Below are 144,179 nucleotides of genomic sequence, written 5' to 3'. Positions count from 1 at the left end.
GGCAGCACTGTCACCTCACAGCAAGAAGGTCCTGGCTTCAATTCCCAGGTGGAGTTTGCCTGTTCTCCCTGTGTCTGTGTGGGTTTCCTCCCACAGTGACACTGACATGGTGCTGGTATGAGTGGATCAGACACAGCAGTGCTGCTGGAGTTTTTTAAATACCGTGTCCACTCACTGTCCACTCTATTAGACACTTCTACCTAGTTGGTCCACCTTGTAGATGTAAAGTCAGAGACGATCGCTCATCTATTGCTGCTGTTTGAGTTGGTCATCTTCTAGACCTTCATCAGTTGTCACAGGACGCTGCCCACGGGGCGCTGTTGGCTGGATATTTTTGGTTGGTGGACTATTCTCAGTCCAGCAGTGACAGTGAGGTGTTTAAAAACTCCAGCAGCGCTGTTGTGTCTGATCCACTCATACCAGCACAACACACACTAACACACCACCACCATGTCAGTGTCACTGCAGTGCTGAGAATGACCCACCACCCAAGTAATACATTCTGTGTTGTGGTCCTGGGAGAGTCCTGACCATTGAAGAACAGCATGAAAGGAGGCTAACAAAGTATGCAGAAAAACAGATGGACTACAGTCAGTAATTGTAGAAGTAGTGACTTTTAAATGTTTTGTTTAATGATCAGTGTGACAAATATTCTAAAAAAAAAAAAACACTTTCTTTGTTTTACATTACTGTATATAATTAGCTTAAAGAGCGTCGGCCTGTTTGGAATTAATCAGAAACAACAACATCTGGAGGCAACAACAGCTCAGCCGTAAAGCCACACAATTGAAATCAATTGAGAGTTTCAGTTGCTTTTGAATTTTGGGAGTTAATTTACACAGTCAAATGAGCTTTACTTTGCCATGGGCTTAGATGCACAGAAAAGAAGCCTGCGTTGTTGCGTTTTCCTTTTCTGTGGTGAGCAAACAATTTCATTTGGACTTTATAGTGCCAATTTCAGAACAGCAGCCTCTAAACCCAGTGTAATGGAACGCTCACATGACTGGACAGTGTCACCCATGTTCAGGCAAGCTTTAAATCCTAGTTCTTGGATTCCGTTTGACCCTTGGGACAAATGTCCTCTCGGCAGAAGGTGACAGTTTTCCTTCTGACCCTGCCAAGTGTTTCCCTCTGACCTTGCCAAGAGACCACTATTCCCACTATTTCTTTTTTTATGTGTGTAGACGAAAAATGTGTTACAATCATTCAGTCACAGAAAAAAAAATCTAAGAGTGCACTAAAATAAACACCGATCAGCCATAACATTATGACCACCTCCTTGTTTCGACACTCACTGTCAATTTTATCAGCTCCACTTACCATATCCTGACTGTAGTCCATCTGTTTCTCTGCATGCTTTGTTAGCCCCCTTTCACTCTGTTCTTCAATGGTCAGGACCCCCACAGGACCACTACAGAGCAGGTATTATTTGGGTGGTGGATCATTCTCAGCACTGCAGTGACACTGACATGGTGGTGGTGTGTTAGTGTGTGTTGTGCTGGTATGAGTGGATCAGACACAGCAGCGCTGCTGGAGTTTTTAAACACCTCACTGTCACTGCTGGACTGAGAATAGTCCACCAACCAAAAATATCCAGCCAACAGCGCCCCGTAAACAGCGTCCTGTGACCACTGATGAAGGTCTAGAAGATGACCAACTCAAACAGCAGCAATAGACGAGCGATCGTCTCTGACTTTACATCTACAAGGTGGACCAACTAGGTAGGAGTGTCTAATAGAGTGGACAGTGAGTGGACACGGTGTTTAAAAACTCCAGCAGCGCTGCTGTGTCTGATCCACTCATACCAGCACAACACACACTAACACACCACCACCATGTCAGTGTCACTGCAGTGCTGAGAATCATCCACCACCCAAATAATACCTACTGAAGAACAGGGTGAAAGCAGGCTAAAAAGGTATATAGAGAAATAGATGGACTACAGTCAGTAATTGTAGAACTACAAAGTGCTTCTATATGGTAAGTGGAGCTGATAACATGGACAGTGAGTGTAGAAACCAGAAGGTGGTTTTAATGTTATGGCTGATCAGTGTATGTAATGTTGATTAAAAAAGAATCATTATTTAACGTTAATATTTATTAGAGTTTATGGGAACATTTGAGGGAAAGATACTTGTGATGTGGAATCCACAATAATGTGAATGCTTGGTGCAATTATGAAATTTGAGAGAGCTGGAGTAATAAGGTAAATAAATCAAATAAATGTTTTTGAGAAGCACGTTCTAGGTAAAAACATTTCTATTGATTCCCATCTGCATTTAACCGATGGAGAAATCAGACACACAAGGAAAGCACAAACATCTCCGATGTTACCACATGTGTTCAATCCTGAACAGAAAATAAAAAATACAAAAAATGAGAAAAGAAAAAGCTTTGAAGAGGAGTAAGAGCTCTTTCCTGGTTGCCGTATTGATTTTTTCGGAGGGTCGGATAAGAGGAGCAGCAATGGATGATTGATTTGGAGGAGAACACACATGTCGATATAAAAACACTCGTCATTCTTCACATTGCACAAAATACTAACAATTCACCTCTCAGTTTAGACCTCGTCCAGCGGGAGAAAAAAATAGATGTTCAGACAGACAGAGAGAGAGAGAGAGAGAGTAATGCTCCACTCAGACCAAATCATTCGCTACTATCAAACCAGAACGTAATAAAAATAAATGAATGAAATCTCTACTTTATTTAAATAGGGGGTCAGAATGGGTCTAATGCAAAAATACACCTCGGATATGACACCTATGCTATGCAGGATCCAATCTAACACTCTGACTCACGCACTTACAGCTAGGGAAAATTTGGAGCAGCCAATTCACCTTCTGCACGCTTTCAGAAAATGAAGGGACACTGAAATATTCACAGGAAACCTCTCAGTCACAGATTTCTCACAGATAGTACTACTCTACAAATACATTTAAATACATGTACCCCAGTTCTCTCCCACCTCCCAATCTGGGACAATGTGGGACAGTGGTAGCCTAGTGGGTAGAGCTATTAACTGAAAGGTTGAGAGTTCGAATCCGAGCTCTGCCATGCAGCAACTGTTGGGCCCTTGAGCAAGGCCCTTAACCCTCTCTGCTCCAGGGGTGCCATACAATGGTTGACCCTGGGATCTGACCCCAACTCTTAAACAAGCTGGGATAAGCGAAGAAAGAATATACAATGTATACACTGATCAGCCATAACATTAAAACCACCTCCTTGTTTCTACACTCACTGTCCACTTTATCAGCTCCACTTATCATATAGAAGCACTTTGTAGTTCTACAATTACTGACTGTAGTCCAACCTGTTAACCTGTTTTCACCCTGTTCTTGAATGGTCAGGACCCCCACAGGACCACCACATAGCAGGTATTATTTAGGTGGTGAATGATTGTCAGCACTGCAGTGACACTGACATGGTGATGGTATGAGTGGATCAGACACAGCAGCGCTGCTGGAGTTTTTAAATACCGTGTCCACTCACTGTCCACTCTATTAGACACTCCTACCTAGCTGGTCCACCTTGTAGATGTAAAGTCAGAGACGGTCGCTCATCTATTGCTGCTGTTCGAGTTGGTCATCTTCTGGATCTTCAACAGCGGTCACAGGACGCTGCCCACGGGGCGCTGTTGGCTGGATATTTTTGGTTGGTGGGTTATTCTCAGTCCAGCAGTGACAGTAAGGTGTTTAAAAACTCCAGCAGCGCTGCTGTGTGGGATCCACTCATACCAGCACAACACACACTAACACACCACCACCATGTCAGTGTCACTGCAGTGCTGAGAATGACCCACCACTCAAATAATACCTGCTCTGTAGTGGTCCTGGGAGAGTCCTGACCATTGAAGAACAGCATGAAAGGGGGCTAACAAAGCATGCAGAGAAACGGATGGACTACAGTCAGTAATTGTAGAACAGTCAGAAATTGGATATGACTAGATTGGGAGAAAAATTGGGGAAAATGCATAAAAAAAAAAGAATGGTGGAGGTAGTTTCAGTTTAAGGAACTGGTGCACTGCAGGAATCCGACCATGATCTTCATTCCAAAAACCTATTACATTAACGGATGATTATGGGTAATGGCCTTCATGCAAGTGTGGAAACTTGGAGAGGCATAGCAAGTCCCTATTGGGTTCCTTGCACATTTAAATAGGTACGCAATCGAGGCGTGCCAGACTGCAACTGCCAGTAATTCAAGGTCTATGTGTCCTTGTTACAGTTACACATACTCATTCATTTATTCATTCAATTTCTCTAACCACTTTATCCAGGTGAGGTTCACGGTGGGGGCAGCACCTCGCAGACACACTAGGCACAAATCCAAAATAAAACCTGGACAGGGCACCACACATCCAATCACTTAGATCTAGGGATAATATTGCCACTCTACATACTGCACTTTATAGTAGATGGTAGGACGTAACTGGAGTTCCCTGAAGAAAACGTCTTAAAGAAAATACTGTAACCAGTGATTGAACCCAGGTTCCCAGGGACCCATTGTGCTACACGGCACTCACACCGCCAGCTGTGCCATCAAGCTGCCACTTATCTTTACATTACAGTTATAAAAGCACATTACAGTAACACTCCTGCTATTCCATCAAGGATGTAGTAAGACAGATGGTGATTTGGATTTTCTCGTGTCCTGTGTTGCTTTCAAGTACTCTGACTTCCCCTGACCTTCAGAAACATGCAAGTAGGAGGATTGGCTGCTTTTTTTTTTTGCATTTTCCCACAATTTTCCTCCCAATCTAGTCATTTCCAATCACCCTGATGCATTGTGCTTCCTCTCTACTGATGTTGATCTCCACCTTGGTTGAGGAGAGCCGTGACTGACACACGCCCCCTCCGACACGTGTGCAGTAGCCGATTGCATGTTTTCACCTGCACGAGGCGAGTTCATGTGCGGATCAGCTTTGTGTATGGAGTGACACACCCTGATCCCTTGACTCTGTGCAGGCACCATCAATCAGCAGAGTTCGTAATTACCTAAGTTATGAGGTTCCGTCCGGCACCCTGCCCTTGAACAACAGCCAACCGTTGTTCATGTAGGCACTAGCGTGTTTTACCGCTGCGCCACCCGAGTGCCCGAATTGGCTTTTTTAAAAATGCATTTTCTCCCTTTTTAGCGCGTCCAATTGCCCGATTGCGTCATGCTTCCTCTCCACCAATGCCGATCCCTGCTCTGATTGAGGAGAACGAAGCTAACCCACGCCCCCTCCGACAAGTGGGCAGCATGCCGTATGCATTTATCACCTGCACTTTGACGAGTGCAGTGCAGCTCAGCGTTGTGTACGGAGAGACACACCCTGAGAGAACTCTTTTCTCATCTCTGTGCAGGCGCCATCAGGTTGTAATTCATGGGAGAGAGACCCCATCTGGCTTAGTCCCGCCCATATCTGAACAACAGGCCAATCGTTGTTCATGTGGCCGCTCAGCCTCAGCCGGTAGGCAGAGCTGAGATTCGATACGATGTATTCGAGATCCCAGCGTGTGTTTTTACTGCTGCACCACCTGAGAGGCCAAATTGGCCTCATAAGGCATAAGGCATTACTTACTCAATTACTTATTTAAGTTGGAGCAGGCAACTTGAAATTAGTTGACTGTATTTGCTTACGTTTCAGATTATCTTCAGGTACTTTGATTTCTTCTTTCCTCCCAAAAGTCCTGGCAGTTAGTGGACTGACTGACTAAGTTTACAAATTATATCTGGCAGATAGACTGACAAGCTGGCAGATATGAGAGTTAAACATCAACCTTCCTGGTCTGGTACTTGGACCAGTGGTAGCCTAGTGGGTAGTGCTTTGGGCTAGAAGATTGTGAGTTCAAATCCAGGCTCTGCTATGCGGGCACTGTTGGGCCGTTGAGCAAGACCTTGAACCCCGTCTGCTCTAGGGGTGCTGTACAGTGGCTGACCCTGCGCTCTGACCCCAGCCTCCACACAAGCTAGGATATGCGGTAAAAAGAATTATTGTAGAGAATTACTGTAGACATGTATCTGTATATATGACAAATATAGGCCAGGTTTCTAGTCCAGCACCCAAACTACTACACTACTACTGCCCTTAATTAAGGAAGAATGTAATGCTCTGTAATGACTTGGCCTGGCAAGGGTGGTAATATCGTCGCCTTACTCCCAATAGGATCAATGAATGAATGAGTGTAGTACAGAGTACCGAGTGCATGAAGCTGAATAGAAATAAATGGAGTTCTAATGTAATGAGGTACTTGAGAAGCTTGTAACATTTAATAATAATTATATTTAACGGCTATTAAAGCTCAGATCAGCGACTTTTAGATACTGATGTAGGCCCACGAGTGTGTGTTTTAGTGTGTGTGTGTGTGTGTGTGTGTGTGTGTGTGCGCGTGCGTGTGTGTCATTGTGAGGGGGCTGACGAGCTCCACTGATTTTCAGAGAATTGGATCTTTTAATCTTGCAGAGAGGGAGAAGATGTCTTTAGGCAGAACTGATTGAATTCCTCTCTTGCTTTTCTCGTCGGCTGGGTTCTGACGTTCGTTACGGCGCAGCCTGGCACAGAGCGGGTGCGCCAGAAGAGAACTGCACCCCTCCCAAATCCTTCTCTATTTCGTTTCATTTCATCAACCTCGAACCCCCCCCTCTCCCCCTCTCCCCCTCTCCCCCTCCACCCGGCCCCTGCGATGTCTGATCCATGCCTAATGTTAAACCGACAGAAAAGCTGAAGTGCCAACAGAAGAGCTTACAATGAATGTCACATTCCCACCCCCTTATGTATTCAACCCCCTGTTCTACAAACTATATGGTCTAATCACTTACCAAAGGTCTTTTTGTTAAACTAACATGTGTATTTAATTAATTGTATCAAATTGAAGATATATTTCCAACTCTGTGCAGGCTAGATGTCTTTATAATGGAATAGAATAGAATAGAATGCCATTATTTGTCTTATATACATACACCGATCAGACATAACATTAAAACCACCTTGTTTCTACACTCACTGGTTTTTATCTGTTCTTCAATGGTCAGGACCCCCACAGGACCACTACAGATTAGGTATTATTTAGGTGGTGGATCATTCTCAGCACTGCAGTGACACTGACATGGTGGTGGTGTGTTAGTGTGTGTTGTGCTGGTATGAGTGGATCAGACACAGCAGCGCTGCTGGAGTTTTTAAACACCTCACTGTCACTGATGAACTGAGAATAGTCCACCAACCAAAAATATCCAGCCAACAGCGCCCCGTGGGCAGCGTCCTATGAGCACTGATGAAGGTCTAGAAGATGACCAACTCAAACAGCAGCAATAGATGAGCGATCGTCTCTGACTTTACATCTACAAGGTGGACCAACTAGATAGGAGTGTCTAATAGAGCGGACAGTGAGTGGACACGATATTTAAAAACTCCAGCAGCAGTGCTGTGTCTGATCCACTCATACCAGCACAACACACACTAACACACCACCACCATGTCAGTGTCACTACAGTGCTGAGAATGATCCAACACCTAAATAATACCTGCTCTGTGGTGGTCCTGTGGGGGTCCTGACCATTAAAGAACAGGGTGAAAGCAGGTTAAAAAAGCATGAAGAGAAACAGATGGACTACAGTCAGTAATTGTAGAACTACAAAGTGCTTCTATATGGTAAGTGGAGCTGGTAAAATGGACAGCGAGTGTGGAAACAAGGAGGTGGTTTTAATGTTATGGCTGATCGGTGTATGTACATCAGACATAACATTATGACCACCTTCCTAATATTGTGTTGGTCCCCCTTTTGCAGCCCCATATGCAACAAACTGTGATGCTCTGTGTATTCTGACACCTTTCTATCAGAACCAGCATTAACTTCTTCAGCAATTTGAGCTACAGGAGCTCGTCTGTTGGATCGGACCACATGGGCCAGCCTTCGCTCCGGGCTGAGCCTTGGCCGCCCATCACCCTGTCGCCAGTTTACCACTGTTCCTTCCTTAGACCACTTTTGATAGATACTGACCTTCTCTTCTCGCCCCTGCATTCTACAAAGGCGTCTCTTCCGCGAATCAGGGTCCTTACACAGCGTATGAAGACCCACCCACCCACACATAGTCCGGTCCCCACCCTGCAGATACAGTGGCCAATTAGTGGCTGCTGCAGGCACTGCCAATTATGCCCGCCAGATGGCGCCCAGCCGACCGGAGGCAACGCCGAGTTTCGAACCGAGGAGTTTAGAATCTCGGCGCTGGTGTGCTAGCGGAATATACCGCTGCACCACCTGGGCACAAACGCTCTTTCAACTGTAATTTTTCACTACCTTTACATTTACATTTTCAGCATTTAGCAGATGCTTTTATCCAAAGCGACTCACAGTCTAAGCAACTGAGGGTTAAGGGCATTGCTCAAGGGCCCAACAGTTGCAACCTGACAGTGGTGGGGTTTGAACCAGCAACCTTCTGCTTACTAGTCCAGTACCTTAACCGCTAAGCTACAACTGCCCCAACATTTAGTGCTGTTGCTTTGTGTGAGGTTTCTAAAAATGTGCACGGGACAGTTGTGACCTAGTAGTTGAGGTACTGGACTATTAATCCAAAGGTTGCTGGTTCAAGCCCCTAGTAGTTAAGGTACTGGACTATTAATCCAAAAGTTGCTGGTTCAAGCCCCTAGTGGTTAAGGTACTGGACTATTAATCCAAAGGTTGCTGGTTCAAGCCCCTAGTGGTTAAGGTACTGGACTATTAATCCAAAGGTTGCTGGTTCAAGCCCCTAGCGGTTAAGGTACTGGACTATTTATCCAAAGGTTGCTGGTTCAAGCCCCTAGTAGTTAAGGTACTGGGCTATTAATCCAAAGGTTGCTGGTTCAAGCCCCTAGTGGTTAAGGTACTGGGTTATTAATCCAAAGGTTGCTGGTTCAAGCCCCTAGCGGTTAAGGTACTGGACTATTAATCCAAAGGTTGCTGGTTCAAGCCCCTAGTGGTTAAGGTACTGGGTTATTAATCCAAAGGTTGCTGGTTCAAGCCCCTAGAGGTTAAGGTACTGGACTATTAATCCAAAGGTTGCTGGTTCAAGCCCCTAGTAGTTAAGGTACTGGACTATTAATCCAAAGATTGCTGGTTCAAGCCCCTAGTGGTTAAGGTACTGGACTATTAATCCAAAGGTTGCTGGTTCAAGCCCCTAGCGGTTAAGGTACTGGGCTATTAATCCAAAGGTTGCTGGTTCAAGCCCCTAGTAGTTAAGGTACTGGGTTATTAATCCAAAGGTTGCTGGTTCAAGCCCCTAGTAGTTAAGGTACTGGACTATTAATCCAAAGGTTGCTGGTTCAAGCCCCTAGTGGTTAAGGTACTGGACTATTAATCCAAAGGTTGCTGGTTCAAGCCCCTAGCGGTTAAGGTACTGGACTATTAATCCAAAGATTGCTGGTTCAAGCCCCTAGTAGTTAAGGTACTGGACTATTGATCCAAAGATTGCTGGTTCAAGCCGCTAGTAGTTAAGGTACTGGACTATTAATCCAAAGATTGCTGGTTCAAGCCCCTAGCGGTTAAGGTACTGGACTATTAATCCAAAGATTGCTGGTTCAAGCCCCTAGTAGTTAAGGTACTGGGTTATTAATCCAAAGATTGCTGGTTCAAGCCCCTAGCGGTTAAGGTACTGGGCTATTAATCCAAAGGTTGCTGGTTCAAGCCCCTAGCAGTTAAGGTACTGGGTTATTAATCCAAAGGTTGCTGGTTCAAGCCCCTAGTGGTTAAGGTACTGGACTATTAATCCAAAGATTGCTGGTTCAAGCCCCTAGTAGTTAAGGTACTGGACTATTAATTCAAAGATTGCTGGTTCAAGCCCCTAGTAGTTAAGGTACTGGACTATTAATCCAAAGGTTGCTGGTTCAAGCCCCTAGTGGTTAAGGTACTGGACTATTAATCCAAAGGTTGCTGGTTCAAGCCCCTAGTGGTTAAGGTACTGGACTATTAATCCAAAGATTGCTGGTTCAAGCCCCTAGTAGTTAAGGTACTGGACTATTAATCCAAAGATTGCTGGTTCAAGCCCCTAGCGGTTAAGGTACTGGACTATTAATCCAAAGATTGCTGGTTCAAGCCCCTAGTAGTTAAGGTACTGGGTTATTAATCCAAAGATTGCTGGTTCAAGCCCCTAGCAGTTAAGGTACTGGGTTATTAATCCAAAGATTGCTGGTTCAAGCCCCTAGCGGTTAAGGTACTGGGTTATTAATCCAAAGATTGCTGGTTCAAGCCCCTAGTGGTTAAGGTACTGGACTATTAATCCAAAGGTTGCTGGTTCAAGCCCCTAGCAGTTAAGGTACTGGGTTATTAATCCAAAGATTGCTGGTTCAAGCCCCTAGCAGTTAAGGTACTGGGTTATTAATCCAAAGATTGCTGGTTCAAGCCCCTAGTGGTTAAGGTACTGGACTATTAATCCAAAGATTGCTGGTTCAAGCCCCTAGTAGTTAAGGTACTGGACTATTAATCCAAAGATTGCTGGTTCAAGCCCCTAGTAGTTAAGGTACTGGACTATTAATCCAAAGGTTGCTGGTTCAAGCCCCTAGTAGTCAAGGTACTGGACTATTAATCCAAAGATTGCTGGTTCAAGCCCCTAGCGGTTAAGGTACTGGGTTATTAATCCAAAGGTTGCTGGTTCAAGCCCCTAGTAGTTAAGGTACTGGACTATTAATCCAAAGATTGCTGGTTCAAGCCCCTAGCGGTTAAGGTACTGGGTTATTAATCCAAAGGTTGCTGGTTCAAGCCCCTAGTGGTTAAGGTACTGGACTATTAATCCAAAGATTGCTGGTTCAAGCCCCTAGTAGTTAAGGTACTGGGTTATTAATCCAAAGGTTGCTGGTTCAAGCCCCTAGTGGTTAAGGTACTGGACTATTAATCCAAAGGTTGCTGGTTCAAGCCCCTAGTGGTTAAGGTACTGGACTATTAATCCAAAGATTGCTGGTTCAAGCCCCTAGTGGTTAAGGTACTGGACTATTAATCCAAAGATTGCTGGTTCAAGCCTTACCACTGCCAGATTTCCACTGTTGGGCCCTTGAGCAAGGCCCTTAACCTTGAATTGCTTAGACAATATACCGTCACTGTACTGTAAGTCACTTTCGATAAAAGCGTGTGCTATATGCCAAAAATGTAAATGTAAAAATACCACGCACAGTGCAGAGCAGGGGTCCTCAAACTTTTTAACTTAAGGGCCGGATTACTGTTCTTCAGTGTTTCGGGGGGCCGGACCGCAGATGAAACAGTAAACACACCCCAAAAAAAGCTATTTACTATGTATACTGGATGTATTGTCTGCTGTGTATAACTGTAGTATAATTTTACTTCATAATGATAATGCAGACATTTTACTTATTTTAATCATTTCCATTATCCCAACTCATACAGTGTTTCCCCAAAAATCAGTGTGAACTGTGACTCTGCTGTTGCCTGAAGAGACAGTAAGCATCAGGTTCCATATTTGTTACTGCCAGTCATAATAGGTAATAAGTGTTGATGAATGAGTCTGAATCTGGTTGGAGATTTAAGGTGTTTAAACTTCGATAAAGTCTGCTCACAGGTACAGTGGTACCTCGGTATACGTCCTTAATCCGTTCCAGATCCTTGGATTCATACCAAACAGGACTTGTACCAAACGAATTCTTCCCATTACAAATAAAGGGAAAATGATTAATCCGTTCCCATGAAAAAATATCCTATTGTTATTGGCATATTATACGTTGATGGGGTTGTATAAAATAATGTTATATAATAATGTATAGTTCCGGTCCTAAAATCTGATTGGCTGAGCCGCGTTCGAAGCCGCTGTAAAATCACAGATATAAGCGAACCTGTCACCACCTCACATCATTCCATATTAATACGCCACTGAAAAGAAAAAGTACAAACTTGGTTGAACACTATTTTAAGTAATGTACTATACATGGAAATGATATTCGCACAATCACTCCTCTCGCCGAACCCACCATGCTTGGAGCGCCACCCGTTGGATCGCTGCCTACGGAGACTCCAGGTGGCCGTTTATTGTTTTTTTCTGTTATTTTTTTTCCGCTATAATACTGTGAGTTTAAAGATGAACAGGGGCCAGACAACATGTATTGCTACTGTGGTTAAAGGGGCCGGTCAAATGAAAGCATCGGGCCGTATACGGCCCGCGGGCCGTAGTTTGATGACCCCTGGTGCAGAGCATTGTGGTATAAAGCACACAACCAATGGACACTGAAGTGATACATCATGTATCTGGCTTCTGGGTTTAGTGGCTGGCAGGAGAATAAGAGAAATGTCCGCTGTAACAGAAAGAATAATTGCTGCTTCTTGTTGTTTCTGATATTTTGGTCAGCGTACTTCCAATGAGGGGAAATCCTAATGCCACAGGTACCAACTCTGTGCTAAACATTTGGGGAATGCCCTTCCTATTTAAGCACAGTGAGTACCATGAGTGAGTTTGGTGTGAAGGAACTTCAATTTCCAACAGCTTTAGAACACCAGCCAGAACTCATCACCCATCATTAGCATCCAAACCTGACCTCGCTAGTTCTCCTGTAGAGCTGGGAGGTTTATCCCAGCAGTCTTGTTTCAAAATCTGGTAACAAGTTCCACAGAACTGTGAAAGCTGGTACAGCAGCGAAGCAACACCAGCTCCATATTAATGCACAAGGTGCAAGATGGGATGTTGGGTTTGGGTGTCCACACACTGAGCGTGTGTGTGTCAGTAATGATTTATGTCAACCTGACCGCTAACACTCTGTACCAGGGCACTGCCACACAATTCACAATGCACTCACTCACAAAAAAAGAGTGTAAAAAGCCACGGAGACTCCCAACACAGACACTCACACACACTCACACACACACAGACACACAGACACACGCGCGCACACACACACACACACAGTTTTGTGATGAAGCCACAGTGTCCCCTAATGGTCACACATGGTACATAAATTATTCAACACAGACACACCCTGACAATTAACAGCAGCCAGTCTAAACAGTACGTAGCCAAAAGTATGTGGACACACCTCCTAATGTTTGGTGTTTAGAAACATACACACTGATCAGCCATAACATTAAAACCACCTCCTTGTTTCTACACTCACTGTCCATGTTATCAGCTCCACTTAGAAGCACTTTGTAGTTCTACAATTACTGACTGTAGTCCATCTGTTTCTCTACATACCTTTTTAGCCTGGTTTTACCCTGTTCTTCAATTGTCAGGACTCTCCCAGGACCACCACAGAGCAGGTATTATTTAGGTGGTGGATCATTCTCAGCACTGCAGAGACACTGACATGGTGGTGGTGTGTTAGTGTGTGTTGTGCTGGTATGAGTGGATCAGACACAGCAGCGCTGATGGAGTTTTTAAATACCGTGCCCACTCACTGTCCACTCCATCAGACCATACATCTACAAGGTGGACCAACTAGGTAGGAAAGTCGGAGACGATCGCTCATCTATTGCTGCTGTTTGAGTTGGTCATCTTCTAGATCTTCATCAGTGGTCACAGGACGCTGCCCACGGGGAACTGTTAGCTGGATATTTTTGGTTGGTGGACTGTTCTCAGTCCAGCAGTGACAGTGATGTGTTTAAAAACTCCATCAGCGCTGCTGTGTCTGATCCACTCATACCAGCACAACACACACTAACACACCACCACCATGTCAGTGTCACTGCTGGACTGAGAATGATCCACCACCTAAATAATACCTGCTCTGTGGTGGTCCTGTGGGGGTCCTGACCATTGAAGAACAGCATGAAAGGGGGCGAACAAAGCATGCAGAAAAACAGATGGACTACAGTCAGTAATTGTAGAACTACAAAGTGCTTCTATATGGTAAGTGGAGCTGATAAAATGGACAGTGAGTGTAGAAACAAGGAGGTGGTTTTAATGTTATGGCTGATCAGTATATATATAATAAAGCATTGTTGCAAAGCATATAATAAAGCATTGTCTTTTACCATCTACTGTACATAATATTGTGAAGAGTCATGGAATTAGAAGAATTTTAAGTCTTTGTTGGGTAAGATCGGAAAACCACTGCTGAATGTGCTGTACCTTCAAACCCAAAGATGACCTGGCATTTGTAACTGTCCCACCATGATACTGTAATAAATCTAGCCACATATGTGTGAAAATACTTCGGAAAACTATCGTCACTTAACACAACTGCCACTGCAGAGGGAATGCAACCTGATTAATTAACTTTAATATGCAAATAGAAAGCAATACATAGATTCTACCTTGAAATGCCACTGAGTTATCTAAACCTGAGCTTATTCTAAATGAACCAGAGGACAGTAGAAAAATGCACTGTGGTCAGATGAGTCTGTGCTTTCTAAAAAACAGACAATTAATTCAGTACAAAAGCCAAAAGTAGCAACCAGGCTGTTATTAGCAAAAGGTGCAAAAGCCAGCATCTGTCATGGTATTTGGGTGCATCAGCGTGTACAGCATGAGGTCTTTTAGATGTGTGAAGATACCACTGATGCACAGTAGCCAATTATTTCAGATATAATACTGATTGTGGATTTTATGTACTTCAATAATGTAATAGAAAACAGCCCTATTAATACTGACCAGCTTAAGTTACACCGATCAACCATAACATTAAAACCACCTCCTTGTTTCCACACTCACTGTCCATTTTATCAGCTCCACTTACCATATAGAAGTACTTTGTAGTTCTACAATTACTGACTGTAGTCCATCTGCTTCTCTACATGCTTTGTTAGCCCATTTTCATGCTGTTCTTCAATGGTCAGGACCCCCCCAGGACCACTACAGAGTTGGTATTATTTGGGTGGTGGATCACTCAGCACTGCAGTGACACTGCCATGGTGGTGGTGTGTTAGTGTGTGTTGTGCTGGTATGAGTGGATCAGACACACTCACGGTCACTGCTGGACTGAGAATAGTCCACCAACCAAAAATATCCAGCCAACAGCGCCCCGTAAACAGCGTCCTGTGACCACTGATGAAGGTCTAGAAGATGACCAACTCAAACAGCAGCAAGAGACGAGCGATCGTCTCTGACTTTACATCTACAAGGTGGACCAACTAGGTAGGAGTGTCTAATAGAGTGGACAGTGAGTGGACACGGTATCCACTCATACCAGAACAACACACACTAACACACCACCACCATGTCAGTGTCACTGCAGTGCTGAGAATGATCCACCTCCTAAATAATACCTGCTCTGTGGTGGTCCTGTGGGGGGTCCTGACCATTGAAGAACAGGGTGAAAGCAGGCTGAAAAAGCGTGCAGAAAAACAGATGGACTACAGTCAGTAATTGTAGAACTACAAAGTGCTTCTATATGGGAAATGGAGCTGATAAAATGGACAGTGAGTGTAGAAACAAGGAGGTGGTTTTAATGTTATGGTTGATCAGTGTATATTTTTTGATACAGCAGATCTTTTGAAAACCTATAGGCAAAAATGATTTCAATCATTCAGTCATAGAAAGAGAACAGTAGCAGAAATTATGCGCCTTAAATGTTTTAAACTTGACAGTCTAAGTGTGTGTGTTTCTCAGGAGACCTGGTTTAAACAAAGAGCATATATATATGTATGCGTGTGTTGAATACAAGCACTGTAGTTGGTGCACAAACACACACAAACACACACACACACAGTAGATAAAAGGAAGTAGAAGGGTTGGCGTGTTTCCCAGGCATCACGGTGCTCTGAGACTGAGGGAGTAGCATCATCTGCTAAAGGCTAACTGTCCTTGGGAACTGCGCCATTTACTTCGAGAGAGAGAGCGACCATATATGGAAGTCTTCAAGTAAAAAAAGAGAGAGCTAGCTAACACACACTAACCTGTATTTCTCACAGGGATTTTCATTCTTATTCGGGTGGAGTGGAAATGCCGCTGGCAGAGTGCGAGACGTATACCAACAAATCACCTGAGCAGCTGAGTTCAATCCTTACTTCCGCTAACAAGCTGGCAACTATCTAGCAACACCCTAGCAAGCAAATGAAACAATATAGCAACCACCTTAGATAACACTGCAACCTCTTTCAACACCCTAGCAAATATACTGTATGATACTATAGCATCCACATAGCAAGACATTGGAACCTTGGAACACCGCAGCAAAGAATCAGCAACACACTAGCAACCACATGCAAGGCAAGGCAAGGCAAGTTTATTTGTATGGCACCTTTCATACACAGTGGCAATTCAAAGTGCTTTACATAAGGAAAAATTTTTTTATTAAAAGCATTAAAACATTCCTGAGATCTAGAATCTCAGAAAGACTTCTTGCAAACATTTAGTTACAATTAAGAGAGCATGAAATTCAAACAAGAGAGATAAAAAATTAAGAGTAAAATATACCCTACAATTTGGGAAATACGAAATTAAAACAAGAGAGATAAGCAATTAAAACATGAAAACTAGAAGAAAATATAGTAAAATATACACTACAATTTAGAATGTACACTACGTTATAAAAAGAATTATTAAGAGCATGAAAAACTAAAAGAAATAGGGTAATAGCAAAAATTTCGAGCTCAATCATAGGCACAAGAAAAAAGAAAAGTTTTGAACCTGGATTTAAACATTTCTACATTTGCAGAACATTTAATATCTCCTGGCAGTCTGTTCCAGTTATATGCAGCCCAACAGCTAAATGCTGCTTCACCATGTTTAGTTTGGACTCTGGGCTCAACTAGCTGACCTGAGTCCATGGATCTAAGAGATCTAACTAGGTTTATATTCTCTAAACATTTCTGAGATGTATTCTGGGACGAACCCATTCAGTGATTTATAGACCAGTAGCAGCACTTTAAATTCTATTCTGTAACTAACCGGAAGCCAGTGTAGAGATTTTAGGACTGGAGTGATGTGCTCAGTTCTCTTCGTATATACGTAGCTTTAAGCAAACGCTTACTAATACCTTAACAAGCACTTGGTACACCATAGCCACTAACTAGCGATGATCTAGCAACCACGGAGGATTGACCTTCTACTGATGCTGATGTTGCCTACAGAGGCAGTTTGGAATTTCCCCACTATCCTCCCTTTTCTAGGATAACAATTCAAAGTCTTCTCATAATGTTTGATCTTCACAGACTGAAGAACACACGGGAATAGATCAGACAATTCCTCCATAGAGAATTTCTCTAGATCCTATAGACTCACACCTACACACTTGTGAACCCTCCTCTTCAGTCAGTCCAACAGGTTTATGTTCAAAGACCAGAATAGCCATAGTAAAACACAAATTATGTGGCTGGTACACCATGTTAGGTCTGATGAAGTGCTGAAGTGTGTTTTGGATCTCTGCCCCGCTGGAAGAGCCAAACGATGCCCAGTTTCAGCTTCACGGCTGAGGCAGTCTGGATTTTATTACATATCTGTTGGTATTGGATGGTATCCGTGATACCCTGTATCCAACCAAACAAGTTGTCCAGGGCCTTTAGAAGAATAACAGACCTGCAACATCACAGATCTACCACCATGCTTAACACTATGGTATGGATGTGATACTTTATGCATGACCATCTGTCAATGCACCAAACATAATTACTGTTGCTAAGAAAAAAAACTTTTCGGTCCTACGGAAAGTTCCGGACCTTACTCAAGGGGCCATACAGGGGCCAAACTGGCAGTGGTGGGTTTAATCCTTAACTTCCATCTGCGCTTATGCATGGACTGATCTCATCAGCTTTTAGCAAGGGAGTTGAAGCCTCACACACAGCCGTTTATACATCTTACTTACCAATCACTACAGAGGCAGGTACAAATTTTGGGCACTTTCATTTCAAGGAGAGATTTGTAGAGCTGTAACCCATCAACCACCCCCCACCACAAACGAAGCCCCCTTCTGATCATCCAGAGACAGAGCATAAAGCATAAAGCCTAATCTGTCTTTCCATTCCTTTGTCGATCCGTGACAGATGTGGTGGGCGCTATATTTCTCCAGTGTTACTCCAAGTCAGTCACACACACACAGCAGCATCTGTCAGTGTGACTGGGCTTCTGATCCAGCTTCACTCATCTGGTCTCAGACTCCCCATTACACTCTGCACCGTATGTGTTTGTGTGCCACTGTGTGTGCCAATGTGTGTGTCAGCGTGTGCCAGAGGCAGTTAGGGTAACAGACTGAACGTAGGGAAAAAAAGCTCGATAGCTTCCAATTCTATGCTTTAGTAACTTTGCTCCTCATTTTCTATCTTGCATGCACACGCACATGAGGGTACACACACACACACACACACACACACACACACACACACACACACACACACACTTCAGCCACATCATTTGTTAGCAGCAGGAGCAGAAAGTCAATCCTACAAACTTTCAAATTCCATAGTCAAGAATTGGCAGCAGGATGGTTTTAGTTTAACGAATGTGTACCCGGCTACATCCACTTTAACATTAAACAGTTAATAGTTTAATATCAAACACAGTCATGGAGTCATTGTATCTCCAATTGACCTCACTTGCATGTCTTTGGACTGTGGGAGGAAACCGGAGCACCCAGAGGAAACCCACGCAGACACGGGGAGGACATGCAAACTTCACACAGAAAGCCGCTACATCTGGGAATCGAACCCAGGACCTTCTTGCTGCGAGGCGACAATAATACACATCGAGACACCGTGCCGCCCTTCTTGGTAGAAAATACGGAAGAATCCAACACAGTCACAAAAAGAACATGCCAAACTATGTATGTAAGTGAAGGATAGGTTATTTGGGTGTTGACTATATGTGAATGAATAGAGAGTCTGTGGGAATTTGTGCCTATACCCCTAGAAAATACAGACAAGTGAGCTATGTTATTTATTTATTTACTACGATTGTAACATCATGTTTTACACACCTTGGTTACATTCATGACAGGACAGGTCATTTCACTTGCATGTCTTTGGACTGTGGGAGGAAACCGGAGCTTCCGGAGGAAACCCACACAGACACGGGGAGAACATACAAACTTCACAGAAAGGACCCGGACTGCTCCACCTAGGAATCGAACCCAGGACCTTCTTGCTGTGAGGTGAGAACCCTACCCACCGAGCCACCATGCCACCCCTTACATTACCATAATGTACTACAACTACTGTACCCTTCAGCCCCACAACTGTACAAAGTCACAGGCTGCATCTCAAACTACCAATGTACCATCACTGTTCCAACACCATCACTCGAAGGCTATATCCCAAGGCTCCACCAAACCCTACTGTACTGTCACTTTACATGTACACAGGTTGTGTGCCAAATAACCGCTGTAATACACTCACACTCAGTGTCCCAAACCACCATTAATATTACATGTACATGCTCATAGGTTGTATCCTAAACCACTACAGTATACCAACTGTACCAAACAATGACACCTCCGACAGGAGAACTCATTATACCTTAGATTAAAATGTTCTCTCTCACACACACATGTACACATAGTTGGTGGTGTGTTGCAGTATTATAATTAGTCTCATGGTGCGGGTTTGTGATTGTAGTTAGTACAGATGGCTCATTATTCATGATTTTGCACCCCATCACCATACCCACAGGGGATCATCTTTAATCAGTCGATTTATGAGTCGCCATTTGAGGTTTTGGAACACAGCCATGATAAAGTTTAGAACTATGGACTCAAAAAATAAACAAAATAAACAAAGAAACTGCTGCTCATTAGACTCCAACTATTACAGTACTGCAGTGTGTTGGTTTCTTAGGATTTTAAGGTCATGTTTTACACACTTTGGTTCCATTCATGACAAAACGGGTAGTTACAGGTTACACATGATTGCCAGCAGTGGTAATTTTGCCGCCCTGGCAAATTATTAGGAAAGTTCCAAACAACTCAGATTACACTAATTATTCTCAGCCACTTCAGTGGATAACATAATAATAACATATTGTTATCAACATTAATAATAGGGCAGTTGTAGCCTAGTGGTTAAGGTACTGGACTCGTAATCAAAAGGTCGCTGGTTTTGCTGCTGTTGGGCCCTTAAGCAAGGCCCTTAACCCTCAATGGCTTAGACAGTATACATTTAAATTTTCAGCATTTAGCAGATGCTTTTATCCAAACGACTCACAGTTGTGACTATACATTCTAAGCAACTGAGAGTTAAGGGCCTTGCTCAAGTGCCCAACAGTGACAACCTAGCAGTGTTGGGGTTTGAACCAGCAATCTTCTGATTACTAGTCCAGTACCTTAACCACTAGGCTAGAACTGCCCTATACTGTCACACTACTGCTAGTCGCTCTGGATAAAGGCGTCCGCTAAATGCCGAAAATTAAAATTAATAAATGCAGGTCAAGGTACCCAGGTGGCACAGCGGGATATTCCGCTAGCACACCAGCGCCGAGTTTCTGCACTCCGGTCGGCTGGGCGCCATCTAGCAGGCATAATTGGCAGTGCCTGCAGGGAGGGATGACCGGAATATGTGGGCGGGGTCTTCAAACACTGTGTAAGGACCCTGATTGGCAGATAGAGGCGCCTGTGCAGAGTGCATGGGTGAAAAATGGTTCCGTTAAGGGCTGCACGTGGGTCGGAGGAGGTGTGAGCAGCAATATACCCTCCTCAACTGCAAAAAATCAGGGATCCCTCAGCAGCGGAAGACAAATTGACTATGCTAAATTAGGAGAAAATGAGAGAAGATGCATAAAATATATATAAAAAAATAAATGCAGGTAAATTGCTAAGAAAGGACTCTCCAAAATTGACAGCTGACAACCTTCTGGACTTACCTGCAAAGCTGTCGACTCCGGTTTCCCCGAATCTAGCAGACGGTGGCATCCGCATATACGGATCTGGACCAAAGCCAGTCACAATGACAAAACTGAGTGCATCATTCTGTAGAACAGGAGTGCATGTGTTCTATATCTGCAAGTGCAAATGGATCATCAATCACTGAGCGCATTTAAATTGGATCCAAACCAGATCTGCGGTACGATATTCTGGCAATTTTAAATTCAACTGTCTAAGCAACTGCCATTTTAGAGCAACCGAGGCTGAAGGATCTGAAGACAAAAATGATAGTTTTATATTTTATATTATTTATATATTCATATGTAACCTTATTTTTTCCATTACATAAAAATCTTAAATGGTATTAACTTGCTATATCTGAATCAGATCCGGTCTGTATCTAAATATGATATAAATGGTATATAGACAAGTCTGGAGTGGAAATAGGCCGCTACATACCGACACGTTTAGGGCAGATCTGGGCAAGATTTTATAATGGTCAAGATGGATCTGGGCCAGTTCCATTAACTAGATCCATGTGGGTATTGGGCTGCCGGCCAAAAAGACACCGTGCAGGATTCAGCACAACATTTGGCCCAGTTTCGACCCATACTGCTTTTATCAGCATTTGTCGAGATGTGCTGGTAATGACTCGTAAATGAGAGATTAAAGGAGAAAAAAACTCAATACAATAGAAAAGTACCTATTACAATTAGCATCAAGTGCTAATGATTTCAGAGAGTTCAGCCAAACTGCTAATAACATTCTGTACGTTAGTCAGTCAGACTACAATTAGAATAATTATGCGTAGCATTAATTGCTCAATCAATTTGCATGGGTTCACATTTACCTCAGATGTGTTATCAAATTCTAAACAAACAGCTTTGTAGATGTATAATTATTACATTTTGTATTGCCTGCGAACAACTTCCTCAGGTTAGCCGTAATGCTAAATCAACTATTTTCTTAGTTGTGTTGATGAATGTGAAAAGTCTCCACAGAACTAAAGTGACACCTCCTTGTTTTTACACTCACTGTCCATTCCATCAGCTCCACTTACCATATAGACGCACTTTGTAGTTCTACAATTACTGACTGTAGTCCATCTGTTTCTCTACATACTGTTTTAGCCTGCTTTCACCCTGTTCTTCAATGGTCAGGACCCCCACAGAGCAGGTATTATTTAGGTGGTGGATCATTCTCAGTGGTGTGTTAGTGTGTGTTGTGCTGGTATGAGTGAATCAGACACAGCAGCACTGCTCCACTCTATTAGACACTCCTACGTAGTTGGTCCACCTTGTAGATGTAAAGTCAGAGACGATCGCTCATCTATTGCTGCTGTTTGAGTTGGTCATCTTCTAGAACTTCATCAGTGATCACAGGACGCTGTTTATGGGGCGCTGTTGGCTGGATATATTTTTGGTTGGTGGTTGGTGGACTATTCTCAGTCCAGCAGTGACAGTAAGGTGTTGAAAAACTCCATCAGCATTGGTGTGTCTGATTCACTCATACCAGCACAACACACACTAACACACCACCACCATGTCAGTGTCACTGCAGGGCTGAGAATGATCCACCACCCAAACAATACCTGCTCTGTGGTGGTCCTGGGAGAGTCCTGACCATTCAATTAACAGCATGAAAGGGGGCAAACAAAGCATGAAGAGAAACAGATGAACTAATTGTAGAACTAAAGTGCATGGACACTGGACAATGCGTGTTGTATGTACCTGACTTAAGTTCTTTGAAACATTTCAATCAAATGCATACTGTAAGGAAATAAAAGCACATTTTGATAAATTCAGTTTACCTTACAACACGGATGTATTGTGGCTCCAGAAGCTCATACTTACTTAATCCTTGATTTTCAAAGTGCATCTGGAGAACTGATACTTCCTGAAGGAATTTAATCGATTTCCCGGTCACAAGCTGAAGGACGTGGAGGAGCTACAATTTGAAAGGCATCAATTTGAGTTTTGGGGTGTACTCACAGAATAGGTGCACTCCAGGATCTGCATGGTCAAGGGTACAGACAAGAGCTGGAGAATGGAATTCAAATTCACCAGCAAAAATATAAACTGGGGGCACAACGTGATGCTCACCTGTTCCTGTACTCTCCACAAATCTGGTAATGTAGTCAGAAAGTAAAACTTCATGGAAGTCTAGCAATCAGAAGGTTGCGAGTTCAAGCCCGATCACCACCAAACTGCCACTGTTGGGCCTCTAAGCAAAGCCCTTGATCCTAAACTGCTCGAACTGTGTTCATATTGTAAGTTTGGATAGAAGTGTCTTCTTATTGCAATAAACGTATCGATTTGCTGATACACTCGGCACCATGTGAATAAGAAAAGAACCAGCACCCTTTCACACTTAAAGCACAAACAGTTTCCCTCTATTAATAAAGTTCTATCTTTGTCTGTCTGATTATAAACCAAGTGAAGTAAAGGGAGTTTCCTACGATCTAGTCACATTGTACTTTTAGGTAAATCCACAGCGCCACCCAGTGGTTAGAAAAGGCACTGAACTTCTAAAAGTCAGCTTTTATATGTATTTATCTTTTAATATCATTATTCACAGATAATTAAAACAAATCAAAAGCAACAAGTAAACAATAAAAACACATCGTTAAATATTTGTTACTTGTGCACAAACCTTATGATATACAAAAGCATTTATTCAATACATATCAGTCATACAGGGTGTAAGGTGTAATATTAGCACAACTGTTCTATGAACGTAAAATCATCAGGGTTTGTAATTCACATAATTGTGTCGGTTTGTCTCATACACTGATCAGCCATAACATTAAAACCACCTCCTTGTTTCTACACTCACTGTCCATTTTATCAGCTCCACCTACCATGTAGAAACACTTTGTAGTTCTACAATTACTGACTGTAGCCCATCTGTTTCTCTGCATGCTTTGTAAGCCACCTTTCATGCTGTTCTTCAATGCAGCAGAGCAACTTCAGCAGAGCTGCTGGAGTTTTCAAACACCTCACTGTCACTGCTGGACTGAGAATAGTTCACCAACAAAAAATATCCAGTCAATAGCGCCCCGTGGGCAGCGTCCTGTGACCACTGATGAAGGTCTAGAAGATGACCGACTCAAACAGCAGCAATAGATGAGCGATCGTCTCTGACTTTACATCTACGAGGTGGACCAACTACGTAGGAGTGTCTAATAGAGTGGAGCAGTGCTGCTGTGTCTGATTCACTCATACCAGCACAACACACACTAACACACCACCACCATGTCAGTGTCACTGCAGTGCTGAAAATCATCCACCACCTAAATAATACCTGCTCTGTGGGGGTCCTGACCACTGAAGAACAGGGAGAAAGCAGGGTAAAACAGTATGTAGAGAAACAGATGGACTACAGTCAGTAATTGTAGAACTACAAAGTGCGTCTATATGGTAAGTGAAGCTGATAAAATGGACAGTGAGTGTAGAAACAAGGAGACGGTTTTAATGTTATGGCTGATCTGTGTATGTGGGCAAAGCAATTACGAGACCAAATGAATACCACACCACCAGATGCTGTTGGTACCATTATGGACTTTCTACCATAGAGCAGTTTAAGCAGAACAATGTCAGTTGAAAGCAACCTTTGTTTTGTTTTTCAAACTATCTCTCAGGGGTCCAGGTTTTGTACTCCTTACACCTTCTGAATGGCAGTGCTCCCATACATTGCATATGTAAAGCTCAACCATCACATATACAGTAAGCGCTTATGACAATTTACCTGCCAGTGAGCTTAACCCTTCATCCACGTCTGACCTTTACTGTCATGACCTTTTCAGTAACTAATGCTCCTGCACCCATTTGACCTCTTTGTAACTCTGCTAGTTTTCTTATCCACAGATAGGTGAGTGAAAAGAATAAAGAATAAACAGAGAGCAGAGGTGAAATTTTAGGACTAGAATTTATAAATCAGTAAAATCTACTGGGATACACTTTGAAACAAGAGTACACAAAATAGAGTATGTATATGTATATATATATACTTCAAATGTTGAATATACAAACCAGTTCATTCTGAACACATCCTGCCGCCCCTCTCATTTACTAATGGCTGAAAGGGTAATGAAATGAAAGACAGAAAAGAAAAGATATAGAAATAGAAGAATGTAAAACAGTGAAGTGCAGCATCAGATTGTTCTGTAATACTGTGCGGTACTCCTGATCACACACGGCTTATTAATAACGTTTAGAATCGTCATTATAAAAATCGATAATTCATCAGTGAAAATATCAGAGCATGAACATTTCAATACGTTCTCATTTACTCCATCAAGTCAAAGTTTTACATGCACTTGTACGGTTATTTTTCTGTGACTGAATGATTAGGAATTTTAAACTTAAATGAAGTTTTAGCACAGAGCTGTTTGATGGTTCTGATTATTTTTGACTCTTGACTATCGGGATAGATTTACACTTGGGATAAGATGACCGGTCAGGTTTTCTTTTTGACCCTGGCAACAGACCACTGTATGGACACATGGGAGTCACCAGCTGTAGCCAATTATAACGGCTAATGAAAAATTCAAAAGCCATGCTACAAGATCAAATGATGAAACTATGGAACCATCTACACCAGCAAATCATTTATTTTGGACTTAACGCCACGTTTAACACGTGTGTTATTGTTTTCAGGATTTATATTTGGGTCCTTTTTTTTATTTGTTTATGTATGCATGTTCTCCCTTTTTCTCCTGATTTTAGTGTAGCCAATTCGTCTTCCACTGCTGTGGATACCTGATTGCATTCAAGGAGGGTATATTGCTGCTGACGTGCCCTCCTAGCGGACGCCTTCTTTTACTTTTACGCCCGTGCTTCTGCACAGATGCCTTGATCTGCTAACCAGGATCCTTGCACAGCATTCGAAGGCACTGCCAAATGTGAATGCTAGATGGCGCCCAGCCGAGCGGTAGCAGAGCCGAGATTGGAACGGAGGTGTTCAGAATCTTGGCACTGGTGTGCTAGTGGAACATCCCGCTGCACCACCTGGGTTCTGAGATATATATATATAAAATATATTTTATGCATTTTCTCCCCATGTTCCAGCCAATTTAGCACATCCAATTTGTCTTCCGCTGCCACCTGAGATACCAGATTGCATCCAAGGAGAGCACGCCGCTGCCCACGCCTTCTTTACACGTGTACAGCCCTCCTCTTCTCGTCCGTGCTTCCTGCCAATCGGGGTCCTTACACAGCGTATGAAGACCCGCCCACCCACCCACATATAGTCCGGTCCCCACCCTGCAGATACGGCGGCCAATTAGTATCTGCTGCAGGCACTGCCAACTATGCCCGCCAGATGGCGCACAGCCGACCGGTGACAACACCGAGCCTCGAACCCGGGAGTTCAGAAGTCCATTTTATATTTATACAAGCCCACTGTTACATCAGCAAATTAAGTTACTGTGTGTATTTTTACTAAGTAAGAAAACACTTAAATTTGTTTCAATTATACAGTCACAGAAAAAGAATGGCTGCAGATTATTTTTGAAATCCCAGACCTGCAATAAAACAACCATACAAGTGGATATAAACTCCAGTCTTGCACATTCCCTTTCTGGTACTTTTCCATCCTCTTCAATTATCACCCTTTTATTCCCTTTTTCTAGCTCGATCGCTCTCCCTTTTTCTCCCACTGACGGTTCGTTTCACACTTCACTCCCTTGCTCATGTGACATCACAGTGGCAGTTCAAATGTAATTGCTGGTTTTGCATCGAAAATGCAAAAAATTGACAGAAAAAAAAGAGAAATATCTCTACATAGTATCAAAATTATGTACACTAGTTCACATGTGCTTCAGTCAGTGTGTGTGTGTAGTGTAGTGTTGTGTTAGTGTTGTTTATAGATGGCTGTAGTACTCACTGGTCCCTCCTACAGCATCGATAAATTCCTTACACAGCATTTCCTGTGTGTATATTTACAAAAACTACATTGTGTAAAACTGTACAGAGTTACTTTCCAAGCCAGCTGAATCCTGATTGGCTAACAAAATGATTGGGGTTGGTGCGTGACTGTCCTTAGCTTTGCACATACGCGATCGTTGCTTCATGTGCACGTGTCCCACCTTCCTGATGAACAGGTTTGGTTTGCAAGTGCTTCGTTTGTCCATCTGCTTTAGACTGAATGTGTAACTGAACTGGAAGGGTAGCTGAAACAGAGGCGGGGTTTGTACCGGGGGGCAGTGCCAGCGTGATTGGCGTGATGGTGATGATTTTGGCGAGCTGCAGTGTGATTTTATCGCGGTTTTCCAATGTAGGAACTGTCTGGATGAGAACCTTAGGGGCGGAGCTTCCCGTCAACGTGGGGATGCCAATGGAAGGTGAAGTCGCCGCTGGGACGGCGACCGGCGCGATCTTCTGACCCAGGGGCGTCGTCATAACAACCGGGACTTGCATTGCTACTCGGACCGTCCTGCAGACAGAAACGAAGTTAGAAACTGGTCCACTACAATCCACACTTTATAATCTGTCCCTGATTGTCCAACTCTTAATCATCATCACCCACTATTGCACTTTTAACTTTTAAACCTTCACCTAAGGTTGAACATTGGGCACCTTCACCTAGAGATAGATCATACAGTCAAGCTCTCCACCCTAATGTCCCTACAAAGAAGCATCTGACTCCCTTGACCCTCCCGTCCACTACAGCTGAGCCCTTGACCGACAGCCTTCATAGTCGAGCCCTCGACCATTCCCCACTACAATTAACCCCTAAAGTCCCCAAACGCCCTTAAGTCCACAAACACCTCAAATCACCTAGGGACAGTGGTAGCCTAGTGGGTAGAGCTTTGGACTATCAATTAATAGATGGAGAGTTTGAATCTCAGCTCTGCCATGCAGTCACTGTTGGGCCTTTGAGCAAGACCCTTACACCAAATTATTTGGGGTGCCATTTAATGGCTAACCCTGAGCTCTGACACAAAGAAATAATTTGGTGTACTGTAAAGGTGTTCTAAAGCAGAGGTCCCCAACCACCGGGCCACCGGGCGGCACAGAAAGAATAAATCATTAGAAATCGCTACAAGAGACTTTAAATTTCCAATACTCCTGGGGTGTTAGTGTCTCTAATCACCACTAGGTGTGAGCAGCGTCTCGTTGCAGTGAAAGAAGCTCAAAGTTCCTAGTTTCCCACCAAATTTCCATTCTATAGTTCTTCTATTTTAAATCCTCCCGCCCCTGCCGGTCCGTCAAAATATATCTCATGTGAAACCGGTCCATGGTGCAAAAAAGGCTGGAAAGCGCTTTTCTAAAGAATAGAGTCACAGCCTTGAACGTTACCCGTAATAGTAGAGCCTTAAATCCTCTCATCCATGCGTAGAAATCCTCAACCACTGCATCTGCTTCCATAGAGCCCTAGATTTACAAATCCTATAATCAAGCCTTCAATCCACCACAGTGTAACCCTTGCCCCCCACCCCTCCACTCCACTCAATTTCTCAAACATCTGACCTCCACAGTGGAGCCTTCGACCTCTTATCCAACAGAATTTAGGACTTAACCCCACATCGCCAACAGCTGAGTCTTCAATCCAACCACTCCCTACATTTAAATCCTCAATCCCCCAGTCCCCTACAGTCAGGCTCTAGACCACCACCTGCTACAGTCAAGTCCTAAACCACTAACTGCGAGCGTTTAACACTCGGCTTCTGTTCCTGGTTTCTGACCTTTAAACACTATTCTGTACTGTTCACTCCTTAACCCCTAATCCCACCATGAATTAATTAAAACAGCAGACATAACATGTCCTACCTAGGAGGATTGGTGTTAGAAATAACTGTGGCGTGTGATTGCTCAGTAGCTGTAGAAACTGTAACCAGGTGCTGAATTTGTGTGGCAGCAGGTGAGGCCTTGGCGTTAGGAGAGGTGGGGCTTATCACAGTTGTTCCTGCCCCTCTCAAAATGCCAGAGGTTTTAGAAAAGTCAGAGGCCATGACGTGGTCGTAAGCCCCACCAAGATCATCAGAGTCACATTTATCATCATCAATAATAACAATGTCTTTGGGCATCTCCTTGAACTGGTAAACCAACCGCTGACCTTCAACTTTTGACAGAATTCCTCTCTGATAATAGTACCTAAGAACACAGACAAAGAGAACTCTCATTAGGGAGCAGATATAAACTAACATACTGTTTAAAGCAGTAAACCTCTCTTCTGTCCCACAACCCTCTAGTGTAGACTAGGTGCCCACCTGAGAGCCCGTCCCATGGTCTCGTAGTTCATGTCGGGTTTGTTCTTGTGTTTGCCCCACAATTTGGACACGGCTTTGGAGTCCACCAATTTAAAGATGCCCTTCTCCCTCTGGGTCCACTTGATGTACCTGGGACAGGTGTTCTTATCCTGCAGCAAGTCCAGCAGGAACTCCCACAGGTACGTACTACCTACACCAGCAACATAAAGAGATCTTTACAACATCAGCTACAAAAGGACACTGAGAAACAAACATACAGGAGGTGCAGGACTGACCTTTACCCTCCCTGGGCTTCTTCTTGATGCCTAGATCTGAAGATCTGTCAGAGATGGAGTGGGTTTTGGGCTTTCTGCCAGCTACAAGGCACACAAACATGCATGAGTTAAAAAAATGAGATCACAAGAGGTATGTGAGCAGATGTGAGTTATAATAATAACAGTATTTTTATTAACACCCTTTAAAGTACACCAAGACACTGTACAGATTAAATAAAGTACATTAAATACATCAACATTAGATATAAAAAAGCTCATTATTATGAGTGTTATTAAGTGTTTGTTACTTTTCTTTCTCCTGTTGTCTCTCTCAATGCTTCTGGGCTCTTTAATTAAGGTGACCATAGGTTCCTCCTCCTCTGTGCTGACCTCCACTACAGTCTCCGTGACCACATCAGGGCGCATTGCTGCATGCAGGAACTCGGGAGTGGACACGCATGGAGGAACAAACACTTCTAACAATAACAATGGAAAATAAATAAGGTTAATTTAGGAACATTCAGCAAAGGGTGCATGTAAAATAGGGAATTGAGTATGTCTCAATGTAGGTGTGTGTTTTTACACAGTTCAAGTCCAATGAAGGATGTAAGATGCCTGTTTTTTCATTATTAACCATAATGAATAGTGATACAACAAACACTATAAATGTGTTCATATACTTACATATATAAATTGGTCATGAAAATAATACATTTTATTAATCAAACCACTTTTTCTATGTTGTTTAATCATGTAGCATGTTACAAAAATTTATGAAAACTCACTAAATCACAACCCCTGATCAAGAAGCACTGCTGTAATGGATTGCCACCTAAACTGGTGAAAACCCAAACGTTTTCTTAAAGCCCGATAGTTCATTAAAGTGTGTACCTGGACTCCTGTCTCCATGAAGACTGGACGGTGAGTCCATGTGCAGAAGAGCTTCAGCTGCTTCGATGGTTTTATCAGAGCAGTAAATACCTGAACCTCCATGTACTGATGCTTCCACTGTAACACACAGAACATTCACACATCAAACTCATCAACTGAGATTCACATTGTTAAGCAGAAGTAAAGCCCAGCTATGAAACAAGTCTGTTCTCTGAAGATGAAAGTCTTTCGCTGTATAAAAGCTGACTGATATTTTACTTAGTTGATGATATGAGCTGATATCTCCACTGTGGTCTGGGGTTTGGAATAGACCACGCAAACAGAAAGGGTGGAGGAGCAGATATACTCCAATAAGTGCTGTACTGTAATGGTAAACAACAAATGTTTAAGGATCTTTAATTTATGCACATAATATTTGAGATGTGCCGATCGGGGTTTTTGGCACCGATTCCGATCTCCTTTCAGGGACATCGGCCGATAGCCGATTGCGATCGGGGGGGTGGGGGGGGTTTAGCAGTAAATAAAATAAATAAACTTAAAAAGAGCCTCACAGTGAAGATAAAGCGTGTGTGCGTGTGTGTGTGTGTGCGTGTGTGTGTGTGTGTGTGTGTGCCCTTAGAAGATGCGCTTTGTTCACAGTATCGCTATAAGTGATTCATTGATTCATGAGTCGATTCATTTTTCGCCAAGCGTAAGTTTCTCTTCTCGGTTATCTCTCCGTGTTTACTGTTATTAATTAAATGTCGTGGTTTTAAATAAACACCAGCTACTACAGAACATTCTGTGTGACTCTCTTACATTAAAAAGCTTCATTAAAAAGCTTCATTAAACTGCTATTACCACAGATCTGTAACCGACCGTCAGACTCGTTCCGTCTAAGGAGCTAAAAGTTTAGCAGATGATCCTGAACTAACGAATTTGCTAATGAATAAACTTTTGCCTCTGATTGGCTCTGTAACATTTTCTGTTCTCATCTACATCACAAGTAAGAACCGCTTACGATTTACCAAAGTGAACCAGGAGTTTATATAACGTGCTGATAGAATCGACTCAGATGTGACCGGGCTGAATTATCTTTTTAAAGTAAATATTACAATCAGCAAAATTACATCGTATGTATGATGCACAACGTTAATGATGTTATTTTAGGTCATGAAGAGCTTTCACTGTGGTTTCTGTACGATGGTTGATGAATGGTGATGTGATGGTTGGCGCGTCGTAGCTCAAAGTCTGGATCAATCCACTGAGCTGTTAACTTAACATGGTCTTTATATATCACACGATCGAATCGGCTACTTTTAGGAAATATCGCCGATCGCCGATAGCATATTTTGATTACAAATCGGCCAATACCGATTCATAGCCGATCGATCGTCCCATCTCTACATAATATATTTCATATTTATTACGTTTATTCTAATTCTCTTTTGTGTGATGCCATCAATACCATAATAGCATGAAAATGCCATAATGTAACACCTCCAGTGCTTCTTTCAGGAGCTTTATTATACAATGTATGACAAGATGACTGCGTGTCTAGACACCCCCCATGACCCCCTTAGTCCATCACCTGTTTATGTCAGTCCACCTCACCCTCCTACTAGCTACCCTTTCACTGCCTATGTTTGGTCATTTGTGTCCCCTGCTAAAAAGCTATTTTTAGTCACAACACACACACACGGGTTTACGTCATGTCGAATGATATCAAATGCCACTGCTGTGTAAAATATGAAGGCAGACAGGAAACACATTTGGGCAGCAGTTTTATATTGGAACTCGTTTTAATAATTTTTCTGTTAAATTCAAATTGTACTTCTAGAACCAGCATGCTTGTGTTGGGTTAAAACATTTTTTTTAAATGATAACACGACAACTAATGCAAATTTAGATATGCAAAAGCATAAATGTTTGAGAAAAAAAATGTCTATATGATTAAAATGAACTATATAATTACAAAGGCAGAAATATGAATAATGAGTAAATTAAAACTAATCCAGAATGTATGACATGTACTAATATTTGCTGCTTCAAACTGTTAAATGTGTTTATGATTAATTCTTTATATCAGAGCTGCAACTGAAAAACAACAACTTAAAAACACTGATCATAAAAATAGTTAAGAAACTGATTTACTGATTTGTTACTCTATGTCTGTTCACAGCAACAGTTTGTTTTGTCCACAATATTGCTGAAATAAATCAAACGTATCCCAGTGTATGATCTGTCGAGCGGCTCCATCCCGAATCCCATCCTACCATCCTAAGTAGTGCACGCTCCAGGATAAACAGTTTATGCAATGAGCAGGTAATGAATCGTAAATACCAATATAGACTCTAGGACATTTAATCCACAGAGTGTTCGGGCTCCCACATTTAATACTTTGGGTGGCACAATAGCACAGCTGGTAGAATGGGTGCCAACAGCAACATGGGTTCTTAACACCTGGGTTCGATTCCAGCATCTGGTCACTGTCTATGAGGAGGTTTGTGAGGAAAGTTTGGTTTTAACTGATTGTTTTACACCTCCTAAAAGTGTAATGTGTGGTCTAAACTGTCCCTGTGAGTGAAGTGTTGTAACAGGTGCCACGTCCATGGTGCATTCCTGCTTTGCACCCAGGGTGGCACTAGATTAGAATACGCACCAGGTGAATACACACTACACACACGTTGGGTATCTGTAGTGCACGTCTGCATGTGTTACGCATGTGCGAGACCAGAATAGCAGCGCTTCCCTGTTTACAATCTTTCCCTCCACATCTCTTCCTGCCCATAACGCCCCGCCCCTTAATCTGATTGGAGGGTTTCTGTGCGGCACCTAATCAACGCTGAGCTTAAAATAATTCGAGTGCATAAGATTACCATTGGATCAAATGGATTGTCAATCAAGGGTAGATCCCACCTGGTCGGAACAGCAACGCTTCCGCTACGGAGAAGCACGTTGCATGAAAATGTTGGAATTATTTATTATGTAAAAAAGAGATGAATTTAAAGATGTGAATTTGCATTAGGTAAAATGATACATTAATAACATTAAAGTATGCAGGCTGACTAGATAACAAGACATATAAACAATAATAATGAATATTTAATCCCACATTAAAACGGCTTGTTTTTGTCCTACATACATTTTAGATTCGGATTAACACATGTAAATGTTTAATGATTTCTATTATCATTATTTAAAGCGCACAGATTGGAATTATTTAGAAATAGAAGCATAACAATTGTAAACATTTGGGTTTTAACCAATTGTGCATATTAAATGATCTTCATATTCTTGCAACTGTGCGTAGTATTTGTGTGTCAGAGTAAAGAAATGCACTTTTACCAATACACACGGTTTAAATTGGTTCAGAAATCATAAAAAAGGTTGAACACGCACATTACTGAGGATAAAAATAAAACCCTGCGTGTGTCCTTCCTATTACAGACAGCGTGGCAGAGCGACACTACGGTCCGTAATTGGGTCGTATCCCAATTACACGCTACCTAAATACGAAGTGCACTAGAGTTAATACAGTAAGCTGCATCTCACACCCTACGTAGGGCACATCTGTAGCTCAGGAGGAGGGATTTAGAATGCGGCCTTACACACTCAAACTTCCTGGTTTCGCCTCCAAACCCGTTATTTTACAGCACTATTAATTAAACACAGGGTTCGTTTCACAGCACAAATACAAGTCAACACCAGACGCCAAGAGTTAAAAAACGTACAAAATTAAATCTGTTTTTTAAAGAAAATATTAAAGCAGTATTGCGGAGTATAACGTTAGGTTTCCCAAACCAAGGTGATCACTCACTTCCTAAAGCCGAGCCGGAGCAAACTTCACAACTACAAATTTACACCGAAAACATAATAAATTCTACATTTGGAATCGGACTGTTCTGAGTTAAACGCGTTTACCTGCCCGGATAAGTAAATCGAGCTGGTTAGCGGCTCCCTCATGAAGCGACGTCGCCATGTTTAGCTTCACATTCACTCGCCTTATTTTCTTTTTTTCACACCGGAATTCAGACTGCTCCCGCCTCACAGAGCACCCAACATAATCCCGCCCTCCTTCGTTCCGATTGGTTACAATATACTACGAGCGCAGACCGACAGCCAATCACTGAAGAGAAAAACGCGCGAGGTAGGAATACGGGTAGGTTTAAACATAATGCCTTACACGCACGTTGAGCGCTCGCATTAGAGGTGTATCCCTCCGCGCGTAATAAATCTTCGGGCCTAGAGTCTGCGCGGATCCTTCCGCATCCACCTCCTCTGCACTACAGATTGAATTTACCTCAGTGTGACATCACATAACTTACATAAAATACACGATTATAAAAAATTCGAGACAAACATCTCGATTGTGCCACGATTCTACAAAGTATATACTGAAAATGCTGACATTTTGCTTTATATTTGATTACAACTTTTTGTTCGTTACAAATAAAATAATCTGCATAATAATTCAAGTAAAATCATAACTTTTAGAATTTCAGTGTCTCTGGCACTGCTGAAAAACAAGTAGGCACATAAGAACATATATTTAACATATATGTTACACATATTTAATGACAAATATTTACTTAAGTAACACCCAGATCAATCCTGTCCAAACTACCTTTGAACTAGTTGAAGTTCTTTTATTAGTGACGACTGGAACTAAACGATGTGCGTTTTTTGTACTTTAGATCAATGTCCTACTAAATAACCCAGCTACACCTTAACTTTAGCTTAGACTCTTGGATAAGATGTCTGGAAATAATTTAGCAGGCAGGGTAGAATCACCACTGGCCCAAGTTTGGAGCTAAAGGCTCTCACTGTGGTCCAGTGGAATAAAAGAAAAGGGTTTTACTGAAAGAAATCACTCTTTTAGAATTATCTTAAAATCATGGCATAAAGTTCCAGTAAAAACTTTAGAAGTATTTTTTACAGCACGCAATACGTGCATCTGCAGGTATCACTTTTATCTAAAGAAGCCAATCAATTCACAATGTCTGCATTTGGTGCTCGCCAGACATCTGGGTCATGGACCCTTCAACTCAGGCTGCACCTATTTTATTTCACTTATATACACCGATCAGCCATAACATTAAAACCACCTCCTTGTTTCTACACTCACTGTCCATTTTATCAGCTCCACTTACCATATAGAAGCACTTTGTAGTTCTACAATTACTGACTGTAGTCCATCTGTTTCTCTGCATGCTTTGTTAGCCCCCATTCATGCTGTTCTTTAATGGTCAGGACTCTTCCAGGACCACTACAGGGCAGGTATTATTTAGGTGGTGGATCATTCTCAGCACTGCAGTGACAATGACATGGTGGTGGTGTGTTAGTGTGTGTTGTGCTGGTATGAGTGGATCAGACACAGCAGCGCTGCTGGAGTTTTTAAATACCGTGTCCACTCACTGTCCACTCTATTAGACACTCCTACCTAGTTGGTCCACCTTGTAGATGTAAAGTCAGAGACGATTGTTTATCTATTGCTGCTGTTTGAGTTGGTCATTTTCTAGACCTTCATCAGTGGTCACAAGATCTGGTGATCCACTGGTGATCCATTCATACCAGCACAACACACACTAACACACCACCACCATGTCAGTGTCACTGCAGTGCTGAGGATGATGCACCACCTAAATAATACCTGCTCTGTAGTGGTCCTGACCATTAAAGAACAGCATGAAAGGGGGCTAACAAAGCATGCAGAGAAACAGATGGACTACAGTCAGTAATTGTAGAACTACAAAGTGCTTCTCTATGGTAAGTGGAGCTGATAAAATGGACAGTGAGTGTAGAAACAAGGAACGTAAACTTCAGAAAAGCGTAACATCTAAGTAGCCAACTAATAGATGTAGTGTGTGAATGCATTCACAGCGTCTGTGTGCTTACAAATCACTAAATATATTTAAAAAAAAATCTTATTTGACATTTGATTTATGTTTTTAATCAGATATTATACAGTAATCTGATATTTTGGTAGATTTAAATTCTTGTAAATGTAAACATTAAAATAGCAAAACTTTTATATGTCCCAACATCTTTTCACTTCACTTGTAATGTGCACTGCATTCTACATTTACATTTTCACTATTTATCAGGGTATTAGTACTGCAACCTGGCAGTGGTGGGGCTTGAACCAGCAATCTTCTGATTACTAGTCCAGTACCTTAACCGCTAGGCTACAACTGCGCTTAATTCTAATGCGCTTAATTTCATTTTTATGTTTTACCAGCCCTTTATCCTGGTCACAGTCATAGTGGGTCTGGTTTCCATGGAATCACTAAGCGCAAGGCAGTAACAAACCCCATACAGGATGCCAATTCATCCCCCTTCCCAAACACAGTCAAGAATGTCTGGACCCCGGATCCCAGTGGTAGTGAGCTAGTGTAATTTACCCCGGCACCACTCACCCTAGTGCACTTAATGTTAAATAGAATAAGATTTAAGACTCAGCTACATACATCTACAATATTTCTTTCAATATACTGTGACCTTTGGTTAAAATTATAATCTGCAACATTTGACGTTGATGTGGACTTGATGTTATGTGCTGCATTTGGTGTGATGACCGTCTATCCATGACCCAGCATACAATGTGAGTTGAACATGATTGCATGTGGTTCTAAGTCAGTCAAAAATCTCTAGCTAGTCCTAGGGTGTGATGTACTAACTGACTGATGGGCAATTTTATGCTGGAAATGCTTCAAGGACTGGAACAGTGGGGATGACTGACACCGGGAACATATCAAAGTGCTAGTAGGTTCAGAAAATTTTGAGAAACTGGAGACGCACACTTGACAATCCTGCATTAACATCCACATGCATGTGTGTGTATGAGCCAACATAAATGAATGTGTTTGGTAATTAATGTGTATGTGTGTGTGTGTGTGTGTGTGTGTGTGTGTGTGTGTGTGTGTGTGTGTGTGTTACCTGATTCCACTAGTTCAGTCACAACCTCCTGTTCTTCGGCGACACCCTGCATCAGCTCCGTGTTCTCCTCGTATACATACACCTGCGCAGGTGAACATTCCTCCTCCTCTTCATACACCACTCCCTCTACCTCACATACATCCTCACACACTCCTTCTACCTCACACACTTCTTCAACCTCACACACACCCTCCTCATAGACACCTTCCTCCTCCTCCTTACACAATCATATACACAGAAAGAGAGAGAGAGAACTCCGAGCATTTGTACATAAAGTGTTATGTGAAATCAGAATTGCTTAGCATGATGATTGGTGGCTATTACTTTTATTACTGGTTAGTAATGTTAGCCTGCTGGCCTGACTGAACTACGCATGTGAGCTGAATGGAACATGTATGATGACGCCCTGTTACCCCACTAGAGGGAGCAACTTACCCATGCTACATTCCACATTACCAATCTGTGCTAACTAGTACATTTAGTGCTATGTAAATTTGCCATTCACTCTTTTTTTTCTAATTTAAGAGATTTATCCCCACTTTCGAAACTGATATCTGATCCTCAAGTATCTATTCTGATACGAACTCTTATAAAAGCTTTGTATAATTGCCAACAAATTTAAACAATCATACCCTTAAAGTCAATGTTCTGTCACAAACAGACCTACTGATCACTAGTCCAGTATCTCAACCCCTGGGGTACCACTGCTCTAGTATTCAGACACTACTAATTACAGCTTGGGATGTGGCCTATGGCAACTGTGAGCATGTAGTAAGCATGATGTTAACTAACTAATCTCTTAAAGCATGTGTGTGTAAACCAGTGTGTGAACGCATGTATACCTGGTGTACATCCTCCACTGCGGTGACATACTGCAGTACTGTCCCTCCACTGTCTACCAGCACCACAGACGTCATCACTCATCCCCCTGTAGACGCACACACGCACGCAGGCAGGCACACACATAAAATTCAGTAATGCAATGCAATAATATTAGGGTGCTTTACTACAGTCTATTCATTTTATTAAGCACTTGCACCCTCACAGTCACAGCCAAAACTTTTGGAGTCTCAGTTGTGCCACCTGATGCTCTACAGAAGTAATTGGGCATGTCAAAATAAGAAATGCCTATGTTGGGAATCCCAACCAGTCTGCAACAGTGACTGGCTGGTCAGCTGGTTCTTTCTGTTTGAGCTTGATTACTGGGAGAATACAGAGGGTACAGTATGATTCTCCTAACGTGCTATTTGTAAAAATATACATTAAAAAAGAAGCAGCAAGCGTTTTTACATGTATTGGACGAGATGTGTGATAGGCCTTGGATATTAATACATCTGAAATTCTTCTCCTGTTTAATTAACGTCTAAAAATAACACTTTATTTGATCACTATCATACCAGTTTAAAACTTGAAATAGAAGTCACATGACAATTTTAATCACATTTTATACATAGCACAGTTTGTACCCAAGCTAACTTAAACCAAACCCCAGACCATCATACATTTCAAGTGGAATGTTTTTATATGTGGCCAAACTTACCAGACGTAACAAAAGTGCAGTTGTAAAAACTGCCTTTAAACCACGCTTTATAAGCATGATAAAAGTGCAATATTGTGCATAAACCTTAGTCCCAAGTTGTCTGATTGTTTAAGAGGTCATGCAAACAACAAATGAGAATTCCAGTCTCAAATATCCTGAAAGTTTCATGCCAGTTTGCTGAAACTACACTACACTACTATGTGACTGATATAATACACAGGTCAGACAGAATGGCATTTTGGGCTGTGTTTCTCAGGAGGAATAAAAATATGAATTTATACACTAGAGGAGTAAACAAGTTAGAAACTAATGAACTTAATATAACCCTAGGCACTTGGGTGGCACAGAATTAAATGAAATGAAATGAAATAAATAAATACGTTTTAACAAAGGCAAGAAATACACATAATTAAGCATGAGGCAAAATGATAACGCTGACAAAGTAATTGATGATAAACTACAAATGATGGCAAAAATAACAGGCCTGATTAAATACAATTATATTTAAAGAAAATAAATCATTGGATTGTGAAATAAAATCACCTGAAAATAAAATACAATCACCTAACAATACAATTATAGTAAAAATCCTAACCGTATATGATAATATAAAATAAGCTATAAAGTAAATTATAATAACAATACAATTATTATAGTAAAAATCCTAACTATATATGATAATATAAAATAAGCTATAAAGTAAATTATAATAACAATTGCAAGGTACTAGTTACAATAAAAGTGAGTCATTATAATGAAATTTTATTCTATTTAATAGGTGCATAAAAAAACTAAAAAAGTATTTGTAATAATTAACAAGTGTCTGTATAAAACAATAACTATCTACATTACTGATAAGAAATAATATTGCCTAATATTCTAATACTACTAACAGTAATATTATAATTAGAGATGTACCGATCGGGGTTTTTGGCACCGATTCCGATCTCCTTTCAGGGACATCGGCCGATAGCCGATTCCGATCGGGGGGGGGGGGGGGGGGGGGGGGGGGGGTGATTAGCAGTAAATAAACTTAAAAAGAGCCTCACAGTGAAGATAAACCGGAGCAGCGCGCGCGTGTGTGTGTGTGCCTTTAGAAGAGACGCTTTGTTCACAGTATCGATATAAGTGATTCATTGATTCATGAGTTGATTCGTTTTTATGTGAAGCGTAAGTTTCTCTTCTCAGTTATCTCTCCGTGTTTACTGTTATTAATTAAATGTCGTGGTTTTAAATAAACACCAGCTACTACAGAACATTCTGTGTGACTCTCTTACATTAAAAAGCTTCATTAAAAAGCTTAATTAAACTGCTATTACCACAGATCTGTAACCGACCGTCAGACTCGTTCCGTCTAAGGAGCTAAAAGTTTTCTAAAAGTTCAGCAGATGATCCTGAACTAACGAATTTGGTAATGAATAAACTTTTGCCTCTGATTGGCTCTGTAACGTTTTCTGTTCTCATCTACATCACAAGTAAGAACCGCTTACGATTTACCAAAGTGAACCAGGAGTTTATATAACGTGCTGATAGAATCGACTCAGATGTGACCGGGCTGAATCATCTTTTTAAAGTAAATATTACAATCAGCAAAATTACATCGTATGTATGATGCACAACGTTAATGATGTTATTTTAGGTCATGAAGAGCTTTCACGATGGTTTCTGTACGATGGTTGATGAATGGTGATGTGATGGTTGGCGCGTCGTAGCTCAAAGTCTGGATCAATCCACTGAGCTGTTAAGCTTAACGTGATCTTTATATATCACACGATCGAATCGGCTACTTTTAGGAAATATCGGCCGATCGCCGATAGCATATTTTGATTAAAAATCGGCCGATACCGATTCGTAGCCGATCGATCGTCCCATCTCTAGTTATAATTGCTATAAATATTAATTATAAAGTAACTTGAGTATATAGTTTATCTATTTAACCTAAAAATAAAATACAATCACCTAAAAATACAATTATTATTGTAAAAATCCTAACCATATGATAATATAAAATAAGCTATAAAGTAAATTATAATAACAATTGCAGCTATTAGTTACAATAAAAGTGCGTCATTATAATAGTTTTATAATATTTAAAATACTTAATAAGAACAACAAGTGCATAAAAAAAACTAAAAAAGTATTTGAAATAATTAACAAGTGTCTGTATTAAACATTAACTATCTACATTACTGATAATAATGCCTAATATTTTAATACTACTAATATTATAACTGCTATCAATATTAATTGTAAAAGTACTTCAGTATAGTTTATTTATTTAACCTAAAAATAAACACAAAAGTATACTGGAAAGTGTGTATAGAATACAGTTGTTATTAGTAGTAGTATTAACAGTAATTATAAATAAAATATAGTAATTAATATCAATAATAACAAGACACCTGATGAAAAACAGTCGGTGTACACACACATGTACTGTAAACATCATAACCGTAACAACAAAACTCTGTACATTCATTATAAATTATAAATATATCATTCACACATCTCATTTACACTTGTACACACTCAGAAACCGTTAGCATGCTAAGCTAGCTAACACTGCTGTACAGTTATTCACACGGACAGGCTAGGCTAGGCTTACACACAGAGCAATGTGATAAAACAGACGTACATTACCTTCAGAACAGTTCTGTCAGTAGAACCTGTTACACTTATAAGGAGTACTGTAGGATAAAGCGGTCAATACTCTTTTAAAAATTACATTTAACTGTTATTATGTTATTAGCTGCACTGCTAACATCTTCAATCAGTCGGAAAATACCCGATTATACACCGCGCACGCGCAACGGCACTTTATAATCTGAGCGCCCTCTGTCGTCAGCGTATAAAATAACAACAATAAACAACGAGTATGAGGTCAACCACAGACCAGAGACGGTCCAGCAGACACAACATTCAGCAGATGCTTTTATCCAGAGCGACTTGCAGTACTGTGGCAGTATATTGTCTAAGCAATTGAGGGTCAAGGGTCTTGCTCAAGGGCCCAACTGTGGCAACCTGGTAGTGGTGGGCCTTGAACCGGTGACCTTTCGATCACTAGTCAAGTTCCTTAACCTCTAAGCTACAACTGCCCCTACCGAGACACATTTATAATAGTAAACGTTTGCTATTCAGATGTAGTCAGTCCTGGAAAACAGTATCTAATGACAATTATCTGTTAGATAAAATACATCCAATTATGACAGATTTATACACAGTATTTATTACTAATTATTTATTAGCACTTATACACTACAGTTTAAGTAATAAACTTGTAAGGCACCTGTATGTAATGGCATGCCTTTTATTTTGGTTGGTTTGGATAGTTGGAGCTACTCAAATATCCCTAAGTGGGAGTGCATGTGTGTGTGTGTGTGCCCTTTAAAGGACTGGTGACCTGTCCGAGGTGTTTTCTGCCATTCGCCCAATGGATTAGACCCATTGCAACTCTGATCTTCTTATTGATGTTCCTGTCCACTTGCAGTATAAGCCCCGTCTTCTAATTAATGGTTCCCACCCACTTGCAGTATAAGACCTGTCATAATGAATTGTTCCCACCCACTTGCAATATAAGCTCCATCCTTATAATTCATAGTTTCCACCCATTTGCAGTATAAGCCCCGTCTTCTAATTGATGTTTCCCACCCACTTGAAATGTAAGCCTGTTGTGGGAATTCAAAATAACCCTTAAAGATTGACACAGACAACCTGGATATTCGTAAAAGCAAAATAATCAATTTATTACTCAGCTGAGGACTGATCTCATAATGCAAACTCTCACACAGCTTTACAGGAGAGAAAGGTGGATACCGTCCACCCTATCGCAATATTTATACTACGCTTTACTGCCCCTTCATGCAGCTGTGCTCAGTAATTTAGTTCAAGGTCAACTTTCCACACCAAACTTGTTTATCATTCTACAAGAATAGTCAGCTTGTTAAGAACATGGCATACTTCCATAAGAATGCATAAGTATCAAAACTGTGTGTGCGTGGGGTGCCCGTGCCAAGGTCAACATATCTCTGGACCTCAGAAAAGAAAGAAAGCAAAAACTTATGAGTTTAATGCAAATAACTAATAAAATGTACAATTTCCAGTCACAAGCCGCACTTGCACTATGCTTCCAGTTGTTGGTCACCACCCACTTGCAGTATAAGCCCCGACCTCAAAATGCTTCCCACACAGTATGCTTCCCACACACTTGTGGTATAAACCCCAACTTTTGATTGATGGTTCCCACCAACTTGGAGTATAAACCTGTCTTCCAACTGATGGTCCCCACCCACTCGCAGTATAACCCCATCTTCTGATTGACGGTCCCCTCCCACTTGCAGTATAAGCCCCATCTTCTACTTGATGGTTCCCACCCACTTGAAATGTAAGCCCTGACTTCAAAACTATGCTTCCTACCCACTTGCACTATGCTTCTAATTAATGATTCTCACCCACTTGCAGTATAAGCCCATCTTCCAATTGTTGGTCCCCACCCACTTGCAGTATAAGCCCAGACCACACAATGATGCTTCCCTCACACTTGCAGTATAAACCCCACTTTCTAATCCATGATTCCAACCAACTTGGAGTATAAACCATCTTCCAACTGATGGTCCATACCCACCAGCAGTATAAGCCCTGTCTTCTAATTGATGGTCCCCACCCAACTGCCATATACGCCCCCGTCTTCTAATTGTTGGTCTTCACCCTCTTGAAGTATATTCCCTTTCCCAACTGCAGCTCTCCCCTGCCAAGATGCACTGAAATTGAAATACAAACTCAAAAAGCAAACCAAGAATGCCTGCTAGCTTTACTGTGGCTAAAGGGGGCTGGGTTGAGGTGTAGATGCAGACAGGGTGGGTGGAGTTATGTAGGTGTGACGTGCTACTGGGTCTTTTTTTGCATTCGGTGATGGCAGCAACTGTGGTCTGTTCTCTGCTGCTCTCATCCAGATGAGCGAATGGATTTAGATCAGGGGCATGTGAGAGATTTTCTATTTTTCTCCTACACCATTTTTATCTAAGCTGATGATTTGATCTGTGAGACCTCAATCTGTCATTAGCAATTAATTCAAAGAGCATCATTTACAGAGCAGTACAGCTTGCTGTTGCTTTAGATTGCGGACTGCGGTGACTCCCTCCTCATCGGTCCCTCACCTTAACGCGCTGCACCATGGCATTGACGATCTGCACACGGTTTACGGATGAGTACCAGCTGTACGAGGAGCTTGGGAAGTATGTATGTGTGTGTGTGTGTGTGTGTGTGTGCATGATTTACCTTTAAGGGGGATGGTCTGTTTATGAGATGAAGACTGCTGCAGGCTGTGAGTGTGTGTGTGTGCTGCAGGGATGGAGGTGGGATCACTGGCAATGCGACAGCACGCACACACACACACACACACACACACACACACTCACAATTACACAAAGGAATACCCACTGTTATAATTAAATGCATAGCGGATTAGACTGCATGTCCTCCCAAGTCCGTCTCCAGTATATGTGTCACACCGTCAACCTAAATGTCTGTCTGTCTTTCACACACACATACACACTGTCACAACATACAGTGGCTCCATCTCTGATCTGTCCTCATACACAGGAGGAGCAAAGCATGCTGGGAATGGCACATGCTGAGAATCTTAACTATCTTTGCTCTCATCCACTCTGCAGTACCCATGTATGTGTCGGTTCGCTTACCAACTCCAAACCCATATGAGTATGGTTGTATGTTTCCTGGTAATATTTCAGCTTTGAATGTTTTACATCGTACTAGATCTGGACTAGTCATCCAAGCAACTAGTACAAGTTAGTACCGAGGTACCTAAGATCTTTCCCAGGAATAAAAAATCAGAAAATTGTACTTGGTCAATTCTCTGAAGGTCAGGATTTGTACTTGATTGCCTTGGGATATTACTATGGAAATTTGATTGCCTTGAGTTATTACTATGGAAATAGATTCTGTCTCGACCTGGTTCTTACTCAGAAATTGTATTAGGTTTCAGCCCTATAATTACCTGGAAAATATTCTAGGTTTTGCCTCAGTAAATTGTTGCATCAGTCTTCCATCTCTGGGGGGCCTCCATACTTAAGCCCAGCCAGTAATTTCCCCAAATAAAAGGCAAGAGAGCTTTCTATTTTACCAGATAATGTTGTAACCCACCTGTAAATACATTTTCTGATTATATGTATGTATGCTTATTATCTAATATCTGCTTTTCTCAGAGGAGCTTTCTCTGTGGTGAGACGATGTGTGAAGATCTCATCAGGTCAAGAATATGCTGCAAAAATCATCAATACCAAGAAGCTGTCAGCTAGGGGTATGTATATACTGTACACGTGTGTGTATTTGATCCAGTTCTTTCATATCTGTCAGTGTAATGGTTGCCAGTGGTCTGTTTGTCTTCAGGATCCACCAGCATAGAGAACAAACAACCAGCCCCTACCTGCCTCCTTTACTGAGAACCAGTCATCTTTCTTTTTTTACCTTTTACAACAGCCAGTTATCTAAGTCCTTCAGACAGTGAGCTGAATATCGTTCAAAGTTGGCAATCTTTAAGGATGTCTTAATTTTCTAATTGTGCAGAAACCAACAACGTCATCCATTCCAACAACCAATTCGAATCCCACAGTGACTGATTATTTAAAAGGATAAAGCTGATTGTGGTTTCTCGATAGCTGGTTGGTTGTTGTGTGAGGGGAGGAGCTCATTTCTGGTTCAGAGGAGTAAACTAACTATAGTTTAAGTTATAAAGATGTTTGGCTGTTAGTGTGAGAAAGTTGATTGGTTTCAGGAACCATAAAGAAAAAATAGCTGATTGGTTATTGTTGAGAGAAAGATAAAGCTACTTGATTGTTAAGAGGGATGCAACTGATTGTATACATGATGTGGAGAACATTGGAAAAATGAAGCTTTTAAAGGTTGTGGGAGAACAAAATTGGATCAGGTGTTGTAGAACATCAAGTAGTTAACTGGTTGATGTAAATGGAGGAAGCTGATAAGCTGTTGTGGTGAAAAGTAAAGGAGGCTGATCGGTTGTGTGGGTTGTGAGTAAATAGAAGCTGATCATTTGTGAATGCCATTGTGTTGTGTAAAGGGGCGGTTCACGTCTCATTTTGGAGGCGCCAGAAGGAGCCCTGCACCTGCGTAGCTATTAAAGATGAACCCAGTTTGCAGGATGCTTAACAAAGGCAGAACAATAATGTGGCTAAAGTGCCACAAAAGAATGTGTAAGCTACTCAGTCCACCACTGTGTGACAACCATAGTTCTTGAAAAAAAGAATAAAAAGAGGAAATTTTAATTTACAGCCACATATGTAAAAGCTACTCAGTCCACCAGTGTGTGCTAACCATAGTTGTTTTTAAAAAGAATAAAGAGAGGGAAATAAAGGGAGCAGAGCAGCCACTCCACCAACTGAAGCCACTTGCATCCAGCACGGACTTATATGTGAAGTTTGTTAATATGGGTATCATCAAGCTGCCCCTGGATACAGATCACTTGTCCAGGGCAGTTTGACCGTGGGTCGAATCAATAAGTTCCTAGATCTAAACGTTCCTGGACTTTAACAGTGATTTCAAATATTTAATTAAAGGTCAGTTATGCTTACATGATCTTACAGGATGCTGCAGGATTATAGCCTGGGCTTGCATGGCCTGAAATAACTTCCTGGGGGGATTTCAGAAATGGCTTTCCAGTGATCTCTCTTCTTATATCATCTTTTCAGATAGTGCTGTCAGATGCTTTAGACCGGAGTGCTCCAATGCTAAAAATAAAAGGAAATAAGCATGTCCTGTCTATGTATGTGTGTAATTCAGGTTTGTGCCAGTCCAGAGGCTGAACCTTTACTAACTAGGACACTTTTAATTAGAGACTACACACTGTTCTCACTCTGTTCACTTGGCTGCCCTTTTTGGCATCACCCCCCAGCAGTTATTTATTTATTTATTTCTGCTCATACAGTAGCGGGCTCTACTTAAAGAGAAAGAGATTAAAGAAAGTAAATCTGATCGATGACCAGGCTGACATTTTTTATAACAGATTTGAAATCATTGTTAGCTGATGCAAAATGACATGAATTCGAGGGATCTTTAAAAAGTTTCTGCACTTTTATTTTTTGGTTGGAAAAGATGAGGGTGGGAGGAGTAGTAATTGGTCGTTTCTAAGAGGCTGAGAGATGCTTATAGTTCGTATTTAGTGCCATTTGATTTCCACCTTTTTGGATGCTCAAAGAAGCTTTAAGGGGAGGAAGATTTTCATGTGATGATGATGTGAAAGCAGAGGTGCATCAGTGGCTATGCGCTCAACCAAAAACATTTTTGGGACATGGAGCAGGCAGAATGCATTTCAAGAGCTCGTTAGCTGCCGTATGTATATGAGCATTTAGACAGGACCTACACAACACCAGACATTTGTGTAGGTAATGCCTTGTGTGGGTCATGTACAATACAACAGAACTTTGATCTTCCAGTTTGTTAGTAAGTAGGAGTCTAAACACAAGGTCATCGCAATATAGAGCCTTGCTTAAGGACCCAACAGTAGCTGCTTGGTAATGCCAGCATTTGTATACTGAGTCACAACTGCCCCGGTCACCTATTCAACGGAAGGTGGTGCAGTACCTTGCAGCGAGGGAAAATGGAAGTAGACATATACTGTAAATAAATAATGATTCACACAACCATTCGGTTCCAGAGCACCTTAGCTCAAACACCGTTAGCATGCCTGCAGCAGTTGACATTTAGCTCAGCTGTACTGGGCCGCTCAGGTGGCACAGCGGTAAACACACACGCTGGAACCAGAGTTGGGATCTTGAATACATTGTATCAAATCTCAGCTCTGCCTGCTGGCTAGGCTGAGCGGCCACATCAACAATGATGAGTGCTCTCAGGATGTGTCTCTCCATACACAACGCTGAGATGCACTGCACTCGTCAAAGTGTAGGTGATAAGATGCATACGGCATGCTGCCCACGTGTAGGAGGGGGGCATGGGTTAGCTTCGTTCTCTTTAATCGGAGCGGGGATCAGCATTGGTGGAGAGGAAGCATGACGCAATCGGGCAATTGGACGCACTAAAAGGGAGAAAAAGGGGAGAAAATGCATAAAAAATATATATATAAGCTCCATAGTATTGAAGTGGTTCTCTGAGGTTCCTCATGATTTGTTGTCAGACCGCACATTGTTCTTGATATTATTGTAGTTGGTCAAGAAGTAAAACACATGCTATCAACACAACACAAATGTTGAGGTTTTAAGTCATCAGTATGAGCTTTCAGCAAGGCTACTTTGGTAGCATTAATGAGAAGTGTTCTACCCAGTAACTATCATCTTACAACCATAATTTCTTACATCATTAGCCCAGAGTCTTTAGTTAAGCATGTGTGTGCCTTCTCATGTCAAGATAATTGAATAATCTTCTTAAAAACAGATCACCAGAAGCTGGAGAGAGAGGCTCGGATTTGCAGACTGTTAAAACATCACAATATAGGTATAAACACCTACCTACCTGTTTTCATGTTTTCTATTTACTATCCATTCCCATTTCTGACATGTGTATCTGGTCTCTGTGCTTGACAGTCCGTCTCCATGACAGTATATCAGAAGAGGGCTTTCACTATCTGGTGTTTGATTTGTGAGTATCAGTAACAACCTGTATGCATGTGTATCTGCTTTCCGTAAGAGAAAGTCTTAAGGAATTATGGGTATTTATAATTTAATATGTGCATAATTTGTCATTTAATTACAGGGTCACTGGAGGAGAACTGTTTGAAGATATTGTTGCAAGGGAATATTACAGTGAAGCTGATGCCAGGTAGTAAAACATAGTTTTATAACAACGTTTGGAAATGTTATTGGTACTGGGTGGTGAGAAAAGCTGCCCAGCAAGCTCACAACCTAAAAAAACAAACAAACAAAAAAGACCAACCAGAGAGGCAATCAGGTTGCCACTGTTGAACCCTGGAGCAAGGTCCTTAACCCTTAATTGACTGGATAGTAAATTGAACGTAAACGAATTGTCCAGCATATCTGGGACCTAATTTCCATGACTTTACCAATAGGGACAGGTCTTTGGCAGATAACCAAACATGCTGGCCTAGGTGGAAATAAGGCCCCAGTTGCCTCCTCTGGTTTGTGGCAGTCATTCTAAATACAGTGGTGGCATTGAGGGTGGTGTTAGCCTAGTACCAAGCCATTTGACAGCTACCAGTTGTTCTGCAAATGGAATGTCAGCATTGGCCTCTCCTATTACTCTCCTATGCTGGACTGTTGGGTCCTTGAGCGAGGCCCTTAACCCAGTTTGCTCCAGAATTTAATTGTACTATACATGTGTATCTGTATATATGACAAAGGCATACTTTATTCTGCTAAAATTCAAACAGTGACAAGAATGAAAGCCACAGTATATTGTAGGCATATTCTGCCCAGAGCAAGTGTTTCACCCAGGATGAGGGGTTTAGCAAATGCTAGACATTGGAGTGTCCGCTGCAGGTCTTAATTGACCTTCTCTATTGGAAAAACTCCAGGGTTCTGGTCACCCCTGGATGTCCTATATTAGGGGATATAAGCCCCACCGCAGGACTCATGTTCCAACTGTGGTGGGACAAATACAGTTCCAGGAAGGGGGGGTCACCATAATCTGGCTTCTGCTGCTAAGCCTCATAAATTGCCATATTGAGACCCCACTTAAAGGGGTTTACAATTAGTGTTTCCAGGATGACGGCTCACTGGAGAGATGTGGTTGGAGGATCCCACTGCCTGGACAGGGCATCTGAACGGACATATTTCAAGCCAGGTCACTATGACCTAGAAGTCATGGAAAACTACTATTTTACACTGAGTTGGTTGTCCAAGAGAAGCTGAAGAATGAATCTCATATACACTACTTGCTTGTCTTGTCTTGTGGTTTTACTGTAGATGAGAATTCAACCAGATAGGCAAATATGCAATGCCCCAGTGCCTCTGTAGTTCGAGATATTGGAAGACAACTGGTGCATTCATTAGGCCAAATGGCATCACCAAGTACTCGTAGTGCCCAAAGTAGATAATAAAGGCATTCATTTGTCTTCCTGCCATAGTCAAGTCAGCACATGGACCTGGAGATGATATGCCAAACAATTAATAAATAACTAAAGCAAGATTGGCTAGTAGGCAAAAGGGAATACTGATTTTCTGGACAAAGGGGCACCAAAGCCAGTTGATCTGGATGCTTCCTGTAAAAATCTTACAAACAATGTCCCTAATCATGAGTCAGTTCATGAACTCTCTAAACTCCTTCGGATTAATGAAGAACATTTGCCAGCCCAAAATTATAAAGTCAGGCAAACCCTTAATTAAAGTAGACCGGGCTGTGTTTTACATCCAGTAAAATGTGTGACTCAGTTTTAGGAACTGACTTGTGTTTCACAGACTTCTAAGCAAGTCTCCTTAGATAGCTTTTCTACGGGGTGTTTAGGGATCTGTTAGACACCCAAAAGCAAATCAATCCATTCAACCATGAGCCATTTTAATGTCCTAAAATTTACTGCAATAAACATTACTGTAAATTCCCTAAAATCAATGTAAATATCATCTTGCTGCAGGGTTATAATGTTGTGACAGTTTTTTGAATGGCAATAGTGCTCTAAAAATTCTAGAATTTGGTCAGCAAGATCATAAAGTGGTTCTTTAAAGCAGAAAAGATGCAAGTTTTTATATTCTCAGGGGTAAGGGGCATAGTATTAAGTGGCGAAACCCATGCATATTTACAGTTTCTTAACTAACCATGGTTAACAGCATTTAAAATATGTTATATTTTTCTCATCCATTAGTACTTGCTGTGAGTACATCATTTAGAGAGGTTTTGAATACAAATGAGCCACTAACCGCTGATTTTCAATGTCACTCAAAGTCATGAGCTCTTAATTCCATTCATCTCTTTATGGGTCAGGTTACTTGCACTGTGCAGATCAAGTTAAATAAATGTTTTAGCCCCCTCATATGTGTTCAAGCATTGCCAGCACTGGGGATAATGGATATTGATCGACACTTACAAGGTTAGACCCATTGTAATTGATACATGTGCATAAGCTTCCTTTTTTATTTTCTGCAAAAAGCCTACAGCAGTAAGAGGTGTAGATTATCACCAGTGGATCTTTGCTTATGTATTGCCTTATTAACCATGTTTTAAGAAGTCGTAGAGCATAGGCAATGCTGTAGCATGAATTCAAGGCTAACAACCACAATGATGGGCTATTCTAGCAAAATATCTTAAACTCAGTTTGTCCTTGCAAAGTAATAAAACTGTTTCTGTGGTTTCTGTGGTAATTGGGCACCAAGGGATCCTTAATTTTTCTTCTACGTCCTTTGGCTGCTCTAATGAATAACCAGACTGTGTTATTCTCATCAATTGTGACCTTAACCACCTTAAAAAACATAACAAAAATAAACATATATAATCTCTTCACATTAATTTAGCATCTCTGTTTCTCTTGCAGTCACTGTATTCAGCAGATCCTGGAGAGTGTTCATCACTGCCACATTAATGGCATTGTCCACAGAGATCTGAAGGTCATACAAACACACATACAAACACACACACACACACACACACACACACCGGATTATGCTCAGAGTGATGCAGCTTAATGCTCCACTGAGTAACACACTTATTATACCTCTGGAAAAAACTATGCAATGTTACATAATTACATAATATAGTATGACATGTACTACATCAGCCATATGTTTATGGACACCAAAACATCTTATTCTACATCCTGTGCATTAATATGGTGTTGGCTCTCTTTGCTGCTATGCCAGCCTTCAGTGTTCTTGGAAGCATTTTGCTAGATTTTAGAAAATGACTTCAGAGATGTTTTCAGTTATCATTAGGGCTGTTTTGGAAGTATCATGGAGGGAAAAGCTTGTTGTTAAACAATTCAAACCTCCAATAAACAATCCTCCAATAAACAAAGCAATCCCCCACACTGCCTGTAGATATGCTTATTGGGATGTCACATGATCACTAGAAGTTGTGTCACTTATCCTGTGGTATGGTGTTTAATTAGATTCACTATTATGTACAGCTGTATTTAGCATATCTAATGCGGATGCATTTCTTTGTAATAATGTGATTTTGCATTATTTTGATTTAGCCTGAGAACCTGTTGTTAGCGAGCAAGCTAAAAGGAGCTGCAGTAAAACTGGCTGACTTTGGACTGGCTATAGAAGTGCAGGGTGAACAGCAGGCCTGGTTTGGTAAGAATTAAGAACTTGATTTAGTTAAATAAAATGTGATTATAACCAGAATATCTCAGTCAATTTTCACCTACAAATCTTTTTTGATACCAACTCGTAATGGACATAAACAGTTCATGGCAGTTTTAGGGTCTTTGTTTTATTTTACATTTAATTTTTATCAACCGCTTTATCCTGGTGAGGGTCGTGGTGGGTTTGGTTTCACCAGAAAACACTGGGCACAAGACGGGGATGACAGAAATCCATTGCAAGGCCGGCCAACAGCAGTATGGTGGGATGGTGTAATAAACCACTGTGCCAAACTGTCAAACTCTTCTTCTGTAACTAAATAACTGATAACTGTAACTGATAAACTATGCTGGGTTGAAAATGTAAATTAAGCAAGTAGGATGGTTTTGTGAGTCAATTACTAGTTGATAATTAAAAAACAACAATTTAGCACCCAATTAGCCCTCCCCCTTTATTCTCCCATAATTCTGTACTGGTATTATGGCAGGGTGGATGTTCATGTTAAGTAAGTAAGTAAATTGTAGCAAACTGTGCCACCCTAAATTTTAGCTAACTGTGCCACCCTAAATTTTAGCTAACTGTGCCACCCTAAATTTTAGCTAACTGTGCCACCCTAAATTGTAGCTAAGAGTACCAGGCACAGGTTTGTTATACGGGGAAGCATGATGTTCCTACACCAAAAAGCTGCATTCAGGTCCCAAAACCTTTCCTGCATAGAAAAATGCAAAAGCAAAGCTGGCTCCCCCAAAAAAGGCCAAGCTGGCTCCCCAAAACGGGGTAAAAAAGATCAGTAAAGAAAGTTAAAGCAGTAGCCAAAATGCAGCAGCTAAAAAGCCACTTATTACAGCTCGAATAGACCTGGTTATTGACAATCTACAAACAATAACCAAAAGCAACTCTGCATTTATAGCCAATTTGCCTTTGATAATGTGGATCAACAAGACGGTCAGGCAATCGGATGATCAGAACTAGGTATTTTATATATCCTACCCAGGATCTATTTAACCAATCATCACTCACACAAGGCAGGTAACAGCTCTGCACTCTACATTACTAATGTAGCTGTTAAGGGAAGATGATTGTGTATTGGTGTACTTTTAAGTACTTGTTTGTGTATGTTATGTAACAGCCCCGGTGCTGGACCGCTTTGCTTGGGGGGGCAGTAAAACCCAGGTGCGTCGTAGTGGGGGGCAAAGTGGGATAGAGTCACCAGGGCCCCAAATCGGGGGAGGGCTCCATAGGGCACAATGAGAAAAGGAACGTAGAAATAGAGCACCCGATGTGGATCGGCAGTCTGGCAGACGCACCTGGTACCTGCAACCGAGCGCAGGTTCACCAAGAGGAGGGGTGTGTGTCGGAGGAATACAGGACCGAGCGCAATTTAACCAAGGGGAGGGGGGCGTGTCGGAGGAATACGGGACCGAGCGCAGGTCCACCAAGGGGAGGTGGGCATGGCGGAAGGCTAGCGTGGCAAACGCAACCGAGCGCTGGTCCACCAAGAGCGGCCACGGTTCGAAGGGGGCCCACGGTCACTTCTTGTGCATAAGGCCCAGAATTTGGTGCTACGCCCCTGCTTGGGGGGGCAAAGACACAATTTGTGGGGGCAATGCCCCCCTCAGCCCCCCCCCCTAGCGCCGGCCCTGTTATGTAATAATGTGTGTTTTATGTACCGTGATGTGTCTTTGTGTTTTGTTGTGTAGGTTTTGCTGGGACTCCTGGTTATTTATCTCCCGAGGTTCTGAGGAAAGATCCTTATGGTAAACCGGTGGACATGTGGGCCTGTGGTAAGACACAACAGAAACACTTAAAAACTTTAATGTAATGTGTGCAATACAAGTAGCATGAGTATACTGTTGTGTGTGTAGGTGTGATCCTGTACATCTTGTTGGTTGGGTATCCTCCATTTTGGGATGAAGATCAGCACCGTCTTTATCAGCAGATCAAAGCTGGAGCCTATGATGTGTGTAAACAAAGAGATTCTTCATATAATGAGCTGCTATCTGTTCAGATATGCATACAATGACTGAACCATAAATGATCATCGTTTGATCTTATCTTTTAATCCTTGTTTATAATTAATCAAATAGTAGAGCATGACAATTTACTTATTCATCAACACTGCTAACTACACCGACCATGCATAATATTATGACCACTGACAGGTGAAGTGAATAACACTGATTATCTCTTCACCACTTCACCTGTTAGTGGGTGGGATATATTAGGCAGCAACCGAACATTTTAGAAGCAGGAAAAATGGTCAAGCGTGAGGATTTGAGTGAAGTTGGGCCAACTTGTGATGGCTAGATGACTGGGTCAGAGCATCAACAAAACTGCAGCTCTTGTGGGGTGTTTCCAGTCTGCAGTGGTCAGTATCTACAGCGGTAAACCGGCGACAGGGTCATGGGCGGCCAGGGCACATTGATGCACGTGGGGTGCAAAGGCTGGCCCGTGTGGTCTGATCCAACAGACAAGCTATTGTAGCTCAAATTGCTGAAGAAGTTAATGCTGGTTCTGATAGAAAGGTGTCAGAATACACAGAGCATCTCAGTTTGTTGTGTATGGGGCAGCAGAAGGGGGACCAACACAATATTAGGAAGGTGGTCATAATGTTATGCCTGATCTGTGTATTTAGTCTCAATGCTGCACTATTTTACACCCCACTTCAGCTTGTTTTAACTATACTGACTAGTTTGATTGTTCGGTGCTGATTTATCTACTTATGCAATTGAATCATCAAAGAACTGCTTGTTTGATTGATTTAATTAATGTGGTCTGTAGTTTCCCTCCCCAGAGTGGGACACGGTGACTCCCGAGGCAAAAGATCTGATCAATAAAATGCTCACCATCAATCCGAATAAACGCATCACAGCAACAGAGGCTCTCAAACACCCCTGGATCTGTGTATGTTAAACACTGTACACTTTACACTGTACAAATACTTACTAAATCCTATTAAAATAGAGTTTATATTAATCTATTCACCATAGTGACTTTCTACTCTAATGTTTTCTCTGCAGCAACGTTCTACTGTAGCCTCCATGATGCACCGACAGGAAACTGTGGAGTGTCTCAAGAAATTCAACGCCAGGAGGAAGCTGAAGGTACCCATCTCTTCACCCCCTTTGATACATTTTTACTTTCTGTTGTCACAGCTTGACAAACATGATGCAAATTAGCCTAAAGCTGCACTGAAGCTGGTCAAAATGCAAAACCAATGGTCTGTACAGATGCACAGTTTCCAATAGCAACATAAGTCCTGCAGTTCTCCTCTCAAATGAGCACTTTGTTGACCTTATTAAGGTACAGTTGAAGTAAAAATGGTTCTTTGTCTTTAACTAAATAATTGAAACGGTTATATTATGTCATTAAACTTTACAGCATGGCCTTCTAAGTCTTCATTAGTGATTTTGCTTGAATACAGCTTAGATCCACAAAGTTGAATCAGTTCATCTGGACACAAGTTGAACTTGTGACATGTGACTTGGATGAGTGGCAAAACGTATGAACTGATTCAACTTTGTGGATTTGTGTACCTGGATTATTGAGCATGCATCAAGAAATACAGCTTAGGGTTAGTTTAACTGCATCCAATAAAAAAAAACATGGAACAGGGCCGCTCAGGTGGCGCAGTGGTAAAAACGCACGCCAGCAAACCAGAGCTTGGATCTCGAATACATCGTATCGAATCTCAGCTCTGCCATCCGGCGATTGGCCTGTTGTTCATATAGGTAGGGTCTCCTCGTAGCTGATGCGACTGTGACCTCTGCTGGCTGAATGATGGCGCCTGCACAGGGGCGGGGAAGGAGTGCGTTGTTCATGGTGTGTCTCTCCGTACACAGGGCTGATCCGCATTAGCACTCGCCTAGTGCAGGTGAAAAGATGCATACAGCTGCTGCCCACTTGTTGGAGGGGGCGTGAGTTAGGTTTGTTCTCCTCAAATCATAGTGGGGATCGGCATTGGTGGAGAGGAAGCGTGATGCAATTGGGCAATTGGAAATTGAAAATCCAGATCAACACAGATACATGTGGAGCTTTCAGAGTGAATCTGATGTTTTTTACACACAAATGCAGATTCGTCTCATATGCACACTTTGATGATGTTTTACCGCACCACTCAGGCCGAGCGCTGAACAAAGCGACAGTTCCTAGTTAATTTGGGTATTTAGGGGATGTTGAGTTACAAGGTACCACTGTATGTGAAGCTCAGGTAATACTTTCCCTATTAGTTCTTTTCTATAATTCTTTTTGCATTTCTTCTCTTCTTTACTCTTTTATTGCTGTCAGGGTGCCATATTAACCACTCTACTAGTCACAAGAAACTTCTCAGGTAAAAGTTTTAAGTTACACTTGTGTATGTGCTGAATGATTAATTAATCTACTTTTTTTCTAATATTAGAATGTAATGAATAGGGTTATGTTTAGGTATTTGTTTTGTAACAACCAGTATTTTGTAATTCCAGCACTTTAAAAAAGGTTACATTATTAAAAGAAATAGACCAGTAATGTTATTGAGTGTAATAGAGGAACTTGTCTGCAAAGATGATTTAGCAGTCTGGGGAATGCAGTTATTATCCAGTTATTGTTGTTGATACAGACACATCGACATCACTAGTACTGTTTTCTCTGGCTTGTTTCTTAACAAGTTTTATTAAAAATTCATTTTTAGGCACCCAGGTGGCGCAGTGGGATATTCCGCTTGCAGACCAGCACCGAGTTTCTGATCTCCCCGGTTCGAAACTCTGTGTTGCCTCCGGTAGGCTGGGCGCCATCTGGTGGGCATAATTGGCAGTGCCTGCAGCAGATACTAATTGGTCACCATATCTGCAGGGTGGGGGCCAGACTATGTGTGGGTGGGTGGGTCTTCATACGCTGTGTAAGGACCCTGATTGAAGAGACGCCTGTGCAGAATGCAGGGGAGAGAATAGGAGGGCTGTACACGTGTCGAAAGAGGCGTGTACAGCGACGTGCTCTCCTTGGATGTAATCTGGTATCTCTCAGCAGCGGAAGACAAAATTGAGTGTGCTAAATCAGGAGGAAAATGGGGAGAAAATGCATTTTAAAAAATGCATTTTTAAAAGCTTTATCATCATTACATATTGTTTAACTCTCCTTGTCCTTAACACAATTTATTTAATGCTTTAAGTTTTATTATTAATTTAAGTTAAGCTATAATATACTATATTTACTTACTTTTACATTTTTATCATTTGTTTCTCTTCTTTTTTGGGGGGTGTTGAATGAGGTAAGACTTATTAGGTTAAAAAGCGGTCTGACCAATCAGGTGCATGTAGTTCTGCTTCTTGGCCAATGATATGCTGCATGATGGATGCAAAGATTACACAAACAAAATGGGTTAACATAAACAATTAATTAAAAAAATGTTGCTACTGTATTAATATAATCTTAGTGATGGTTTAATCACTGTGTGTTGCAGATTGATAATTATGTAGTCTGTATTATCAGATTTGTAATATACAGTGATGAGTGGTTGGTTGTAATAATCATTTAATACATTAAGAATGTTAAGAATTTGCATTTCTCATTTAGCAGCTTGTCTGAATAATTTAGAAAATTTTTCTTCATTACACTGATTTATTTAAAGCTGCCTGTTGCATGTTTAACGTGTGTAATTATTCTATTATATTTATTAACATTTCTTTTCTTTGTCAATATACAGCAGCCAAAAGTCTGATCAACAAGAAGCCAGACGGTGTTAAGGTTAACATTCACTGTTTAATCTGAATATTTCACTGCCTTACATTAATATTAGTTCTAAACACATCATTCAAAACTTAATTTGACTTTCTTTCCTCATTTACATTAGATACATAATAAATAAAACATATAAATGTATATAATGTATTTGCATCAATATCCATCCATCCATCCATCCCCTTATTCTGTATCTGGGAAGATTAATATTAGATAAGAATGCTTGGCTAGCAATTGAGGTTTTAATATTTCAGTTTATCCCAAATTTATCATTGGGGTTAAGGTCAGGACTCTACAGGACACGAAACTTTCTCCACAATAAACTTGTCTTTATGGACCATCAATTCAGTTTAACAATTAATTTTATACACTGTTAGCATTTGGTGTGGCTAAAACTCAATAATTAGGGGTGTCCACAAATATATGGCCATATAGTGTGGGTTTCTTTCTATCAATGGTTTGTGATCATCTTACTTGGGTGGATCAGGTGTTAAAGCTTCATTTTTTTTTTACTTTTCCAGGCTAACAATAAAGCTAACAAAGACTCCAGCACATCCTCCCCTGCTCTGGTATCTTTAATAACAAGCACCACATTTTCCACTTATTTTATGTATTTGTTTCAGTTTCTATTTTACAATAAAATAACATAAAATGTATACATTTTTATTTTAAGCAAAGTGAAGTCTGATAGTTAATAAACCTTCAACAATTAGTAATGATTTTAACTACTGATGAACTAGTACTATTATCAATTTTAAACCATTTTTTTAAACATTTTTACAGGAACCTCAGACTACAGTCATTCACAATCCAGTGGAGAGAAACAAGGTCAGATATTAATTATTGATTCATTGTGTATTTATTATTAACCATTCATCCTTATTCTATAGTAACATATCACCAGGATGCAAATAAACCTCAATTCTGATCAAATACTAATTTGAATGCTAACATCAACACCATTCACTGTTAGGGTGTCTACGTAAAGACCGTATTTGTGTTCCTGAGATTTACAGGAGTCTGTGTATTTCAGGAATCCACAGAGAGTAACAACACCACAATAGAAGATGAAGATATGAAAGGTGCCTGTGTGTCACTCTGTGATTCATTCCATTTTCTATTCCTCTTACCCTCTATTCATCTCCTTCCTGCCTCTGTATGTGAACACCTTGAATGACATTCTGAACCTGTTAATCCATTCATCTTCTCATTGATGTATTGAGTGTTTAATCATCACTTGTTCTGTAACTTGTTCTGTCCAAAAACATGCAGCCAGGCAAATTGGTACCTGGCCACTAGGATGCATAAACCAGTGCATTGTAGTGCCGATCCCAAGCCCGGATAAATAGGGAGGGTTGTGTCACCTTTAGAGAACAACATGTTCAATGGTGCAATCATTTAATTCTTTAGATGAATCTTATTGAACATTTTTAATAAGAAGAAGTATAAGAGAATAATTATTGGCATAATAACATGCCGCCACTATCAAATATAGGAAAACATATTGTACTGTCTGATAACTGTCTCTGCTGTTCTCCAGCCTGCCAAGTAATCAATAAAGGTAAATTCATCTTTAATGAATCAATTTCTGGTTTAAACAGAATCTGACTAACAGATAAGCATGAATGTTTTTTAATGTTGATCAGGCTATAGACCAATGTGATGTGTGTTTCAGCTCGAAAGCAGGAGATTATTAAAGTTACAGAGCAGCTGATCGAATCCATCAACAATGGAGACTTTGAAACTTATTCGTAAGTACGCATGAACACACACACACACACACACACACACACACACACACACACACTGAAAGATCAGTAATTATTAATGTATTGCTGATTGATTATAGCTAAGTGCTTTAAGGGGTAATAGTGTATTAGACTGCTGTATTGATTAGTGATTGCTAGGGATGTAACGATGCACCACAAGACAGTTAAAAATCGATTCACATGTGTAACGATTCAAAACGGTTTACATGTATCATAAAATCGATATTCACTTTAAAAAGCAGAGGGCACTGGCGCTACTCATCTCGCCTGGTTGATGTCACTACAGGGTTGCCAGGTTCTGAATTTTCCAGCCAAATTTATTTATGTGAGGATACTTTCTTTATTTGTATTATTCATTTATTTATATAATGTGGGATTTATTTCATTTCAGGTTTTTTTTTACACAAAAAGGGAAATGTGCAGCATTGTTTTGCATAGTTTGTACCTACCTCAGAAATAAAAGGAAACTTTGTCATAATTTGTCTTCAATTTAATTTTGTTTAAAAAAAATCGAGAAAAAATCGTATCATGAACCCAGTATCGTAAATCGCATCGCATCATGGGTAGAGTGTATCGTTACATCTCTAGTGATTGCTGATACATGTATAAGTGATTGGGCTGGAGGTAAGGCAGTGGTGGCTCAACAGTTAAGGTACAGGTCTGTTGATTCAAAGGTTAAAGTTTTAAGCCCCACCACTGCTGAGCTGCCACTGCTGGGTTATAAAACACCTCCCAAATGCATTCAAAGGTAAAATGGCACTATAACAAACACTTTAAAGTTGCTTTTCATTGTGTGTGTAGTAAGATTTGTGATCCTGGCTTGACATCCTTTGAACCTGAGGCACTGGGAAATCTGGTTGAAGGACATGATTTTCACCGCTTCTACTTTGAACACGGTATCTATATATAATATCTCTATTAACTGCATTATTGTTTTTCCATTTCATTATTGTTTTCATCAATCACTTTATCATGGTCAGGGTCACGGTGGGTCTGGTTCAACCCGGAAACACTGACTGCAAGCCAGGAAACCCTGAACAGGGTGATTAGGCCAGCCCCTAATCAGACATAGCCAATCATGTCTGTTTGTAGATGACCAATCAGATCATAGTGTCACTGATATTCAAACCCAGATCTGAGTGGTGGTGGGGTGGCATAATAGACAACTTCCAACCCGAGCACTAACTGCATCATTATTATTATTATCCAGGTCATTTACTCACTCACTCACTCACTGTCTTAATTGCTTATCCAATCAAGGTCATGGGTGGGGTGGGGGGGGGGGGGGTGCTGGAGCCTACCCCAGCTTTTCAATGGGCGCAAGGCACACAGTAACACCCTGGACGGGGTGCCAGTCCGTCGCAAGGTCATTTATTATATTATTTGCTATGTATCTCCAGCTCTGTCGAAGGGCATCAAACCAGTTCACACCATTCTGTTAAACCCTCATGTGCACCTGATCGGCGAGGATGCTGCATGTATCGCCTACATACGACTAACACAGTACATGGACAGCGGCCGTCCGCGAACCACCCAGTCTGAGGAAACGCGAGTGTGGCATCGCCGTGAAGGGAAGTGGCAAAACATCCACTTTCACCGGTCTGGAGCCCCCAGCAGCAAGTAAGCCCAATAAACAATATTTAATAACAATGAATTAATCAGAAATGTACTAACTGTTAATTTATTAAAACATTAGTAAAGGGTCAATTGATAATTGAGGGATAGTTAATTAACACGGTACACTACCAGCTCTTTAGAGTGACCAGCAATAAGTAATAAGCCTTTCAGATGGACAGTGTGGCCAGTTAAAATTAATCTTAATTAATAACAAATTAATCAATCAATTGCTAGTTAATTATTAGTCAGCAATCAAGATAATAAATTATTACTGATTTAGTGTGTTATTATTCATACACCAAACAATTACTAATCAAAACCAGACCAGTCAATAGTGAGTCACAAACCAGTCATTATTTAAATAAAGTGATAATTGATCAATTACTAATAAAGAAATTACTTTGAGAAACTACCTAACAAATGGTGGAGAATGCGGGCATAATACCAAGTATATGGACATAAGTGTAACTAAGATCTAACAGTTACAATCACAGATTCTTCTAATTCATTGCCACCAAGCATGACTCATAATTTAATCAATAATCATTACAGTAGTTAAACACTAAAACTGAAATCTCAAAGCCATTCTTCATTCCTGATCAATACCAAAATAAATTTAGGGCGCTCAGGTGGCACACCACAATACCACACCAAAGCTGACATCTCGAACTTGTCAGTTCGAATCTCAGCTCTGAGCACCTACACAAAAAACAATTGGTTAGTTGTTCAGGGTGAGTGCCGGAAGGGAGTCCTCATAACTGATGCAATTACGGCCTCTGCTGGCTAATTGATCGAGGGATAATGAGGATCGGGGTGTGTCTCTCCGTACACAAAACTGATCCACATATGAACTCGGCGCGTGCTGGTGAAAAGATGCGGTCGGCTACTGCACACGTGTCGGAGGGGCCGTGTGTTAGTCACGGCTCTCCTCATGATCAACATAAGTAGAGAGGAAGTGTAATACAATCAGGTAATTGGATACGACTAAATTGGAAGGAAAATTGGGCGGAAATGCTAAAAAAAAAATCTGTTATCATCTATCATTAAATCTTTTACCCTACAAACACTAATCAGTCAACAACTAATCAATCAGTTGCCACTATCCACAATCAATCTCTAATAAATTAATACATAATCAGCCACATACTCATTCATAAACACTTTATAAACAGTGTTACTCAGTGAACCCATGGAAGTTGTAAGCAGCTAATATTAAGAGTAATTAGCACCATTATTGCTGTATGGAGTCTTTTCTTAGTCTTTAACCAACACTAATTAGTGTGATTGCAGTAGTTACTCTAAATCATCCGGCCCGTTGATGACACCACTGCTTGTATACTAGCTTTTGAATCCGTTCGCCCGCCACGCCCGTTTTTTACACTTTTTTGTCCCCATTGGCTTCAATTCATTTTTCGAATGGCAGGTTGATATAGTGAACTTCTGCTCAAACGACAGCTTGAACACAGATACAGTCACCTGTCTGAGAAAAAGTATTCACACCCCCACAAACTGCAGGTCTTCTATACAGCATTTGGATACGCACACCTGCCACGCCCGTTTTTTGCCCCATTCACTTCCATTCATTTTTATAATTTTGAGATATCAAGGCCGTTCCAACTCTAAATCATACAGCCCGTTGATGACACCATGACTCGTATACAGCTTTTGGGTACACACACCCGCTCACCCGCTATTGCTGAAATCACACTCGCATTTTCTTCAGGAAATGCACCTCTCTAGTTTTAAATGTTCTCAATATGCCTGGACCCATGAAATATTGTCAGTGATTGATGCTTAGTCTAATTTTAGGTCAGGAAAAGGTTAATGTACCCAATGTAGCTAAATCCATTGAGGTTGTTAGCAGTCTTTGCCAAATGTAGACTAATCTCAGCTGTATGGAGTATTTTCTTCATTGGTTAGTATAGATGTTCCCAATAGGGATAAACAACCAGCCAATAGTACAATAAAGCTTTAATTTATAAACGTAAGAAGTCACTTGTCATGAAACGTCAGCTTTTGTAAAAATATGTTTTGTGTATTTGTAGTTGATTGAGTCTGAAGTTCCTAAGTGAGATCAACTGCATCTTATCACCAATCAACAATTTATCAAACTACCCAAGTTTCTTCCTGTCAAGATTCAGCCAAAACACACACACACACACACACACACACACAGCCATGTTAAATAGATGGCGTGTGTGTGTTTTTAAGCATTTTCTTTTTAAACAAAAGTTCCTGCCATGTGTTTGGTTCTGGTGATGTACATATATTAAATATGTGGATGTTCATTTATTAATACACTCTGAATCTTAGCTTACCCATAAAATTCTCAGACACACACACACACACACACACTAACACACACTGCAAGTACACATAAAAATAAATAGATATATATCCAATAAGAATGTAGCATATCGAGCACATCAGCTGTGCATGCTAATTTTCATATGTATGAAATTCTCGGACGATCACAAACCTCATTGATATTTATGTTTACTAATGTTAATAAATATCTAATACTTTTACTTCTTTTAGCTTTTATCAAATACCTCATGTTTATCTGTAATTATTACTGTGTTATTATTATTATTATTATTATTGCTGTCTTTCTAGTTTTAAAACGTTTGTCAGCAAAATTATTCAAAACATTTGCTATGATTATGAACAATGATTTTACATTGCAGACATAGCAGAAGACAAATGATTCATGCTGATTATTTTTTCATATGTATACTTGTTATTAAGGTAGCTTATAGTATTGTCTCACCCCCTAAAGCAGTGGTCACACCAGGGTTCCATCAGTGAAATTACATTTAAAAGACCTCTTTGGTAGTGTGGCCAATGAGTTCTTTGTAAGAAAGAATTTTGCAAGTAGAACTTCGTGTATATAAAGTTTTAATTGGGTAAATATGACTAAACTGTTTACAGCATTAAATTCTCCCTTTTTTATTTTTGCACTTTACACGTAATGGTTAGTGAGATTAACCTGATAGAGACTCTAACAGACTCAACACAACCCAGTGTAAATATAAGATCTGATTCAGTTTCTAAAATCAGTTTAGATTTGTAAAACTTGAATCTGAAATTTTTTAGCCACAACTTAAATTCTAACGCAGCAAATATTGCTAAATGCACCAAAAAGAAGGACAGATTTTGTCATCATTGGATAAATAACTAGTAAAATTCTGGTGTGACCATGTCCTATCTGTACACTTCCACTATTTATTTTTCTATAAAGCACTTCCACTTTTTTTATTTTTTTTTATTTTTAGGAATCTATGTATTGTACTGTAACCTGGTAAAAACAAGCAAACAAAAACAATCAGCACAAAAAACATTTTTATTACATGTTAGTCATATTTGCATTAGGTTTTGCAAGCAGGTTTTGTAAACTAATGGAACAACCTCAACTCTGCTCAGGTGGCGCAGCGGTAAAAACACACGCTGGAACAAGAGCTGGGATCTAAAATACATCGTATCGAGTCTCAGCTCTGCCTACCGGCTAAGGATGAGTGGCCACATGAACAACGATTGGCCTGTTGTACAGATATGGGCGGGACTAAGCCGGATGGGGTCTCTCTCTCATGACTGGTGCAATTACGACCTCTGTTGGCTGCACAGAGATGAGAAAAGAGTGCTCTCAGGGTGTGTCTCTCCGTACACAGTGCTGAGCTGCACTGCACTGGTCAAAGTGTAGGTGATAAGATGCATACAGCATGCTGCCCACGTGTCGGAGAGGGCGTGGGTTAGCTTCGTTCTCCTCAATCAGAGCAGGGATCGGCATTGGTGGAGAGGAAGCATGATGCAATCGGGCAATTGGATGCACTAAACAGGGAGAAAAAGGGGAGAAAATGCATAAAATATATATATAAAGAATGACTTTTACAGCTTGAAGCGTGAGTTGGTCATTGGGTCTTGAAATCCAAGCAAATATGTTTTTTTAAAGAGGATATAACAAAATGCATTATTCCTTTACATATAATAAGCCAAGTCACCCAACAAAGAGAGTTTTCTGCATTTTTTGGCACAGGTAGTAGTTGTTTGGAGTAGTTTGGAGTAGTTTATCAGATTTAAGTTGGGTTCTGAATGCTATTGCAAAATATCATGACTTTGGAGAGAACACTGAAGAAATGGGCTTAATTTGTTTTGTTGAGTTATAAGACCGTGCGCTCTAGTTAAAAACGGTTATTGACATAATTTAGCATCAGTAAGAATCACAGTGGCGATGACATAATTGGTATTACTATAACTTAATGGTCTTCCTAGAGGGAAAACCTCATTACTGCTTGACTATGCCAATCATCTGTTTGTTATTATTAGTGCTCCTTTTGCTGAAACCCTTAATGTGAAGACTTGTTTCCATGACAATGTTTAGCCATTTAACAATATTAAAATTAAACTACAATAAAGTTGTGATGTGTTTAAATTCACTTGTGTTTGTCTTCATGTGCAGCAAATTAAATAGTTCTAATAGATTATTTAAAATACCTGCAGCTAAAGCCATTACTTCCCTGATTTTAAAGACATTATTATTATTATTACTTAGTAATTAAGCAGTGCTTTAGTACAGATCTGCTATAAGAGAACTGGTAGACAACTGCTGTTCAGTGGGCTTTCATAAATGACCTTAGTTTTACCTCAAGGGATGATTCCATCCAGATGTGCTGAAGATGTTGTGCCTGCCAGAGGTGGGTCACACGTCAGTAGGGCAATTTTGGGCTTCATTTCCAAGCAAAAGTCAAAGTCAGACTGAAGCATTTTAGCAAGAGACAAATCAGTATTAGACTGGTTTAATATTTTGATACTATCAAAATGAGCAAACATCTTCGAAAAAATCTTATATGTGCCTTACGTTTAATCAAGGAGCTTAAAAATTGGGGATCAATTAAGTAATCAATCAATCAATCAAAAACACTCCTGAAGGTGGCGCAGCGGTAAAATACGTTAGCACACCAGAGCTGGGTTTTGTAATCCATCGTATCGAATCTCAGCTCTGCCACCTGGCTTGGCTGGGCGGCTGCATGAACAACGATTGGCTGTTGTTCATAGGGTTAGGGGCAAGCCGAATCATAGGTTCTCATAACCAGTGCAAAAACACAGGGCCTGCACAGGGCTGAGGGATAATGCTGATCAGGGTGTGGCTCTCCGTGTACAGTGCTGATCGGTATATATGAACTCAACTCGTGCAGGTAAAAAATGCAGTCTGTACTGAGCACGTGTTGGAGGGGCTGTGTGTCAGTTGAGAAGCATCCTCAGTCAGCGATGGAGGGTTGAATCAGTGGAGGATGCAATCGGAGTAATTGGACACGACTAGATTAGGGGAGAAAATTCACTCCTTGATATTAGTGCATTTAGACATGTTAGCCATACTACTTGTGGTTAACAGCTTACAGCCATTTAGATTTCAAGTTCAAGACAAATATTTCCAGTGAAACTGTGACCACAGTTTTGGGATCTATTCAACTTTTATTTGGACTTTTATTAGCCAGAGCTTTTTTGTGATTATCCAATCCGAGTGCCTGACCTTGACCTCACTAATGCTATTAATAATACTAATGGCTGAATGAAAGTAAATCCCTGTATCATGGTCCAAAAGCTAGAAACCTTTCCAGAAGAATTGAGGCTGGTAGCAGCAAAGCAACACCAACTTATAAATACTGTGAATGGACTGAAACAGACAACATGGGCGCTTAATACTTTGATATAACCTTTATTTTCTATCAGACGCACACACGCACACACACCGTGTTGTATAGTGGTTGTCTACAATACACAGACACATGCCGTCAGATATAATCATATATAATTATTATTAATGACATCACAGTGAACACAGTAGCAGGACAGTCAACACAAATGCATGGATTAGGCATTTTTTGTGCAAGGAAGCATAAAGTGAAACGATCCAAATAAAATAAAATAAAATAAATAAATAAAATAGATACATTTTTATGTATTAATAAATTTCACCTATTTAAACACTATTGACGTTTGACATTTACCGGACGCTTTTATCCAAAGCGACTTACACTATACAGTCTGAGCAATTGAGGGTTAAGGGCCTTGCTCAAGGACCCAACAGTGGTAACCTGGCAGTGGTGGGGATTGAACCAGCGACTTTCTGCTTACTAGTCCAGTACCTTAACCGCTAGGCTACAACTGCCCAACACTACTGATCTCTCATCAGTGAAAGATCAAACTTTATTATAATAGGTTCATTATGATCATTATAGCATTTGCTACATCAGGTAAATCAACAGTAAATGATATAAAGGACTTGTCTTGTTCCAACACTGTATAAACACGTTCTCCAGTCCACTTCCCACCGCCTCGCTTACAAGCTTAGATACAAACAGCAGCTATAAAGTTCTTACAGCGTTTTAAATGTTAGCATGCTACAGAAATAGAAGTTGTTTCATTCCTCTTTCACTTTTTCCATCTCAGATCATTCTTTTTCCTCTCTCTTATGCTTTTTCTTAGATTGATTGACTTCCTCTCTCATTCCAGCCCTTCCTTTTTATGATTTCCATCCTGTCGACTTCATTTCCCCTGCTTTCAATTCTCCTATTTGCTTAACCGTTCTCATTAGCTTTTTTAATTCTTTGTTTCACTACCCACTCCACTACAAATTTCTCTTTCACTTTCCATCCTCCACCTCATTTCCTTTTTTCTTATTCAATTTCCATTCTTTTTTTTAATATATATTTTGTTTATGCATTTTCTCCCCTTTTTTCTCCCTTTTTTTTAGCACGTCCAATTGCCCCATTACGTCATGCTTTCTCTCCACCAATGCCGATCCCTGCTCTGATTGAGGAGAACGACGCTAACCCATGCCCCCTCCGACAAGTGGCCAGCATGCTGTATGCATCTTATCACCTACACTTTGACGAGTGCAATGCAGCTCAGCGTTGTGTACGGAGGGACACACCATAAGAGCACTCTTTTCTCATCTCTGTGCAGGTGCCATCAATCAGCCAGCAGAGGTCGTAATTGCACCAGTCATGAGAGAGAGACCCTATCCGACTTAGTCCCGCCCATCTGAACAACAGGCCAATCGTTGTTCATGTGGCCGCTCAGCCTCAGCCGGCAAGGCAGAGCTGAGATTCGATACGAGCTCTGGTTCCAGCGTGTAGTTTTACCGCTGCGCCACCTGAGCAGCCTTCAATTTCCATTCTTAATTTTGTTAAGCTATACTTCCTCTTGTTTCCATGCTTCTTGTTTTCCCTCAATCTGCTATGCTATGCCTCCTCTTGTCAGTTTTATCACACACTTTCTTCTCACGTCCTTTTCCATTTCAGATTTTACAGCTGTAAACACGAGAAAGAAACCCCTTCATAATTCAAAAGTTAGCATGCTAGCTAGTTAGCAATACAATCTAATACTTCTTGTAGCGTAGGTGCTTAACCATGTGATGTAGATGATATATACTTCCAAGCAGAGAAAGGGAAGAAGTGAACAAGAGAGTCTTAAACAATGCTGAAATGCAGCACATAAATAAATTACAATAAATAAATAACTTTAATACTTCTAAGTTACAGATGATACGTTTAGACTACGACTCACAGACGAGCGAGTGAGACACGAAAAAAGACAAACGAGTGAACGTCCATACTGCACTCTGTTATTAATATAGGACTGATGCTAATCATGCTTATGCTAATTCTGCATACTGTGGTTAATGTGCACTACAGATTAAAATCCAGTTTGTATACAAATCAGTGATGAGCAGAGACGCTAACACAAGCAGCTAGTTTATCACACGTAATGAATTATGATTAGCACACAGTGACCTTATGGTGGTGTAAATCCTGGACTGATGAATAACATGATTGATAAGTGATTAGTGATTAACACACACGATTAATGAGGACTGTCGTCCCTAAAAATGCCGGGCTGATCCTGCCTGACATCATTATACTGTTCAACTAGCTGCAATCATCCAAGTGGCTAGCTAAGGATAGCTAGCTTGCATAATCTTGCTAACAAATAAGCTAGCCAGCACCACAGGTACTATAATACCTTAGTGTAACCCTAGTCAGCTTATTAAATGTAATGACTTTTAGCGTCAAGCTATGTCTTTATGCAGTAATATTGAATAGAGCATTTTATGGCATCATTTGCTAATTAGCCGCTAATTCTTCTGAATTCGGCTGTTCCTGTTAGGTCGCCACAGTGGATCATTCGTCTCCATCTTGCCCTGCCTTGAGCATCCTGCTCTGTCACCCAAACCACCTGCACCTTCACCTCCTACCTCATTATATCCGTACACCTCATCTTTGACCTCCTGTTTTCCTCCTATCTGGTGGCTCCATGCTCAGCATCCTTTTCTCGATGTAACTCTCATCTCTCCTCTGCACATGCTCAAACCATCTCAATCTGTCCTCCCTAACTTTGTCTCTAAAACACCTACCTGTGCTGTCACTCAGTATCCACTATTAATTATTATTATTATTCCTGGAACATTTTCTATTTAAATGTCTATATGTAGCCACATAGTTTGCTAGTAACAAAATATAGTAAAATTATATAGCTATTATATTAATAGCTATACTATATAGGATATAGTATAGCTATTGGGCTAGCTTTATACAAAGGGACACTGGTGAAATGAAACATAAATAGCTAAACAGCTAGTTAGCCTTGTCGTGCACTTCTATCACTCTATAATACACAGTATTAAATAAGGTAATAAATATATGTCTGTGTAGAATGTACACTAAACAAATATAGCTGGTTAGAAAATACAGCCGTACAATCAATAGAGTAAAAAGAAAAAAGCTAGCTTAAATTATGTTTAGCTAGCATCAAAAGTAAGGTGCTGAATATAACTAGCTAGCAAATAGTGCCATAAAATGTAGTACTGATTGTGGTTAGTTGGTTGACATTACACTAGAAGACTAGCACTGCAGTAGCTTAGCTTAGCGTAGTTAAGATAATCATTTTAGTGCTCTCGTATTATCTTCCTTTTTTTTTTTAGATAAATAATATAAACACAGTGAGTCTCTTTGGTCACAACAAGAAGCACGACCAAACGATAAACAGGAAGACATGTGACAGGAAGTAATAAAGGAGAAAGAGGTGGATTTTAGGATTGCTTAAGCATTCTGGTAAATGCATCTGAATCAAGCAGCAGACATGATGCGGTAGGTCATCGTTATGGTGATTCCACTGGTCATCGTCACAGCAGCATTTGCTACGTCCACATGGGAATGTGCACTATAGATTTAGTGTTCCTCTTCCTCAACCTGAAAGAGAGCAGGGAAGGTGGGGTTAACAAAATGCTAAAGCTAATGGTATGAAAGTTTAGCTTGATGCATATACGTATGGTAGAATACATGAGGATATTGCTAATGCTTAACTTTATGGCTTAATTTTATTTTAAAACTAAAAGTAGGGCAAACCAAATACATTTTAATGCTAGGTATCAAAGAGGTGATGCTAATGCTAGTGGTAAGAGGAAATAGCATGGCGCTATAAGACTGATCTATTAGTTATATAGCACAAACAACAGTGATGTAAAGCAAGCAAAAAAAAAAGTGTCGCTGAGAAAAATAATAACTTTAACGTTCAAACAAAGGCTTTACGTTACATCCTGTAAACCACAGTAGGACCAGATTACCACCATTTTCTTGAATTAAATACACCGATCAGCCATAACATTAAAACCACCTCTTTGTTTCTACACTCACTGTCCATTTTATCAGCTCCACTTACCACATAAGAGCACTTTGTAGCTCTACAATTACTAACAAAGCATTTCTCTGCATGCTTTGTTAGCCCCCTTTCATGCTGTTCTTCAATGGTCAGGACTCTCCCAGGACCACTACAGAGCAGGTATTATTTAGGTGGTGGTTGATTCTCAGCACTGCAGTGACACCGACATGGTGGTGGTGTGATAGTGTGTGTTGTGCTGGAATGGATCAGACACAGCAGCGCTGCTGGAGTTTTTAAATACCGTGTCCACTCACTGTCCACTCTATTATTCACTCCTACCTAGTTGGTCCACCTTGTAGATGTAAAGTCAGAGACGATCGCTCATCTATTGCTGCTGTTTGAGTTGGTCATCTTCTAGACCTTCATCAGTGGTCACAGGATGCTGCCCATGAAGCGCTGTTGGCTGGATATTTTTAGTTGGTGGACTATTCTCAGTCCAGCAGGGACAGTGAGGTGTTTAAAAACTCCAGGAGCATTGCTGTGTCTTATCCACTCATACCAGCACAACACACACTAACACACCACCACCATGTCAGTGTCACTGCAGTGCTGAGAATGATCCACCACCTAAATAATATCTGCTCTTTGGTGGTCCTGTGGGGGTCCTGACCATTGATGAACAGCATTAAAGGGGGCTTTTAAAGCATGCAGAAAAACAGATGGACTACAGTCAGTAATTGTAGAACTACAAAGTGCTTCTATATGGTAAGTGGAGCTGATAAAATGGTTGTGTTGCCTGGGTGGCGGTAAAAATCATGAAAATATGGGTCGCTGGAAAAAAAGGTCGCTTAAAACACCCTGCTGTAAGGGAAAGCAGCGAAATCTTACCTCTGTGATGGCATGGTGAGCAAAGTCCAGGTGAGTTTCTTCATGCTGTTCCTCTACTCTTTCTGACATCACTACAGTCTCACTGACCTCTCGAATCTCATGATGCTCAGAGAACGTCACCTGTACACCATAATCCAATTAGTATGAAGAACTTCATCTAATCCGAATAAAGAGCATTATCTCTACATCATTATTTAATAAAACAAGAAATATTTATAATTCTACCCTGGAAACACCCCTACTTTACCCCTGGAAGCATATGCACCATAATCTCTAAACTGTTATCTAATTATTGTAAAATGCATTATCTGAATATCATCATCCAATCAGAATAAAGAACATGTCAAATCAAGATTAAACACAGGTACATCTATCAATCACACACTTCGGTCTCGTCTCCTTCACTCTTCACCACTGTTCTCTTCACTGTTGTAATGTGGGCGTGTCCATCTGTGGCACCATCAGCTGACAGGCACCTTCTCATTACCTGTACAGGTAACACAAACCTGTTTAGACACACACTACTTCACACTTAAAATGTCAGTATTAGAGTTGTCATGCGTGCAGTTAAAAACCACTGCTTTTCACCTGCCAGAGATCTAAATCTTCATTAGAAATTATGATTGACTCCAGCTAGTGACTTTTTGATATATAATTAGGGCTCTTTAAGCATAAAGTAAGATTTTGGGTTTTCTGTTTAATGTTAAAAGAAGAACACTGTTTATGTACTTGAGTTGTGCATACTAACAAACTATGTGCAGTCAAACTATCCCTAGTTATTTGGGCATCAGACATACAAATTATTAAAAATAAAAAAAATTAATGGAAAATTTGAAGGTCATACCAGAAAGAGAAATTACATTATAGAACTCTTTATACAACTTGTGAATTAATAGGTTACAAAAAGAAATTATTGAAATCTTCCTTACAGATTTCACTTCTACTAAATTATTCCAATTAGTTTTTTGTGTTTCCTGTGTTTACAAATTATTATTTTAAAAGGCCATGAAAACCAGTTGCAATCGGGGGTCATGTTTGGGGTCAGCATAACTGGTCAGTACATACCTTAGTGATGACCATATTTCCCTGTTCATCCGTGTACTGCTCCCTCTTAAATTCTGTAGCTGCATCATTACCTCCATCAGCCTGTTAGCAAACACAAATATGAAATATCTGTATGTATATACTCATATAAAATATATGAAGCATCCCTGCTTTAGCATAGTAAGGTTAGGGATATTATAAAGAAAATAGTGCATATCATGTAGAAGTTGCCTTTTTACAATAAACCATGTAAACAAATGTAACATTCTCAAACCTGGTCTTATATCAGCAAAAAGGTCAAGTTCTACCAAATATGGTGTTTAAGTAGATAAAATAAACTCTTCAGGAAAAAACATCGACTCTTTATATTAAAACAAACAGGAAAACAAAGGTTCATTCAGTCATTATGCAGCCATTACAAATAATCAGAATATTCAGATACGCCAAACTACACAGGTGCAGTTATCTGTTTAATGGAAATCCTGCTAACTATAAGCCCCTGACAGTCGTATCCACAAAGGTTTTTTGAAAAGCAGCTTTTACCCCTGATCTTTTAAAAAATGTATAGCCACACCAACACTTTGTGGACTAGATTGTGGACTCTCTCAACCGGTGTTCCTCAGGGCTCTGTACTTGGCCCACTTCTTTTCTCTATCTACACCCGCTCTCTGGGTAAGGTCATAGCCTCCCATGGCTTCTCCTACCACTCCTATGCAGATGACACTCAGCTCGTTCTGTCATTTCCTCCTTCAGACACACAAGTCTCAGCTCGCATCTCAGCATGTCTGCGAGATATCTCACAATGGATGTCAGCTCATCATCTAAATCAATCTAGATCAATCTCCAACCCAGGACCTAGTCATCTCTCTTGACGACTCCCAGATCAGACCATCTGATAAGGTAAGAAGCCTTGGTGTCATCCTGGGTAACCAGCTGACCTTCTCTCCTTATATAGCCAACATGACAAGATCGTGCCGGTTCCTCTTGTACAACATCAGGAAGATTCGACCATTTCTCTCCAGGGAAGCTACCCAGATTCTGGTCCAATCACTTGTAATCTCACGGTTGGACTACTGCAACTCCCTCTTGGCAGGAGCTCCCATGTCCACTACTAAACCCTTGCAGCTCATTCAAAATGCAGCTGCTCGCCTGGTTTTTAACCAGCCCAAACACTGCCACATCAACCCACTGCTACGTTCTCTTCACTGGCTTCCTGTAGCTGCACGCATTCAGTTTAAAACACTGATGCTCGCCTACAAAGCCAGAAAGGGACCAGCCCCAAGCCACCTTCGTGGTCTAATCAAACCCCGCTCTGTACCACGCAACCTCCGAGCCACTAGTCTCGCTCGACTTGAGCCTCCACCCAGGACTAAAGGAAGACAAGCATCAAGGCTGTTCTCTGTTCTAGCACCCAAGTGGTGGAATGAACTTCCTCTGTCTGTCCGAACATCTGAGTCTCTTGCTGTCTTTAAAAAACTATTAAAAACCCACCTTTTTACTAAGCACTTAAGTTGACTTGTACTTATTTACTAACATTTTTTTCCATTTCCAAAAAAATAAAAAAAAATAAAAATAAATTAACACTTTGGTTCTAACAGGTTTCAGCAGATTTGTGTTCTTCGACTGTTGTTTACTAAAACTTGAGAAATGAAATGTTTACTATGGAAGCACTTCTGTAAGTCGCTCTGGATTCTGCTAAATGCAGAAAATGTAAATGTAGATTGAGTTTGCAGGCCCCTTACTCATCTTTATAACATCCTACTCTTCTTGTACCAATTGACCATACCTATTAATTATAACAATTATTTCCAAATAAAATTGACCCAGACAGCAAACTGTAACCATAACATACAGATTAACCGTCCCTTATTCAAAGCAGTTTGTTTGTTTATTAAAATTTTAACGTCATGTTTTACACTTTGGTATACAAGATTCATCAGTTTACAAGGTTATATTGAACACAGTTCTCTCCAATTAACCTCACTTGTGGAGAACATGTATAAGGGAAGAACATGCAAACTCCACAAGAAAGGACCCGGACCGCCCCGCCTGGGGATCGAACCCAGGACCTTCTTGCTGTGAGGCAACAGCGCTACTCACTTAGCCACTGTGCCGCCCAATCAAAGCAGTAGTGTATTAAGGAAGGTTGTCCAAAACAAAAGAATATCATGAAATTACCCAATTATTAATTATTAAAAAATTACCAGAACATTTTTTCATAAATCATTGATGAGTCACTTACTAGCACTTAATCTCGACCCTACTCGTTATTTCATTCCCATGAAATCATCCTTTATCCCTACCAAACTTGGACTTACCCATAAGATCACCTTCCACCTCAAATCATTCCTACCTTACCCTAGAATGATCCTTACATTTACTCTCAAGTCATTCCCAACTTACATTCCTCTAACATCTGCCCTGGACATGACATGACTTGGACTGGACTAAAAAAAGTGGAAGTGGACATGAATAGGGAACAGAAGGAGAGCAGTGAAACCTTGGTTTGGGAATACATGCACCATACAGGGCATTCATGCAATTAAGTTATTAATAACCATTCATGAACTCAAGATTGATCAATTAATGTCTCATTATAGTATCTTCTAACTGGTTATTTTAATAAATAATTGATAACATTATTGTTAAGCACATACAAAACCAGAACATGCAGCAATGCCAGATGAGGAGCCATAAAATCAGTAATGCCAGTGGTTATGGAGTTATGAATATGACATTGTTTGACATTTATTTAAAGTTTAGTTTTTAAAAAAGCCTGCATTTTTGGTAAGTATGCCAAAACGAAGATGCCAAACTAGCGGGAATCCACTGGTGATTAATCAAATAAAGAAAAAAATCAAAATCCTTGTGCCACGAGGAGCAGGAGAAGAAGATATAAGTAGTATCAGTACAGGTGGAGTTTGTGGCAAAGGATCAAGGCAAAGGATCATGCTCTGAACTCTTACCCTCCTCAGAACACCACCACTGTTACCTTACTGAGAAGGACATTGTTTAGGAAATGTAAAACATTAAAGGTTAAATATTTTTCCTCCTCTTTACCTCTTCTGATTCTTCCAAAACATCCTGGAGAACCGGTGCTTCCATATGGTTCTCAATCTGGTCACCATCTGGTTCTGTTTCTGAATAATATATCTCTTCAGGAAGCTGGACGCCACTCTGGATTTCATCAGGCTGGTCACTTGCAAAGTCTTGCATGCTGATGTAGGGCTCACCAGCTTCCTCATTAAACATTTGCTCTTCTGGTATGGAGTGTTGTTCTGTGGTTGTTTTATCACTGCTTGGTCCTGACTCAGGATGTTGACCAGTCAGAGAACCTTCTGTAGAAACAAGTTTTTGAAGCAATGCCAGAGCTTCATCAGTGCTCAGTGTTGGTACTGTAGTTTGGTCAGACTCAGAAAAGCTCCGAGCAATTAATTCCATCTCTGTGTTTTCACATGTCGACTCTGAGGGAATCGATTCTGACAGTACTCTCTTAGAATTTCTGGACCGTGCTACTGGAGCAACACTGGTGACGAGCTGGCATGACGTTGATTCTTCGGTTTGTTCAGTGCCAGATGGTTCTGGTGCTAAAAAGATCTCCCCAAACTCAAAGTGCAAAGTGTCTCTGACTGTGTCTGGTGTTTGTGGAGAGACGTCTGAGTAAATTGATGGTGAACCGTCTACTTGAAGTGTGGAATCTTTTAGAATGGAGGCGTCTGGCATGGTGTCCTCAAACTGCATTTCAGAATCATCTGTGCAAATGATATTGACTTCTTGTGCAGAAAAACTTTGGTCATCACATAGTTCCTTTGACAGATGTCTCTCTTCTGTGGAATGCAGAGGTTCTTCATGAGAGGCAGCTTTCTGAACAAGCTCAGCTTCAAAAGGTTCATCTGGAGAATTAGTTTCCTCCATTATAAATGTTTGCAGAGGTTCTTCAGGGGATGCAGCTTCCTGTAGTAGTTGAGAATCCAAATGTTCTTCAAGACATGCAGCTTCCAGCATTTCCTCTATCAATACACCTTCCTCCTCCGAATGAAGTTGCAGATGTTTTTCAGGAGATGCAGGTTCTTCTACAGGTGAAGATTCAATAGGTTGTTCAGTAGATGAAGGTTCCTCCTCCAGTGGCCACCTCAGATGTTCTTTAGAATACTCAGCATCCTGCTCAAACTCCAGAGATTCTTCAACTATTCCTGCATCGTGCACTAGTTCAGATTCTTCACAGGATAAAGGTTCATTCACCTCTGGAGAACCCAGCAGTTCTTTCGGTGATTCAGATTCATTTTCTTGTGGAGACTGCAGTGGCGTATCAGCAGATACAGAATTTTCATCTGCTTGAGATTTCAGAGGCTCTTCAGGAAGGACAGTTTCCTCCACCAGTGGAGATCTGGGAGACTCTTCAAAAGGTATAGGTTCTCCTGCTAGTGGAGATTCTGGAGAATCTTCAGGAGATGCAGGTTCCTCTACTGACAGAGATGTTGAATGTTCGTCAACAGGTGCAGCTTCCTCCAAATGTGATTTTGAAAGTTCTTCAGGAGATTCAAGAGCATTAGTGGAGATGAACCTTTCTAGTGGAGATTGAGGTGTCTCCACTACTTCAGACGTATCTTTCTGAGCTGGTTTAACTTCCAGATGTTCCTCAGCATATGCATCTTCATACACTTGATATTCCAAAAGTTCTTCAGAAGATAAAGCTTCTTCTGCTAGTGGTGATTTTAGAGGTTCTACAGGAGATGCAATTTCCTCCAGCATTGGTGATTTAAGACTTTCTTCAGAAGGCATAGCATCCTGCACTGGTTGAGATTGTAGTAGTTCTTTGGAAGATGCAGATTTCAGAGGTTCATCAGGAGATGAAGGTTCCTCAACTTGTAAAGAGTGCAGAGGATCTTCCTCCTGCTCCTGGAAACAAGGTGACTTGAGATCTACAGAACCTGCTAAATCACCAGATTCTTGGAGTTGGACCTCATCAGATTCTGGATTCACAAAAACGTAATCTGATTCAGACAGAGTAAGATCTGGTGTTTGCTGTGATATCTCCTGCTGTGGTGTTAAAGCTGTGCTGTCCTCTGTAGAAAACCTCTTCATCATTTGGTCATATGAAGGTGTACAATCCTCCAAAGTCTCCTGATCGTTCTCAGGGATCTCGTTGAGGGCAGAAGACGGCTGCATTAATTCAGAAGCTCCAGAGCCAGACCGGTGTGACTGTGAAGACTTCTCACTTTCTTCCAGATCACTTTTCTCATAAACAGGAGAAAGATCGAGTGGTGAACCTTGTTCTTCCTCAGCATGGTCTTCAGAGGTCACGTGGGGTTGGTTTGAGGGGTGATTTTTTGATAGCTCGTTTGAGAATCTATCAATTGATGATTGACTAAAGTTGAAGAAGTATTGCTCAAGGGGTTCTGTGTGCATGTTTACAGATGTAAGTGATACAGATGTGTCTTTTTGGTCTGAAGGTTCACACTGAGGCTGGTTTTCATGGAGGTATAAAGATGAAAGCTGTAATGATGAAATGGGATGGGGTGAACAATGAGACAAAAAGTGAAGATGGCTACAGTACCTCTGGGGGGCGCTGTACAGCCCTACAAAGCAGGTTGTTTAATGAATATTAATTAGACATCTTGCACCTACATTAATTACATTTCAGATGTGTAATAAGTACCCAACAGCTAACATGTTCAGCAGCTCTGGTTCTGGAAAGTTCTCTCCTTATAATTTTTAATAGATGTTTCAGAAAAGTCTTCAATAAAGATGCAGGTGTCGAACCAAACCTATCAGATTTACACTCACCAAACACAGTTGAAGAAAAAAACTTTATGGTAACTTACTTTTTCCTCTAAAAGCTCAGTAGATTCAGTTTGAACTTCCTGAATTACACACACATCTCTGCAACACACAGCACGTGTCAAAATGTTAATGCTAAACATTATTAACTTTGCCTTTAAATCATCGATCAGCCATAACATTAAAACCACCTCCTTGTTTCTACACTCACTGTCCATTTTATCAGCTCCACTCACCATATAGAAGCACTTTGTAGTTCTACAATTACTGACTGTAGTCCATCTGTTTCTCTGCATGCTTTGTTAGCCCCCTTTCATGCTGTTCTTCAATGGTCAGTACTCTCCCAGGACCACTACAGAGCAGGTATTATTTGGGTGTTGGATTGGATCATTATCAGCACTGCAGTGACACTGACATGGTGGTGGTGTGTTAGTGTGTGTTGTGCTGGTATGAGTGGATCAGACACAGCAATGCTGATGGAGTTTTTAAACACCTCACTGTCACTGCTGGACTGAGAATAGTCCACCAACCAAAAACACCCAGCCAACAGCACCCTGTGGGGGTGTCCTGTGACCACTGATGAAGGTCTAGAAGATGACCAACTCAAACAGCAGCAATAGATGAGCAATTGTCTCTGACTTTACATCTACAAGGTGGACCAACTAGGTAGGAGTGTCTAATAGAGTGGACAGTGAGTGGACATGGTATGTAAAAACTCCAGCAGTGCTGCTGTGTCTGGTCCACTCATACCAGCACAACACACACTAACACACCACCACCATGTCATTGTAACTGCAGTGCTGAGAATCAACCACCACCCAAATAATACCTGCTCTGTAGTGGTCCTGTGAGACAGGGTAAAAGCAGGCTAAAAAACTATGTAGAGAAACAGATGGACTACAGTCAGTAATTGTAAAAGTGCTTTTATATTGTAAGTGGAGCTGATAAAATGGACAGTGAGTGTAGAAACAAGGAGGTGGTTTTAATGTTATGGCTGATCAGTGTATAACAAATACACCATCAATATATCATCCTAGCCCTCCACAGTATACAAACGGTGCCACTTGCCTTGTGATCTCCAGTTCCTCCAGCATGTCTCCATGGTAACTCTCAGAGTGGGCATGGCCTCCAGGCTCAGACCAGGATGGAACGTCGAGCAGCGAGGCCACCGAGAGATCCTCCTCTGATACGGCGGGCGGGTGTCTTTGAGATGTCTCCGTCCTCCTCACCATTCTTGGACTGGCGGCATCCTCTTGTACCGAGGACAGAGCTGTGCACACATACACACATTACTGTTTTAGAAACCTTTTGTATTAAAGGCTAACCTGGTGTAAGGAGCCAACAACTGGACCCCTACATGATGAATTTCTACTAAGTGGTCCACGATTGACTGGATGTGATGGACTGTTTAATGGTTTGAGCAGTATTTAATGGTAATTTAATAATAGCTGTGCCAACAAATATGAGATTTTAAAAGAGGCAGCCCAGTTGAACACTGTTCCAGAATGATAACACCCCCATACAGCTGATTAAATTGTTAAAGAGTGATCTAATTAACACCAGAATGAAGTCAAGCTTAAGTTCTTCCAACTGACCCAATGAAGCTTTATAGGCAGTTTGGAAAAAGCGCCAACATCTCACCACTAACCATTCAGGACTTGTTGAAGGGCATTTAGATCACCTGTTCTGGAGCTAAAAGATGGCCCTCCTCATTAAATTCTTGGAATGAAAATACTGCAATCTAATTCTAATAGTCCCTCAGTTCACACCCTTGTGTAAGTGTGTCTGATGTGCGGTTGTGTACCTTCACTGTGGTCAAGTGTTTTCTCGATCTCAGCATACGTTCTAGATGTTTGTTCCTGCACTGAATTGTTAAGCTGAGTGTTGATCAGGTGAACGATGTCCATACGGTTTATCTTCGTCAGCTTCTTTATTAAAGAGTCCTCTGTACAACATACAAACACATATACAATTATAGTGATTATAGTGATCCCCATCATTGCTGGTGTAATGCAACACCACTGAGTCTGTAACACTACTCATCTGTACGCCAGATCACAGAGAACAACTGTAAAAAGAATTATATTTCCAGAACTCATAGATAAGACCTACCTGTGCCATGCTTGCCTTCCCGTTCTACCCAGCGCTGTAAGAGAGCGTTACTCTGTTCCTGCAGTGAATTTGGGTTCTCAGATCGGACCTGCTGCACCTCAGCCTCACTGAACTCCAGCTCCTTAGCTAACTCTGTGCACAGGAAAACATTTACAATCACAGCTCTGGCTGCTTGTCTGTTGTATTACATCGTGCATGTGATCATTTGTATCATTTAGTCATATTTTGTGGATAAATGGATTAAACTATGTGGACAACTTTTCTTTCTAGTGATTTAAGCTATTTCAGCTTCACCCATTGCTAACAAGTGTATTGAATTAAGCTTTGATTATCAAATGTAGGGCAGTGGTAGTTCATTGAGTAAGGTATAGGGCTACTAATCAAAAGGTTGCTGGTTCAAGCCACCAGCACCACTATCGGACTGCCACTGTCGGGCCCCTAAGCAAGGTTCTTAGCCCCCAATTTTTTAATCGTTATGGCTAGAGCAATGGAAACACATTCACCATGATCATCTCACAATCTGATAAAGCAATCTGGGCTGGAGAAATAATTGTCTGGGGCTGATTTGATTTTTGCACCCCTATGTTTAAATGAAAAGAACATCCCATAGTACTGAAGTTGAAGACAGCTTGGAAAATGAGCTCAAACATAAGCTTTGTTGAGGAAGAATGGCTATGCTGGCATCCAACATCTTTAAGGTGGATTGAAACACCAATGGCAATTCAGGAATCATCGGACAACACTGGTGCCAGATCTTGACCTCTCTAATGCTGCCATGTCTTACTAGAAGTGTCCCAAAATCTATCGAAAAGCCCAAAAAATGGAGGCTGGTTTAATTTCATTTAGTCTCATCAGATGCTTCATCCTGGTTCAGCTCCACTCCGGAAACACTGGGCGCGGGGCAGGAATATCCTGGCAGGTCACGTATCTATTGCAAGAGTTCTGCCACTCACCTCAAACATAGCCAATAATGTCTGTGAGTAGATGCCTGTTCAGCTGATAGCACCACTGACTTCCAAACCCGATGGTGGGCTAACATAATATATCGCTGTGCTACAAGCAACAGAGGGTGGTGTAGCAGTAATAGAAAGCACAACTGGATAGAGGATTGTATGTTACGTTTAGGTTTTCTTATGCATAAATGATAAGCCAGCTGCTAATCTGGTGTCTTTAAGATTTTAGTACTTGTTATCAGCAATACCCTCAAAACTCCAGTGGAAAATAAGAAGCAAACAAGACGTTTGCTGATGAACTACATTGTGTAATTTCAGCAGACCATTCCTTTAACTACTGAGAGGTTCACTATCCCTTACCTGCCCAGCTGAAACCAAGAAGATCAGCAATAATGGATAAAATCTCTTCTTTACGATCAGCATCATCATTCCAGTCCACTGTAAACATGCCATGTACAAAATAATTTAACAACACATACATATGATACTACATTTCACACAACACACACCTGAGTTAGTAACATTTGGGTTAGTAAATAAACTTAAGGGCTCAAACATACCCTACCAAAATCTAACAAAGCAAATCCAAACTGCATTCTGAGTCTTTCTGCAATAGAGCTCTATACAACACTTCTATAGGCCAAGCATCTTTTGGTAAAAATACTCTGAGCTTCAAATTGACTAAAGAGATTGTGTGTAGATAAATTCACAGAAGGAGTGTTAAGGCCTCAGCATACTTCATGCGGAGACGACGTTCGCCTGGCTTCGGCGACCAATGTGACGTAATTGTGGAGAAAGCGAACAACCACGGACGTCACACAGAGGCTTTACTCGCCTTGTCGCACACATAGATGCTGGGTGAACTCCACGGACGATGACACCTGTGATTAGTCAGTAAAAAAAGAGGCGTGCCATGAAAACAAATATGGACGATTTTGAGCAGCGTCTCAACTGTGATCATCGGCTGCGTCCGAAATCGCATACTTCCATACTGAACAGTACGCAGGAGCGGGTAGTGTGTCCGAATACGTAGTATTCATTAAACAGTACCCGAAAAGTACCCGGATAATCTACTACTTGGGCAGCTATTTTTGTGTATGCAAACACAGCACACTTGCGTACTGAAAGAGCTACTTCTGTACAGACCGAGCAGTGCGCACTGCCTCTAATTTAGTACGTACTGTTTAAGTATGTGATTTCAGACGCAGCCACGATTTTTTGGTAGTCATGAAACTTAACATCATAAATATCACAGCGTCATCTGCAGCTGTGGAGCAGACGCGACAGGCAAAACGAAACGTAAGCTCGTGAAGGCGCGTTCGGGCTCGTGAAGGCGCGTTCGGTTTCGTGCAGCGCTCGCGAACTTAGTTTCGCAGGAAGTATGCAGAGGCCTTTTAGAAGAGTGTAATAGTTCAAAAGTAAGCACCTCCTACAGGTGAGCTGATTTGCCCAATTAGGTTGCATAGGCTATTTCTTAAAAAAGATGATTGTTTTGGAGAAGGCTTGTGGTCATTAACCCTCAACATATTAACAGTTAGTAGGTAGGAATAAGCAAGGCAAAAATCCCTTAACTAATAAGAGATGAAACCACCAAAGGAATGCAAGACGAAATGTATTTGCAGTGCTTTGACCCGAGTAGAGTAAGCTTGAGCCCCATGTCAGACTTAAAAGAAGACAAAGTGCAAAAAAAAGGTAAGAAAATCAAACATCCTATGTAGACTACCTCAAGTAAAAGCCAATCTTGAGATTTCAACATACACATGAATACAAATAAAAAAAAATACGTCAACATACACAAAAATATGACATGACATGACACACAAGACAACCAAACACAAGTGACACCACAGGACAGTAAAAGAATAGACAGGACAATGAGAACCAAAGAGAGACTTCTGGGCCTTACATTGAAATAAGCATTTAATCGTAAGGGGTGGGGAAAAAGGACATAAGTCATGTATATGTACCTTTAACTTGATCAGGACTACTGCTATCAATGACTCGCTGAACCTGCGTCTCCTCACAATCCTCCCAGTTGTGTCTTTTTTCAAATATGTCTTCACCTATAGAGTGGGGTCTGATTCCCTGCAACACCCTGTTCTCCCTATCAAGAGAGGCATGGTAACTTTCCTTTTCATGAGTACCTCCAAGTTCCTGAGTTTGTACATGAGGCTCACTTGTCTGTTTTTGAGGTGTACTGTGAGACGTTTGTTCAACAGGCACAGGTATTTTGGATAAACTCTTTGGTTTAGCTGAAGAGGAACTAAACAAGTCCGAAAAAGAGGTGTCTGCTTCTGATTTGGGCCTTCGATGCTGTTCAGTCGAGTCACCTTTCTCTAAGACATGGTCAAAACTGGTGGCTTTTACTGGAATCTTTGATTTGCGATTCCTGACATCAGATTCTTCAGGAGGATCTCTGGATGAAGTAAGAGGCGAATCCATTGTTGTCTGATGTTTCTCATGCAAAAAATGATGCACAGCATCTTCTTCAGATGGATTTTCAATCACTGAGTGTTGATCATCATCTGAGTCAGAAGATTCCTGTTCGGGGTAGATTGATCGGGTAACTGTAAAGGGGGCCGTATTAATATCTGTAATCGAAGTCTCAATTAGATCTAGATCCTTCTCTTCTGGGCTCTCTAGGTCACTTGGATTTTCAAAATCTCTAGATTGATCTGAAGAATCATTGGTTGGAGAACATTCTTCAGCATAGTCTTCTAAATGTGCTGTGGTTGAATCCAGTTGGATTTCTAGTGAGTTGCTAAACATTGTTCCACTTTGACCTTCTTGCCTACAAAAAACCTCCTCTGTAGGATCTTCACTTATGGGAAAAAAGGCAAAACCATTTTGCTCTTCATCCACGCTCCTTTTGGTCATATCAATAGCACCACCCCTGGTCATCTCAAAAAGCTTTCCTTCCTGAAATAGGAAAGGGTTTTTTGAATCCCCGTTTTCTGTAGGACTCGCAGCATAAGGCATCTCTGGTGTGGACCCATGAGACCTACTGTCTGAAGCCATGGTGAGAATTTTCTGCTCTTCAGTCTCAATCGGTGAGTCATTTTCATCATCTACTAACTCTTCCTCAACATGTGATGATAAGCTGTGTGATGTTTCCTCATACAGTGCAGTCTGTTCTTCTTGGAGTTTATTTGCATCATCGGGGCATAGAAAAGACTGAGGCACTTCATCTTCTGAGGTGTTCACCTTGACGAGAGACTTGGAATCATCATCATCGCAATAATTTTCAGTTGACTCCTCATTCAAAGCTGCTGCTATAGTGTCTACCTGATCTGGTTCTTCAAGGAACTCAGGGGAAATGTCTTCCAGGCACTGCTCTTTTTTGTGAATTTCAATGTAGATTTGCATAGGTGACATCTCCAACTGTTTCTCATCCGCCCATTCTTCATGTTCCTGATTGTCAGATGTGGATTGTTCAGAGACCTCCTGAGGTAGTTCAGCAAAGGAATCATAATGATCTGACTCTGGATATGAATCTAACACAGGACTAGACTCAAGTTCAGCTTCATTGCCTAATGGACTTCCTTCGCAAGACTGTGGCTCAAATTCCTTCTCTTGTACGGAGAAGTCAAACCTCACCTTTCTTGTTTTGGTGTCTTTTTCAATTTCGTCAAATACTCTGATTTTTGTAGCCATTTTAAACATCATTTCCTCAGGAGTAAACTGCTTTTCCATTTCACAATCTTCTGCAGGATCATTGTTCTCTGGATGAGACTGTTCTGGCTGTAAAGACACTGAATAATCTAGTGTATCTGAAGCTTCTAGAGTCTCAAACGTATCATCAATTTCATTTTGCACCTTAAGCTCAGCTAAATCATTGGAATTATTTTCTATGTCATAAAATTGTTTAATGTTCCCAGGTATCTGTAGCATCTCTTCCTTAGTTCTGAACTGCACTTGCACAGGACTGGTGGTCCCCAAATCTTCCTCCTGATTTTCTTCAACTTGGGAACCTGAGTAAGGCTTAAAGGGAGGTGAAAGGCACGGTAAGTCTGAAAGCTCAGCATAGTGAAATTCATCAGCCCCCTGTTCTGAACTTTGCAAGTCTGGTCTCTCACCTATGGGAGATGCCTCTAATGAATCTGGACATTTGTAGTCCTTGGTTGGACTGGGCTCAATAGAATCTGGAGACTTGTGTGATGATGCATCCTCTTTTACTGGTGTAGTCTCCAGTGAGTCACACTGGCAGGGAGTTTGAGGGTCATCTATTGTTACAGGCTGTAGGTTATCTAGTTTGTCAGGTTTAGTTGGTGAGGTATAGTAAGGTAATTGCTCCATTTTTTTAAATTCTGTAGACTCTTCAGTTTCATCAGTGACTCCATGAGCATCATCAATTTGTTCGGTTTCTTCATATGCAAAACCATGAGGGTCATCAATTTGTTCAGGTTCTTCATACGCACAACCATGAGGGTCATCAATTTGTTCCATTTCTTTATACGCAAAACCATGAGGGTCATCAATTTGTTCAGTTTCTTCAGATGCAAAACCATGAGGGTCATCAATTTGTTCAGTTTCTTCAGATGCAAAACCATGAGGGTCATCAATTTGTTCAGTTTCTTCAGATGCAAAACCATGAGGGTCATCAATTTGTTCAGTTTCTTCAGATGCAAAACCATGAGGGTCATCAATTTGTTCAGTTTCTTCAGATGCAAAATCGTTACCATTGTTATTCTGAATCAAAATGCTTCTTTCAGTGGTAACAGTCTCAACGCTTGTTTCCTGCTCTTGGTGGACTGAGGTTTGGATTTCTGTAGGTGACGACTCTTGCACTGTAGTCATATATTCATATTGGTGTTCTTCCTCTGTTTCCTGTAAAGTAGTCATTTTAAGCTCTGGTTGGACTGGACTACTGACTTCTGTAAATGATGATAAAATCTGCACAGAGTCAGGGGACTTGGGGTAACATATGTCCTCTTTGGTGGGTGTAGTCTCCAGTGAGTCTAGCCGGCACAAATGTTCAGGTTTATCAAATATTATAGTCTGTACATGATCTTGTTCATCAGGTACAGATGACACAGTTGCACAGTAAATACTTTGGTGAATTTCCTGAAATTCTTCAGAAGCAGCAGTTTCTTCATCGGCTTGTAAAAAACCATCATTTCCTTCAACTGCTGAAGCATTATAGCTGCTATCCAGACCTTGAGCTGAACTGTAACTCTCAGTGTCAACACTCTTATAACATATCCCCTCTTCTGTTTGGATTTCTGTAGGTGACGACTCTTGCACTGTAGTCATATATTCATATCGGTGTTCTTCCTCTGTCTCTTGTAAAGTTGTGTCTTCAAGCTCTGGTTGGACTGGACTTCTGACTTCTGTAAATGATGATAAAATCTGCACAGAGTCAGGGGACTTGGGGTAACATATGTCCTCTTTGGTGGGTGTAGTCTCCAGTGAGTCTAGCCGGCACAAATGTTCAGGTTTATCAAATATTATAGTCTGTACATGATCTTGTTCATCAGGTACAGATGACACAGTTGCACAGTAAAGACTTTGGTGAATTTCCTGAAATTCTTCAGAAGCAGCAGTTTCTTCATCGGCTTGTAAAAAACCATCATTTCCTTCAACTGCTGAAGCATTATAGCTGCTATCCAGACCTTGAGCTGAACTGTAACTCTCAGTGTCAACACTCTTATAACATATCCCCTCTTCTGTTTGGATTTCTGTAGGTGACGACTCTTGCACTGTAGTCATATATTCATATCTGTGTTCTTCCTCTGTCTCTTGTAAAGTTGTGTCTTCAAGCTCTGGTTGGACTGGACTTCTGACTTCTGTAAATGATGATAAAATCTGCACAGAGTCAGGGGACTTGGGGTAACATATGTCCTCTTTGGTGGGTGTAGTCTCCAGTGAGTCTAGCCGGCACAAATGTTCAGGTTTATCAAATATTATAGTCTGTACATGATCTTGTTCATCAGGTACAGATGACACAGTTGCACAGTAAAGGCTTTGGTGAATTTCCTGAAATTCTTCAGAAGCAGCAGTTTCATCATCGGCTCCTAAAAAACCATAATTTCCTTTAACTGCTGAAGCATTATAGCTGCTATCCAGACCTTGAGCTGAACTGTAACTCTCAGTGTCAACAGTTTTAAAAGATATCTCCTCTGCTGTTTGAATTTCTGTAGGTGACGACTCTTGCACTGTAGTCATATATTCATATTGGTGTTCTTCCTCTGTCTCTTGTAAAGTTGTGTCTTCAAGCACTGGTTGGACTGGACTTCTGACTTCTGTAAATGATGATAAAATCTGCATAGAGTCAGGGGACTTGGGGTAACATATGTCCTCCTTGGTGGGTGTAGTCTCCAGTGAGTCTAGCTGGCACAAATGTTCAGGTTTATCGAATATTACAGTCTGTACGTGATCTTGCTCATCAGGTACAGATGACACAGTTGCACAGTAAAGACTTTGGTGAATTTCTTCATCGGCTCTTAAAAAACCATCATTTCCTTCAACTGCAGAAACATTATAACTGCTATCCAGACCTTGAACTGAACTGTAACTCTCAGTGTTAACAGTCTTAAAACATATCTCCTCTTCTGTTTGGATTTCTGTAGATGACAACACATGCTGATCATCTTCCTCAGACTGTAAAAATGTTCCCTCAGGCTCTATTTGGACCTGATTTTTGATTTGCATTGATAACTCCTCATCAATGGGGGTAGTATCCAATGAGTCACGCTGTGCACTTTCTTCAGTAGTCATTGTAACAGAATGTATCTTATCATCAGAGTCATCTGGTCTATATGTGAGAGATTCAGAAGAAAGGCTTTGCTGGAGTTTCTGATCTTCTACAAAATCAGGTTCTTCAGTGACTTCATAATCCTCATCAATTTGTCTCGTTTCTTCAATCGAGGTGGCTTCATGGCTGTTGTCAAGCTCTTGACCTACAGATTGGGTGTCATCTAGAACATCAGGTCTAGATGTTCTTGTTAAAGAGTAAAGGCTATGCTGAATTTCTTCAGCCTCTGTAGCTTCCATGCTCATTTTATTTAAATTAATTTGGTTCGTTTCGTCAACTGCATCATCAACCTCTTGCTCTACAGGGTGTTTGTTGTCTAGGTAGTCAGGGCTAGATGTTACACTGTAAATTTCATCAATTTGCTTAAACTCAGCAGTTTCTGCAGAGGACAGCTTGTCCTCAGTTTTTTCAACAGCAGAAACCATATAGCTATCATCTAGATCCTCAGCTAATGTTTCCCTTTCATCCTCAAAACTCTCTCCCTGATTTGTTTGGACGCCTCTTGGGATCTCTGTAGAAGAAAAGTTTTGGACATTTACAACTGAACTTTCAATTTCCACTGATGATAATATTTGCATTGAAGTTTTAGGACCACTCATTGTAACAGACTGTGGGATGTCTACATTGTCAGGTCCACCTGGTAAAGTTATGCCACAGTTGCTTTGCATAATATCCTGAAATTCATCAGACACTACAGATTCATATGTGACTCTGGAAGTATTTTCCTTAAATGAGACTTCATAGTTCTGGTAGAGACTTTGATCGGGCTCAAAATGTATTCCCGGCTCTGTTTCTTGTATGTATGTTTCCTCAAGCTTGGTCTGAACAGGACTTTCAATTTCCTTTGATGATAAAACTTGGTTTACATCTGGGGATTTTGGAGAGGCAAACGAGTAAAGGCAAGGCTGAATTTCAGATATTTTCCTAAGTTCCACAGACTTAACACTTTTCTCAAAGGAAATCTCTTCATTAGCTTTAGCTTCTTCCTGAGCAAAATCATGATCCTGACCAGAACCGTCAATGTCAACCTGCTGAATTTGGACTTGACTGCAGATATCTAATGGAGAAAACTGTTGCACAGTTGTCATATAACCATGCTGGGCTTCTTCTTCTGCCTGAAGCTGTATATACAGCTCTTCTGTATATTTACCTTGTAGTTGGTCTTCCTTGGTAGGTGACAGAACCTGCTTGGCACTTGCTTGTGGAGATTGTATAAATTCTGCATATGTTTCACTCTCTCCTAAGCTTGTCCTTGGTGTTCTTGAAATGATGCCAGGTGAATCTTCATCTTCGGCCACAGCACCCACTTCATCATGGATTTGAGCTGCAGAAGCCAATGTGTCTGCTTGGTTTGGGGAATAGTACCCTTTAGCACCCTCCTCCAATTGATCATCATCATCCTGTATGATATGGGTCTCTGTGTAGGTTGTGTAGCTGATTTGTGAGGAGTCTGCTACTCTTATAAACAGTTGAAATTTTGGGTTCTCTTCAAGTTCCTCCCTGATAACAGCGCTGAAGTCTTCGGAGAGTTTCCGGTTTGGGCTAATCTGTAGTTCATCAGATATTCTTCGATTACGCAGGATACCTTGACTTTCATAGTGCAACCTTTCAGGACTACAATTTTCCTCATGTTGCCACCTTTCTGAAGCAACTGTTGGTTCATCAGTTAAGACTTTATTTGGACTGAGTTCATCTGAGCATTCTTCATCTTGTCTGATTACTTTATCATCAATGAGGAAGGTCACTTCCTTAACCTGTAATTCTGACACGTGAGAAGTTTGTACTTGTGTTTCAGGTTGGATTCTGTATTCTAGTGCTTGAGAAGCTTCTTGAAACTGTTCCAGACAATCAGTAGCTATTTTGTTCTCAGTCTGCAGTTCGTCTGTCCTCAAATCTATGTCCATGGATTTTTGAGCATCCTCCATAGATGATGTTTTGGACACAGTAATAGCTTTATGTTCAAAAAGTCCAGATTTGTTTTTCGATGGGTCTTGTCCAGTTTGAAATGCCCTCATCAGCTCCTTTACAGACATGGAATGCTCTATTCTTTCAGTCTGAGATTTGGGGGATTTGGGAGATTTAGGAGGTGAGATATTAAAAACATCATTTTCTTTTGTCATAGAGAAGGACTTGCTCTGGATGGTGGTGGCTTGTTTTTCTATCTTCTGGCTTTCCACCTTTGTCTCCTCTTCCATTTTTTTCTTAAATAATTTGACCCGATCTTTGATGGAGCCTATAGAAGTCTCAACGACTTTTGGTGACACTGGTGGTGGTCCTAAATCAGATTCTCCGGGTGGAAGTTGAAGTTCAGATTCCCTGAGAATGGCATCTCCATCCAGTGACTCCTCAGAGCTTACTCTCTCCAGTTCATCTTCTGAACTACAACTTACAAACTCTCTCCCCTTTAGCTTCTTTCTTGCAGGTTTTTTGATTCGAGGTGGGTAAGACTTTGAAGGTAGGACAACCTCATTGAAGGTCTCCTCAACAACATTCTCTTCATGGGCTGGATCAGTTGGCACAAGCAAAGTCTGTATATAGTTTTTTAAGTCAGTGCTAAGATGTGAAACCATATCAGAGGCGTCCTTTTTTAATGGGGTGGCATAATTAACAGAGCGTGTAATTCTCACTTCTGTGAATACTGGTTCTTCAGCAACTGCATATGCAATGGTTTCTTCTTTCATATACTGATCCTCTTGAATGTGTGATGATTTTTCAGTATCTTCACCTAATTCACTGGCACGCAGGATCTTTCCAACCTTTTCCAGGTCCTCCTTTACTCTCCCTACAATTTCAAAAGGCTCTTCTTGGTCCATGGCCGATTTCACTTCAACTTCCACGAGCGACATCTCCGAGACATCTGTAGTTAAGAAGCCGGACATTCTGATCAGGTCTTGCTTCATATCAGAAATATCTGAAAGGAGGTCCGGGCTAGCAAGTGTAGCTGGATCGTGAACCACGTGTGTGTGCAGAGCGGAGAATTCGGTCGATTCGCTTTCGTCCCCATCTTTATTAAAACGGTTTACAGAAGAGAAGGGGAATATAAGGGACAGAAGACAGTGAAAAACTGGTCAGGGAAGGAGCATTACACTTGAGAGAATTGGGGTAAGGTCAATATATTAGTAAATCCCTATACTCATGGATCCTGGGAATAATTGGTTGCAGCTAAGCAGAGAAAATAAATAAAGCAAGGTATGACATAACAAACAGGAAATAACTTGCTTAGACATGTTAAAGCACTCATTCATTCACTAAAAAGTAAAAAAAAATTAAAAAGATTAAAGCCATGGTCACACTAGAAACGAGCTGTTAGCATCTTTCTGCAAAGTATGAGTGGCCAAGCCGGGACTGGGAGATTAGAAAGTGAAGTGGTGCAGTTTGCTGTTTGGCCATTACAAAACTACAACATTTTTGCAGCAGCCACCTTTCAAAAGATAATTTAGAATTTTCCAGGTGTGTTTAAAAATTTAACCTTGCCAGAATATACACTAATCAGCCATAACATTAAAACCACCTCCTTGTTTCTACACTCACTGTCCATTTTATCAGCTCCACTTACCATATAGAAGCACTTTGTAGTTCTACAATTACAATTACTAGTCCATCTGTTTCTCTACATACTTTTTTAACCTGCTTTCACCCTGTTCTTCAATGGTCAAGACCACCACAGAGCAGGAATTATTTAGGCGGTGGATCATTCTCTGCAGTGCACTGCAGTGACAATGACATGGTGGTGGTGTGTTAGTGTGTGTTGTGCTGGTATGAGTGGATCAGACACAGCAGTGCTGCTAGAGTTTTTAAATACTGTGTCCACTCACTGTCCACTCTATTAGACACTCCTACCTAGTTGGTCCACCTTGTAGATGTAAAGACAGAGATGATCACTCATCTATTGCTGCTGTTTGAGTTGTGAAAGCAGGTTAAAAAAGCATGCAGAGAAACAGATGGACAACAGTCAGTAATTGTAGAACTACAAAGTGCTTCTATATGGAAAGTGGAGCTGATAAAATGGACAGTGAGTGTAGAAACAAGGAGGTGGTTTTAATGTTATGGCTGATTGGTGTGTGTCAGCTACTACATCAGTTCTACAAGTACTTAGATCGTTTGGATGTTGTTCTTTAACTGCTGCCAGGATGTTTTTAAACACAACATAATAAGAACCAGCATCAAATCCAGCCTATAAAAGTAGGTCTATTCAACAGTTCCGCTACAAGCTAAATATATACTGCAGCCAATTAACATAATCATTTATAACAATAATTTATAGGTAATATGGCTAATTATATTTACAGAACACAATTACAATACAAATCAACCTCAAGATATAAAAATAAATGTAAATAAACATTTTTTTCAATATTCACATTATTATCTCAGTTGTTTATCCAACATTATCTCCAGTGTTTACGAATCTAGTCGTATCCAATTACCCTGATTGCGTTACGCTTCACCGATACAACCCTCCACTGCTGACTGAGGAGCTTTGCAACTGACAAACGCCCCCTCCGACACATGCTCAGTACCAACTGCCCCTTTTCACCTGCACGAGGTGAGTTCATATGCGGATCAGCCTTGTGCACGGAGAGCCACACCCTGATCAGCATTATTCCCCAACGCTGAGCAGGCACCATCAATCAGCCAGCAGAGGTCATAATTGCACCAGTTATGAGGAACTCAGTCAGAGCTAAGATTCAAAAGGATGTATTCAGAATCCCAGCTCCGGTGTGGTAAAGTATTTTACCGCTGCGCCACCTGAGAGGCGAGATTTTAACTATTTGATTTACACAATATAATTATATATAATTCACACTCCAACCGGTGGCACTGAAACTAATTTATGGGAATAACGTGCATGGAGGTAAATTGTCATTAAAATAACAATTTAGGTTTTTTATTTGGTTTGAATGATGTATGCTATTTTGCATAGATTTACAACATATAATTCAAATTAAGTTTTACACTTTCAGGAAAATAATCGAGAGGAGTGAATACTTGTCCAAGGCACTTTTAAATACACTTGATTTACTGATCGTACTCATTCCAAAACAGTGCACTCCTGTTACCAGTATAATACAGTACTTCTAGGCCATTGGGAGGGCGGGTGAAGACGTAATTCATTTATTCTTATATCTGAAAGTATCCAAATGGTTAAATACACAAAACCAGATGTGTTTCCCAATGTAAATCTCACTGCTTATGGCCACAAGTTTCTACTACAGCTGCAAGTTTCTGATGTAACTGTGACATATAACACAGAAATCTAAATACAGAGCAGCAATGGATGAAACAGTGACACACAGCCAATCTCAAGATTGTTCAGAAACATAAAAACACAACTGCAATATTAAATTCATTACACATCACAAGCTATATTTAATTATTAATAAGTATATTCAGATGCTATGCTATGGCTAATTTTAAGCTTAATGATTAAAGTGGTCTGTTGTAATACTGATGAGTATTAATGAAAATGAATTACAACTAATAAAAACAACAAAATTGCACAAAATAACCTAAAAGCAAACTGAAAATAATGATAAATGATATAATGCAAACACACACACACACACACACACACACACACACACACACACACAAACATACACACACACACACACACAAACATACATGAGTAAGTCAAGTTATTTCCATGCAAAGCAGAATGCCCATGCATGTTCCATGTGAAAGAAGTGATTTAGACTTAAGAAGCAGTGGTTTTATTACATGCTAATAAAGCTAAAACACAATTCAGTAAGAAGCTATAATAAAAATGGCACCATTAGTTGGTCTAATGGTAGACTGCAGAAATGCTGGAATGCAGACTGAAAGCACTATAGTGGGGCTTAAAAAAAACAATCATGCATGTGAAACAACAAAACAGCAAAGTGGGCATGTGCAGCTGCCTGTGTTGTGATGTACCATTACAGTTAAGTTAAAACAAAAAGTATATATTTAATTTAAGAAACTAAATCTAGACAAACGTTTTGTTAATTAAAAAAAAAAGAAGTTGTGAGCTTGTGCTATAATAAATATAATAATAATGTTTTTAATAATGCATGTCCTTCAGCCTAGCCATTTATGGCCAACAAAGGGGGCATGGAGGCGCAGATGATTGACCTGTTGGTTCCTCATGTTGTGTAAAAGTGTTTCTAATGTTTTAGAAATACCAGTGTTTTTGGTTGAGTGTGTAGCCACTGATGCAGCGCTGCTTTCACATTATCATCACATGAAAATCTTCTGTACTTTAAAGCTTCTTTGAGCGTTCAAAAAGGTAGAAATCTGCCTAAGACAGGTAATTAGCTATTGGTCTAGCTGTTTTATTAGTTCATGGAAAATTGTATTACTCTACAAAGGTTATTTGTTGGTTGAAATAATTAACTTATAGCAGTTTAAAGACTGTTCGCCATCCTATTGTATTGCTAGCATTAGGACTAGATTAGATAGCGTGCTGGGAAGCTTATTAACTATCATGCTAACAAAGTAGGTGTGAAACACTTATATAACTAGCCTTGCAGCAGCTGTTACAGTAACAGAATTGAGGTCAACATAAGTAAAATAAAGAGGACAAGGGGAGAGTTAAACACAGTATTTACTGAGCGTTGAATATGATGCAGTATGAGTGATGTGTATGATTTCTAAATGAATTGAACTGAAAGCTAAAAGGAAATGTGTATCCATATAAATCAAGGATCCATTTCAACAGACACTAGTATAAAATACATCTAAAATACATTCTGTTTAACTGAACTCGTACTGAGAACATGCAGCTGCTATTAGAAATATAAAATCACTCTGGCTTACATTTGTCGTGTGTCTTTTCACTCTAAAAAGAAAAAAGGAAATCATTAATAATCCAGAATTTTAAGGAAATATTTCTGATGACTAAAGTTTCAGTCTGATGTGGTTTTACCTCCTCATCAGGATCTTGATCTGAATCAGATTCCTAAAAACAAAGAAAGGTGGAATCTTGTTACCCAGAATGAATTAAGTGGGAAATTAATTCTACAGGTATAAATCATAGACTACCCCGTTTGTGGCCACAGTCGGGGGAAGGCCCTGTCCTGTTTCAGTATAACTGTGTCCCTATGCAACAAGCAAGATCCATAAATACATGGTTCGTACTCCAGACCCCTTCAGAGCCGTTACCCATTACCTCAACCCCAGATAACATCTTTAAGATGAACTGGAACGTTAATTGTGAGCCAGGCATGCTTGGAATCAGTATAACTGTGTATCAGTTGAGGTTATGTTTACTGATTACTAATTATCAGTGGCTTAGATTAAAAGAACATAGGAAGCTGGGCACCTTTACAGAATCATGTCCTTCAGCCTGGTCATTTATGGCCGATGAAGGGGGCATGGAGGCGCAGATGATTGACCTGTCAGTTCCTCTTGCTGAATTAACGTGTTTCTATTTGTTTTGGTTTCATCCTCACATATTTGCCAGCTCCTCTTTTGGTGATCTGCTTTCTCTTGAAGATGTGATTGATGGATCGAAGGAATGCTCAATTCAGTCTGGTGTTCTGCCAACGCATGATGAAGACACTATTTTTTTCCTGGGAAGCCAGCCATGGCACTTTTTCGGCAGTAACAACAAAACCACCCTTTATGGAGCCCTACGTTTGGACCCATGCTGGTGTGCAATCAGTGCTCTGGGTTTATCACTATCTCTGGCTTGTCCTGGGTGTTTCTTCCTTTACCCTTTTTCCAAATACTTGGTTTGTCACAGGCAGCTGCAAAAGCTTGCCATATTGTGACAGCCAGTTTTCATTTCTGCTCTTTCCCTTTTCTATCCGCTTTCTCCGCTGTGGGCATCAAATGTTTTGTGCCAGGCATTTAGTTCTTTGGTTGTTTCTGTTATTCTGGCCTTGGCTTCATCTTCCTTTTTTGTATTGTTTCACTTTGGTTGGGCATCTGGCAAATTGGGTTCATTTTTAATTCCTGCAGGTTCAAAGCTATACCTGGCAAGATCTGCCTTGTTACACAGGGTCTCAGTCTATACGTGGTATAAACATAATATTTTCTTGTACGTGTGAATACAGAAAAAAATTTTAATTCTTGACTGGAGCAAACCTAGAGGGTGTGTGAGTGAATATAGAGGTGTTACCTTAGAATATACCGGAAGTAGGATGTTAAGGTTACAGATGGCTTTGTGGTTCAGGCTGCGGTAGGTCCTCGGTTCTTTAGTAAATGACAGTCGACCACAAGGCTCCTGGGCGCTGTCACGGATCTGGTAATTAATCAAGCAGTTAATTGTTTATTTGCATCAGACAACTTCAATGTTAAAATTATTGTATATATATTAAGATGTGTATTGTGTATAGTGTATACATTACTGTATAATGATTAACTGTACCTTAATAAAGAGAGCCAGTCGATTCTCTTTGAAAGCATAGAAGCTGAACACGTGGTGCTGCCCACTTTTAGTCAGAGGAACCAGGTTTCCAAAACAATCTGCATATATGGGCTTTCCTTCCAGAACCTACAGAAAAAAATGTCACACATATTAAACAGCATCCCTTTCAACACACAGTGCATTTCAGACTTCAGATTAAATCAGTGGTGCTCAAGCTTTTAACCAGCTGGGCCTCAACAGGCCCCAACAGTGGAACAAAACATGATCTAACATGCATCATTAAGCATTTATGTGCCAAGTCGTAATATACATTAAATAAAACAGCAACAGACACACTGTTCAGTTACTGTACCATTTACAGTGTATCACAAAAGTGAGTACACCCCTCACATTTCTGCAGATATTTAGGTATATCTTTTCATGGGACAACACTGACAAAATGACACTTTGACACAATGAAAAGTAGTCTGTGTGCAGCTTATATAACAGTGTAAATTTATTCTTCCCTCAAAATAACTCAATATACAGCCATTAATGTCTAAACCACCGGCAACAAAAGTGAGTACACCCCTAAGAGACTACACCCCTAAATGCCCAAATTGAGCACTGCTTGTCATTTTCCCTCCAAAATGTCATGTGACTCATTAGTGTTACTAGGTCTCAGGTGTGCATAGGGAGCAGGTGTGTTCAATTTAGTAGTACAGCTCTCACACTCTCTCATACTGGTCACTGAAAGCTCCAACATGGCACCTCATGGCAAAGAACTCTCTGAGGATCTTAAAAGACGAATTGTTGCACTACATGAAGATGGCCAAGGCTACAAGAAGATTGCCAACACCCTGAAACTGAGCTGCAGCACAGTGGCCAAGATCATCCAGCGTTTTAAAAGAGCAGGGTCCACTCAGAACAGACCTCGCGTTGGTCGTCCATAGAAGCTGAGTGCACGTGCTCAGCGTCACATCCAACTGCTGTCTTTGAAAGATAGGCGCAGGAGTGCTGTCAGCATTGCTGCAGAGATTGAAAAGGTGGGGGGTCCGCCTGTCAGTGCTCAGACCATACGCCGCACACTACATCAAATTGGTCTGCATGGCTGTCACCCCAGAAGGAAGCCTCTTCTGAAGTCTCTACACAAGAAAGCCCGCAAACAGTTTGCTGAAGACATGTCAACAAAGGACATGGATTACTGGAACCATGTCCTATGGTCTGATGAGACCAAGATTAATTTGTTTGGTTCAGATGGTCTCAAGCATGTGTGGCGGCAATCAGGTGAGGAGTACAAAGATAAGTGTGTCATGCCTACAGTCAAGCATGGTGGTGGGAATGCCATGGTCTGGGGCTGCATGAGTGCAGCAGGTGTTGGGGAGTTACATTTAATTGAGGGACACATGAACTCCAATATGTACTGTGAAATACTGAAGCAGAGCATGATCCCCTCCCTCCGGAAACTGGGTCGCAGGGCAGTGTTCCAGCATGATAATGACCCCAAACACACCTCTAAGACGACCACTGCTTTATTGAAGAGGCTGAGGGTAAAGGTGATGGACTGGCCAAGCATGTCTCCAGACCTAAACCCAATAGAACATCTTTGGGGCATCCTCAAGCGGAAGGTGGAGGAGCGCTAAGTCTCGAATATCCGCCAGCTCCGTGATGTCGTCATGGAGGAGTGGAAAAGCATTCCAGTGGCAACCTGTGAAGCTCTGGTAAACTCCATGCCCAGGAGAGTTAAGGCAGTTCTGGGAAATAATGGTGGCCACACAAAATTTTGACACTTCAGGAACTTTCACTAAGGGGTGTACTCACTTTTGTTGCCGGTGGTTTAGACATTAATGGCTGTATATTGAGTTATTTTGAGGGAAGAATAAATTTACACTGTTATATAAGCTGCACACAGACTACTTTTCATTGTGTCAAAGTGTCATTTTGTCAGTGTTGTCCCATGAAAAGATATACTTAAATATCTGCAGAAATGTGAGGGGTGTACTCACTTTTGTGATACACTGTACTTCTGTGTACAAGAGAAAGGTGTTATTTTTGAAAAATAAACATGCACACTCAGGTAAATGTGTGTTGTTACCTGTGCAACAAAATACACCTCTGCAAGAACTGAATTAAATAGTAAGCCTATTTCTGAGCCCTTCCTTTTGAAGACAGGGAACTTGAGTGGCGCAGAGGTAAACCACGTTAGGCCACTACCAGGGTTTAGATCTCAGTGATCCTATCATTTACATTTACAATTTTGGCATTTAGCAGATGCTTTTATCCAAAGCGACTCACAATTGTGACTATACAATCGAAGCAATTGAGGGTTAAGGGTCTTGCTCAAGGGCCCAACAGTGGCAACCTGGCAGTGGTGATGTGGCTTGAACTGGCAACCTTCTGATTACTAGTCCAGTACCTTAACCAATAAGCTGCAACTGCCCCTGTCAGCCTGTCAGGAGTCTACACGGACATGAATGGCTATGCCTGGGGGAGGGGGGCAAAGGTGCATTTTACAGTGCATACTCAGTGCAAGTTCCAAGCCTGGATATGAGTAAGGAGGGTTTGTGTTAGGAAGGGCATCCGGTGTAAAAATGATGCCAAATCAGGTATGCGGACAAAAATAAAATGCTGGGGTGACCCATAGATACAGGATCAGCCAAAACAAGCACAGTTTTATAATTGGATTAACATGATATAATATAATAAGGGGTTCTGAATCTCTCTGGGCAGAGGGGTGCTTATTTTTGGTGCTGTTCATAGCCATGTTAAGCAAAGACTTTCCCCAGACATTTTTATTAGAGATCAGAACTGGCCCACACAATTGTTTCCTAAATGTAGTGTGTGTTATTGTCAATAAGTAGTTGTATAAATAACTGAACAGTGAGATTCTACACTCTGTAGAGTGTTCCTCTGTTAATCACAGTAACAAAAAAAAGAAGGCTCTCTCTGACTTGGGTGCAAACACGTACCTCGACGTCACGGCTACGCGCCACCTCAGTGAAGTTCTCCTGCTGTTCTAGCGTCTTATCCATCTTGTCGTCAGTCATGCAGAAGCAGCGCAGTCGTGCCTCAATAGGATCTAGCGTCTTCGCAAAGATCACAAATTTCGCCATGTATGGAACACATATGATCTCTCTGTAGAGCTGAGTGCAGAACCCCACTGACTCCTGAGCCTGTCTGCAGTCTATCAACCAAAACCTACACACACAACATACATACAACATTCAGAACCCCACGCACTCCTGAAATACATGTAAATGAACTCTGAAGATCAGAAACGTAAACAAGAAATTAAACATATGAACCAGAAACATGAAGATCAAAACAAGACAGCAAATAGTTACATGGAGTTATAACCATGGAACATGGTTGATCCTTTAGTCTAGTTCTAGTCTAGTTAAGAGTTTTACTGTTTTAGGGTGCGCTCAGGTGGCTCAGCGGTCTGATGCGGTAGATATGCACCACATCAAGCTGTGCTATCAACCAGGCCAGATGTCCATCAAACACAACTAACTGTGTCTTAGGGAGGTGGGGGTCAGATGGGTTCCTCAATGATGCTGCAAATGGGACCTCTGCTGGCTGACCAAGGCATCTGCATGACATGATTGATTCACTGATAGCAGAGCGTGATATGGCTCTCTGTAAGACTCCATTTGTAGCGGGTGAAGAGAAGTGGCTGAAGAATGCAAACATGTCTGAGGGGCCGTATGATAGTCGGCAGCCCTTCATGGTCAGGGCAGGAGTGTTGCAGGCAGCAGAGGTATTACAATCATGGAATTACTAAATAACTCAAATCTCACCCTCATTATACCACACACCCTACAATAATGTACACTATGTGTCACATGACAGTCCGCTGTTTACACTCTGTATATTAATAATTAATGAGGTGGGTGCGGGTGTATATAGGAAAAGGTGTACCAGTGTGTAGAGGTAAATGCAGATGTGTACAGTTCTGTGCAGGTGTTTTTGCTCACCTTGCGGAGACGTTGGTCGTAAAGGAGACACACTGATTAATGAAGGTGAGAGGAGTGGAACCTGTAATATCCTCCCACTGCGCTGGGGTGGTCCCACCTTCAAATACACACACACACTGTTAACACTCGTAAATAGTAATAAGTGAGATAATGATCTCTCTAAAAATGCTAATCACACACACCTGTGATGCTGCATAGTAGCCGCAGAGTTGGGGTATCTCCAAACGTGCCGCTGTTCACCTGGTTGGTGGAGCTTTTTGGAATGGGGATGGTCATGGTGATGGGTTTGTGGAATTTGCGTCTCCTAGGTTCCAGGGTAACGATGGGGCTTAACGTAGCTTTGTTTCCGAGAACCCTCTTCATGACATCGTCTTCTACTGGCTGAGCCTGTCACATGAGCAGATAAACCATACTAACAGCACTCAGAGAAATGTGGAGCTTTGATTAGGTTAGGATAAGAGTATGAGCGTGCTTAGTACCTGAAGTCCGACGCGGATCCTCTTGGTCAGAGCTCCTTCAGGAAACACGGCCTGCACCTGAGGAACCAACGAGCTGCTAAGCACGCCTCCCTCCGGACCGATCAGGTGACTGTCCTGCCGAACCCGAGACACCACCGCAAAGAACTGTGGGAAATCCCGTGTGATAATGCGGCAAATTCGCTTCTTCTTTAACTCCTCAGGTGAGTCCAGCTCTGCATCGAAAACCATCCCATTAGTAACCAATATCAAAACAGGTACAAAAACTTTGTCATAAATAAAATAATGAAAGGCCTGGGGTGATAAAATAAGCAGGTACAGGATTACCTATCGGGTGGTGGTGGTTTATGTTATGCAGTATATTGGCTATTGTATAGGGTGTAAAGTAGAGGGTGTATATAATACAAAGCATCAAGTACTGGATGTATATAGTGTAGGTGGTATAGAGTACAGGTGGTACAAGGTGTAGGATGTATAGAGTATATGGGGTAGGAAGGATAGGGTGTATAGAATACAAGTTGTATAGAGTGTAGGGTGTATATAATACAATGTGTATAGAGAGTAGGGTGTATATAATACAATGTGTATAGAGAGTAGGGTGTATATAATACAAGGTGTATAGAGTGTAGGGTGTATAGAATATAGGGTGTATAGAATACAGGGTATATAGAGTGTAGGGTGTATAGAATATAGGGTATAGGGTGTAGGGTGTAAAGAATATAGAATATAGGGTGTAGGGTGTATGTAATACAAGGTGTATAGAGTGTAGGGTGTATAGAATACAAGGTATATAGAGTGTAGGGTGTATAGAATATAGGGTGTAGGGTGTATAGAATATAGAATATAGGGTGTAGGGTGTGTGTAATACAAGGTGTATAGAGTGTAGGGTGTATAGAGTGTAGGGTGTATAGAATACAAGGTATATAGAGTGTAGGGTGTATAGAATATAGGGTGTAGGGTGTATAGAATATAGAATATAGGGTGTAGGGTGTGTGGAATACAAGGTGTATAGAGATGTAGGGTGTATAGAATACAAGGTATATAGAGTGTAGGGTGTAAATAATACAAGGTATATAGAGTGTATGGTGTATAGAATATGGGGTGTATAGAATACAAGGTATATAGAGTGTAGGGTGTATATAATACAAGGTATATAGAGTGTAGGGTGTATAGAATATGGGGTGTATAAAGTGTAGCGTGTGAGGAATACAAGATGTATAGGGTGTAGGGTGTATAGAGTATTGGGGGTATTGGGTGTAGGGTGTGTAGAGTATTGGGTGTGAGGAGGTATAGGGTATATAGGGGGTATATAAAGTATAGGGTGTAGGAACATAGCATGACCATCTTTCCATGTACCGCATACTGTGGTGGGTGTAAGGTGTAGAGTGTATTAAATAAAGTGTTTATAATAATACATTCTAGAACGTAGAGTGCAGCGTGTAGGATGTAGGGTGGGTGTAGTGTCACTTGCCCTCGTCCATGCCATTGAGGATCTGGTTGAGTTCCTCTTCAGTGTGCTCACAGTGATGTTCTCTCCAGCTCTCTCCAGTCTCACTGCGCAGTATGACCAGCTCTCTCTCCGAACCACGCAACGCAGCAAAGTGAGGAATCTCCACTATCACTGGCCTAACAACACACACACATACACACACACACCCACAATGATGAACCAGGTGAGCACTGAGAAATAATCACTTCCACAATGACCTGCAGACACACCAGCCTTAATAAAACTATTCTGCATTTACTGAAGGAAACAGAGTGTCTGCAGAACGCTGAAGGTGTTCAGAGGGTATGAAAGAAATTCATGACTGTTGTCAGACTGCCGAGTTTTTGACCATTTATTTATTTGTTTGTTTACATATATAGCAAATTTCCGCAACAAATTACCGCCCTGTCGTATTAAAATATGAAAATGAACTTTAGTTGAAACTGACATTTAAGTCATGGGTGTCCATACTTTCGTGGCTTGAGATCTACTATTTCAGTCGACAGGTCATTGCGATGTACTTTTATGGTTGGCCTCATCATTTTTTTTATGCGCTTCAGTTGCCTATACTGATATTCAGCTTTACAGGGCAACAACTGAAAAATCACACTAACCTTATTCTGATGATTCGCACTGAATGGTGTCACCCAGGTTTATGTAGTCCGGTCAATAGCTGCTGATGCCGATTCTCAAGCAGGATTCCAATTGTTCATCAGTAAGGGTGGACCGATATTTAGACTGTCTTTGCAGTGTTCTTGCCCGAATCGAATTGTTTTTGGTTTCTATGTGCTTGGTTGCGCACTCATCTTTACAAACAGTATGGGTTACAAAAAAAAAAAAAATGCAAAAATGGTGCAAACTGGCTACTGATGAATGAAAACTTTCTAGATTTGCAGTGCTTTAGGTGGGCTGAGGCGTAGCTATGATAACAAACCGCAAATTAAATAAAAAGTGGCCACATTTCATGTCAATCACGTTGACCTGTTTGAATGTGGCGCGATCTACCAGCGTGCACTGTGACTGATCGACGTGTTGAGCACCCCTGTTTTAACTTTTTTTTTTTTTTACCCCTTTTTCTCCCCTTTTTAGCGCATCCAATTGTTCAATTAGCATCGTGCTTCCTCTCTGTCTATGCCGAACCCTGCCCTGACGGAGGTGATTGAAGCTAACCCGTATCCCCTCCGAAACACGAGCAGCAGCCAGATGCATCTTTGCCACCCACACATTGACGAGTTTGGCGCCACCTAGCGTTGCATGCGGAGAGACACACCCTAAGGGCACCTTCTCCCATCTCTGTGTAAGCGCCTCCAATCAGCCGGCAGAGAACGCAATCGCATTCTGACAGAGAGAGACCCACATCCGGTTCTTTGTCCCACCCCCCACATGAGCAACCGGCCAATCGTTGCTCATATAGCCACTCAGCTTCGAGCCGGTAAAGCAAGGCTGGATTCGATACCACGCTTCTCAGAATCCAGCCCTGGTTGCAGCGCGTTTCTTTTACCGCTGCGCCACCTGAGCGGCGAGCACCCCTGTTTTAAATGTTATCTGTACATGTGAGTAAAGTATCAACACTGCAGCACTTATTTACATTTACGTCATTTAGAAGCAGTGGGGCTTGAACCAATGACCTCTTATTTTCGTTTGAAATTACTTTATAAAAGTTGGTTTATTATTTATTGTTGGGATTAAATTCATGTCCTCAACCAACATTATAGCTGCTTTAACAGATGTTTAGCAGGTATTAACCCTGGTAGGACTGTGCTTGATTTTGTACAATGATTAACACGACTAGATTGGGTGAAAATGGGAAAAAATAATAATAGAAAATAAAAAGAATAATAATAAATAATAAGGGGATTGAGGGTGGAGCCAGTTAGCATAAGCAATAAGCAATAGAGTGCTAGCATTAGCATATCCTACCCAAGGAATTTGGTTCCAGGTGGGCCGAGCTGCAGGATTCTGCTCACCAGACTCTCTCCCTCGTTAAGAGGGGGCGGAGCTGTGGGCAGGTGCAACTTCCTGTTCCATATGCAGCATTAAAGCAGGAGAGGAAAAGAGTGAGACAGACACACACACACAAATACAGACCCTGTTTCGCTCCATCAGCGTGGATCTCTCACCCGAGGAACGGCGACCCAGTTGGTCCGAGCTCTATAATGCGCCCTGTGATCGCGTCTCCCTCTACTAGGGGCATGGTGGCCACTCGGTGTCTCTTTACCAGTCTGCAGGTCACACGGGTCGGAGCTGAGCACTTCCTTGGGGGAACGATGATGCGCAGGCCGTTGTGACGGCAGCCGCGCATTGCCCCGCCCCTTGCATCCACCATAAAACTGACCAGGAATCTGATTGGTTGAGAGGGAGAGAGCTGATTAACATATACATATTCATAAGGGTTTAATGAATTATTGTATGCTTTATGTGTATGTGTGTGTGTGTACCCAGACTGCAGAAGTGTGTTAGTCAGCACAACGTTATCCAGATGTTCTGCGCCCCAGCTGAGCCGGTACGAGTCCTTCTCACACACTCTGGAAAGACTGGACACCTGATACATCAAAAATGGCAAACATTGTGATTACATTATATAAAAACAGTGCTGTTGAAATCTAAATGCTGATTGGTCGAAAGTTTAGTGCAGCCGTATCCCCATCGTTTCATCGGCCACTATGGTCATTTAAAATAGCTGTTCAATCTATTGGTCGGCTGGGCACCCTCTAGCAGGCATAACTGGCTAGTGCCTGCAGCAGACAAAGCTGGCCTTCAGTCTGCTGGGTGGAAAAGACCGGACTAAGAAGTGGAGTTATCAACGCTGGGTGAGGATCTTTGTTGGCCAGGGTGTCTGTACAGAAAGTGGAGGAGCGCAGAGATTGGGAGGTGGATCTTTGTACACAAAGCCGACCTCACACAAATCCACCAAAGTATGGGAGAATAGGAAGGGATTGATGGACTGCGCACACGTCAGAGGAAGTGTGTGTCAGACGAATATAAACACCCTCCTTGGATGCCGTCGGGGTCCCCAGCAGCGGATTGGCTGTGCTAAATTGGGACATTTCTGCTTTGCTCAAGTCTGTTAAGCTTCCATCAGCATGACCAAAAAAGAACTTTTGGCTGCGTTGTTGGCACCTGACTGCTTATGTAAACACAGGGTAACACAAACGTGCAGCTGCATCAACACAGCATTGTGTGTGTGTGTGTGTGTGTGTGTGTGTGTGTGTACCTGATGACTGGAGATGATATCTTCTATCAGAACTCCCTCTCTTTGATAATGAGGTGGAGCCCTTTAACACAAACACAAGCAAGGAGATGATTATACAAAGATCAGTGTGCTACAGAAGCTACACAACATGCAGATATGACATCATGTAAATACCCACAAACACACGCTTCTTTTATTTCAGTCCATCTTCACTAGAAGTAGCCACTTTCCTTACATAGTGAAGGTCTGGGGTTGTAACAACATATTGATAAAGTATTGACACACTAAGTTCAGAGAGACCCAGCACCTGTCCTGTTTTTTTTTTTTAAGTCAAGTTTAAACTTCAAGTGGCTTTATTGGTCTTATTTAAAGACTCAAAATAAGCTCTGCCACCGGCAGGCTGGGCGCCTACACGAACAACGATTGACTGTTGTTCGAAGGGAGGGTGCTGAAGGAGGTTCTTCAAAACTGATGCAATTACGACCTCTGCTGGGTGCACAGAGACAAGGAATACTGTGTGATCAGGGTGTGTCTCTCCATACGCAAAGCTGATCCACATATGAACTCGACTGGTGCCGGTGAAAAGATGCAGTCGGCTACTGCACACGTGTCGTCGGAGGTGTGTGTCAGTCACGGCTCTCCTCAGTCAGGGTGGAGGTCAACAGCAGTAGGGAGGAAGCGTAATGCAATCAGGTGATTTGATATGACTAGATTGGGAGGATAATTGGGGGGAAAATAGTGTCCAGCTTTTACATCCATAAATAACCACAAAGAAGACCCTCAACTGAAAAACTCTGATCTATGTACAATGTAAAATCAGTAGAGCATTTTAGACTAAAGTCGACTGACCGTGCCCACTTCACAAAGCAAGTTATATTAATGTGCTAGTTTTAGTGTAACAGGGGTCTTTAAAGCAGTGTGTGTGTGTGTGTGTTTGGAGTTTACCTGTCCAGGTTGTGGCTAAAATAGCTCATGCCATCTAGGTACTGTCCCGTTAGAGAATCATCCCCCAGTTCTCTTAGATCCTCGGCTCTCAGGTACTCCCCTCCATCACCAGTCATCGTGTCCTCACCTTTACATAAGTACATATAGAAGACAGAACACCAATCCACATGAAACGCATAAGAAAATTACTCAGGCAGCTGGTGGTGTGAAGGCTACACAGCAAATGGGTCTCTGGTAACTTTCTGTGTGGGTTTCATTCCAGAGTCACCATTTTTTAGCCCTTAGACTAATGAATAAAGCACTAATGAATAGGACTACACCATGTCAGCTATTTACTACCTTTGTTTTTGATAAACAATCGTGGGAGTGCTCGGGTGGAGCAGCGATTCATTACACTGGCCCACTGCTGGTGAGATCGGGGTCCAAATCTTAGCAGTGCTATCGACCCGCCAGCCATCTACACACATGATTGACTATGTCCTTACTTATCCTAATAATAGGCATTCGACTGTCCCAGTATTTACGTTAATTTATACTGGTGTTCACACAAAAACTGCACTTTTGCATATTTCATGTAGTCTGGGAAACTGCCCAATTACTCACTCACTCACTTTCTTAACCGCTTATCCAATTAGGGTCGTGGGGGGCCTTTCCCAGCTTTTCAATGGGCGCAAGGCACACAGTAACACCCTGGACGGGAAGCCAGTCCATCGCAGGGCAGACACACATACACACACCCATTCACCTATAGACAATTTAGTGTCTCCAATTAACCTGACTGCATGTTTTTGGACTGTGGGAGGAAACCGGAGCTCCCGGAGGAAACCCACACAGACACAGGGAGAACATGCAAACTCTGCACAGAAAGGACCCGGACCGCCCCGTCTGGGGATCAAATACAGCATTACAACTGCCTATTACCTACAGAACCTAGAGAACTGTGTAGCAAATGTGGTGAGTGGTACACTCACCCTCCTCATCGGAAACATCCAGAACCTCAGTCATGGTCTCAGGAACGTTCAGCTTGTGCTTCTCTGTCACCGTCTGCATCAGCACATCATTAACAACAGACATTAACAGACTCATTAACATCATTAACAACTGGCATTAAATTAATACTGTTATTTTTTATTTTGGGATGACTTACCGTTGTCATGGTGATGACCTCCTCAGTAACGACCTTCAGTGTATCCACGACAGAGATGTAGCCCAGGCGCTTGGCGATGGAGAGAGCCGTGTTCCCGTTCTGAGACAAACACACACACAGATAGGTTACAGTACGTCCGAGCGGGGACAGGTGTGTATGTACAGTATTTATGTTCATACACGGTGTATCTCACCATGGTAACAGTGTTGGGTTTGGCCCCGTGTTGGAGCAGGACGTTGATGATGTGTGTGTTTCCCTGCTGAGCTGCTTGGTGAAGTGGTGTGTAGCCATTCTGTAAAAAAGGAATCGAAAACATAACGCTGGCTTTAACAAGCAGTGACGTCAACATCAAGTTCATTTAAATAAAGTGACTGTACACTAGGTCTCAACAAAAAGAAAAATACTTTTAATGTTCTTTAACAATTAAAAAGCCAGTGCAGAGTTTTTTAATAATGCAATGTTAGCAACAAGTGTAGGGTGAATGGAAAATGTGTGAACAGAAAGCGAATGTTAAGTGAAAGTGAATAAAAAATAAAAAGGGAATGGGAAGTGAGTAAATGGAATGCAGATGGGTAGCTTAGTGAGTAGAGCTTTGGGCTATCAATTGAAAGGTTGAGGTTTTATCTTAGCTCTACCATGCAGACACTGTTGGGTTCTTGAGCAAGACCCTTAACCCTCTCGGCTCCAGGGGCAGCATACAATGGCTGACCCTGCGCTCTGACCCCTAGCTTCCAAACAAGCTGGGATATGCCAAAAAAAAGAATTTCATTGTACTGCACACCTGTATATGTATATATGATGAATAAAGGCATTCTGTTCTATTCTCTTCTATAAATGCAAGTATGAATGGGAAGATTTTTGTATTTTATTAGGATTTTAAGATCATGTTTAACACTTTTGTTACATTTATGACAGGACAGGTTACTGGTTACACAAGTTCAATGGACAATTTTATATCCCACACAGACAAGAGGAGAACATACAAACACCAAACAGAAAGGGCCCGGACCGCTCCACCTGGGAACCAAACCCAGGACCTTCTTGCTGTGAGGCGACAGTGCTGCCCACTGAGCTGAATGGGAATAAGCAGAAATCATGTGCAAACTGTAGGGATGTAACGATACACTCTACCCATGATGCGATACGATTCATGATACTGGGTTCACGATGCGTTTTTTCCCCGATTTTTTTAAACAAAATGAAATTGAAGACAAATTATGACAAAGTTTCCACTTATTATTTCTCTTTAAAATAAAATAAACTTTTATATTGTGCTTATCTTTTAATAATCTAAATAATGAATGCCCTTTTATTTCTGAGGTAGCCAAATAATGCTTATTGTGTAAAAAAACTGAAATGAAATTTAAAAACAAATCCCACGTTAAATAAAGAAATGAATAATACAAATAATGAAAGTATCCTCACAAATAAATTTGGCTGGAAAATCCCCTATCTGGCAACTTTGTGAAGTGCCGTCAACCAGGTGAGGTGAATAGCGCCAGTGCCCTCTGCTGTTTAAAGTGAATATCGGTTCATCTTAAATGAATAACCGATTCGAATCGTGGCACATCTGCACTGATTTTTAACTGCTTTGTGGTGCATCGTTACATCCCTAGCAAACTGAAAGTGAGTGTTAATAGAAAGCAAGAGTAAACAAGATGCTAACATATAAGATGCAACATAGGAAGCATGTGTGTGACAAGTGTAAGATGTGTAAATAGGAGGCATGAGCTACGTCTTACTTTGGTTTTGGAATTGACACCTGCACCGTGTTGCAACAGGAAGTTCACCATCTTCACATTGCCGTAGTGGCAGGCTACAATCAAAGGGGTGTAACCCAGCTATCAAAACAGAAAGAAATACATATAGAGAGCATTAAAGTGACAGTCTGGGTTTCTTCTTTCAGGTGACATTGTTCCATGAGCTATTAGTATCAGAGCAGGGACAATAGCAGTAACACGATTTGAAAGCCACGGCACTGGGTGCTCGGGTGGCACAGCTGTAAAACGTGCTAGCCCACCACTGCTCAGATCTTAGCTCTGCTATCAGCCAACCAGGCACAATGTAACTTTTAATCTGATGTGCGTGTGTGTTAACCTTGGTCTGGTGATCCAAATTGGCTCCGTATTTATTGAGGATTTCAGCAACACTGACTCTGTCCTCCTGAGCAGCGAGGTGAAGTGGACAGAGTCCGCTCTGTAACAGAGAGAGAGATGAGTACTGAGCTTCCAGCTTCAACACAATAGTTTTAATATCATGCTGACTGAAGATAGTGTATTGTCATTGACTTAATAGTTAGGGAAAAGTACACTAAATTAGGATTTAATGTAATAATATAAATACAATAAAATATTGCACAGCTCAGTGTATTGCACTAAAAAGAGAAGCCCTTAGACTTGTACAGAAACATGTTAAGTGTCAGGTTAGTCTTACTTTAGCATTTGCATTAGAATTAGCACCATGCTCCAGCAACAGGGCGGCCATGTTGTCGTGTCCTTCCTGTGCGGCAAGATGTAACGGGGTCATAACCTGTCGTGTCACTGCTCCGGCGTCTGCCCCTTTCTGCAGCAACACACGCGCTACCTGTAGCTCGTTCTTCCTAGCTGCAATGTGGAGAGGGGTGTATCCATTCTGCACACACACACACATATACACACATATACACCGATCAGCCATAACATTAAAACCACCTCCTTGTTTCAATACTCACTGTCCATGTTATCAGCTCCACTTATCATATAGAAACATTTTGTAGTTCTACAATGACTGACTGTAGTCCATCTGTTTCTCTGCATGCTTTGTTCGCCCCCTTTCATGCTGTTCTTCAATGGTCAGGACTTTCCCAGGACCACCACAGAGCAGGTATTATTTGGGTGGTGGATGATTCGGCACTGCAGTGACACTGACATGGTGCTGGTGTGTTAGTGTGTGTTGTGGTGGTATGAGTGGATCAGACACAGCAGCGCTGCTGAAGTTTTTAAACACCTCATTGTCACTGCTGGACTGAGAATAGTCTACCAACCAAAAATATCCAGCCAACAGTGTCCCATATGCAGCGTCCTGTGACCACTGATGAAGGTCTAGAAGATGACCAACTCAAACAGCAGCAATAGATGAGTGATCGTCTCTGACTTTACATCTACAAGGTGGACCGACTAGGCAAGAGTGTCTAATAGAGTGGACAGTGAGTGGACACGGTATTTAAAAACTTCACGCACACACTAACACACCACCAGCATGTCAGTGTCACTGCAGTGCTGAGAATCATCCATCACCTAAATAATACCTGCTGTATGGTCCTGACCATTGAAGAACAGGGAGAAAGCAGGTTAAAAAGATATGTAGAGAAATAGATGGACTACAGTCAGTAATTGTAGAACTACAAAGTGCTTCTATATGGTAAGTGGAGCTGATAAAATGTGTAAAAACAAAGAGGTGGTTTTAATGTTATGGTTGATCAATATATACAGTGTATCACGAAAGTGAGTACACCCCTCACATTTCTGCAAATATTTCATTATATCTTTTCATGGGACAACACTATAGACATGAAACTTGGATATAATTTAGAGTAGTCAGTGTACAACTTGTATAGCAGTGTAGATTTACTGTCTTCTGAAAATAACTCAACACACAGCCATTAATGTCTAAATAGCTGCCAACATAAGTGAGTACACCCCACAGTGAACATGTCCAAATTGTGCCTAAAGTGTCAATATTTTGTGTGACCACCATTATTATCACTGCCTTAACCCTCCTGGGCATGGAATTCACCAGAGCTGCACAGGTTGCTACTGGAATCCTCTTCCACTCCTCCGTGATGACATCACGGAGCTGGTGGATGTTAGACACCTTAAACTCCTCCACCTTCCACTTGAGGATGCGCCACAGGTGCTCAATTGGGTTTAGTCAATCACCTTTACCTTCAGCTTCCTCAGCAAGGCAGTTGTCATCTTGGAGGTTGTGTTTGGGGTCGTTATCCTGTTGGAAAACTGCCATGAGGCCCAGTTTTCGAAGGGAGGGGATCATGCTCTGTTTCAGAATGTCACAGTACATGTTGGAATTCATGTTTCCCTCAATGAACTGCAGCTCCCCAGTGCCAGCAACACTCATGCAGCCCAAGACCATGATGCTACCACCACCATGCTTGACTGTAGGCAAGATACAGTTGTCTTGGTACTTCTCACCAGGGCGCCGCCACACATGCTGGACACCATCTGAGCCAAACAAGTTTATCTTGGTCTCGTCAGACCACAGGGCATTCCAGTAATCCATGTTCTTGGACTGCTTGTCCTCAGCAAACTGTTTGCTGGCTTTCTTGTGCGTCAGCTTCCTTCTGGGATGACGACCATGCAGACCGAGTTGATGCAGTATGCGGTGTATGGTCTGAGCACTGACAGGCTGACCTCCCACGTCTTCAACCTCTGCAGCAATGCTGGCAGCACTCATGTGTCTATTTTTTAAAGCCAACCTCTGGATATGACGCCGAACACGTGGACTCAACTTCTTTGGTCGACCCTGGCGAAGCCTGTTCCGAGTGGAACCTGTCCTGGAAAACCGCTGTATGACCTTGGCCACCATGCTGTAGCTCAGTTTCAGGGTGTTAGCAATCTTCTTATAGCCCAGGCCATCTTTGTGGAGAGCAACAATTCTATTTCTCACATCCTCAGAGAGTTCTTTGCCATGAGGTGCCATGTTGAATATCCAGTGGCCAGTATGAGAGAATTGTACCCAAAACACCAAATTTAACAGCCCTGCTCCCCATTTACACCTGGGACCTTGACACATGACACCAGGGAGGGACGACGACACATTTGGGCACAATTTGGACATGTTCACTGTGGGGTGTACTCACTTATGTTGCCAGCTATTTAGACATTAATGGCTGTGTGTTGAGTTATTTTCAGAAGACAGTAAATCTACACTGCTATACAAGCTGTACACTGACTACTCTAAGTTATATCCAAGTTTCATGTCTATAGTGTTGTCCCATGAAAAGATATAATGAAATATTTGCAGAAATGTGAGGGGTGTACTCACTTTTGTGATACACTGTACATGTTTATAATGCAAAAAGTAAACCATATACTGTCTACTACAGGTTAGTGCTGTATCACCTTGGCTGTGCTGTGAGGTGATGCGCCTTTCTCCAGTAGCAGTAACGCCACCTGCTGGTTGTCATAATGAACTGCAATATGAAGAGGAGTCAAACCATCCTGTGAGACAGAAAAAAACGAAATGACAAGATAGCTGGCCTCACCATCTCTAAACTATGTGTAGTTACCTCATCTTCTGAGTAATTGAGTTACATTAAAGAATTATATGAATTACAATTTACATCCATATATTACAAATCAGGAAATAGTTGCATTTGTTGGGTAACAATATAAGTTTGAGTCACGCTAACCCACCACCTGGGTTCAAATCTCAGCTTTGTTATCGGCCAGCAGGACGCCCACACAGACATGATTGGCTATGTCTGGAAGGGGGAAGTATCCAAAAGCCCTGTGATGGATTGGTGCTCTGTCTTGGGCATATGCTTGTCTTATGCTTAGTGTTTCCTGTTGGAACTGGACCCACAACAACCATGACCAGGATAAAACAGTAGAGAAAAATGAAATAACCGATTAAACTTAATAGTTAGGAGGGATTCCCACATACTTTAGTCCATTTAGTGTGTGAAAATGAGGATTTGTATCAGGCCTCAGTGTTGAAGCTTTGTGCTGAGCATTGAAACATATGAAAGAGAACTCAATCAAACGATATGCCTATTTCTAAACCTATTATTCAGATAGTTAAAGATAGTGTTTTGATAATGGTTTGGATATAGTTTCCCCAGACTTTCCCTGCCGATCCCTGCTCTGATTGAGGAAAACGAAGCTAACACACGCCCTCTCTGACACGTGGGCAGCATGCCATATGCATCTTATCACCTACACTTTGACGAGTGCAGTGCAGCTCAGCATTGTGTACGGGAGAGACACACCCTGAGAGCAGGGATGAGGGCTCTTCTCATCTCTGTGCAGGCGCCATCAATCAGCCAGCAGAGGTCGTAATTGCACCAGTTATGACAGAGAGAGATCCCATCCGGCTTAGTCCCGCCCATTTCTGAACAACAGGTCAATCGTTGTTCGTGTGGCCGCTCAGCCTTAGCCGGCAGGCAGAGCTGAGATTCGATACGATGTATTCGAGATCCCAGCTCTGGTTCCAGCGTGTATTTTTAGCGCTGCGCCGCCTGAGCATTTGAGAGGTTGAGAGTTTCTTTAACAGTTCAGGTATGTGTAGTTGTTGTCTCTCTTTGGTGTATTTGGGGCATTCAGTCACCATATGCTTTACTGTGAGCCGTGTTTGGAATCTTTCACATGTTGGGGGAGGGTGTCTCCTTTTATAGTACGAAAACAGTACCTTGGCTTGTTCATCAGGCAGAGCTCTGCGTTGTAGCAGCAGTTTGGCCACCTCCAGACTTCCATACTTTGCAGTTACATGTAGCGGAGTAAACCCTTTCTGTGGAAACACACACACACACACACACACACAATCAACTACAACATATTCAGTGTAATATACATCTTACTGTAGTGTTTAATTTAGTGTGTGTACCTTGGTCATCAGTGAGTGGGTGGCTCCAGCCTCCAGCAGCACTGAGACGATGTGGGTGTGTCCCTCTCTGGCGGCGATGTGCATCGGTGTGTATCCGTTGGTGGTGGAAGCATCAGGATCGGCCATGTGCTGCAGCAACAGCTGAACGATATCAGCGTGACCCAAGCGGGCGGCGATATGAAGTGGTGTCTGATCCTCCTGAACAGAACCAGAGACAGAGATAAACTGATCAACATGGATCAGGAAAAATGTCAACAGTGCTCATTTATCTGGACCTTTTTGCAGCTCTTAATGTTGTACAGCATTAGAATTCTTATTTTTACTCTTGCATGTTGCATATAAAACTTCAGTTTTGCAGCCTCGCTACAGGTGTTCCTCAGGGATCAGTGCTTGGTCCACTTCTGTTCCCTATACAATTAACTAGTAATCTAATAACCACCTGGGATATCACACCAAACAATCACCCGCTAGCTCAAAATAACTTACAAACCACTTTGTAACACTTGTATGATATCTTACTCTTGCTGTAGCATCCACGCGAGCTCCATTCCTTAGCAGACAGCGCACCACCTCCATCTGCCCCGCCCTCGCCGACATGTGCAGGGCTGTTTCTCCTCGCTACACAAACGTACAGACAGAAAAACTTAATGAAGCAATAATACATTTCATTTTCATCAACCACTTGATGAATACCCTGAACAGAGTGCCAAACCATTGCAGGGTTTCGGCCATCCCACCCCCCTCAGACATAGCCGATCATGTCTGTGTAGACACCAGGCCGGCTGATAGCACCGCCGAGATTAAAACCCAGATCTCAGCGGTGGTGGGTGGGCTAGGATAATACACCGCTACACCACCTGATCACCTGCAGCTATGATAAGTATAATAAGTAAGATATTGATAGAGGTTAGGAAAAGTGAAGTACTAAAGTGTTACTGACGATGTTGCAGATGTCTGGTGAGGCTCCGTTCTGCAGCAGCAGGAGAACAATGTTCAGGTGTCCCATAAACGCTGCCACATGGATGGGTGTAAGACCCGACTGCAAGACACAAAGACAAGTTGAATTACTACCATGTTACTTTTTAACCTTTCAGCAAGCTACTGAAACTGAATGGTGCATGAGACAGAGATGAGGAATGGAAATGGTGTGGTGGTGTAGATTATTCTGTAATTGTAAAGGGAAGAGAGGACGATGGAGGTACCTCTGTGATGGCCTGGATGGAGGCTCCATATTTCACCAGCAGCTCCATTACTTTCACTCTGTTCTTCTTACAGGCGATGTGCAGTGGAGTGAATCCATTCTGTCACACACAAAGCCAGTCATTATTAATAGGTGCATTATAGGTGCATCGGTCGGCATTTTTAGGGGTAATTCTGATTTCTTCACAGCCATTTCTAGTTTGTTAATGGAATGTGCATTTTGGCTATCACATTAAATTATTTTTTGCGCACTTTTTAACCTCCATTTATTAAGAATTAAAAAAAATTTACATCACTTTTCTACATAGTCCTTTGCAATGCACCGCTGCTTTCACATCATCATCACATTAAAATATTCTTCCCCTTAAAGCTTCTTTGAGCGTCCAAAAAGGTGGAAATCAGATCTCACCAAGTCCGGACTATAAGCGTCTCTCAGTTTCTCAGTCTCCTAATTACTACTCCTCCCACCCTCATGTTTCTAACCAAAATATAAAAGTGCAGAAACTTTTTGAAGATCCCTCATACATTGTGTTTGATCAAAAGCAAATTCAGAAACAAGAACTGCAAACTATTGTTTGCTTGTTTACTTATTTATTAGGGTTTTAACATCATGTTTTACACTTTGGTTACATTCATGACAGGAACGGTAGCTACTCATTACACAATATTCACCAGTTCACAAGGTTATAACAAAAACAGTCTTGGACAATTTAGTGTCACCAATTCACCTCACTTGTACGTCTTTGGACTGTGGGAGGAAACCGGAGCACCTGGAGGAAAACCCACACAGACACATGCAAACTCCGCACAGAAAGGACCCAGACTGCCCCACCTGTTCTGTTATACTGTTTCTTTAAAAATGTTTCCCTACTCAGTTAAGAAAGTCCATGTTAGCAAACCTTTTCTCTTAGTCCACATCTTATCGTGATACCTTAACCTTGTACACTGGCCTCCTTTTATCCTGTTTTCTACTCTATTTTTTAGCCACTCCCTAAGCCCATACCCCTTACCAAGCCTTACAAACACACAAAATCAGATGCACACTAATGATTGTTATTTGTACACAAAACAACTGTCTAAGCTGCTGGTTCAAATATACATGGTACCTTGTAACTCAATGTCCCCTAAACTCTAAATCTTTGAAACTCAAAATTTGTATCTGTGTTTACAATAGCCACATATTTTACATAAGCCTAAATTATATGCAGTTCCACAGGACCATGGAACACATTAACAGGTTTCCTATACATCCTTATGGGAAAAAATACCTTGAAACTCAATGCCTTTTAAACACAACGACACTCCCAGAACCAACTGATGTTAAGTTTCAAGGTACCACTGTACATCATTAGTGTTTAACTAACAGCTTATCTTCTGAACCAGAAGTCGTGTACTGTATTGTTGTTTCCCGAATTACAAAAATAGCTGTAATTGCTACTGTGTTGTGTTTACATGATTTACATGGTTGCCAATTACTTCAAGTCAGGTTACCAAACCCACAGAGCATTATGGGAAATATTCAACTGTCCTAATAGTGTGCCAAAATCTCCTGCAAACTCTCAAGTTATCAGTTAAGGGAAGCAGTTCAGCATACAGTATTTTACTGTGAATCCTTACAACCTTAAACTTAACATGTGAGTGTATGCGTGTGTGTGTGTGTGTGTTACCAGTGCTCGAGCATTGGGATTGGCTCTCTTATCCAGCAGCAGTTTAGTGACTCTGTAGTGGCCACAGTGGGCGGAGACATGCAGAGCGGTCAGGTAATCAAGAGTGACATCATCGACCGGTGCCTTGTACTGCAGAAGGTGCTTCACACAGTCGACGTGATCACCCTGCGCCGACATGTGCACTGGAGACAGTCCGTTCTGTGTGGAGAAAGAAGAATAAATGCTAGTAATTGTAAGTTATCGTTTTTCAATGACTACAATTATATTCACCTGCTATTTTATACAAATACTTGTTATGTTTTTGTTCATTCTTGCTTGATACAAGACATCCACTGCTCAACAGTTTATGGTTGCTGTTGTTTGATTCTCCTCTTCAGGATAAATCATTCATTTTTACTAGGAGACAGATCTGGACTGCAGGCAGGCCAGACAAGCACTCGTTGATTGTTTCACAAATTGCAGAGGCTGAACTTTTGATGGATTCTCTTTTATACACAATTTTATCCCCTCAACTATTACCAGCTCACCCTGCTTATTGTAGAATGTTTCAAAATAATGTAACTGAAACATTTATAAAATGTTTATAAACTTCCGCTAGCACACCAGCGCCGAGATTGTGAACACCCCGGTTCGAGTCTGGGCTCTATTACTGGGCGCCGTCTAGCGGGCACAATTGGCAGTGCCTGCAGCAGACACAAATTGGCCACCGTGTCTGCTGGGTGGGGAAATTTACATTTACATTTTCGGCATTTAGCAGACGCTTTTATCCAAAGCGACTTACAGTACTGTGACAGTATACAGTCTGAGCAATTGAGGGTTAAGGGCCTTGCTCAAGGGCTCAACAGTGGCAACCTGGCAATGGTGGGGCTTGATCCGGCAACCTTCTGATTACTAGTCCAGTACCTTAACCGCCAGGCTACAACTCCCCTCTAAAAGGAGCAATACCAAATGACCAGAAATGACCGGACTAAGTGGGTGGGGTCTTTAAATGATGTGCAAGGACCCTGGTTGGCAAACTGAGGCGTCCGTGCAGAAGCAAGGGTGTAAAGAAGGGGTCCGCTAGGACTGCGCACGTGTTGGAGGGCACGTGAGCAGCAAATATAACCTCCTCGAACGCAAGCAGGGATCCTCAGCAGCGGAAGACAAATTGACTACGCTAAATCATGAGAAAAAGGGAGAAATGCATAAATAAGTAACAGTCTAACAACTATCCAGTTAGAAGTCATGTTAGGTACTGGACCTTCAGTTAGAAGGACAAAGCGGGCCTTGTGTCTCAAAATGGTAAAATTTATAAAACAAATAGCGAAAGGCTGTATGGCTATGAAGTAATTATTTTTAATCAATGCAGCAGCTACAGGGAAGTCCACTGAAGAGATGTAGAAGCACTGGGGTGTGGTGGCCGCAGTAGGGTAATGTAGCAGCAGTAAGATGATCTGACAGCAGTGGGGTGATGAGGCAACCATCAGATAATGTATTTGAGTGTAGTGTGGTGCAGGGTTTTTTCAAGCAACCCACATTTTGTTCATGATTTTTACCACAACCCAGGCAACACATTAAAAGAAAACACATCACATTCATCAAAACAAAACACAACACAAAACGAAATATACTTCGTTAATAAAATTTGTGGCAATCTGGTCCCACTGTGGTGTACGTACAGCCTCCACAAGAGAGCGTTCGTGTACAAGTTTTTATGTGTCTGTTAAAATGTGTTTATTTAATTCTTATGATTTTCATCTGTGAATCATTGTGTGTACCTTGGTTCGAGCCAGTATAGGAGCTCCCTTCTCTAACAGCAGTTCCACAGCTGCATCATGTCCACTTCTAGCTGCACAGTGTAGTGGAGTCAGTCCATCCTGTTCAACACACACACACACTGTTGGTAATTGCAAGTATTTGAAGACCCCACCCACATATTCAAGCCATCTCTACCTGCAGGCACTGTCAATTATGCCCACTAGATGACACCCAGCAGACAGGTGGCAATGCTGAGTTTGCAGAACTCAGAACTCAGAACTCTGGGCGCCAAGTATTTAAAAATTCACAGTTTTTTTTTGCTCCTTTTGCACAATGCAAAGGTGGCGCAGCGGGATATTCTGCTAGTACACCAGCTCCGAGATTCTGAACTCCTCGGTTCGAAACTCGGGTTTGCCACCGGTTGGCTGGGCGCCATCTGATGTCAAAGGGGATGTGTACCAGCCCACACAGTGAAATTAAATGTAATCAAACTGGGACAATCCCAGTTTGATTACATTTCATTTCAATGTGTGGGCTGGTACACATCCCCTTTGATATCAGCCAGCAAGGTCAGATATCAGGGCCAGCAAGGAGCCACACTCCACCCTTCTTTTTCATCTCGTGCTGGTGCCTCGACCAGACAGCACAAGTTTCTGTTGTAGTAGCAAAAGAAAAACCCTTTTCTGACAGTCTCTCCCTCAGACGTGACCAGCTGTGTGTGTTAAGCACCACACCTGACCAGGCCAGTAGCAGCATTGAGACTTCAGGTCAGTAGCTCAATGCCCCCGCAGAGGTGGACTAACCTATCTCCCAAGCACCCACCCTATGCAGAATTTTGCTGTTTTACCACCTGAGGGCAGCATTGTTAGTAATAACAACCACAATAAATTACTGACCAATGCACAATTACTGCATGACCTTCAGAGGATACTTTATACTCACCCTGGTTTTAGCGTCGATCAGCGCCCCTCTATCCAGCAGCAGCTCCACCATTTTGGTATTGCCCCTTTTAGAGGCCACATGCAGAGGGGTGATACCGTTCTGTACAGGACAAGAGGATTATTATTACCTATTAATAACAATACTGTACATTTAAATGGAGATACATTTCATACAGTGTAAAGCTGTGTTACACTGATCTCTGATTAGGTGACAACCAATGGATGTGTAATGATAGCTACCATAGTTTCCATTCTGTGACTGGTCCAACTGAGGGACTTTAAACTAAATGTATTATTATTTATTAGGATTTTAACGTCATGTTTTACACACTTTGGTTACATTTATGACAGGACAGGTAGTTACTCGTTACACAAGATTAATCTCAAATTAATCTAACTGCATGTCTTTGGACTGTGGGAGGAAACAGGAGCTCCCGGAGGAAACCCACACAAAGACTAGGAATCAAACCAAGGACCTTCTTGCTGTGAGGCGACAGTGCTACAAACTAAGCCACTGTGCCGGCCCCTTAAACTAAATTAAACCAAATTAGTATGGACTAACATTTGGTGCATAAAATTGTCTTAAATCCCAGTTAGTTTACACCATTATGATCCACTATGTATGAACAAGAAGCTCCCTGTGTTGTGGTCATCACAGCACAGCAACAGAGCTCTGCTAACAGTCACAGACACACATTTGTAAGTTTGAACACAGCATGAAATCTTGCCCATCTCTGCTCTGTGATCGACCAACTGTGTACATATCTGCTCTGTGATTGGCTGAGAGCTTTACCCTGGCGGTGAAGTCGACGGCAGCACCGCGGTTCAGCAGCAGCGTAGAAACGTTAACGTTTCCGTAATGAGCAGCGATGTGGAGAGGAGTAAATCCACTCTGCTCAGAAAAACGAGGGAGGAAACAGGAGGGGAAACGAAAGGGGAGAAGGAGCAAAGAGAGAAAGAGCCAGATTTATTAAGTGCACATGCTTAGTGGGTCAGAAAGTGCACTGGCATAACATGCAGCATGCTAATGAAATAAAAAATCTAAGAAAAGATGTGGACTCAATAACAAGCTTTATAACACCAGGCATGCATCGAAAGAAAGTCATTTTCATTCAGTCATATGGGCAGAAAGAAAAAGATACTAAAGAGATGCTGATGATAAAACGCTTTAGCTGCTTAAACATCAGTGCAGCTAAGAGCTACAGACTAATGTAGAATAAATATTGAAATGTAGATGGATGTTCAAATGTAAATGTCATGGCTGACCATGCCTTACCTTTCCGCTCTGACAGACATAGTACAATTTAAAAAACAAAATTAACACGGAGTGAAACATGGCCTATTAACTACTAAACACCAAAGTGCATGACAAGACCTAAGAAGCCAGCATGCAGAATCACTTCAGAAATGCCTGTTTTGTGAACAGAACTATTAATACAGACAGATTTGAAATGTTGTATCACACAAAAACAAACACACTGGGTGCCAGTTTCTTATAAACACAAGATAATATAGTACAGTGGTGCCTTGTAACTCGACATCCCCTAAACTTGACGCCCTTCGCTGAGAAATTTGTACCCTTAAACTCAATGTGTGCACGACTGAGGCTTTGTTCAGCGCTCGGCTTGAGCGGTGCGGTAAAACGTCATCAAAGTGCAAATATGAGACGAATCTGCATTTGTGTGAAATAACTGTCAAATCCACTCTGAAAGCTCCACATGTATCTGTGTTTATCTGGATTTTCCTCCTGTTTCACTTTTAAACTTGTGTTACAGCTCGAGGTTCTGAGAAATGGTAAGAATCACCTTTAGAAATCTTTCTAAACTTATTAAAGCTATTTAAGTGACAAAGTTACAAATAAATTATTTTCAAAGTTTTACTGACCAGTTTAATTGCACTTTGGAAACACAAATTTTAATTTGTATCAAGCAATAATGGGCAAAAAATCCACTTGCAGAAATAAGTGTGGAAAATCACAGATCACAGCAAGTGTTAGTGCTAGGATGTTGCTAAGCGGCTGCAATAGTCTACCAGATGGAATCACATAGCTTGGAATTACATAGCAACACCATAGCAACCATCTGGGATACTATAGCAACCACGTAAAAATATGAAATCAATCATATGAAATAAGCTAACAATAGTTTAGCAAAACAATAGCACTTATCTGAAATACCAGAACATCTGGTTCCGCAGTTTTCGCTTACTAAAGCAGATGTTCTGGTATTTCAGATTGTTAGCTTATTTTATATGGTTGCTCTAATATTTTTACGTGGCGGCTATAGTATCCCAGATGGTTGCTATGGTGTTGCTATGTAATTCCAACCATTGCTAGCAGGTTGCTACAGTATTTTAAGTAGAAACTGTTGGATTATACTATTTGTATGAAAGTGGGGCTGTACCTAAAAAAGAAACTGGCACCTTAGTGTGTTAATACTAACAGCCACTGGGTTCAGAGTGAAACAGAACATGTATGCAATAAGACTGAACCAACAGAACTGAACAGAACCGTAGCAATGCACAGATGTGCCCACACACACACACACACACACACGGTCAGGGGTCCTTCAAGTTTTTTAATGCCCCCCTGGTTAAGAACTACTGATATAAATAGGTCCAGCATGCAGTTTTAGGTTAAGTGTTCTAGTTGTAAGCAGATACATTTGGAACACACACACACACACACACACACACAAATACAAGAGGAAAATAAATGATAAAGGAAAATCAGTACCTCTGTTGTCCTGTTGACCATCATCTGAAATAGCAGGAAGAAAAACACACCCATTAACCATCTTCAACCCAACGTTCCTAGTTCTTATGTTTGTTTATTGTTTATTGGATTTTAACGTCATGTTTTACACTTTGCTTACATTCATGACAGGAACGGTAGTTAACATTACACAAGATTCATCAGTTCACAAGTTTAATGTCAAACACAGTCATGGACAATTTAGTATCTCCAATTCACCTCACTTGCATGTCTTTGGACTGTGGGTGGAAGCCGGAGCACCCGGAGGAAACCCACGCGGACACGAGGAGAACATGCAAACTCCACACAGAAAGGACCCGGACCTAGTTCTTATGTAACGTAAGTAAATTACACTTCTGATTTAAAAAGAGAATCATACTCTCACAGGTCCAGGCATTATCTTTAGCAAGCTTTAAAATCTGGAGAAACGTGTCAGAGATTCTGGCTTAAATGTAGGTAAAAACCAAGTCTTATTAGACTGTGAACCAATTTTTGAGGTATTTTAAGGTAGAATTTCATAAGCTAATCTCTGCTCCATAAAGGTGGAGCTTAAACAAAGCAGGCACTAAGGGTCTGTTTGAAAACCTAGTGAGCTGCCTTGCTGCCTACTGCCTACCTGGGCAGCTGCCTCAGTAGAAAGGATTCTAACAAGATATCAAACTCATAAGGCAGATTATTTAGACGCACTACTTAGACAGCGATTACGTCACAGCAGTTTTCACTTACTAAGCTAATACAGTTTGTCTCAGGCCATTCAAACCAATGGGCTGAGGTGGCACAACCCGCTAGCATGCCAGCTAACACTTCCCTCTGTGTACCGAAAACGGTTAAAGTCACTGACTAGACCAAATTTGCAAATAAATCATACTTCACACGTTTATACAAATTAAAAATCAATAAGAATGGGCACCCCGGTGGCGCAGCGGGATATTCTGCTAGCACATCAGCGCCGAGATTCTGAACTCCTCGGTTCAAAACTCGTCGTTGCCACCGGTCGGCCGGGCGCCATCTAGCGGGCATAATTGGCAGTGCCTGCAGACTATGTGGGTGAGGTCTTCAAACGCCGTGTAAGGACCCTGACTGGCAGATAGAAAGGTGCCTGTGTAGAGTGCACAGGTAAAAAGGGTTCCGCTAAGGGCTGCGCGCGGGTCGGAGGAGGCGTGAGCAGCAGTATATACCCACCTCGACTGCAATCAGAGATCCCCCAGCAGTGGAAGACAAATTAACTACGCTAAATTGGGAGAAAATGGGAGAAAACCCATGACTATAAGAATTTATTTACATTTGAAAAGAACTCCATTCATTGCGCCGCATTCGTCTGCCAGATTTGTCTTTTTTTTTTTTTTTTTGAAAAGTTGTGCTGCACTGAATGCTGGGATTGCCTTCACCTCTAAGGAAGCATCAAATGCTCCCTTATTATTCAGTCAGTTTACTGCTTTGAAATAAGGCACCTAAGAAAATTCAGACAGATGCAAATGATGCAAAATGCCGTCTATGTAGAGAGGTCAAGGTTTTCGGACAGACCCTAAAACAGGGATTTTCTAATTTTTTTCATTTTCATCAACCGCTTTATTCTGCTCAGGGTCCCAGCAGGCCAGGAACCACTGGGAAACAATAGACGCAAGGCAGAAATGCTCTAGACTTGTTGGATATATCATGACCAGCAATGTGAGTTTACAGTGTGAGTGTGTGTGTGTAACCTTGGATTGGACATCAGCGTTGTGGTCGTTCTGAAGCAACAATGCTGCAGATTTTGTATCATCTTTGCGGGCAGCAATGTGTAGCGCTGGGAGACGCACCTTCCCTTTTGTGTCATTCTCCAGTAACAGAGAAACCACCTGATTGTGACCCTGCTGCAGGGCAATCGCCAACGGTGTGAAACCGTCCTGCAGGGGGAGACACAAGGGTATAACAGCTGTAATTTTATTCCAATTACATAACATTACTAAACTACTATTACTTAATGTCTAAACAAACCTCAGTGGCGGTGCTCTGGTTTCCTCCGTTCTCCAGCAGGTAATGTACTACATCCAGGTGATTCTCTTGAGCAGCCATGTAAAGTGGAGAAAAGCCATTCTGAACACACACACACACACACACACACACACAATGATTGAAACACAGTATTTAAAACATTTGTGACACAGCTGATTTAAAATAGTGAGTTAAATTTAGCAGGCAGGATCCTACTAAGGTCTCTAATTTCAACTGGTTTGCATACACTTAAATAAACATGCACTTGAATGGTGTCGCGATTGCTATGATTTCTGCTAATATTTTGTCTGTGACTGAAGGATTAGAACGAGACATGCTCAAAAATATTGGCGGCATGTCAGTATGAGCAGATAATAGTTTTAATAGTAAGTCTGTGGGTGCGGCATCTGAGGCTGAGGCTAGAGAACGACTGACAGACGGTTCTTACTTGTGATTGGGCATTGACGTCTGCTCCTCTTTTCACCAGCAACTTTGCCACTTCCTTCTGGCCAGCCAATGAGGCAATGTGAAGAGCCGTGTTTCCTTTCTACACAGCCAATCAGAGAGCAGGACAGTTCGGACAGACACATTTATTCAACATCAATATCACACAAACAATGATTGCCCCATAACTGGCTGCATCACTGAAATCATGCTACATGTTAATTAGGTAAATTGCTTTAAATTTAGTAAACTGATTAAGTAACCAAGGAGGAAATTACTTTTACAATTATTTACTAGCTTTAGATCATTTTCAGGATGTGATTGGTTGTTCTGCAAAGCTTTGAGAAAACATGACTTATATATGGTGAATGTATACATGACTCAGCATATACACCAATCAGCCATAACATTAAAACCACCTCCTTGTTTCTACACTCACTGTCCATTTTATCAGCTCCACTTACCATATAGAAGCACTTTGTAGTTTTACAATTACTGACTGTAGTCCATCTGTTTCTCTGCATGCTTTGTTAGCCCCCTTTCACCCTGTTCTTCAATGGTCAGGACTCTCCCAGGACCACCACAGAGCAGGTATTATTTGGGTGGTGGATCATTCTCAGCACTGCAGTGACACTGACATGGTGGTGGTGTGTTAGTGTGTGTTATGCTGGTATGAGTGGATCAGACACAGCAGCGCTGTCACTGCTGGACTGAGAATAGTCCACCAACCAAAAATATCCAGCCAACAGCGCCCCGTGGGCAGCGTCCTGTGACCATTGATAAAGGTCTAGAAGATGACCAACTCAAACAGCAGCAATACATGAGCGATCGTCTCTGACTTTACATCTACAAGGTGGATCAACTAGGTAGGAGTGTCTAATATAATGGACAGTGAGTGGACACAGTATATAAAAACTCCAGCAGCGCTGCTGTGTCTGATCCACTCATACCAGCACAACACACACTAACACACCACCACCATGTCATTGTCACTGCAGTGCTGAGAATGATCCACCACCTAAATAATACCTGCTCTGTGGTGGTACTGTGGGGGTCCTGACCATTGAAGAACAGGGTGAAAGCAGGCTAAAAAGATATGTAGATAAATAGATGGACTACAGTCAGTAATTGTAGATCTACAAAGTGCTTCTATATGGTAAGTGGAGCTGATAAAATGGACAGTGAGTGTAGAAACAAGAAGGTGGTTTTAATGTTATGGCTGATTGGTGTATATATGTTTTCTAAAGTTTTCTGCCCACAGTAAAGCACCAAGCAACATACTATGACTTATCACAATGCCACTTTCATTATTTTGATGCAGTGGTCTGAGGTGATTCCAGAGAACCAAGCTTACAACAATAACGACATCTACAGTCTGCAAGGTCACTGTGTAAGCTGAGTGAAGTCAAACACTTCATTTAAGCATCAGCGTCACTGTATTGATGGTGTTGGTGATATATGGTGTTGGTAGATGATCATCTGATTTATTGAACCTTTGTAGAAGAGTTGACTGCTGCTCCTCTCTCCAGCAGCTCCTCCACCATCTCCACATGACCTTCTTTGGCAGCAAGATGGAGAGCATTTAGTCCATTCTACACACACACACACACATACACACACACACACACACACAATGTGACTGTTATTATATCATGATATCGGACATGTTTACCTAATAATCTTCACACACTAATTTTTAGATTGTTTTAACATACAACCCCAAATCAGAAAAAGCTGGGACAGCATGGAAAATGCAAATAATACAAACACAGAGTTTTTTTTTATTGCAGACAGGATGAACCTGAGATATTTCATGTTTTGTCTCCTCAGCTTTATTTAATTCATTAATAAACATCCATTCCTGCATTTCATGCCTGCAACACATTCCAAAAAAAGTTGGGACGGTAAAGCATTTACCACTTAGTAATGTTGTCATTCCTTTTCACCACACTTAAAAGACGTTTTGGCACCGAGGAGACCAAGTGATTTAATGTTTCAGCTTTTATTTTGTCTCATTCTTCCCGCAAACACGTCTTAAGATGTGCAACAGTACGGGGTCGTCGTTGTCGCATTTTCCATCTCAAAATTCTCCACACATTCTCTATTGGGGACAGATCAGGACTGCAGGCAGGCCAGTCCAGTACCCGTACCCTCTTCTTCCGCAGCCATGCCTTTGTAACTTGTGCAACGTGTGGTTTTGCATTGTCTTGTTGAAAAATGCATGGCTGTCTTGAAGGCAGCACATGTTGCTCTATGATCTCAATGTACTTTTCTGCATTAATGCTGCCATCACAGAAGTGTTAATGACCTTTGTCAAGAGCACTGGTATAGCCCCATACAATGACACAGCCTGGCTTTTGGACTTGTTGCTAATATCATTCTAAATTCTAAAACCAACATGCTGCTTGTAAGTGTGGATGTGTTAAATCTTACCTGGTTACAGGTAGAGATGTCTTGTCCTCCTTTCAGCAGCTCCAGAACTTTATCAATGTTTCCAGCTCTTGCTGCTCTCAGGAAGCTGGTGTTACTATCCGACTGCAAAAAGAATGCACAAACACACAAGGAAATGTTTAATTAGATGCATATTAAAGCTGTTTAAAAGCTGTTTGCCTTTAGGAGTTCTGAGATTTGTTGGGGTTGCCACTGTTGGGGCTGGAACCAACAACATTTAATTACTAGATTACTTAACCATTAGGCATTTGCCCTAGCTAATCTATTAAAGTGTACCAGCTGAGATTTAATTAAATACTATGCACTGATGATAAATTATTAATAACGTACGTCCTGTCATAACCATAAAGCAGGTGGACTGGTTATTCTGCACCCTAGGAGTAAGTGATGTGAGTGTGGATTGGAACCCTGCCCACTTAGTAGTGCAACGTGGGGGTTTGAAATGCAGCCCAAATTTATACTTTGTTACTATCCAGTCTAGCAAATAAAGAATGGAATGACTGTAAAACAAATACAATCACATGTAGGAAACAAGGGATCCTATTGGGAGAATGTCAAACTACAAACTAGATTAAACCCATATTGCTGAGGTTGTGCAGTATACTGTCACCTTTAATAACAAATTATCACTGTCAATTCTAGTTAAAAAAAAAAACAAGCTGATACTAAGATCCTCTCAGTTACCAAGACATGGCCTTTTATTCCTTGCAAGCAATTATAATTGATTACAGTTGGTGGTTTCTCTGTATCCATATAAATTAGTTTAGTTTGACTGCACCCATTAGATTGAGCCACAGTCAGTACAGTGAGAAAGTCTGGAAAGCTCTGTATAGATCTCAGAAACAACCTCTGAGATAGATATTTAATGTCACTTGAATTCATATCTAAGCAACTCCCATTACAAGATCATCTGTATGAACATATACTGTATATATACAGTATATTGTTCCTACAATAGAAAATGGCCTTTAACCAAAATATGATGGACAAAAAGCTAACCTGTCAGCTTATGCTAAACAACAATTTGTCTGCATGGTAAGATTTTTTTATTCCATGAGCACAAAAAAAACATCTAACCTGAATTAAAAGTTGCTAAAGCAAACACGTTACTTTCCACAGTCAAGTAAGCTTTACATTAAGAGCTGCTGTGCAAGAAAGAAGCCTCTGTGACAAAACTGGTAACTTTGAGCTAGACCAAAGTGGGTTGCTAAACACAAGCAGGAGAGTATTTTTTTCAGATATAAAAAACACCCAACCTTTGCCTATACTATATGGAAACTTTTGTCCTTAACTATATTTGGAAACCAGTTACCAATGTATGTGTATGTGCTTATGCAGTGGCACAAGTATATAAATCTGTTTGTTACACTGAAATGTAAATCTATCAGTATAGGGTGGGGGTATGGAGTGGGGGTGTTGAGGATGGGACATGGGGTACAGAGAATAATTTCATTAAGTGCTAGACTCTGAACAGCCAATTTGCATAAGACAAGACTTAATCAGAGCATCAACTGCAGACACTAAAATGCACAGTACGTATTTTGTGTTTCTGGTAGTGATGCATATTTTGCCAAATTAACTGTTAACCATCATGCTTATAGCTACACATCACAGTCTTGAGAATGTAGTGATAAACAGTTAAAATGTGTAGAATTTGTAGTACACTGAGATAGTAGGGTTAGGGTTAGGGTTAGGGTCATATGAATAAAGACTGTGATGAAGGATGAACAAAAGCTCATTAGAAGTCTATGCCTTCTGAAAGTTGCATCACAGTGGCAGTAAAGGTAGCTAGGTTCCAAATCACACACTACTTTTCTGCATAGAAAGTTTAATAAGTGCACTGTAAATTAAAGTTACATACTTTTTAGCATAAAGGATATGGTTTGGAATGCACCCATCAACTCACTCATAAACATGTGCTCATTAATACAAATGAGTTGCTTTTAAAGTCAGTTAAGGGTTTTGTCTGTTAAGGTGTTTCACAGGTCAAGAGAAGATATTAAAGCAAAACAAATAATAAGTGAATTTATTTTTACAATTCCTATCTAATCAAAGTGTTTGTAGCTACTACACAACATTTACTTTCTTATAGTCTATGTATGTCTAGACATAGGAATCTCAGTTTGTATCTAGATAAATGTACAAGTATAAAATACAAAAGAAATACAAAGATTTATGAAATCAGTATGACAAATGAAATGTCAGCTTAGAAAGTGAGCAATCAACTTTCACAACAGTGTGTGAGAGGGTGAGGGTTTTCAGACAACAATCTGTAAAATCCACCTCATTCCTTAAATTATTAATGATATCCCAATCAGATATTCCTGGAACACCCAGGGGGGGCAGGGCTAATCAATAACAAACAACAGATGGATAATGGAGTGGGTAGTGGATGAACAGATGATGGATGGATAGATGGATGGATGAGCACATAAATATTTATCACAACAAAAATCGTAATCTAACATTGCATATACTAGCATTTGAGATCAGTGGCTGAAAGAATGATGCATGGTCACACCGGAAAAAAATAAGTACCTCTTATTAAGATGGTTTAAAGTCATTTAAAGCCGTATATATAACAGTTATTTTGTTTAGGTAATACACCTTCTAATACTCACATCTACTTCTATAGGGACAGTATGGTTTATATGGGTGAAGCATTTTTGAGAGGGGCAGTATGGTTGGTGAGAAGAGCTGTATGATTGATTACGGGCAGTAGGGTTAATTAGTTGATCTCCAATCAGAGGTCTACAGGATCCCAGAAACCAAAATCAGTCTTATGTTAGCAAACACTATCAAAGAATATAATCTTTTTTACTTTGGGTTGTTGTTGTAATTTATTTTGGAGGCGGGGGGGGGGGGGGGGGGGGGGGCTAACGTCAAACCTTAGAACAACAAAATCAAAACAATACCCATCACAGACTTAATGCAAACATCTGAATATTACTGGCAAGAGCAACTGCAAGGCCATTGCAGTGGGGGTACAAATCTGTAAGCATCTAACACAATTTGCCACACTACTTTGGAAATAATCAACATCAGTACATTTGGGTTGCCAGATGCACAAATCACACTTTTTGTAGTGCCAATGTTTATTAAATTTCATATCTACATCTTTGGGACAGTATGGTTTATATAAGTGCAGCATTATTGAGAGGGGCAGTATGGTTGGTGAAAAGAGCTGTATGATTGATTAGGGGCAGTAGGGTTAATTAGGGAGGCATTATGATTAAATAGGGGGCAGGATGGTTAATAAGGGGTAACCAGTTAGTAAGAAATCAGTAGGTTTTGTGAGGAGGGATTAGTGTTGATTAGAAAGACAGTATGGTTAGCAGTATGATTAATGGGGGAGAATGGCTAGTGAGGGGGTTAGTATGAGAGTTTGTTTATTAGGATTTTAACGTCATGTTCCACACCTTGGTTACATTCATGACAGGAACGGTAGTCACTCATTACACAAGGTTTATTAGTTCAAACAAGGTTATATCGAATACAGTCATGGACAATTTTGTATCTCCAATTCACCTCACTTGCACATCTTTGGACTGTGGGAGGCAATCGGAGCACCCGGAGTAAACCCACGCAGACATGGGGAGAACATGCAAACTCCACACAGAAAGGACCTGGACCGCCCCACCTGGGGATCGAACCCAGGACCTTCTTGCTGTGAGGCAACAGTGCTACCCACTTAGCTACATCTATGGGTGCAGTATTGTTGAGAGAAGAAGTAAAGAAAATGAGAGGGGCAAATGGTTGGTGAGAAGAGCTGTATGATTGGTTAGGTGAAGTATGGTTAAAGAAGGGTTAATTAGGTAGGCATTATGATTAAATGGGGGGCAGGATGGTTAGTAAGGGGTATAATAGTTAGTAAGAAAGCAGTAGGTTTTGTAAGGAGGGATTAGCATTTATTAAAAAGACAGTGTGGTTAGCAGTATGATTAATGGAGGAGCATGGTTAGTAGGAGTAGTAAGAGTTGTTAGTATGGTTAGCAGTTCCTTCTACCTAAAGAGTAGAATTAATCAGACTGACCTTTCTGGTTATACAAATAAAAGAAAAGCCAAATTTAGACTGATTGACTGTCAAGTGATTTGATTATAAACAGATTTTACATGCTTGCCAAATCTTCATAACAACAGTGATTGAATTTTTTTTTTACTTCACCGCTGACTGAGGACGCCTCTCAACTGACATACGCCCCCTCCGGCACATACAGTCAGTACAGACTGCATTTTTCACCTGCACGAGTCGAGTTCAAACACCAACGAGCACTGTGTACGGAGGGCCACACCCCCATCAGCATTATTCCTCAGCCCTGTGCAGCCGCCATCAGTCAGCCAGCAGGGGCCGCAGTCGCACCAGTTATGAGGACCTATGATCCGACTTTTTATCCTCTAACCCTGAACAACAGCCAATCGTTGTTCATGCAGCCGTCCAGCCCAGTCGGAAGGCAGAGCTGAGATTCGATACGATGTATTCGAAACCCCAACCCCAACCCCAACTGAACGGCCAACAGTGATTGAATGTTTAGTGTTCAGTCAAGCCAGGACAAACTTACTGACCAAGCCCATGAAAAGATCAATCAAGGCTAAATTAAAACCAAGACCCATACTAATTTAAACCAACTGAGTTCAAAATACATACCAAGAAAGACCAAACAAAAAGGTGCTGCACGTTTTGTACCTTCCTATGAGTAACAGCACAGATCAGAGCTCCAGTTCTAATCCTAATGTTTATAACTTCCCATTTACAGCTCTTAATTCCTTTAGCATCAGAGTTACTCGGACTGGTGTCATTATTGACCAGCAGAGACTCAAAGCAGCACTTTTACCTGCTGTACAGGTTCTTAAAATGCTACAAAAAACAGGCACTTCTGATTTCATTGATTTCATGTTGTGATTTATATGTTGCCCTAGTAGTCCCATAAGTCTCTTTGTATTAAAGCTCACAGAATGTCCCACCCAGGAGTAAAAAAAAAATGTTTTGATTGAAAATTACTGAACCATTTTGTATCATTGCTGTATTTAAAATAATAACTAAAAGAGGTGCATCCCCAGAAATGTTGAAAATGGATGTATCCAGAAGTAAACATGTTCAGGGTGTGGCAGAGAAAACAGAAAAGCATATAATCAGATTTATGTGAGTGTGTAGATGGGTGGGAGAAGTGTGTGTGTGTGTGTGTGTGTGTTACTTTGAGCGCTCAGTCCATTACCGGAATCTGATTTCATTGAAAAACTGAGCTCACCCTCACCGCCTGATGGGAAACCACACCATTACACCCCCACCCCCCTCCACACAGACACTGATACAGACACACACAGACACACACACTTCTTCCACACACTTACAGCGATATGAGATCATCATAAAAATAACAGCCTGAATTTTTGGCATCCATCTACAGTACACGGAATGCTGTATCACATCTCTATGCAAAACTGCTTACATGCTCAGGACTCATAAACACTACACACTACTCACTACAATAACACAATACATGAGGTGACATTGTTTGTGTACACTATTAAATGAGTGTATAATGATTCTAGATTGCAACACACGCCTATAAACGGTCCAGCCCTAACGTGGCCTTTATGCTGTAAAGATGAAGGCCAGATAAAAGGTGTCATTACTTTGTCTTGTATATTTGTCTTATAGATGTTGGGTAACAAATAATGTTTTACAAAATGTGTTGAATTTTTACTCAAGATCTGAAATGATTCAGTGTACAATATGCTATAAAAGAAGCAGAAGACTGTGTGATCAATGTAGCATATTAACATGGAGCATAGTGTGTCTCTCCATACACTATCCAGCTGTGACAGGAAACAGCTAGCAACTACGCCCGTCAGAAGGAATCTACAGCTCTCCTTGTTCAGAACGTGGTGGTACAAGCATCAGTGAATCTACAGGTTCCCAGGAACCACTGTCAGCCATATGACACCCCTGTTTTGATAGTTACTGTTTAAAACTATTGTTTTATTTGGTGTCTTGAAAGCAAAATCAGTTCAGGACAGTCGTGTCCTTAATAAATCACCATGTCTTATATTATCAACCACTATCAAAGAATATAAAGAGGTCTTTTTTACTCTGGGATCATTCATTTGGGGGTGGTTTTGGTAAAGGTGCAAACATATCAAACCTTAGAACAACTAAATTAAACAATACCCATCACAGACTTAATGCAAACACCTGAACATTACTGGTAACTGCAATGCCAATGCAGTGGGGGTACAAATCTGTAAGCATTTAACACAATGTGCCACACTACTCTGGAAATGATCAACATCAGTACATTTGGGTTGCCAGAAGAAAATTACAAATCACACTGTTTGTACTGCTAATGTTTATTAAACTTTAAACTTTGCTATGACACAGCAGAGATAAACACACTCAATCTTAGTATATAAGACACACAGCTGCTACAGCGCCCCCTTGCTGCAAAGTTTACAATGCATAGCATTTGAGTTGCACTTTAAATCAATCTTGTATAGCTAAAAACTCTTGCATTTTTATTTGCTGTCTCAACCTGTTTTAATAATAAGCAACATCAATGCTCCGGCTATGCTGTTGTTTCCTAGGAATGGGACTTAAATGTACCACTGTGCTGCTCTGCACTGCTTTTGATTACCTGTGTTGGGTTGTTTAGTTTATTCATACGCAGTTCAGACTGACCTTTCAGAGGGCACATGATGCCAGGTTAAATATTCTCTCCGTTCCCATAGAGAGTGGCAATTAAATTTATTAAGCAGACAATACTGCAAACATACTCATACGTGCGTGCACGCGCTCTGCAGAATTGATGAGCACGTGTGTTTGATCATGTGTGGCGTTAACCTGTCAGGGGAACCAGGGCAACGCCTCTCATCAGCACCGGCACTCGTGCGTGTACCCCGCGTTCCCAACCCTGCAGTACTGACCTGGCGCACGCGGCCGTGCTGCGGCGGGGATCCTCCCTCCGGTGAGGTGCTGCTCGAGGAGGCCATGATCATCCACCCTACTCAGCACAGATCAGATCAGACCAAACGCTCCTGCAATCCAAAACCGTATTAGACGCTGTTCAGATGTGCGCTTGCTGGTCTCGGTCCCGGAGCCGCATCCCGGTATGCAGTATAAACATATGCACTGGAGCGCGCGCTGTGTCCGTCTCTCCTCTGTCCTCCCTTTGATGTTCTACCTATCAGCCCCCCCACGGTGCAAAGCTCGAGAGCCTCTATGACCACCGTGCACGCGCGCGAGCGCCCGTTTCTTTGCTCGCTCGCTCTCTCGAAGAAAATAAAGCTCTGCAGGACGCGCGCGCAAACGTCTCCGGCGCGCGCATGCACGCTATATTTATAGTTTATTATGCATGACGTCATTGTGTCAGTAAAAACCAGTCTACGACAAGATGATCACACACAGTTACACAAAGTGTAAAACGTAATTGTACATCATATAACACAATTATTATTTTAATTATCAGACAATTATCAATTATCAAGTTTTTCAACACACGTATCACCCTTGTGAAAAAGTGATGGCCTGCTTGATTATATATATATAAAATGTATAATGTATAAATATATATACATTATATATATAGTATATATATATATACAGTGTATCACAAAAGTGAGTACACCCCTCACATTTCTGCAAATATTTTATTATATCTTTTCATGGGACAACACTATAGAAATAAAACTTGGATATAACTTAGAGTAGTCAGTGTACAACTTGTATAGCAGTGTAGATTTACTGTCTTCTGAAAATAACTCAACACACAGCCATTAATGTCTAAATAGCTGGCAACATAAGTGAGTATCCAGCACTGCCTTAACCCTCCTGGGAATGGAATTCACCAGAGCTGCACAGGTTGCTACTGGAATCCTCTTCCACTCCTCCATGATGACATCACGGAGCTGGTGGATGTTAGACACCTTGAACTCCTCCACCTTCCACTTGAGGATGCGCCACAGGTGCTCAATTGGGTTTAGTCCATCACCTTTACCTTCAGCTTCCTCAGCAAGGCAGTTGTCATCTTGGAGGTTGTGTTTGGGGTCGTTATCCTGTTGGAAAACTGCCATGAGGCCCAGTTTTCGAAGGGAGGGGATCATGCTCTGTTTCAGAATGTCACAGTACATGTTGGAATTCATGTTTCCCTCAATGAACTGCAGCTCCCCAGTGCCAGCAACACTCATGCAGCCCAAGACCATGATGCTACCACCACCATGCTTGACTGTAGGCAAGATACAGTTGTCTTGGTACTTCTCACCAGGGCGCCGCCACACATGCTGGACACCATCTGAGCCAAACAAGTTTATCTTGGTCTCGTCAGACCACAGGGCATTCCAGTAATCCATGTTCTTGGACTGCTTGTCTTCAGCAAACTATTTGCTGGCTTTCTTGTGCGTCAGCTTCCTTCTGGGATGACGACCATGCAGACCGAGTTGATGCAGTGTGCGGTGTATGGTCTGAGCACTGACAGGCTGACCTCCCACGTCTTCAACCTCTGCAGCAATGCTGGCAGCACTCATGTGTCTATTTTTTAAAGCCAACCTCTGGATATGACGCCGAACACGTGGACTCAACTTCTTTGGTCGACCCTGGCGAAGCCTGTTCCGAGTGGAACCTGTCCTGGAAAACCGCTGTATGACCTTGGCCACCATGCTGTAGCTCAGTTTCAGGGTGTTAGCAATCTTCTTATAGCCCAGGCCATCTTTGTGGAGAGCAACAATTCTATTTCTCACATCCTCAGAGAGTTCTTTGCCATGAGGTGCCATGTTGAATATCCAGTGGCCAGTATGAGAGAATTGTACCCAAAACACCAAATTTAACAGCCCTGCTCCCCATTTACACCTGGGACCTTGACACATGACACCAGGGAGGAACAATGACACATTTGGGCACAATTTGGACATGTTCACTGTGGGGTGTACTCACTTATGTTGCCAGCTATTTAGACATTAATGGCTGTGTGTTGAGTTATTTTCAGAAGACAGTAAATCTACACTGCTATACAAGCTGTACACTGACTACTCTAAGTTATATCCAAGTTTCATGTCTATAGTGTTGTCCCATGAAAAGATATAATGAAATATTTGCAGAAATGTAAGGGGTGTACTCACTTTTGTGATACACTGTATATATACAGTATACAGGTCCTTCTCAAAAAATTAGCATATTGTGATAAAGTTCATTATTTTCCATAATGTAATGATAAAAATTAAACTTTCATATATTTTAGATTCATTGCACACCAACTGAAATATTTCAGGTCTTTTATTGTTTTAATACTGATGCTTTTGGCATACAGCTCATGAAAACCCAAAATTCCTATCTCAAAAAATTAGCATATTTCATCCGACCAATAAAAGAAAAGTGTTTTTAATACAAAAAAAGTCAACCTTCAAATAATTATGTTCAGTTATGCACTCAATACTTGGTCGGGAATCCTTTTGCAGAAATGACTGCTTCAATGCGGCGTGGCATGGAGGCAATCAGCCTGTGGCACTGCTGAGGTGTTATGGAGGCCCAGGATGCTTCGATAGCGGCCTTAAGCTCATCCAGAGTGTTGGGTCTTGTGTCTCTCAACTTTCTCTTCACAATATCCCACAGATTCTCTATGTGGTTCAGGTCAGGAGAGTTGGCAGGCCAATTGAGCACAGTAATACCATGGTCAGTAAACCATTCACCAGTGGTTTTGGCACTGTGAGCAGGTGCCAGGTCGTGCTGAAAAATGAAATCTTCATCTCCATAAAGCTTTTCAGCAGATGGAAGCATGAAGTGCTCCAAAATCTCCTGATAGCTAGCTGCATTGACCCTGCCCTTGATAAAACACAGTGGACCAACACCAGCAGCTGACATGGCACCCCAGACCATCACTGACTGTGGGTACTTGACACTGGACTTCAGGCATTTTGGCATTTCCTTCTCCCCAGTCTTCCTCCAGACTCTGGCACCTTGATTTCCGAATGACATGCAAAATTTGCTTTCATCCGAAAACAGTACTTTGGACCACTGAGCAACAGTCCAGTGCTGCTGTTTCTGGTTCAAAAGTGGCTTGACCTGGGGAATGCGGCACCTGTAGCCCATTTCCTGCACACGCCTGTGCACGGTGGCTCTGGATGTTTCTACTCCAGACTCAGTCCACTGCTTCCGCAGGTCCCCCAAGGTCTGGAATCGGCCCTTCTCCACAATCTTCCTCAGGGTCCGGTCACCTCTTCTCGTTGTGCAGCGTTTTCTGCCACACTTTTTCCTTCCCACAGACTTCCCACTGAGGTGCCTTGATACAGCACTCTGGGAACAGCCTATTCGTTCGGAAATTTATTTCTGTGTCTTACCCTCTTGCTTGAGGGTGTCAATGATGGCCTTCTGGACAGCAGTCAGGTCGGCAGTCTTACCCATGATTGCAGTTTTGAGTAATGAACCAGGCTGGGAGTTTTTAAAAGCCTCAGGAATCTTTTGCAGGTGTTTAGAGTTAATTCGTTGATTTAGATGATTAGGTTAATAGCTCGTTTAGAGAACCTTTTCATGATATGCTAATTTTTTGAGATAGGAATTTTGGGTTTTCATGAGCTGTATGCCAAAATCATCAGTATTAAAACAATAAAAGACCTGAAATATTTCAGTTGGTGTGCAATGAATCTAAAATATATGAAAGTTTAATTTTTATCATTACATTATGGAAAATAATGAACTTTATCACAATATGCTAGTTTTTGGAGAAGGACCTGTATATATATATATATACAGTGTATCACAAAAGTGAGTACACCCCTCACATTTCTGCAGATATTTAAGTATATCTTTTCATGGGACAACACTGACAAAATGACACTTTGACACAATGAAAAGTAGTCTGTGTGCAGCTTATATAACAGTGTAAATTTATTCTTCCCTCAAAATAACTCAACATACAGCCATTAATGTCTAAACCACCGGCAACAAAAGTGAGTACACCCCTAAGAGACTACACCCCTAAATGTCCAAATTGAGCACTGCTTGTCATTTTCCCTCCAAAATGTCATGTGACTCGTTAGTGTTACTAGGTCTCAGGTGTGCATAGGGAGCAGGTGTGTTCAATTTAGTAGTACAGCTCTCACACTCTCTCATACTGGTCACTGAAAGTTCCAACATGGCACCTCATGGCAAAGAACTCTCTGAGGATCTTAAAAGACGAATTGTTGCGCTACGTGAAGATGGCCAAGGCTACAAGAAGATTGCCAACACCCTGAAACTGAGCTGCAGCACAGTGGCCAAGATCATCCAGCGTTTTAAAAGAGCAGGGTCCACTCAGAACAGACCTCGCGTTGGTCGTTCAAAGAAGCTGAGTGCACGTGCTCAGCGTCACATCCAACTGCTGTCTTTGAAAGATAGGCGCAGGAGTGCTGTCACCATTGCTGCAGAGATTGAAAAGGTGGGGGGTCAGCCTGTCAGTGCTCAGACCATACGCCGCACACTACATCAAATTGGTCTGCATGGCTGTCACCCCAGAAGGAAGCCTCTTCTGAAGTCTCTACACAAGAAAGCCCGCAAACAGTTTGCTGAAGACATGTCAACAAAGGACATGGATTACTGGAACCATGTCCTATGGTCTGATGAGACCAAGATTAATTTGTTTGGTTCAGATGGTCTCAAGCATGTTTGTCGGCAATCAGGTGAGGAGTACAAAGATAAGTGTGTCATGCCTACAGTCAAGCATGGTGGTGGGAATGCCATGGTCTGGGGCTGCATGAGTGCAGCAGGTGTTGGGGAGTTACATTTCATTGAGGGACACATGAACTCCAATATGTACTGTGAAATACTGAAGCAGAGCATGATCCCCTCCCTCCGGAAACTGGGTCGCAGGGCAGTGTTCCAGCATGATAATGACCCCAAACACACCTCTAAGACGACCACTGCTTTATTGAAGAGGCTGAGGGTAAAGGTGATGGACTGGCCAAGCATGTCTCCAGACCTAAACCCAATAGAACATCTTTGGGGCATCCTCAAGAGGAAGGTGGAGGAGCGCAAAGTCTCGAATATCCGCCAGCTCCGTGATGTCGTCATGGAGGAGTGGAAAAGCATTCCAGTGGCAACCTGTGAAGCTCTGGTAAACTCCATGCCCAGGAGAGTTAAGGCAGTTCTGGGAAATAATGGTGGCCACACAAAATATTGACACTTCAGGAACTTTCACTTAGGGGTGTACTCACTTTTGTTGCCGGTGGTTTAGACATTAATGGCTGTATATTGAGTTATTTTGAGGGAAGAATAAATTTACACTATTATATAAGCTGCACACAGACTACTTTTCATTGTGTCAAAGTGTCATTTTGTCAGTGTTGTCCCATGAAAAGATATACTTAAATATCTGCAGAAATGTAAGGGGTGTACTCACTTTTGTGATACACTGTATATATATATATATATATAAATTATGCCTACTCGGCGTGTATTTATATATATATATACAGTGTATCACAAAAGTGAGTACACCCCTCACATTTCTGCAAATATTTTATTATATCTTTTCATGGGACAACACTATAGAACTAAAACTTGGATATAACTTAGAGTAGTCAGTGTACAACTTGTATAGCAGTGTAGATTTACTGTCTTCTGAAAATAACTCAACACACAGCCATTAATGTCTAAATGGCTGGCAACATAAGTGAGTACACCCCACAGTGAACATGTCCAAATTGTGCCCAAAGTGTCAATATTTTGTGTGACCACCATTATTATCCAGCACTGCCTTAACCCTCCTGGGCATGGAATTCACCAGAGCTGCACAGGTTGCTACTGGAATCCTCTTCCACTCCTCCATGATGACATCACGGAGCTGGTGGATGTTAGACACCTTGAACTCCTCCACCTTCCACTTGAGGATGCGCCACAGGTGCTCAATTGGGTTTAGTCCATCACCTTTACCTTCAGCTTCCTCAGCAAGGCAGTTGTCATCTTGGAGGTTGTGTTTGGGGTCGTTATCCTGTTGGAAAACTGCCATGAGGCCCAGTTTTGGAAGGGAGGGGATCATGCTCTGTTTCAGAATGTCACAGTACATGTTGGAATTCATGTTTCCCTCAATGAACGGCAGCTCCCCAGTGCCAGCAACACTCATGCAGCCCAAGACCATGATGCTACCACCACCATGCTTGACTGTAGGCAAGATACAGTTGTCTTGGTACTTCTCACCAGGGCGCCGCCACACATGCTGGACACCATCTGAGCCAAACAAGTTTATCTTGGTCTCGTCAGTCCACAGGGCATTCCAGTAATCCATGTTCTTGGACTGCTTGTCTTCAGCAAACTGTTTGCGGGCTTTCTTGTGCCTCAGCTTCCTTCTGGGATGACGACCATGCAGACCGAGTTGATGCAGTGTGCGGCGTATGGTCTGAGCACTGACAGGCTGACCTCCCACGTCTTCAACCTCTGCAGCAATGCTGGCAGCACTCATGTGTCTATTTTTTAAAGCCAACCTCTGGATATGACGCCGAACACATGGACTCAACTTCTTTGGTCGACCCTGGCGAAGCCTGTTCCGAGTGGAACCTGTCCTGGAAAACCGCTGTATGACCTTGGCCACCATGCTGTAGCTCAGTTTCAGGGTGTTAGCAATCTTCTTATAGCCCAGGCCATCTTTGTGGAGAGCAACAATTCTATTTCTCACATCCTCGGAGAGTTCTTTGCCATGAGGTGCCATGTTGAATATCCAGTGGCCAGTATGAGAGAATTGTACCCAAAACACCAAATTTAACAGCCCTGCTCCCCATTTACACCTGGGACCTTGACACATGACACCAGGGAGGGACAACGACACATTTGGGCACAATTTGGACATGTTCACTGTGGGGTGTACTCACTTATGTTGCCAGCTATTTAGACATTAATGGCTGTGTGTTGAGTTATTTTCAGAAGACAGTAAATCTACACTGCTATACAAGCTGTACACTGACTACTCTAAGTTATATCCAAGTTTCATGTCTATAGTGTTGTCCCATGAAAAGATATAATGAAATATTTGCAGAAATGTGAGGGGTGTACTCACTTTTGTGATACACTGTATATATATACAGTGTATCACAAAAGTGAGTACACCCCTCACATTTCTGCAGATATTTAAGTATATCTTTTCATGGGACAACACTGACAAAATGACACTTTGACACAATGAAAAGTAGTCTGTGTGCAGCTTATATAACAGTGTAAATTTATTCTTCCCTCAAAATAACTCAATATACAGCCATTAATGTCTAAACCACCGGCAACAAAAGTGAGTACACCCCTTAGTGAAAGTTCCTGAAGTGTCAATATTTTGTGTGGCCACCATTATTTCCCAGAACTGCCTTAACTCTCCTGGGCATGGAGTTTACCAGAGCTTCACAGGTTGCCACTGGAATGCTTTTCCACTCCTCCATGACGACATCACGGAGCTGGCGGATATTCGAGACTTTGCGCTCCTCCACCTTCCGCTTGAGGATGCCCCAAAGATGTTCTATTGGGTTTAGGTCTGGAGACATGCTTGGCCAGTCCATCACCTTTACCCTCAGCTTCTTCAATAAAGCAGTGGTCGTCTTAGAGGTGTGTTTGGGGTCATTATCATGCTGGAACACTGCCCTGCGACCCAGTTTCCGGAGGGAGGGGATCATGCTCTGCTTCAGTATTTCACAGTACATATTGGAGTTCATGTGTCCCTCAATGAAATGTAACTCCCCAACACCTGCTGCACTCATGCAGCCCCAGACCATGGCATTCCCACCACCATGCTTGACTGTAGGCATGACACACTTATCTTTGTACTTCTCACTTGATTGCCGCCACACATGCTTGAGACCATCTGAACCAAACAAATTAATCTTGGTCTCATCAGACCATAGGACATGGTTCCAGTAATCCATGTCCTTTGTTGACATGTCTTCAGCAAACTGTTTGCGGGCTTTCTTGTGTAGAGACTTCAGAAGAGGCTTCATTCTGGGGTGACAGCCATGCAGACCAATTTGATGTAGTGTGCGGCGTATGGTCTGAGCACTGACAGGCTGACCCCCCACCTTTTCAATCTCTGCAGCAATGCTGACAGCACTCCTGCGCCTATCTTTCAAAGACAGCAGTTGGATGTGATGCTGAGCACGTGCACTCAGCTTCTTTGGACGACCAATGCGAGGTCTGTTCTGAGTGGACCCTGCTCTTTTAAAACGCTGGATGATCTTGGCCACTGTGCTGCAGCTCAGTTTCAGGGTGTTGGCAATCTTCTTGTAGCCTTGGCCATCTTCATGTAGCGCAACAATTCGTCTTTTAAGATCCTCAGAGAGTTCTTTGCCATGAGGTGCCATGTTGGAACTTTCAGTGACCAGTATGAGAGAGTGTGAGAGCTGTACTACTAAATTGAACACAACTGCTCCCTATGCACACCTGAGACCTAGTAACACTAACAAATCACATGACATTTTGGAGGGAAAATGACAAGCAGTGCTCAATTTGGACATTTAGGGGTGTAGTCTCTTAGGGGTGTACTCACTTTTGTTGCCGGTGGTTTAGACATTAATGGCTGTATATTGAGTTATTTTGAGGGAAGAATAAATTTACACTGTTATATAAGCTGCACACAGACTACTTTTCATTGTGTCAAAGTGTCATTTTGTCAGTGTTGTCCCATGAAAAGATATACTTAAATATCTGCAGAAATGTGAGGGGTGTACTCACTTTTGTGATACACTGTACATACAGTATATATATACAGTATATATACAGTGTATCACAAAAGTGAGTACACCCCTCACATTTCTGCAGATATTTAAGTATATCTTTTCATGGGACAACACTGACAAAATGACACTTTGACACAATGAAAAGTAGTCTGTGTGCAGCTTATATAACAGTGTAAATTTATTCTTCCATCAAAATAACTCAATATACAGCCATTAATGTCTAAACCACCGGCAACAAAAGTGAGTACACCCCTAAGAGACTACACCCCTAAATGTCCAAATTGAGCACTGCTTGTCATTTTCCCTCCAAAATGTCATGTGACTCGTTAGTGTTACTAGGTCTCAGGTGTGCATAGGGAGCAGGTGTGTTCAATTTAGTAGTACAGCTCTCACACTCTCTCATACTGGTCACTGAAAGTTCCAACATGGCACCTCATGGCAAAGAACTCTCTGAGGATCTTAAAAGATGAATTGTTGCGCTACATGAAGATGGCCAAGGCTACAAGAAGATTGCCAACACCCTGAAACTGAGCTGCAGCACAGTGGCCAAGGTCATCCAGCGTTTTAAAAGAGCAGGGTCCACTCAGAACAGACCTCGCGTCGGTCGTCCAAAGAAGCTGAGTGCACGTGCTCAGCGTCACATCCAACTGCTGTCTTTGAAAGATAGGCGCAGGAGTGCTGTCAGCATTGCTGCAGAGATTGAAAAGGTGGTGGGTCAGCCTGTCAGTGCTCAGACCATACGCCGCACACTACATCAAATTGGTCTGCATGGCTGTCACCCCAGAAGGAAGCCTCTTCTGAAGTCTCTACACAAGAAAGCCCGCAAACAGTTTGCTGAAGACATGTCAACAAAGGACATGGATTACTGGAACCATGTCCTATGGTCTGATGAGACCAAGATTCATTTGTTTGGTTCAGATGGTCTCGAGCATGTGTGGCGGCAATCAGGTGAGGAGTACAAAGATAAGTGTGTCATGCCTACAGTCAAGCATGGTGGTGGGAATGCCATGGTCTGGGGCTGCATGAGTGCAGCAGGTGTTGGGGAGTTACATTTCATTGAGGGACACATGAACTCCAATATGTACTGTGAAATACTGAAGCAGAGCATGATCCCCTCCCTCCGGAAACTGGGTCGCAGGGCAGTGTTCCAGCATGATAATGACCCCAAACAC

General features: G+C 41.5%; 3 protein-coding genes across 6 annotated transcripts; 1 reads left to right on the top strand and 2 right to left on the bottom strand.

The window, feature by feature from the left end:
- Positions 1 to 25,929: 25,929 nt before the first annotated feature.
- Positions 25,930 to 41,200, bottom strand: elf2b (E74-like factor 2b (ets domain transcription factor)). Of its 3 annotated transcripts, none has more exons than XM_063008519.1 (9): positions 41,130 to 41,200; positions 37,792 to 37,877; positions 36,950 to 37,166; positions 30,032 to 30,148; positions 29,449 to 29,616; positions 29,162 to 29,242; positions 28,887 to 29,076; positions 28,447 to 28,770; positions 25,930 to 27,109 (listed from the first exon to the last, which is right to left on the bottom strand). In XM_063008519.1, the coding sequence occupies exons 2-9, from the start codon at positions 37,864 to 37,866 to the stop codon at positions 26,716 to 26,718; spliced, it is 1,566 nt and encodes a 521-aa protein (XP_062864589.1). In that variant the 5' UTR covers positions 37,867 to 37,877; positions 41,130 to 41,200; the 3' UTR covers positions 25,930 to 26,715. The 3 variants fall into 3 exon arrangements, with proteins under 3 accessions (XP_062864589.1, XP_062864590.1, XP_062864591.1); XM_063008520.1 differs by having other exon boundaries at positions 36,950 to 37,163; XM_063008521.1 differs by lacking the exons at positions 36,950 to 37,166; positions 37,792 to 37,877; positions 41,130 to 41,200 and adding an exon at positions 33,935 to 34,018.
- A 2,345-nt stretch (positions 41,201 to 43,545) lies between these two features.
- camk2d2 (calcium/calmodulin-dependent protein kinase (CaM kinase) II delta 2) lies at positions 43,546 to 63,372 on the top strand. Of its 2 annotated transcripts, none has more exons than XM_063008572.1 (21): positions 43,546 to 43,720; positions 44,711 to 44,805; positions 47,910 to 47,969; positions 48,059 to 48,113; positions 48,228 to 48,293; positions 50,956 to 51,028; positions 51,616 to 51,718; positions 53,428 to 53,511; positions 53,593 to 53,687; positions 54,509 to 54,631; positions 54,748 to 54,831; positions 56,015 to 56,057; positions 57,411 to 57,448; positions 57,964 to 58,011; positions 58,226 to 58,270; positions 58,476 to 58,524; positions 58,983 to 59,003; positions 59,118 to 59,193; positions 60,013 to 60,107; positions 60,612 to 60,831; positions 62,874 to 63,372. In XM_063008572.1, exons 1-21 carry the CDS (start codon positions 43,659 to 43,661, stop codon positions 62,875 to 62,877), a joined length of 1,539 nt encoding a protein of 512 aa, XP_062864642.1. In that variant the 5' UTR covers positions 43,546 to 43,658; the 3' UTR covers positions 62,878 to 63,372. The 2 variants fall into 2 exon arrangements, with proteins under 2 accessions (XP_062864642.1, XP_062864641.1); XM_063008571.1 differs by having other exon boundaries at positions 57,408 to 57,448.
- A 6,277-nt stretch (positions 63,373 to 69,649) lies between these two features.
- On the bottom strand, positions 69,650 to 134,515 carry ank2a (ankyrin 2a, neuronal). Its single transcript, XM_063008480.1, has 45 exons — positions 134,263 to 134,515; positions 127,325 to 127,426; positions 126,385 to 126,483; positions 124,896 to 124,994; positions 124,451 to 124,549; positions 124,174 to 124,359; positions 122,456 to 122,479; positions 120,515 to 120,613; positions 119,723 to 119,821; positions 118,801 to 118,899; positions 117,044 to 117,241; positions 115,379 to 115,477; positions 115,117 to 115,215; positions 114,696 to 114,794; positions 114,177 to 114,374; positions 113,982 to 114,080; positions 112,694 to 112,792; positions 110,010 to 110,207; positions 109,674 to 109,772; positions 109,319 to 109,417; positions 107,770 to 107,868; positions 107,577 to 107,675; positions 107,401 to 107,473; positions 106,430 to 106,556; positions 105,506 to 105,566; positions 104,412 to 104,833; positions 104,212 to 104,310; positions 102,274 to 102,428; positions 100,806 to 101,017; positions 100,509 to 100,713; positions 100,327 to 100,423; positions 99,319 to 99,547; positions 96,371 to 96,496; positions 96,122 to 96,244; positions 94,925 to 94,957; positions 94,816 to 94,837; positions 81,624 to 81,701; positions 80,311 to 80,442; positions 80,003 to 80,143; positions 79,267 to 79,468; positions 78,243 to 78,300; positions 72,439 to 72,519; positions 71,759 to 71,860; positions 71,374 to 71,493; positions 69,650 to 70,076 (listed from the first exon to the last, which is right to left on the bottom strand). Exons 1-45 carry the CDS (start codon positions 134,332 to 134,334, stop codon positions 70,056 to 70,058), a joined length of 5,382 nt encoding a protein of 1,793 aa, XP_062864550.1. The 5' UTR covers positions 134,335 to 134,515; the 3' UTR covers positions 69,650 to 70,055.
- Between the last annotated feature and the right edge of the window lie 9,664 nt (positions 134,516 to 144,179).

The sequence above is a fragment of the Trichomycterus rosablanca genome, chromosome 14 (assembly GCF_030014385.1).
Source record: "Trichomycterus rosablanca isolate fTriRos1 chromosome 14, fTriRos1.hap1, whole genome shotgun sequence".
Lineage (NCBI taxonomy): Eukaryota > Metazoa > Chordata > Actinopteri > Siluriformes > Trichomycteridae > Trichomycterus > Trichomycterus rosablanca.
Note: the sequence above shows the minus strand (reverse complement) of the source record. Positions and strands in the feature narration are given on the sequence as shown.

What these genes read in the sequence shown, in the direction of transcription:
- elf2b (XM_063008519.1), bottom strand. Translation starts at nt 37,866, where the DNA reads ATGACGTCTGTGGTGCTGGTAGACAGTGGAGGGACAGTACTGCAGTAT. An exon ending in AGACAACAGGAGAAAGAAAA is followed by an intron (nt 29,243 to 29,448) that starts GTAACAAACACT and finishes TGTGCCTTGTAG; the next exon opens with CTGGCAGAAAGCCCAAAACC. An exon ending in ACCATGGGACGGGCTCTCAG is followed by an intron (nt 28,771 to 28,886) that starts GTGGGCACCTAG and finishes CTGTGTTCTTAG; the next exon opens with GTACTATTATCAGAGAGGAA.
- camk2d2 (XM_063008571.1), top strand. Translation starts at nt 43,659, where the DNA reads ATGGCATTGACGATCTGCACACGGTTTACGGATGAGTACCAGCTGTAC. An exon ending in GTTAAAACATCACAATATAG is followed by an intron (nt 47,970 to 48,058) that starts GTATAAACACCT and finishes TGTGCTTGACAG; the next exon opens with TCCGTCTCCATGACAGTATA. An exon ending in CCGCTTCTACTTTGAACACG is followed by an intron (nt 60,108 to 60,611) that starts GTATCTATATAT and finishes ATGTATCTCCAG; the next exon opens with CTCTGTCGAAGGGCATCAAA.
- ank2a (XM_063008480.1), bottom strand. Translation starts at nt 134,334, where the DNA reads ATGATCATGGCCTCCTCGAGCAGCACCTCACCGGAGGGAGGATCCCCG. An exon ending in ACCAGAGCACCGCCACTGAG is followed by an intron (nt 124,360 to 124,450) that starts GTTTGTTTAGAC and finishes CTCCCCCTGCAG; the next exon opens with GACGGTTTCACACCGTTGGC. An exon ending in ATCCCAATGCTCGAGCACTG is followed by an intron (nt 115,478 to 117,043) that starts GTAACACACACA and finishes TGTGTGTGACAG; the next exon opens with AATGGATTCACTCCACTGCA.